At 46.4% G+C, this 104,583-nt stretch overlaps 2 protein-coding genes and 1 non-coding gene across 4 annotated transcripts; 1 reads left to right on the forward strand and 2 right to left on the reverse strand.

The window, feature by feature from the left end:
- Positions 1-8,720: 8,720 nt before the first annotated feature.
- Positions 8,721-23,405, reverse strand: LOC146347640 (mitotic-spindle organizing protein 2A-like). 2 transcript variants are annotated; one of them, XM_084851004.1, is made up of 4 exons: positions 23,182-23,405; positions 21,808-21,926; positions 15,039-15,176; positions 8,721-9,072 (listed from the first exon to the last, which is right to left on the reverse strand). In XM_084851004.1, exons 1-4 carry the CDS (start codon positions 23,331-23,333, stop codon positions 8,930-8,932), a joined length of 552 nt encoding a protein of 183 aa, XP_084707130.1. In that variant the 5' UTR covers positions 23,334-23,405; the 3' UTR covers positions 8,721-8,929. The 2 variants fall into 2 exon arrangements, with proteins under 2 accessions (XP_084707130.1, XP_084707128.1); XM_084851002.1 differs by having other exon boundaries at positions 8,728-9,072; positions 14,988-15,176.
- Positions 23,406-23,565: 160 nt separating this feature from the next.
- On the forward strand, positions 23,566-62,783 carry LOC146347641 (uncharacterized; the record flags this gene model as incomplete). The annotated part of the gene is made up of 3 exons (XM_084851600.1): positions 23,566-23,877; positions 52,845-52,887; positions 59,176-62,783. Coding segments are annotated over 3 exons (750 nt in total), but the record flags the coding sequence as incomplete, so codon positions are not given.
- Positions 62,784-87,421: 24,638 nt separating this feature from the next.
- On the reverse strand, positions 87,422-87,583 carry LOC146347642 (U1 spliceosomal RNA). Its single transcript, XR_014790863.1, has one exon. It is a non-coding gene; the product is annotated as a U1 spliceosomal RNA (small nuclear RNA).
- Between the last annotated feature and the right edge of the window lie 17,000 nt (positions 87,584-104,583).

Below are 104,583 nucleotides of genomic sequence, written 5' to 3' on the forward strand. Positions count from 1 at the left end.
TCACAGCAAGATGGGTTCTGCAAAACTCTCATTTTCTGTATGGTGTCTGTATGTTTTCCCAGGTAAGCAAATAGAACTGGGGGAGGGGGGATTTAGATTGAGAAAATGGCATGGAGGGAAGGGTTAAATAAACATCCCTCCCACCAGCATTGCTTTCCCAACCCCCAAGGGCTTAAAAAAAAAGAAAAGAAAAAAGCTCACAAGAGATCCAGTCATGGACTTCATCTAGTGTGTGTCACATAAGCACATTGGAGGATCATCACAAGTCATCCACCTGGTCATGTTCAGGATTCCAGGTACCTAAAAGGTGTATTTTTTACCTCTGCTGGGATGTAAGTTCAGCCCTGGAGGTTAAATGATTCATTTGGTCTCCAGGAAGCCTTTGGGGTTTCTACTGACATTTCTGACCAGTGTTGTGAAGCCCCAGTTGATCTCTGGAATGAGGTAACAACATGGGTAACATGTAACACAATAGTTTGTACATCTGAGCCCAGCTTGTCTTCCAGATTACTGGACTTGGGGGCAATAAAGCAACTAGAGCAATGGCTAGAAGAATACAAGTTCTGGAAAACGCATCCCATCATCAAACACAGCCTAGAGTTCTCTTGAAGATATATTCCATGGCAGTGATATGTTGCATTTACTCAGTGCCATCTTTTTAGTGATTAGGGGATTCAACCTAATCCCAATGGTAAACTAGTGGAAATGGTGCAGGCCTGCTTCTTGTCATGCATTTGTGAATGCAGTAGCTAGTACTGGATCTGACTTAGATATCACTTTGATGCCCAGGGCCTTGCTTTATCAATCACTTTATTGTTGCTTAAGGGTGGAGACAGAATGCCAGGGAAAGTGCAGCCTAAAACTTGCTTGTTCAGTCATGCCTTTCTTGGCTAACTACATAGCTGGGAAAGACAGCAGTTCTGGGTATGGACTGTGATTAATGCTTCTTTCAGGGCAGATATACTTAGCCCATGCTGGAAATGCAGTACTATGTCTGATATTTAAAAAATCCTTCCTAACCCCCTTTAGTCTGTCTCAAATCTCTCATTTGGGGCAAGGTGGCATCACCGGCAGTGGCAAGATAGTTCTAAGGATTTCTGATGAAGCTCATTGGTCCATTTCAATCTGGCTTCTAACTAGGTTTTGGGATGGAATGGAAACCATTTTGATGGCCCTAACGAACAATCTGCAATTGGAGAGGGACTGGAAGTGTGACCCTGTTAAATTTACTAGATCTCTCAACATTATTTGAACGGCATAACTGATTGCTGGATTCTGTTAAGTCAGGTTAGGGACCATTCCTATACATTGGTTATGCACTTCCCTGTCTAGATGGCTCTAGAAGGTGATGTTGAGAGGCACTGACCTGGTTGTAATGATCACTGTGGTTTAAGTAACAGGCCATGAGTTATGCAAGGGTTGTTTAACCCTTACATAACCCACTCCTGCTGGGTTTGGATGACGTGACAGTCGCAGCTTGAATATTTAAAATGGCCGGATGCCTGCACTGCAACCCACTGTGGCTTAAATAAGCCATGGTGTGCTGTTTGATTGTGCGAACTGGCCCTGAGACTCTGTCCCATGGGAGTTTTTCTGAGGGGTACTTAAAGAATGCAATTTGGTTTCCTGTCCTGTTTCTATGCACCCATCAAGTAATATCACCAAGAGGCTTGGAATAGATCAGTATTGTATTTACTGACTGAAAGAGGTAACAGCAGGCAACAGGGAACTTTTCACTTGTCTGTTTAGAGCATCTAAATAGCTCCTTGTCACCCCCCACCCCACTCCATTAACATTAGGCCAAACTAATTAATACATGATTTGCAGTGGAAGAGAGGGGCTTAGTTCATATTTTATATAGTGGGCAGGTAAGCAAATGACACAAGTTGTAGTGGGAAGGTCATTTTGCAGCACGCACGTACATACGCACGCACGCTTGCACGCACACTTGGCCAAAGGTCATGTTAGCGAGTGTACTGCAGCACTGACATAAAACACTAGGTTGTTCCTCATCATATTAAAACTGACTGTATGATTCTATCCTCGGCTGTGTGACCCAAGAGACAGATGTGATTAAATTAAAACAAAGATTTCCAGTGCAGAAAGGAATGGCATCATTTGACTTCCACAACCCAGTGAATTAGGGAGCTTCATGGTAGGACTTTAGCATGCATACATTTGCAGTGTAAGAACTGTTTCAGTTCAGCTGCTTTCATATTAAAATGAAATAGCACCCTGTGGAGGACCTAAAGGGTACTAACTTGGCTAAAGAGCCAGAGTCCCCCTGACTACACAAGGAGGATTGGAAATGTTGCCACCTACACATAGAGAAGTTTTAGAGGCACGAAGCGTCAGCATCACATTCTTTATGTATTTTGTAAGATTTTACCAAGTAGCAGAACATTTATAGAAAATGAAATAGCTTGTCCCTCAAGCCAAATAAATTGTTGACTTGGTCCAAATGTTGCTTGGTATAGGGGTGGCAACCTAAAACCTCTTCCTTTTAATGTACACTTAAGAAATAGGGTCTGGATGAATACAGTTCTCAAAACACTGGTGGGGGAGGGAACTCTGAGACATGGGCCACCTTCACACATTGGTTTTTTAGCAGGATTGTTCTTCTTTAATCACTGGTTTCCACAGGAGCTTTAAATGACAACGTTGCTCTCCTGCTATCTCACAACTTCCCCTCCCTCTTCCTGTGTTATCTGGGAACGGGGAAAACCTGGGATTTTCTGTGCTTGTGATTGAAATCGCCATTCCCCGCCCCCGGGGTATTTCCCCTTTAGCACTTTGTCCCCCTTTGTGTGGGCATGTGCTAGGGGGTGTTGCTGTGCAGTGTTGAATAACACTGTTATGACAACAAATCGGTGGGGTGGGGGACAGGTCACTGACCACGCTTCCAGTAACGGTTTCTGCCTCTCTCGCATTCAGCTATGGGCACTTGACTGTAAAGTGGTTAACCATCCCAAATGCTTCTCCCAGATCCCCCTGAACACAGCAATGCTTACTTCTGAGTAAACTCATTGGCTGTAAGGCTTTCCTTTCCTGGGAGTGAGTGCCATTGAAATCTATGTGGCTAGCTTCTGAGTAGACATGCATAGGAGTGCGCTGTAAGTCTACTTAAGAGTAGCAGTCTTAAGGTCTCCCATCCCCTTGAATGCATGTACTTGGAACCTGCCCCTCCCATTGACTTCACTGACTGCTTCTTCTCTCTTTTGCTCACCAGTTTGATGGGCTTCTTTTTATACACCCATTCAATGGACTTGCACTAATGCCTGCGAAACATCTGTATGATTGCGAAGCCAGCCAGCCACTATCTCTTCTCCTAGACCACCTTACAAGGTTGTTGGGAAGCCAGAATAATGGGGAAGAGCAGCAACAGTTTGGGGGGGGGAGAAAGCCAGCCACTGTCTCTTCTCCTAGCCCACCTTACAGGGTCGTTGGGAAGCCAGAATAAGGGGGAAGAGCAACAACAGTGTGGGTGAGAGGGCTGCTAGGGGCAGCTTGGTGCATTGACTGTATACAAGTCCATTTGTGGATTTTTTTACTTCTGTAGTTGGGAACCCAGAAATCGGTATACCTTTCGAACTCAATAGTGCAAGCAATGTACTGCATTTAATTCCATCACACCCTGACATATTTAGCAGAGAAGAACTAGCAGTGCCAGCAACCTCAGGGTAAGCCACCGAGAAAACTCTCTCCCCTCTCCACAAAGTCGGAGGAAGGAGGGTGCAGGGGACCAGCTCCCATAGCTCACTATTCCGGTCACTAGAAGGGCTTTCAACTTCCCTCCTGCTGTGGAGGAGTGGAGGCGGAGCCATCAATCATGTTACAGGAGCCAATGAACAGGGGAGGGGAGGGGACGGGAGGAGGCATGGGGCCAGCAGCCCCCCGTTGTCCTGATTTTTCCATGCAGCTCCATCCAGCCATGAAAAGGTATAGAGCAGAAGGACAAGCTATGAGAGATGCCTGTATACAAGGCCAGTCTGAATCTTGGAAAGGATCTGGAATTAAAAGCACTGGTTTGTAGTGGGATAAAATGCCAGGTGTGAAGAGAGCCATGGTGAGGGACTGACCTTCTCAGAATTCGATGTATAGATAGAAGCGTATTACAATTGAGGTGAAAGGCCACAGAGGTAATGCAGGGGAGAGGTCAAAGCAGCAGATAGATAAATATTGTTGAAACTGCTGAGGAAACAGGGCTGCCCAAGGGATTAGAAATTGGACTGGAAGCTCCTGAGGGATACAGGACAGTTACTGCCCACGGGCTGCTGTTAGACTGACAACAGTGAGCAAACACTGAGGCCAGAGTTCAAGCAGCCACGTGCCCCCCCTCCCCCACTGGATTACCTTCTCAAGGCACAGCTTTTAAGTCTGATCTTGCTTAAGAGGGCAGCTGATTTGTGCTCCATCCCCTTCAAACTCCTTGCTCTTTTGTTCTATCCTGTGTAAGATATACCAACAACAATCTCAGTTCTCCAAGAGCCCATCCTTAGGTAGTCAAGACAACACTCCATAAGAGGAAGGTAACTGCAGCTTTGGAGGTGCCCCAACTTTGACCGAAGTACAAAAAACCTATAGGAAGACAAAGTAAAGGGAGGACACAAACCTAATCAGCCTGACTGAGCATGCTCAGTGGACTGACAGTGAGGGGTGGAAGAACAGAAAACCAGAGGCAAGGGGGAATGGAGCAGAGCAGCTGGAGTCCTTAACAGGGAGCACTGCATACTGCAACGTTTTATTGCAGGTCCCGCTTTAAGAACTCTAGACTCTGAATATAATGTAGAACAGTAAAAACAGCCCTACTGCATCAGACCAAAGTCAGCATCCTGTTTTTTAAGGGGCCAACCAAAAGCCAACAAGCAGGGCATGAGCACACTAGCACCCCCTGCCTGTTTTCTCCAGCAATTGCTATTACGAAGCCTGCTGCCTCTGATACCGAGGATGGCATGTAGCTGTTGTTAGTAGTAGCCTCCCTGATAGCCTCATTCTGCATGCATCTGTGTAATCCCCCTTAAAGCCATCTAAGTTAGTGGCTGTCCCCAGATCTTGCAGCTGCATGAAGTACTTCTGTTAGTTGGTCCCATCATTCAGCTTCATTGCATAACTCCAGATATTATGCAAGAGGGATGAAAAAATCTCTGTACTTTTCTCCACATCATATGTAATTTTAAAATCACTATTATGCCTCCTTATTCCCCTTTTCCCCAAATGTAGAAGTCCCAACCCTTTCCTCATAGGGGAGTTGCGTCAACCCCCTGATGATTTTGGTCACCTTTTTCTAAACCTTTCCAGCTCTACTGAGATGTGGTAACCAGAACTGTCCACACAGTGTGGCCACACCACAGATTTGTATAAAGGCATTGAAATATTGGCAATTTCATCTTCAGTCCTTCTTAATGATCCTTGGTATTGAATTTGCCTATTTTACAGTGGCCGCACACAGGGCCAACATTTTCTATCCAACACGATCCCAAGATCTCTTTCCTGGTCAATCACTGCCAGCTTAGGATCCCATCAACATAAATGTGAAGCCAGGATTTTCTGCCCCAATATGCATTACTTCACTTATGTTGCATTTACTACTTTGTTGTCCAGTTTGCCAAGAACCTTTTGGAGTGCTTTGCAATCTTTTTTTTTTTATCACCTTGAATAATTTGGTGTCATCCACAAACATGGCCACCTCACTGATCACTTGTAACTCCAGATCATAAAAACGTAAGAACAGCCATGCTGGATCAGACGAAGGGTCCATCTAGTCCAGCATTCTGTTCACACAGTGGCCAACCAGCTGTCGACCAGGAACCCACAAGCAGGGCATGAGTGCAACAGCACCCTCCCACCTATGTTCCCCAGCAACTGGTGTACATAGGCTCACTGCCTCTGGTACTGGAGGTAGCACATAGCCATCAAGACTAGTAGCCACTGATAGCCTTTTCCTCCAGGAATTTGTCCAATCCCCTTTTAAAGCCATCCAAAGTGGTGGCCATCACCACGTCCTGTGGTAGAAAATTCCAGTTTAACTATGCGCTGTGTGAAGAAGTATTTCCATATATCTGCCCTGAATCTCCCACCAATCAGCTACATAGGATGACCCTGGGTTCTAGTACTCTGAGAGAGTAAAATGTCTCTCTCCCCACATTCTCCACACCATGCATAAGTTTATAGACCTTTATCATGTCTCCCTTACCCTTTCTTCCAAGCTAAACAATCCCAGCTGTTGTAACCTTCTCTCATAGGGGAGATGCTCTAGTCCCTTGATCGTTTTAGTTGCCCTTTCCTGCACTTTTTCCAGCTCTACAGTATCTTTTTTAGGTGTGGTAACCAGAACTGTACACAGTATTCCAAGTGTGGTCACACCATAGAATTATATAGGGGCAGTATGATATTGGCAGTTTTATTCTCAATTCCCTTCCTAATCATGCCTAACATGGAGCCTGCCACTTTTACAGTGGCCGCACACTGGGATGACATCTTCATTGAGCTGTCCACAACAACCCCAAAATCTCTTTCCTGGTCCATCACTGCTAGCTCAGATCCCATCAGGTTATACTTGAAGTTTGGATTTTTTGCCCCAGCATGCATCACTTTACACTTGCTTACATTGAACCGCATTTGCCATTTATATGCCCATTCTCCCAGTCTGGAGAGATTCTTTTGGAGCTCTTCCCAATCCCTTGTTTTAACCACCCTAAATAATTTGGTGTCATTGGCAAACTTAGCCACTTCACTGCTCATTCCTAATTCCAGATAATTTATAAACAGGTTGAAAAGCATTGGTCCCAATACATATCTCCGTGGGACCCCGCTATTTCAGTTCTTTAACCTGTTACTGATCCCTAAGAGGACCTGTCCTCTGATTCCACGACTGCTAAGTTTGCTCAGGAGTCTTTGGTGAGGGACTTTGTCAAAAGGCTTTTGGAAGTCCAAGTAAACAGTCTACCGGATCACCCCTGACTACATGTTTATTGACACTCTCAAATAACTCTAAAAGGTTAGTGAGACAGGACTTACCTTTGCAGAAGCCATGTTGATTCTTGTTCAGCAGGGCTTGTCCTTTTATAAGCTTATGTATTTTATCTTTAATAATGCCTTCAACCAGTTTACCCAGAACAGATGTTAAGCTAACCATCCTGTAATTTCCCAGATCCCCTCAGACCCCTTTCTGAAAATTGGTTACATTGGCCATCTTCCAGTCCTTTGGTATAGAGGCTGATCTTAGGGATATGTTGCATACTGTGGTTAGAAGATCAGCAATTTAATATTTAAACTCTTTGGGAACTCTAGAATGGATACCATCTGGGCCCTTGAGAACTTCATCTTTTGTCATCAGTAGTTGCCTCAGTTCCTCAGACTCCCTTCCTGAAAACAGTTCAGGCACAGGTATCTGTCCTAAAGCACAGGCCCCAATACAGATCCTTGGGGGACTCCACTTACATCCTTCCATTCTGAGAAGTGTCCATTCATTCCTGCTGTTTTTCCTATTCGTCATTTCCTGTTCTTCAGGAGTTAGCAGTCCATAAGAGGACCCATCCTCTTATCCTGAGCTTCTCCAGTGCAGCACCCACACAGCCCTGCTGCAGCACCAGGGCCCCTTCTCCTCAATTTCTTTTAACCTCCCCACTATGCAGTGCACAGTACTGGCCCTGGATCCAGCTATCTCATCACCTTTATTTTTCTAGAGTCCTTCTGTGGCATTACTGGGGATTACTGCTTCTGAGGTATTCAAAGTGTTTTTTAAATTCTTGGTCTTAATGATTTTTAGCAGTATGTTCCCCAAATTATTATTTTTTTTTTACATGCCTTAATATCTGCTTCCATTCCATTATGGGTAAGACCTCCATTTTCTGGAGGAAGCTTTTTTGTTTCCAATAGCTTCCTTGAATTTGTTCATTCAACACGCTGGCATCTTACTGGAGTTGGTACTACCTTTTCTGATCTGTAGCATCAATTTTAGCAGAGCTCCTATTGTTGCAGGTTTAAATAGCCCCCAAGCATTCTAGAGAAAGTTGACTCTTTACTTTTCCTTTCCACATTTTTCCCAGCTTCCTCATTTTTGAGTTCTTCTTTTGAAGTCAGATGTGTGTTGGACTTCTTGGCACTTGTCCATCTACATATATGTTTAACTAGATACCACTTAAGGTCATGGTTTCTAGTTGGTTCAACAACACCTGGGCCTTGTGATCCACTTAGGATTAAGTCCAGGCTCACCTCCTTTTTGGTCACTTCCATGACACACTGTTCTAGGGCACTGTTTGCCCTGGCCATCTAAACTCAAGAATACAAATTTCAAAATTGTCTTCAAGCACCATTAAGAGGCTATCTGGTCCAAGAATGGTACCTACTCATTTGCTCCACGTTCTTTAATAGGCTTGTTCCAGTAATTGACTGAAAGCCTGAAGTAAGCCTTGCTGAATTCAGTGGGATTTATCCTTAAGTAAGTTTGCACAGGATTGCTGCCAAAGGCTGGGAGTAAGCCTGAGTGAACTGAGATGGGATTTAGTAAACATGCATACAATTGGGCTATATGCCAGATAAAAGGTGGTGGTGGCATATTCAATGCTAAACTACCCAAAGAGATGCGCGAGAAATCGGAGGGAGATGTATCAACATGTGTTTTTGAGGTAATGGCACAAACATGTCACAGAAATGCAGGTGCTAGGTATATCCTATACTAGCAGTTATTACCAAATATTTCGAGTTAGAAACTGAAAATTAAGCAGGATGGGTTCATTACAATCTTTATTAATTAGTGTATTATGTAGCAATCAATCTTCATCCCATTCCTGGCACTTGCTTTCCTCATATGACCTATGTGTGATGTTTTGAAACATCCGAATCAGTCTTAACTAGCTATATTTGCTATGTTGCAATTTCACTGCAGGACTGGAACCACAAATCTTTCTGCCATTCTCTTTCCAAGCATCTATGTACTTTTCCCAGGACATCCAGCCTTCTGCAGCCTACTGGCACTTGGCTGCCGAGGTACTCGTTGGACAGATCCTTCCCGGTTGCTATGATCCGAAAGAGCTTGGTTTGCAGTTGCTGCAGGAATGGGTCTGGTTCTCCCTGGAGGAAAACAGATGCGAAGTTCAGAGCTTTATTATGCGCAAGATATTAAGTGCTAGAATTATTCAAATGTTAAAAATGGGTCAACATTTTATCTAAGAGATGCAAATTTAATAAGCTTCCAGTATGATAAGCTGCAGTTTGACCAGTATTTAAACAATAACAGTACACTAAGCTGCTCAGTTAAACGTCAGCAAAAGCTGACCTTACACTAAGGGCTTGCTTAATCAATCAACACTTACTCAGGGCTCTTCTCCTAAGCTCCATTTGTCAAAATCATAAATATCCTGGAAGCATAACCAAACCATTGCTTCAGATGACCAATACGTTGGAAACCCCCACATCTAGAGAGTTAAGAACATCCGTAAATTGATAAGATCTACTCTAGTGGTTTTCAGCCTCTTCGGCCCCACCTTTAATACGTTTCTCCTTTTAGAAAACCAGGTTGCCTCTATCTTTCTCCCCTCTTCTGTCCTTTGGTCTGTCTCCCTGATTCAGGAAGGCTTTGCACTGAAGCTTGGAGCCCAAAGACATCTGTTGCTTCAGCAATGGCTGAGTCCAAACTGATAGAAGAGCTGGAGGCACCACCCCTTGCCTGATTCTCAGCCAGGCTCTGCTCTGGGCAAGTACTTGCATGTGTTTCCCCCTCCTCCTGAGTAGACTGTCATGTGACTATCTGGGCACTTTGTCAGTGGACCTGAAGCTCCTGGCTGGCACAGTGTTTCTTCTATTCCTGCAGTCTGTGAGTTATGAGGGGCAGTCTGAGAGCTGGCCAGGAACACAGGTGACTGGCGTGATGTCCTCCAGTTCTGTGGCTGTCATGTTGGGCTGCAAAAACTCCTCCGGGACACTGAGCGGGGGGGGGGGGCCTCTAATGCGGGTTCATGTTCCCCCTGCTTAGCCTTCAAGAAGACCCCAAGTTCCAGATCCAGGCAGGGTTGAACCCAGACATTTTCCTTCTTGATCTTGGTTGGACTCGATGGTCTTATAGGCCCCTTCCAACCCTACTATTCTATGACTTCCTGCATCTGACAAGAGACAAAACCCAGCCAGAACTTCTTCCTGCTTTTTCCTCACTCTTTTCTCCAACTGAGGTCCTCCCTACTCACAACATCTGTGTTCCATTCTTGGAATAAGAGGATTTAGCGATTGTGGGTCTCTGTACTGAGGCAGAAATCAGAAAAAGTTTACATTTTTGGCTGTGCCAGAGCAGCACTAACAGTAGTGCTGCCATTTGCAACAACATGCTACACAAATTTATAACAGAACATGAATTTCTCTAGTGGTGGACAGGGCTTCACTTTCAAAAGTAGTTCTGCTGTCCATATAAAGGGCCATGGCTCAGTGAGATAGAGCACCTGCTTTGCATGCCAAAGGTCCCAGGTTCGATCCCTGGCATCTCCAGGTAGGGCTGGAAAAATTCCTGCCTGAAACCCTGGAGAGCTGCTGCCAGTCAGTGCTGGCAATACTGGGCTAGATGGACTAAGGGTCTGACTCAGTATAAGGCAGCTTCCTGTGAAATACATAGCTCCGCACTTAATTAAGTCTCCATGCTTTAGTCCATTTAAACTGGTAGATCAACCTACTAAAGCTTTAATCACAGATTAAAACTCATCTTCCAACAGCTCTGTCGGGCAGATACACCCTTTTGAATAGATGTGCCAGCTTCTCCTCACTGGGTCCAATTTCATAGGAAAAACATTTCATATAGTTTGCATCAAAGCTAGCAAATATTTTTCATTTTAGGGTGAAAACATAGGAAAGGAAAGGAAAGGTTCCTCCTGTGCAAGCACCGGGTCATTACTGACCCCTAGAGGGACGCCGCTTGCGCTGGTGTTTTCATGGCAGACTATAGCGGGGTGGTTTGCCATTGCCTTCCCCAGTTGTGACTACCTTTCCCCCAGCAAGCTGGGTCCTCATTTTACCGACCTCGGAAGGATGGAAGGCTGAGTCGACCTGAGCCGGCTACCCGAGACCCGGCTTCCGCTGGGATCAAACTCAGATCGTGGGGGGAGTTTCAGTTGCAATACTGCCTGCAATAGGGCATATTCTATATTCCAGATTCCCATATTAAGAATTAGAATTAAAGAATATATTAAAGATGGTCTTTTTTTGTAGCAGTGACTGTGAAATTCTAATCTCTTTTCTCTATCATATTTAATGAAGAGGTACTCAAAGCAACTTAACCAACATTATATTCTCAAATGAGACCCACAGAGGTTGAGAGTATGCAAATATATTTTAATTATTCCATTAATTGATTAAAAACCAGCCTAGCACTACTGAGCGCAACCCTGAAAATGCTGACTGTCTAGACATAGACTGGGTTCGCATGACATGCCAACCCACCGTGGGTTGTTGTCTGGAACACCCCACAGTGGGTTAGCTTGTCATCCAGATGCCTTCTGCAGGGTGGGTTGTTTTTTGGAAAGAACCCACCCTGGTAATCCATGGGCTGTTGTTGGGGCTGTTTTACCCATGATGGATTAGTGTGTCACCCACGGTGATAAAGGTCAGCAAGCTGCTTGGCAGGAGCAGCAGAAACCCCGAGCAATCCTGACTGAGCCAAGTGCAGCGTGCCGTTCCCCTTGCAAGTAGCAGCCCCTCCAACTGATCAAGCGGCCCTTTGGAGGGGCTGTCATTGTCCCCCTTCATCCCGCTAATCCACCCATCCCCACTCCAATTGCGAATCCGATTGCGGTTGAAGCCCTTTAAAATATATATGATTTTCTCCTTTTGCTACAAAAACGGGGCTGGGAATGTTTTTCTCGCATTTCCCCAGCCCCATGGAATGTGCACAAATGCCCCATTTTAAAAAAAGTATTTTTATTCACATTTTCGGCGTTGTGCAACTCCAGCGGTGAGAAATACAGGGTGTTTCAAAATGATGGACCCAATTTCAAAGCAGTATATTTCACGATGGCAACATGTTACAATTACACCAAAAGTTACAAACGGTTTAGTGAGTTATCAAGTTTTACTAACCATTTTATAAATGCTCTATGTGCCCTCCGTGTTCTCGGCTGGCACAACAAGTGGACTTGCGTGGGCTACGCTAAAAATTCTCTTGAATTCTTCTCACGTTTTCCTCTGAAGTGCGTGGTCGCCCTGTGCTCTTCCCCTTACATAAACAGCCTGTTTCCTCAAATTGTGGGTACCAACAACGAATGCTCTTTGGCATTGGCGGATCAATGTCAAAAGGCCGTTGAAACGCACACTGCACCGCAACTGCGGATTCAGTCTTGCTGAACTGCAGAATGCAAGACGCCTTGTGTTGCAGAGTCGCCATCTTGCGAATGACTGAGGCTAGGGCTGTTTGTGCGCTGAAAGAGGCATCTAGCGGCAATCATTTGAAACTCTATGCCCCACCCTTTCAAGAGGTAAGAGTTTCATTCATGGGCAGTTTGTGGTTGCAGAGATATAGCAATTTCAAATCGGGTCCATCTTTTTGTAACGCCCTGTATACAAGGCTGCCTTGCCTGGCCCCTTGGATGTTTGAGCTGTCGAACATATAAGGTAGCAGGCAAGACTAGAATGTACAGATCTGACAGCCTTTCACAGCTGACAGGTGGGGGAATGGGGTGTAGGTGACCCCTTTAGCAAGGGGATCCCCAGAGTTCAAAGGGTTGCCCTGAACCTTGGAGGTACCCTGCCAAGAATCCCCACTTGCCCAAGTCCCCAGCAACTGCTTTTCAGGGTGCCCCAAAATTTTCCCAGCCCCATTTTTTTGTGCAAAAATTGGAGGGAGTGGGGGGAAGAGCTCTGACCATGATCAGGATGGTGATCAGAGCAGGGATGGGAGATCTGGTGGCAGGCAAGACGGGTTCTGCTACCAAGTCCTCTGAGGTGCTGGGTGGAGCTGGCTGGAGGACCGAGGGGGAAGGAAGGGGGAAACAACCCATGACAATCATGCACTGTGGGTTGTTTGCAAAACAATCTTGAGTGCATAGCTCGTCACCCATGATGGGTTGCTGTGTTGTGTGAATGCGCCCACAGTGTCTTATGCTGCCAAGGCACCTCCTGTCAGTGTTGTCTGCAGTGGGGTCGTTATCATCAGTAAGAGAAGAGAAGAAGGTAGGAGCTAATACCAAGTCTTCCCACATCAATTCTGGCTTCCAGGTTTGGAGGTAAGGATAGGGCAGAGGTAGGACATCTTTGACACCACCCCCTTCACAACTGGAAGCTTGACCTTACTTGATCATTTCTGTTCTGTCACACTTCAGGTGTGATGGAAGCACTTCATCTTGGGTTTGGAATTTCTATTCTATTGTGCCATTTGGTAAATTTGCTAAAATCCTTCCTAGCATTGTGCATTACCTGGGAATGCCAATCTGAATGTCACAGTAGGAACCTATCTTTCTCAGGCTTCACTGTTTATAAGGAAGTCCTTCCACATCTTCTCCAGGTCTCTCTCCTGTTCAGTCCTTTCAGACTTTAGCCTCTCTACATGACCTTCCACCACAGAAACCACTCAGTTCTTTCCTGAGTCCCAGGCTTCCCATCATTGTTCTCTCCTGCACATGCATGAAACTGCCAGCTACCTGACCAAACTGGATGAACTGGGAGCTGTAGGAAGCTGAAGAGGCAAATACAGTGTTTTCCTCAAACCTAATCATTATAGCGCTATTTAAATCATATTCTTCACTTAAACTGTGGGGTGGGCTAGTCCACATCTGATCAGCCTCCACAGAGGGCATTCCCTGTCTCATGTAGCTGCCGCTTGGAGAGGCTGCTGTGTTTCCTTCTGGTATTCAGGTCCAACTGCCATGTTTCCTTGAGCACAGAGAGTATTGCAGGAACAAATGGCAGCTACTGCAAGCAGCAGTTAAACTGCTGAGGGCACAACAAGCAAACAAGAAGAGACAGAAGCAGAGGAAGGATTATCTTTTGTGTATATACAATGGCAACCTGAAGGGGACAAGCTAGTATCTTGGTAATTTATGTTTGAAAAAATATGATGCAGTCAACTTTAAACTGACACACTCCCACATAATCTCTCCTGTAGGACTTCTCCAAACATGTCAAGAACATTCAGTTCAGGTATCTCAATGGATTGAATTTTTTGGCCCAAATGTTAGAATTCTAAGGTTCTCAACACATAGTATCTTGATACAAACAGATAATCTAGGATCAACATTTTGATGGTTGAAAAGGAAATTATTGTAGTATAAAGTTACCCAAACTCAGTACAAACATTTCAGAAAAATAACTCAGCCAGAAGTTTCCAGAAAGCACAGAATGTACAACAGCACTTTACGGACTAATGTACCGGGTGAAGTGGGCTTTTTCATCAGAACCTTCAAATGCATTAGGACACTTCCAGATGGAGGGGCTTGCAATGCTAGGTACTGTGCTTGATCCCAAACAAAGCAATGAGATCAGCATGGGGGGTACATTCCAAGCTAGCAACAGGAGTGCTAAATCCCTGCATGCCATTTTCTTTTTGGCATGACAGTCCTAGTATCAAAGGTGCCAGAGCATTTTGCCTTTTTGTTGCTACACTCTTAACATACAATTCCTTCAAAAATCACAGGGAACTTTTAGTCCCACAGCTTGCAGTCCTGCCAAGGTAATATATTTAGATATGCACTAAAGAAAATATACCGGGTCCCAGTCCCTCAATTCAGCTGTACTACCCCAAGTCAGTAGCATTAAATGCTTCCTTTCTTAAACACACACACTGCATGTTGTTAGAACTGGAGTGAGGAGTGTCTGCATAATGTTCAGCTTTTACAAGTTTAAAATTAAAATACTAAGCACATTTACTTGGAAGCAAATTCTGCTGAAATTGATAGTACTCACTGCCAAATAAACATGTTTAGGATCTTGGAGGCAAGTGAACCACTGTTTAAAGGGGATTCTTTGTTATCACAGAAGACTGCACTAAAACCCAGTAGGTAACTAACAAACACAACCTGCAAAAGGAGAGAACAGGCAGCAAGAAAACTGGAAAGAGCCAGGGGGACCTTGAGAGAGAGGCGAGCAAGCTGCAGCAGGACTGTGGACCACAGCCTTAGGGACTCTTATTCGTGGCGGTCGAAGGACAGAGGAAAATGAGAGTGGTGCAGGGATTTTACTGGTCTTGGCAGAGACAATTGGGGGCTCTAATTCAAAGAGAGACATAGAAACAAATTAGAAAGACCACATGGTGATTTACACAGAAAAAAACTTGTGAATGCTCAAATATCTCAACAAATGCTTATAGTCAGATAATTTGAATGCTATTACATAAGGTACCATCACGGTTACTTTCTCTCCCCCTATACAATTCATACTCAATGGGAAAACTCTAGACTCAGGTACTTGAATTAGGATATTGAGTTCTAATTAGGCTGAAGGGTTAAGGAGAAAATGGAAGCTATATAAAGGAGTTTACCAAGTCTATTCTGATTTCCTGAGCTTTTCTTGCAATTCCACATGTAATACATATGACTTTAATTTTTGTAAATATATACATGTTATATATGGGTTTCTATGAAATACCTTTAATAGATCTTAAACAACAGTAGCATAATCAATACATTGAATAGTATTTGTCCTATCCTACCTGAAAAGAGGCACATGGGTGGGAGAGAAGAGAAAACTCTGCTCACAGTGCAGAGCAAAGGAAAAATCTGGCTCCATTGTTGCGGCAACCTTAGTTGTAGCTTGGTCCACACTGACACACTACCCAGGGTAGGGTAGGCATGGTGGCAGGAACAGCCCTTTGGATTACCTCATGCAGTAGTGTGGGTGCATGATACTACAGCCATTGCCCCCTGCTGGGGGAAATGCCTTTGCCAGATTTCCTCCAGTTCCTACTCACTATAGCCCCAGAGCATTTAGTTATTAAACAGAAGAAAGCTTATCCAAAATGTTGCACAAAACAACACACTGGAGTGCTGTAAAATTCTGAGCCTCTCTGGAAGAGTGAATAACTACACTGCCTTTTCTTTGACTAAGTGCTATGAGTAAAGACTAACACACAAGGCCTTAAAATCATTATAATATAATATGAAGGTAAGGATAGCTTTCTCCCCCAGCTAAGGACTTGCTTGAACCTTTTTATGCTATTCCCCATATAACATCAAGACCAGCTGATGTACACCTGATGCTTCATACCAATTCTACCTCTGCACAGAATCATTCACAGCCTATGCTATACCCAAGAACAGTTTAGGGCACAATCCTATGGGTTGCACCCTTGCAAGATGGAAGCCTCTGAACTCAGAGGTTTCTGTGTATTGAATGCCCTGCCGGGCTGAAGCCAGCAGGGCAGGAGGAGTGGCAGAGGAAATCACTGGGTTTTTCACCAGATCGACTTTTTTGCCCGGCTAGCAATGGTGCTCCAGACAAGGGAGGGAAGGAGACTGGAAGAGGCTCAGGATAACTCTTATCCTGGCCTCTCCAGTCTCCTCCCCTCCCCCTGTAAAGCCCCCTTTCCCCCTTCTCCAAGGTCAGTTTTCCAACCTTGTAGGTAGGTGGCATGGTTCTTTCTGTGCTGGTTGTGAGGGGGAGGGGAGTCAGAGCTCTAATTCCCAGCTCTGAGGATGGAGCACTGTGCCAGTCTTGGAGGGGGGAATCCCTACTATCCTATGGCCCCTCAGACAATGTCTAGGGGCCACAGGATTGCTCCCTTACTGAATTATTCAACTTCAGTATCTGTCAGTGCTAATCAGGAACCACCTCTTAATAATGCAAAGGCCATACGTCACCTAAGGCAAGGCTAGCAATTCAGCAGCACCTTCTGTCAGAAAAAATTTGACAAAATCATATGGTCATATAAAATAATGGGTCATACATTCCTATTTAACATCAGTGACAAAGGGCGGACCTATATGGGCCAAGATTGCATACATCCAAAAAACCCAATGTGAAACTAGTGATCTCATGACAAAAATACATAACTTGCCAATTAAAGAGGATTGGAAAGTAACCAATGTTGTAATATTTCCATCTCTTTCCCCATACCTTTTGCTTTGTGTGTTACATCGTTTAGACTTTAGACTGTAAACCTGAGGGCAGGGAGTGTCTTACTGCTGCTATTTACAGGTCACCCATGAAGGCTTTTTGGCTAAAGAGCCAAGTAAAAATAGTTTAAATAACAATTTTTAAAAAGAGATCTGGGGGATGGGGGCAGAAAATTACAGGTCATTTAGCCTAATTTTTGACCATGTAAATTGGTGGAAAGCATTATTAAAGAAACACATGGCTTACTGCGGAAGAATTAGCATGGCTTCTGCAAAGGGAAGTCCTACCTTGCCAGGCTTTCAGAATTTTTTCAAAGTATCACCCTCAAAGATTGAGAGAGTAGAAAGTGGAAGACATGATATTCTTGGGAGTTCCAAAAAGCTTGGAAGTCTCCTATCAAAATGGAAAAGTTCTCAGTACCTGGCTAAAGAAAAGGAAAGAGAGGGTAGGAATAACCTTGACAGTATTCACAATGAAGTATTCACAAGCAATGGAGTCCCTAAGGATCAGTATTAAGATGGATGGTATGTTATGTCTTCATAAATTATTTCCAGGGGGCAGCTGTGTTACTCTGGTGCAGCAAAAACAGAGTATTGTGGCAACTTAAGAGAGTGTCTGAGGAGCCACAGGATACCGAATATTTCCCCCTTCTGCCTCAGGCCACAGACAGAGTTGGGACCTCAGTAGCAGGGGGATCCGAACAAGGATTCTTCCCCACCCCTCAGCCACAGCAGGAAGTATTGGAGTTGTGGTGCATATCTCAATGGAGTTGCTGACCCAGTGTGTAGCAGCTGAAAAGGCAAATTCCATGCTAGGATTAGGAAAGGGACTGAAAACAAAACTGCCAGTATCATAATGTATTACATAATCTATTGTGCAGCCACAATGGAAATACCATTAATTGCCCTGGTTACCCATTCCAAAAAGGATATTGTAGAGCTACAAAAGATGTAGCAGAGGAGAACCAAGATGACCAAGTTGGAACATAATCCCTATGGAAGAAAGACCAAGGTATTTTTAGTTTAGGAAATGAAGATGATTGGATGGGGAGGAAAACATGATGGAAATTTATAAAAATTATGAGTGCTGTGGAGAAAGTGAAAAAAGGGAGAATATTTGGCTATTGGATGGTATAGAAATGTAATAAATAAATATTCTCTCTCTTTCTCTCACATATAATACTAGAACTCAAGGACATCCAATTAAATTGTTTGGCAATAGACTCTAGACAGATAAAAGTGAAGTACTTCTTCACACAATATGTAATTAGTTAATGGCCTTGCCATAAAATGTGGTGATGGCCACTTGCTTCAAAGCCTCTCAAAGATAATTAGACAAATTCCTGGAGGACGAGTCCATCCGTGACTCTTGGTCACTTCCAACAGGATTCCAGCTCCATGATGACAGCTAAAGGGCATAGCCAGATAGGGCAGCATGCCACAGAATACCAGTTGCTGGTGCTGCCTGTAGGGAACAGTTTAGAATGGAGAAGCAGCTAAGAATCCCTGCCGGACATTTTTGTTTTGCAGCTGTGCTCTCCCCGCACCTTGTGGGGCTCCATAAACATTTTTAGGGTAAACACAGCTGTAGTGCGCAGAGAGTGTTTTTGGCAGGGGGATATGGGAGACTAAGCACCCCTCTCACAGTCGCTCCTCTATTCCAAGCTTCCTCCTCCCCGCAAGAGAAATGGTTTCTTTGTTATGTGCATGTGTGTGCAACATGTAGTTCTGCCCTTAATTCAGAGGTTCCCCACTTCAAGGAGGAACCAACGTTAGATTGCAGCAGCAGCCGCTCCTCTCCAAAACAGCAGCCCTCTTCTCCATAATCAGAAAACAAATGACGACTCTACAAGAACGGCATCTCAGGCCCTTTTAGACCCTGCAATGTTCGTTTCTGACCTGGGAAAAATGAGGACTGTGGGATTATGGGAGTAAGTGAACAGTATGATAAAGCAGCAGAATCCAGGCAAATTTTAGCACAGCGAGCTTAATAGAATAAATACCAGATATCAGAGAAAAAAGCAAGCAAGCCCAAACTAGAATAAATTCAGCAATACATACATACATACGGGATCTCACTATTTGCTCAGATGGATGCTATCCAGCCAAGTGATTTTGTGTTGCAGCTTATATGAGTAAGTACCAAAAGAAACAACAGGCAAGGCCAATGCATAAATGCTCACAAGTTCCAACCGAGGAGAGGCACTAAGAAGGAAACACAAGCCTGGTTCAGAACTGCTGAGAGTTCTGATTTACTGTGTATGAGGCAGTGTGCTGGTACACACTTATTGCTCCTGCATGGCTCCTCCTGGCAGCAGGAGCAAGTAAACTGACCAGGGAACCTCCATTCATGGTTTGTTAACTGCTATATCCAATCTGAGATCTTTGGTTTGTTGCTCTCCTAACACGCCGGAATCATAAGCCAGGGCTTTGTCCTGGTTTATGATTCAGGCTTGTTTGAAAAGCCAGAGATCCCAGCCTGGATATAATGGTAAACAAACTATGGACAGAGGTTCCCTGGTTTGTTTAGCCAGTTCTGCCAGCAGGAGAAGCCAAGTGGGAGCAATTGAGCAGCATGCACCTGCACACTTGCTCATTCACAAGCCAGTTTTCTCAGCAAATTTTGGTTTAGCATGATGTGCGATGGTGGCCACAAAGTACAATCTGTTGTGCTAGAGTTTTGCCCATCCCCTTCTGCTGCTCCTGCCTTCGTATCTTCTGCCATGCATTCCTCATAGCTGAACATCTCCCCCATAGACTCCACAGTTTCTCCCACCGACACTTGCTTTCTGCACTGTCCTCTGCTAACCTAAGCCCAATCTCCCTAGCCCTCTGACCCCCACTTTATCAAGCCTTCTTACTGCCTTTCTCCTGAATGAGACTATAAGCCAGAAATGATGTCATTCTTAGGTTACATGCATTCTTAGGTTATATGCAACGCCAAGCAGAAACACTGTCTTAATTGCTGTGAAGAAGCCTTGGCTAAGAACAAGTGGTGCTATTACATAAGTTGCCCATCAAATATGTTCCTTTCTACTCACACCCATGTTGATTAGAAGCAATAATTTTGAACTGAGACAACCACAATACTTGGTTAGGGTATGGTCCTGAATGGAGACACAGAGAAAACTGCAGAAAAACAGTGAATAAGGGAAACACATTTCTGCCTGCTCCAATAATTTATTTCCAGATTTTTCACATGCTGCCCTGAGGCACACTCATAAAGTGCAATCTAGAATATATTATCAGAAGAACTCATTTCCCAAGAAGCCTAGTTAGGCCTAAACTGAAAGCAGCACAAAGCTGTACAACTGCATTATCCCTACCACTGCGTTTTATTGAAAGCTTTCTAACTTAGAGACAGCTCGGTGGTAAAGTGCCTGGTTTGCCTGCAGAAGATCCCTGGTCCGATCCGGGGCATCTCCAGGTAGGAAAGGCTCCTGCCTGAAATCCTGGAGAGCCACTGCCAGTCATCTGGGGCAGGCAACGTGGGGCCCATGGGCACCAGTGTGCCCTCGGACACCTTTTTTGGTGCCCACCCCCTCCTACTTTTTTAAATAAATAAAGTTAATACATTTTCTTACTGGCAGCTGGGATCACTTTAAAGCAAAGTGAGGGCCTCCAGCCGCTGTGATCTTCATTTCTCACGACTGCTTCTGAGCACACATGGGGCTCCAAGACAAATGAAGATGGCGAGTGGCTGCAGGCCGATAACTCATAGCTGCCAAGAAAAGCAAAAACAAAAAGGGCCTCCTGTCACTTCTGTCTGGGCTGCTGTGGCGGGGACTAAAGAGGGCAGCAGGGGAGAGCAGAGCTCCAAGTAGGAAGTTGGTAAGCTGGCTGGAGGTCAGAGAAGCCATCAGAAGCCAGCTGGGGCTGGGGGAGCCAGCTGGGAGCAACTCAGGGGGTTGGGGAGGGTTGTGGGCTTGTATGTCAGAACAGATGGGGGCTGCATGTGTGTGAGAAAATGAGGAGAAAGCGTTTGGGGTTGGGGAGGGATCCTGAAAAAGAGCATAGTATCTCATGTCCTTGTAGTAAGAAGGGAGGACCATGTGCTCATGCATGTATATATGCATGCACAATGGATACATGGGATGATTATGTGTGTGAATGAAGGGAGAATGGATAGATGTGAGTGAGTGAGAGTCAGTATATGGGTGATGAGGTGGGGTGAGAGAGAAAGAGAGGTCAGAGAAGGTAGTGATAAAGAGATAGGGAGAATGAGTTTGCTGACAGGAAGGGGAAGAAAAAAAAAAAGCCTTCCATTGGTGCTGAAAACCATGAGTTCAAAGGAGTGCGTTGGGGCTCAGACCCCTGGCCAGGACAGTTACTCAGATGGCTGAATGTACCCACAGCTCCAAAATGGTTGCCTACTCCTGGTGCAGATGATACTGGGCTAGATGGATCAATGGTTTAATTCAGTATAAGGCACCTCCCCATGTTCCTAGTGATACAATACCTATTAGACAAGGTGTCATTTACAGCTTGGAAACAGGAAGTCAGAATGCAATAAACAGAGTGTGAGATGTATTCTTTTAAAACTACAGATTTGGATGGATGACTGCCTGGAGAGAAAATGGTACAGTAGCTCTACCCTATGTGCTGCACATCCCCTTCACCCAAGATACAAGAACTGTGGAAAACCATCAAAACATAAGCGAGACACTCTGTAGATGCACCGGGGTACTATTATCATTGCTACTGGTCCCCCCGGCTCAAATTAAGCCCTGACCAGCAACAGGCTTTAATAAGCTAATCTTTCTCTGTTGGATGGGGCACCACTGACCTCGTGCTGGCTCTGGAGCAACCTCAGCACCAGCAAGTCTTTGCCCAGCACACATGGAGCGTAGCATCTGGAAGACTGCCAAAGGTGCCACATTCATACGCAGAAGGTCCAACAGGATCCTAGGAGGGAACACAGACTTTAAGGAGTGCAATACTGACAGTTCCACTGTCAAGAAATGGGACTTCCTGGTTACTTTCAGGGCATTGTTTTTGCCTGTTAGGCAAAAGTTACAGCAGCCTGTAAGAAACAATGAAGGAACTCCAAACTTTATTTTAGATGTGAATAAGAAGCCATGTGGTCACACACACACCCCACACTACAAAAAGCTAGAAAAGTAGAAGACTCCTGTTCATGCTTTTAAAGTGATGCTTTATTTCATGTGAAAATGTGAATGCTTTAAGTCTTTAAACATTTTTGAAAAATTATGCTGCAAATGCAAATGAGCATCTAGGTATTGCAGGTGGGGGCTGAGAGGGAGAGTAGCTTGCCACAGCCCTGTGATCCTCGCATGGCGTGTGTGTCGGTCCATAGGGGCTTATGATAATCTGTAATGTTGTCCATGGTCAACACTGCAGGTTGGAGGAGGGGCGACAGGTGACATGAGGTGCACAGAATGAGTGGCTTACACAACAACCCTCCAATGCACCCCAATGTTATTATTTATTGTACTTATGATTACATTTTTATCTAATTTTTTGTCCTCTTGCAAAGAACCCAGGGTGGTTTACATGGCCCTCCTCCTCGCTGTATCCTCACAGCAACCCTGTGAGGTAGGTTGGGCTGAGAGTCTGTGACTGGCCTAAAGTCACCCAGTGAGCTTCCTGGCCGAGTGGGGACTAGAACGGGGGTCACCCCAGCTCCAGCCCAACACGCCAATCTTGACACCGCACTGGCTTATTATCGACTTCTCTCGAGGGAGGGAGGGGTAGGTAACGCCAGGCGCCAGATCCGGGCGGCCTGAATCCCACCAGCTGCCCCGTGGGGGAAGCACCTCAGGAGCCGGCTTCGGCGCTGTGCTTCGCTTCCGCGCCAAAGGCGCCGCTCTCAACGCCCGCTTGGAGAGCCGCGGCCGGGCCGCAGGCCGCCGACCTGCTAAGCGAGGGGCGCCGGGAGCCTCGAGCGCGCCGCTTCGGGCGGTCGAGAGCGCCGAAAAGGCGGCCGCCGCGGTCGCGCGCGGCCCGCTCGCTCTCGCCAGGGCGGCTGTGGATCCCGGCGCGAAGCCCCACGCAGCAGGCGCCTCAGGCTGCGGCCCGCCCCGCCACGGGGCGCCCAGATCACGCAGGAAACCTCGGATCGCGACCCGGGCACAGGCGGAGCATCACGACGGCAACAGGACCCGCCTCTCAACGACCCCTTCCCCCAACAGCCACTCACTTGAACACTTCCGGGTCGAGGCCGCTGCCCGCAGCCTGCGCGAGCTCAAACAGTTCCGCCTCTTCCGCCGTAAGGAGTTTCCGCCGAGCGCGAGACCCCCTGGCCGCGGCCCCCTTTCCTAGCCCCGCCGCATCCAACCCTGGGCCCGACATCGCCCCCCGCGCCGCTCGCAGCCGTTAGATCAACGGCGTCGGTACGGTGCTCATCTTCCTTCCCTTCGTTCTGTTTCACAGCCGCGGGGTGTCTTGGGACCTGCTGTTTCTGACTTCCTTCCTTCCCGTGCGGAGATTTGGGAATTGTAGTTCTTTGAAGGGCCCATAGACTTAAAGTGTAGACTGCCTACCTATTGTCTGTTCCGGGACTCGCTTTTTTCCAGGCCATTTTTTTTGTCCGCTCCGGAGCAAGTGCGACCGGGTGAGCCAGCGGGATGCGCAGTGCCCCGCGCCCTCCACCCCCCGCCCCGCCCGCCCCGCCCTCCACGGCCACTCGGCCTTCCACGGCCACGGAGCGCAGCGCTCCGCCGTCGCCGGGCGCGAGGGGGCGCCGCCGCGGTGTCCGCCGCTGGTATTTCCGTCCGCCTTGGCTTGGGCGCCCGCGCCGGAGCTGGCGGGGGGCTCGCTCCGGCGCGGCGGCGCGGCGCTTTCGGCTGCAGAAGGAGCGGCACGCGGAGAATCCGGGTCGCCGTTGGCATATGAGGTGGGGATCGCCGAGGCTTGCGCGCAGCCCGACGGGGCAAAGCTGCTCCCCCGACACGGCGCGGAGGGGAATTCCGGGCGGAGGAATCTTGGGCGTGCTTACTCAGATGTGGCCGCGTAGGGTCGCAGCCTGTTTCTTACTTCGTTTGAATTCTTTTTAAAATGTGTGGCCTATTTTTCATCCTGCTCGTCAGACAGATGTTGTCTCCCAAACTGGCTCGCATCAATAATAAAAAAGAGAGTCAAGCTCTGCCCTCAGGCACACGTACTAAGAAGTCAGGCACACGCGAAGGACCGCGTGGAGGGAAAAGGCAGAGGAGGGGGATCAGTTTGGCACTGGCAGAACAAAGCGGTGAACTGTAAACAGGAGATGAGACCGGAACAGGTTTAAATCTTTGGACTGAAGGGAGGGAGGGCGGGCACGGTGAGATGCGCGGTGCCTGGGAAGAAACATAAAGGAAACCAGTAAAGTGGATCTTGTAACTCCAAAGCAAGCACGGAAGATGGTCTCAGAGCAGCGCCATTCATCCTGATGAAACTGCAGGGTGGCCAGATATGAACAATATCTGCAAGCATTTTTTTTAATATGCAAAAATGATCTTGATGGAGTTCAATGCTATTTGGTCAGAATTTGAAAGCAAAAACTTTTGTATTAGCATACTTCCTCAGCTGAACTGATCAGGCTGTAAATCTGGAAATAATAAAAATAGCGTCTGTCCATTATGTATGCTATGAATTTACAGATGCAGAGAGAGGAGTTCCTCTAAGGATTAATTTTACAGTGCTCTTTCTGGTTTAAACAGGATCAGGAAGGATGTATTTTAGACAGCTGGGATTGTTTGTTTGTCTTGGAACAACTGAGGTGAATGGATGGTCTCTTCCACCATTGACCAAGTAGATGCTGAACCAGTAGGGATGTGTCTTGAAAGTTTGTATCCAGGACAAACTTTCTCAAAACAAAAAGTTATTCATATGCAGTTATTTGCTGTGCACTCTCTCTCATAATAACTTGACCCTGCAATTATTTCTTGTATTTCTTGCCTCCCATTGACAATAATTGCAAATCAACAAAAGACAATAACTTTTGTTTTATTGTCTTGTCAGAAATTTCAGGATAGATGTAGCATTTCTTTGTGGAAAGGGAGTGTTCAAATTTTGGTGGGAATAAGCGATTCACTTATTCATGTCCTACTCCATGGGTTTTTTTTGGCAATTTGTATGAAAATGGCATATGTTACAGAGGTGTCTCTAGGCAAGAAACCTACAGCATATCAGAAGGATAGGTGCAGCCACAGCTAGGGAGTTATGATGAATCTAATATAGTTTAAGACTTGTTTATAGAATCATAGAATAGTAGGGTTGGAAGGGGCCTTCAAGGCCATCAAGTCCAACCCCCTGCTCAATGCAGGAATCCAAGTCACAGCATCCCTGACAGATGGCTGTCCAGCCTCGTCTTGAAGGCCTCCAGTGTGGGAGAGCCCACCACCTCCCCAGGTAATTGGTTCCATTGTCGTATTGCTCTTACAGTCAGGAAGTTTTTCCTGATGTTCAGCCGGAATCTGGCTTCCTGTAACTTGAGCCCATGATTCCGTGTCCTGCACTCTGGGATGATCGAGAAGAGATCCTGGCCTTCCTCTCTGTGACAACCTTTCAAGTACTTGAAGAGTGCTATCATATCTCCCCTCAGTCTTCTCTTCTCCAGGCTAAACATGCCCAGTTCTTTCAGTCTCTCTTCATAGGGCTTTGTTTCCAGTCCCCTGATCATCTTTGTTGCCCTCCTCTGAACCCTCTCCAGTTTGTCTGCATCCTTCTTAAAGTGTGGTGGACAGAACCGGACACAGTACTCCAGATGAGGCCTAAGCAGTGCTGAGTAGAGGGGAACTAGGACTTCCCAGGATTTGGAAGCGATGCTTCTATGAATGCAGCCCAAAATAGCATTTTCCTTTTTTGCAGCCACATCACATTGTTGGCTCATATTCAGCTTGTGATCGACAAGAATTCCAAGATCCTTCTCGCTTGTAGTGTTGTTGAGCCACGTATCCCCCATCTTGTAACTGTGCATTTGGTTTCTTTTTCCTAGGTGCAGAACTTGGCATTGATCCCTATTAAATGTCATTCTGTTGTTTTCTGCCCAGCACTCCAGTCTATCCAGATCACTTTGAATTTTGTTTCTGTCTTCCAGGGTATTAGCTATCCCGCCCAATTTTGTGTCATCTGCAAATCTGATCAGCATTCCCTGCACTTCCTCCTCCAAGTCATTAATAAAAATGTTGAAGAGCACTGGGCCCAGGACTGAGCCCTGTGGTACCCCACTCGTTACCTCTCCCCAGTTTGAGAAGGTCCCATTGATAAGCACTCTTTGAGTCCGATTCTGTAGCCAACTGTGGATCCACCGGATCATTGTTTCATCTAGCCCACTTTGAGCTAGTTTGCTCATCAGGATATCATGGGGCACTTTGTCGAAAACTTTGCTGGAGTCGAGGTATATGATGTCTACAGCATTCCCATGGTCTACAAGGAGGTTACTTGATCAAAAAATGAGATCAGATTTGTCTGGCAGGACTTGTTTTTGACAAATCCATGTCGGCTTCGAGTAATCACGGCATTGTTTTCAAGGTGCTTCTAGATGGATTGCTTTATCATCTGCTCCAGAATTTTCCCAGGGATTGATGTCAGACTGACTGGTCTGTAGTTCCCAGGCTCCTCCTTTTTACCCTTTTTGAAGATAGGGACAACGTTAGCCCTCCTCCAGTCATCTGGCACTTCCCCCGTCCTCCATGATTTCTCAAAGAGAATAGACAGCGGTTCTGAGAGTTCTTCTGCCAGTTCCTTTATTACTCTAGGAAGCAGTTCATCTGGCCCTGGAGATTTGAACTCATTCAAAGTAATGAGGTGTTCCTTGACCATATGCCTATCGATCTCAAGCTGCAATCCTGCCCCTTCAGCCTGTACTTTGCCTTTGCCAGGGGGGTCATAGACCCTCTTTTGGGAGAAGACTGAGCCAAAGTAGGAATTGAGCACTTCTGCCTTTTCTTTGTCATCTGTTATCGTTTTGCCATCCTTATTTAATAGCTGAACCACCATTTCTTTCCTCTGCCTTTTACTATTTCCGTAGCTGAAGAAAGCCTTTTTGTTGTTTTTAGCATCCCTTGCTAACCTCAGCTCATTCTCAGCTTTAGCTTTCTTGACGCCATCCCTGCAATTCTGTGCTACCTGCCTGTACTCTTCCTTTGTTACTTGGCCTTCTTTCCACTTCCTATATGTGTCCTTTCTTGTTTTCAGGTCATCCCTAAGCTTTTTGTGAAGCCACGTTGGCTTCTTCTGTTGTCTTCCACCTTTTCTTCTTGTTGGAATTGTTTGTGATTGTGCCTTGAGAATTTCCGTTTTTAAAAGCTCCCACCCATCTTGGACTCCTTTTCTCGTTAGCGTTGCTTGCCATGGGACCTTACTGATCATTGTTCTGAGTTCATTAAAATCAGCTTTCCTAAAATCCAGGGTACGCGTTTGACTACACTCGGCTTTTGCTTCCCTTAGAACCAAGAACTCAAGTACAACATGGTCGCTTTCCCCCAGAGTTCCTGTAACTGCTACTTTATCCACTAAGTCATCTCTGTTGGTTAGGATCAAGTCAAGGATATGTTATCCTCAGTTGCACTGAAGTCACAGAAAGTGCAACAGAAGAGGGGTTGATGTTGGATGTGGAGCACACAGGGGCAGAGGGAGAAAAACTTGAATCTCCAGCCTTTTCCAAGCAAGCACCCTCCCAGGTCCCACAGACGCTGCCAAACCTCTTTTAATGTTCTTGGTCCTGGGAGAGAGAACTAGCAAAGAGCATTGAACGCTGGATCAGTCTTGTGATATATTACTTCTTCATCTCTCCCTCAAAGCACAAAACCATTCACTGCAATTAGAAACTAGAGGTACCACTCACAAAACTGCAGCCTCTCCTCTCCCTCCTCTTTCTCTGCGTATCAGATTTTGGAGTGGTACACTCGGTGTCTCTGTGCTCCTTCGAATCCTGAATATTCAAGAGTGTTCAGATTCCAATTTGGTCTGCTTCACAAGAGCCCTGCTTTGATTTGGGCATCTCCTGAATCTGTCCAAATCAGCTGGACACAGTTTGAGATTTGGTAAAAACTGATGCACAAATTGCAGCCTCAGCCACTTTCAGCAAACAGACCTGTCTGAGCCGCAAGGGGGCACCTTTGGAACTCTTCTCCCCGACATACGGGAAGAACTTTTCATTGTGGACCAGCAATGAGCAACATGCCTTTTTTTTTTTTTTTTTTAGTGGTGGTTGATTATTTATATGCTTTGTGATTTTAAAGATATTGCAATGTTTGGGATTAGGAGCAGGTTAAAATATGTTTTTAAACCCACACAATCAAAATAATATTTAGTACAATGTTTTGATTAATATTTTCAAAATATTGGGTATGCTTTTAAAAAATCAGCCTCTTAGCTGAGGAACATGATGTGTGCAGGGTGGATTGATTTAAATCATGGAGATTTAAATCAGTGGTTTAAATCAGCAAGAAAAAAGCTGCATTTAAAAGACATTTCCAAACTTTTTCATATGTTTCCTGAACAATGACCACTAAGCCAAGTTAATTTACAATTAAATAGAGTATTATTTACATGGTTTCATTATTACAAGCAGGTTTTGCATCTCTTTGTCTCACTATATATATTTTGCATGCTTTTTTAAACTAGAGGGAATGTCTTTAATATATTCCCATATTAAAACATATTATGATCAGCACCCATGACAGTGTGTCACAATCCTATGCATGTCCCCTCAGAAATAAATTGAGTTAAATGGGGCTTACTCCCAGGTTAGTGGTTATAGGATTGCAGCCTTAAGTACGAGAATACAGTAAGATGCATCCTCCTGTTTTGCTTCGCTCTGTCTTTGCCCTCACAAATAAGGCAACAACAACAAAAAGTAGCAAGCAAAATCAAAATGCCCATGACTGATAGGCATTGCTGGATCATTGCTGGGCTGAAAAAATCCAATTTAAATTTTGAAAATCCAGTTCTTTTTGTATCCACCCTGCTATATTGTCTTTCTGTCTTAACTAACTCCTCTGCCTTACTTGGGCAAACCCCACCACCACATTAGCACAGAGAACTTGTGACATTAGTCCAAGAAACTTGAAAGCCCAGAACTGTTTGTAATCTGCCCAGTGAATATCAGTTATTGGGTGGACTAGAAATGTATGTAATAAATACATTAGAAAGAACGAAAGAAAGAACGAAAGAAAGAACGAAAGAAAGAAAGAAAGAAAGAGGTGGTAGTTAGGCTGGACAGAGCCATTTTCATGAGATGAAAAACTGAGATGAATGCCCATGTTTGATATGGAACCTAATTTTTACAAGACTGTGAATGCAAATTTAGCATGTTTATGATTAAATTTAATTATAACTATGTTATTTTTTTAAGTGAGAAGGAAATTTAGTATTTTATTTATGATTTTTAAAAAATAAATAAATTTAAATTTAATAATTAAAAAAAATAATTTATTTTTATCTACCTTGTATGCGTGTCTGGGTAGAGGTGGGGGATATATGCCCATGCCTCTGTTGCAGTGGTTGATTTTTGCGAAAAGCATGCCTTGATGGTTTTTAGCAGCTAAGGTTGTATATAAATGTCAATAACAATAGTAGTAATGAGGAGGTGGAGGAGGAGGAGAAGCATGGATATAAATGCTCAAGCTATGTAAAGTATGGGAGGGATTATGGATGTGTGTACAAATTCTATCTGCACACGGAACTACCAGTGCATTGCCGTTCATGTTTATTCACAAAGAAATGCCACTAAGATCAATATGACTTCTATTCTAGTGAGTGTGTTTAGGATTGCGGCCTAAGACTAATGGGATCTGCTATTTCTTGCCCCACTTTTGGCATCCAGTCTGTGATGAGCAGTACTTTTTTTTTCATTGCTGGAAATTCATATTCTCTTAATATCTTTGGTCCACGATATGTAACAAGAAGTCAGATCTCTGAAACCTGCCTTTACATCAAGGGGGATTTTGCCAGAGAGTCGTCTGAATGGATGAAGTTCCTATAGACTACTGTAACTTTGTTGTAGACAGCAAATAACTTTGGGGATCCGTTTATATGCCTTTATTCAAAAATGAATTGAAATATCTTAAATATCAGCCACCACAATCACCCACAGAGAAAAAGAGAGAGGGGGAGAGGGAGGGAGAGAGAGAGCAAGCGGGAGAATAAAGGGAAATTTCAGATTAGTCACAGAGAAGTCCCCCACCTCTGTCTGCATACAACGTTTTAAATGATCTCCTAATGATACTTAATAGCTGTCCCTGGGACTTCACAGCTCTTTGGCTTCAAGGGTGATTTTCTCATTTGGGTGGAAGGTGGTTTCTTTCCTTGTGTGCATTTCCACTGGAAGGCAGTTGCATGGAGGAACAACTGGAGATGGCTGCCAGAAGGCAGGAAGAAGCAAGTGCAGAGGATGAGAACAGGAAGCAAACCAGGCAACCCAGGCTGCAGCTTGTTTCCATGGTTGTCCAGTGGGTAGTCTTGCTCGTCTGCCTGATCCTCATTGGTCTGTGCTACCTTAGGGTAAGTCTGCCCAAGAACCTCACAGTGTTATGTCTCATGATGGATTCACACAGACCTCAGGCTTTTCCGTGCAGAAGTCCATGGGTTTCTTTGTATGTCTTCTGCTCTTCTGACAAAGTAAGACACTTTTCATAACATGGGGCTTCTTTTCAGTCACATTGTATTGTTCTAGGTATGCTACCGAAATGGCCAGAAATGGCCCTTTTAGCTATGCATTCATATGCATCCTGCAGAACATCATGCGTGTTTTTAAAAATGGAGTGCTGTAGGGTTAAAGTATGTGCAAATCTACCTTTGATGTAAATGCTAGGTAGTTAAGTCCCCGTTCCAGTCCCCCCCGCACACAAGCTGTAAGAAAAATAACCATTTTCCTCCTATTATCATTAGGCTCACCAACAGCTTTATTTTAATGTTTTGCTTCTTGAAGAGAGAAACACTGCAGCCTTTTCTCATATCAGCTGTTAGACACATGGGTGTTTAAAGTGTTACACAAAAGGAACATATAAGGAACAGTTACATTTGGTGTTGGAAATCTGAACAGTAAACATTGACTAATGATGAACTTCATCCTAATTTCCATCATTTATTGGCAAACTGTCACACACAGTTTGAAATTTAGTGGTAACTATCATTTACCAGGACAAGCTGGAAAATAACAAAAACAACCTCCACATTTTTACTTTGGCAGGATCCATCAAGGGAGAGTCACATTTAGAAACAGGCTTTCCTGCAAGAGGGAGACCCACATGTGCAACAGAGTACTGCACACACAGATCCCATAATAGGAAGCCCACAGAGTGGGGGGAGGGAAGAGATGGGAGGGATTCAGGCCCTTCCATCTCAGAAACAGGTGGTGGTCCTGGCTATGTGGTGATGGCTAAGCACTGGAGGTACAACTTGTCTCCAGTTCTGAACACAGATGTCAGGTAGGAGGGGAGGGAGAGGGATGGAAGGTTTATTAGTTATTTATTAGCATTCACTGATAATGGAAAACTTTGAAAACAAGGCAGTTACAATCAGAGTTGTGTGGGGGGGGGCACCTTAGCATAATGGCATCCTATGGGCTTCTTCACATGGTTTTTTTTTGGGGGGGTGCGATCATCATTCTTCAGTCATGGAATTTTCTACATGCTTTACATGACGTCATTGTCCTGCAACTGCTGTCCCGTGTCTCCCTCCCTCATTTCCCCGTGTTATTTCTGAACAGGGAAAATGCGGTATTTTCTGTAGTTGCGCAATGACACTACGATTGCCTGCCCATGTACTTCTGCTATTGCTCTTAGATCCGCTGTGTGATGTCAGCAATGATGAAGCAATGGGAGTGTCCCCCGCCGCTGCCTCCCTCATCTGGTGCTTCAGCTGCAACTGCCTCCTCCTCCTCCATTTCTCCTTTTTGCGTGCTCGCACCTTGTATTGCCCCTGCAGTAGGCTTCGAACTCTTAATTTAGAGGGGCCAAGACAGTGATAAATCAGATTCAGGTTTATTTACAAGGAGATACTTTATTGAGTACAATCAGCACACAGGCGTACCCAATGGTTGGATCAGACAGCTTCTCTGAACCCAGACCAAGGGGTAAAATGGGTTTTATACCATACATGTCAGCAGTGAGGCAGCATGACAGCAGCAAGCGTTAATTAGCATTCGTCTACAACTTTCCCATCATAGACGCATGGTGCTTGTTCAGAAGGAAAACAATTGGAGGTTTTTTAACCCAGATACCTGCAGCTTGGCTTAAACATGGCCTCGCTTCCCAGGCACATACTAGGCCCTGATAAGATACTAGCCTTCGTTAGCATGGAATGTGCTGAGGCTGCTACTATTGACCTTTGACTCATCTCACATGCTCAGAGGCCCACTAGCAAGAGAATTGCAGTAATAATGAACCTAAGCAAAGCATTATGGATCTCTAGGCCCCTCTAACACTACAGATGACGTGGTTACACTCCTGGGGCCATTACACTCCACCTCCAGATAATCAAAGGATGATAGCAGTCTACAATCTCTTCTTATCCAGAAGGCCGGATCTTCTTTGCCCTGCCATTGGATCACTAGGGGATTGATATCTACTTGAATGTATACTTTAAAATGCGACAGCCATATAAGCAAGCACACAAAGCTATGAAGCTGCCAATAACGGTCAGAATTATTGCAACCACTTGCTTCCACCATCACCCCGATTCTTTGAGACCAGTCTGAAATTGCATTGAAGAGGGACTCCCCTTCTAGGTGATGTATCTTCTCACTTTGCGCATACAGAGCCCTGATGCTCTGATTTATCACACTTTGTCAGGAACGTATAGGCAGCGTTCCTGCTGCAGCATGGCACAAACACCACCCTGGGCTGCTGTAATCATGTCTAAGGCCAGGCGGTTCTGCAAAACAGCAGTTCCCATGCTTGTCATCTCTATTCCAATGGCTTCTAGTGCCTCAGCAGTGTTGGTCAATACCATTTCCATTGCCCTTCTAAAAATACTTACTTTGTACACTATTGTGGCTACTCCACCCCCAGGTAATAAGCTCCAGGCATAATCAGCTGAACTGAAGATGTCTCGCTGCCATCTCACCTTCCAAGCCCTGCAATTACCTACTGCAGGGCTCTCTAAGGTATTCACAAACTTATAGGGGGACCCTACAGCAGTCCCAGGGAGCATCTTCCAATCCACCCTGGGGACAACCACGGCTATGCTTTTTCTCCACAGAGCCAATAACTACCCTTAGGGGCGGCCCAGTTAATACCAGGGCACCTTTTCTAATTTGTGCACACCCGTCCTTGGGCATTATCACTGCAGCATGCATGTATGGTGTGGCACCCCCTATTGAACCCCACTTGTCGCTGAAAGCGTGGTGCTACTCTGTTGTGTTCCACTTGTTCCCAACACACTAATGGCCATGGTGTGGCATACCCCCTTAAGGGGGTAAGCCATCTTATCATGTAATTGCTCAAACCCCTCTCTGATCTTCATGGATTTGTTTGCCTTCTGCGTGTTAACTCTGAAGGCTCTGTCCTGGGTAGCACTAACATCAATCCATTGGGAACCACACTCAGTATCATTTGGAGTTGCAACTGACAGTAAAGACATTTGCAAATATTGTGTAGTATTTAAGAAAACATAAAAGGCACACAACAAACTTTCATTGAAATCTAACGCCATGACTGGAAAACACCTCTTGCATGGTGAGGCATGATGGAGCAGATCCAGCAATCATACTGCTCCTCCAGGTTGCATGGTCAGGCCCCATCAAGATCAAGGGAAGGGCATACTCACACATGCAAAGAGTTCTAGGCCACCGCTTTCACATCGGCAACTCTATGCTGCATGAGTTCCGGCAGAGGGAGGTCCAAAAGCTGTAGATCAAACTCAGCCTGCCGTACACTGAGCTGACTACAAACACAGACACACAATCCGCAGCAATGAGAGTTCAAGTCTATGAAAAGCCTCACAGTACTTTTCATGGCAAGTCTTTAACAGTCCGAAGTTCCAGTTCATGTGCAGAGTGCCTCTAAAAGCCCAGACGATGCTGGATCCAAACAGAAAAGGCTTCGGGCAATGAAGACGAGATGTTTCCAGCAAAGGCTCCCTGCCTCTGCATCAGCTTAAGGGGGAAGGTGTGACTGTACACCCCTTCCAGATCCCTTGCAGACAAGGGCCTTTAGCCTTCTAGCAAAGCTTCTGTCTAAACATAGCGGCACTGCTCAGCTCTCCAGCAGTGACGCTTCAACCTGGGCGACTCTTCTGCAAATCTCACTCTGCCTCTGTCAGATTCTCACAGATATCTTCCAGCCTTCCTGCCTGCCAAGGCTAGACCAGCGGCGGACAGGGAGTTGGGTGACTTCCCTTGGCTCTGCTCTGAGAACACTGACAGAGATAAGCTCACACAGACTCTGATATTCTAAAAACTGAATAGGCCCAAGCCTTTCTATGCTACTTCTAATCAAATCTTGGCTATAACTTACAAGGCTTACTGCGTTACTGAAGCTGGGCCTCGACATTTTCGCTCTTATAACACTTCTTCACTCTAAAAATTTACTCTCCGCCCCTCACACTTTTGCGGCTTGGTTGCTTGGAGGTTGCTGAGGGGAAGCGAATGTCTAAACTAGGGAGCTTGCAAAAACATTACTAGTGCTTCTGAGCTTTCAGTGGGTCTACTTGGAAATCTGAATCTAACCTATTTCCAACACATTAAAAACAACAAAACCATTTATTTTGCAAGGAGGAAAGGAGAACTATGATTCCCTTCCCCTTTGCAAAAGTAAACTTGCTGTCAAGGGCTCCTTGGAGGGCTTTCTCAGTCTAATCCAGTAGCCAAGTCCAGACGCAGACAAAGGGATTCTTTTCAAAGCTTTATTCTTCTTTTACAACTTACAACTCTACAGGTAGCAACTAGATCTGAGCAGCAGCATCCCTATGCCCTAAGTTGGAACAGTTGGTCCCCGTTTGAAAGGCAATTACTGGCAGACCCCTGAATATAAGGACTAGGGAGAATCCCTCCCCTTTTCCCTTGAATTTTCTGGGCGCAACTGTTCTTTGAGCGCCAACCGGGCGCTACGCCTCCTTTCCGTGCTCTCCATTTGGCGCCGCTCTCTGCGTCTGCGCCGCGTATCCAACCAGTCTGCTATCGGTGCTGGGTCACTCCCTGGACTGCTTTCTAATCTAGGAATGTTGGTGGGAGGAATCTCTGTCAGCTGCCGGCCCTGGGAAAAAGGGGGGCGCTCCTCTCCCAGGAGCGACTGCTCTTCCTCCGAATCAGAACTACTCTGGGATTCTATGGGCTCAGTGTCCACCCTGACACTTACAGGTCAAGGGCAGTTTTGAACTCCTGAGCTCTTAACAGCAAGGGAACAACAATTGTACATTTAAAATGCTTCTGAAACGAGAACTAAGGAAACTGAGGCTTGAGTGAGGGGAAAAACTCTTGGAGCTATCTATCACTAGACAGGCTAGCCAGGGATTCACAACATGACACACACACACCCTTCTTCTCCCTCAACCTGGCACACAGAAACAAAAGTGCCGAAACTCAGGACACTGCAGGGAGACGGGGGTCGCCTTATACTTGCATTCTTTACGCAGCCATCAATCTTCTTTGGGAGGCGGCGGGGTGATTTGCAGGACTTGAAAGTAAAGCTTCACAGTTTGTATCTGTAAATCCCAAGTTTGAAACAAGATACAATGAGGTACAGAGCAACCAAATCTTTGCTTTGTCAGGGGCGACAAATGACTCAGGTCAGCTTTTTTTCCACTGGGGTCTCGAAGTAGGAAAAGTCTTAGTCTGCAGTTGTAGCATCACTTACAGTGTCAGCCAGCCAACTATGCAGGTCTCGGTGTTTTTGAAGATAGCTACTACAATATCTTCTTCTCAATCAGGTTGGGTCTTCCCCAGCTTACACAGTCTGTTTGCAGCTTGCAGGAGCATGCATTTTGGCTTGGCCAGGATCATGCTGTCAGGTTTCTCGATCTCTTCAGTGCACACACTCAGGCAATCCGACACTGGACCCCCAAATCAGCGAGTTTTCTTTATTGCAGGGGATCCCACGGCAAAAGCTTAATGGTTGCTCTTTTCAGAAATCATATAGCTGATGGTCAGTAGCTACAGGATCTATGTAATTCTAGAACAGTTCAAAGTTAAACACTGTTACCTTGACAGAGATCTTCAACGTGGTCTCTCCGCTTCATTCTGCCTTGGGACCGTCCTCTGGCGCACTCTCTATTCTAGGAGTGGTCCAGCCCGTGTCCTGGGGGCACTGATTCTTCACCTTTAGTGAAGTTCCTTGTCTTCATCTTCTGGGTCTTCATCTTCAGTTTCCACTTCTTAGAGATTTCATCCCAATCGGGCGAGGTGATGATGTTGCACACCTCAGAACTCTTTGGGCAATTCTTCCGAGCTCGGAGTATCAGTTTAACAGCTAACTCTTCAGCCTCACACTCCCACGCCTCGTTAGAGGCCAGGCTGTCTTGCAACATTTCTCTGATTAACAGCCTTAAATCTTGTTCTTTCCCCAGCTCGTCCTTGAGCTTTTCTGCTTTCTCTCTCCATTCTGACTCCTTCTGCCTGATAGTTTGCAATGCTGTCAGCACAAGCCATGCCAGAGTTCCTTCACTCTGCACCTCTTTAGCTGACCACTTTTCCAGCTGCAGAGATTCCAACACAGTTTCCAGAGCCGCTGGCATACTGTCCTGCTTGGCCTCTGGGCAGGCTCCCGGTCCGCCCAGGACTGGCGATGGCTTTGCGACTGGACCCCACAGCCCCTCCTGTGGCCAGCCCGGGAGTCAGTTTAACACGTCGACACCCGCATCCTGCCTTCCCTTTGAATCTGAACATAGCAGTATTCTTGGCACCCTGCTCGCTGCGCCAACTGTATTGCCCCTGCAGTAGGCTTCGAACTCTTAATTTAGAGGGGCGAAGATAGTGATAAATCAGATCCAAGTTTACTTACAAGGAGATACTTTACTGAGTACAACCAGCGCACAGGCGTACCCAATGGTTGGATCAGACAGCTTCTCTGAACCCAGACCAAGGGGTAAAATGGGTTTTATACCATACATGTCAGCAGTGAGGCAGCATGACAACAGCAAGCGTTAATTGGCATTTGTCTACAACTTTCCCATCATAGACGCACAGTGCCTGTTCAGAAGGAAAACAATTGGAGGTTTCTTAACCCAGATACCTGCAGCTTGGCTTAAACATGGCCTCGCTTCCCAGGCACATACTAGGCCCTGATAAGATACTAGCCTTCGTTAGCATGGAATGTGCTGAGGCTGCTACTATTGACCTTTGACTCATCTCACATGCTCAGAGGCCCACTAGCAAGAGAATTGCAGTAATAATGAACCTAAGCAAAGCATTATGGATCTCTAGGCCCCTCTAACATGACAGATGACGTGGTTACGCTCCTGGGGCCATTACACACCCACCTATGTCCACCTCCTCCTCCCCAAAAATTTTCCCTGGGCGGCCCAGAAGCGCTTTACAATGGGATTGGAGCTGGTGCTTTGCTTTGCTCTGTTCTGTTCTGCAGTTGCTGCTTCCAGGCAAATCTGCTGTGGAGGTGGAAGGCAGGCAAGCGGGAGCAAGTAGCACACTGGCAGTGTGTGAGGGACAGGTGTGAAATGGAGCCAAGCCGTCAGCTCCATGTCAGGGATGCCTAAGGAGATGGGCAGCAGTGGGGAAGGGGGGTTGTTGCAGTAGCCCCTACATGATACAGGCAAATGTGAGTACACGCAACCCCTTTCCACTCTCCCAGTGTATACTCAGACGAGAAAAGTGTTACTGCTGGCTTTTATAGGGACAATACTGACTTGTGCACATGCGGGAGGGGGCCAGACTTCTGAAATTGCGAATGTATGGTGGATTGTATATAGAAGTTGTTGAGACAGGGATTGGAGGCAGCAGAAGTGAGAAGGGGAGGCAAGGAAGCTGAAATGGAAAAGTTCATGGCGAGAGGGGGGAGGGGCCACCCCAGAAGGGGTGGACCGTGGGCGTACAGTGCTGCTGACATCTGATAATATCCCTCCAGGCTCCACCCACCAGTGTAAATGACAAGTGGCATTATGCAGTAAAAGAAAAACCAGCTATGTAAATAACCTATTTAAATCCCACAAAGAATCCGGAAGAAGAAGGTGCAGTAAACCAGGATAAAAAGTCTGGTGTGGTGGAGCCCTATGAGAGGTCAGTTGATTACTAGTTATAGTCACACTCAATATTAGATCCATAGTTTTATATTGATGGAGATAATTCCATGGGAGTTGAGATATGCCTGGGACACTGTATCCCAGTTCCTTCTCCCATGCTGCCTATTTCTGTGCTGTGTCACAGCTTCACATGATGCCATTGCAATGGTGGCTGTTACTGGCACAGTAGCATTCCCACACACGAATTACTTGTTGGGGAATTTCTTCAAGGATGATCCTGGTCTCCTTTTGATTCAGGTGGTTTTTTTCAGCCATTTGATGGTTTTCAGAATAGCAGTCTTACAGTTGCACCCTTGCTTCACTTAATAAAATGGTGTCTAGAAATGAGAAGCCATGCACAGCAGAACATTATATAGCAATCTGTTTGTACTGCGTTGTTGTGTTTTTATTACTCATGTGTTGTATTGGTTTTGTGTGTTTTATTGTTGTATGCTGCCTTGGGAAGGCTTCTGCTCTGAAAGGCGGCCAAGAAATATTTTAACTACATAAAATAAGGGAGCAACCCTATGGCCACTAGACAGTGGCTAGACAGCCATAGGATGTGCTGTTTTCCAGAAAACGACCTCGGAGCCCATGTGCTGAGGTCAGTTCCTGGAGAACTGACCTCCCCACACTTCCGCTCTGCCTTGGATACAGTGAGGAACACCCCCATCCACGCTCACAAAAGGAGCGCGGAGAGGCTGGAAAGGCGCATGGCTGGGGAACGTTCTGGGGTAGGGAGAGCATAACTGCCTGTATGACACATCCTATGTGTCATCCTCCCCCGCTCCCTCCTCCCGCGGCTGGACAGCCGCAATCGGCTGTCTGGCTGAAAAAGCAGGGCAGAAGAAGCGCAGAGGGAACAATCCCCTCTGTGCTTCTCCTGCCCTGCTTTGGATAGGCGGTCGCCTATCTAGATAGGATTGCTCCCTAAATAAACAGTGGCTAAAACTACCTCTACTCACCCACCTGTAGTTGATTTCATTCATTTCTATATTGCCCAGTAGCCAAAGCTCTCAAAGTAGTTCACAAAAATTACAAAAAAAAGATATAATATAAAAACTTTAGCATACAAAATGTAAAAACAATTTAAAACAGCTAAAATACAGCTACAGTAAGATACTGAGACCTGATGAAACAACAGACACTAAAAACCGATCATATGCCATCAAATGCCTGGGTGGAGAGGACAGTCTTAACCTGGCACCGAAAGGATGACAATGTTGGTGCTGAGTAGACCTCAGTGGGGAGAGCATTCCATGGGGGGGGCTGCTGCCGAGAAGGCTCTGTCCCTTGTTGTCATCCTCTGAGCCTTCCTCAGGGTAGGGCCTCAGATGATGAGCATAGCATATGGGTAGGTTCATACTGGGAGAGGCGCTCTGTCCTGTATTGCGGTCCTAAGCCATGTAAAGCTTTATAGGGCAAAGCCAACACCCTGATGTCTTGTAGTGAACATCTTAATGTAGTGATGTCATTAATGTAATGGTCAGATAGGAGAAGGGAGGAGATTTGGCCTACACCAATAGATATAGGTCCGGGTGCAGTGGCATCACCCAGTTTATATTATTAATTTTCAGGGGAAAGTTAGCTGATGATCTCATGCACAGATGTGAGGTCATCCAAGAAATTAGACAATGTCAGTCTTGGTGTTTTAACCTTTAAAAAATTCCAATGTGTGGGTTTTGTCAATTAACGGAGGATCAGGGTGCTGGCTAATTAGTTCACTCCTATGAGAAATATAGCTGTCTATTTGGAAGTGGTAAACTGTATTATATTTTGCTTTTGTTCTGACCAAACTAAGACAGAATATGTTAACGTTTCATTTTAAATTAGGCATGTGGTTCATATAATTGAAATTCATTTACATTTTTGATTTACTAATTACTCTTATATAAGCTGGCAACCTTAGACCTTATCTTAGTTAATAAGTTATTTATTTTGGATTATCATTGTCATCATCTTTTAAAAACTTTTATCAGTTTCTGTAAGTTGTAATGCTTGTAACTCTTTGCTAGAATTGTTCAGTTTTAGAGTTGGAAGGGAGGTCATCTAGGGTACCCTCCTGCTCAATGCAAGATTTGTAATGCAAGCTGCAACTGCATCATCCTTGGCAGATCAGATGGCTGTTCAGAGAGAGAAGAAACAGCATACAATGGCAAGGCATTGATGCCAATTCATTATTCCTTTCAGCCCAAATAGTGAACAAGCATTCTACAAGAGGAAGAAGAGAAGAGGACTGTTTCCTCGCTAGGGCATTTTTTTCAAGAGTGTGTTCCTTAGGTAGGGCCACTTCAGGGAGAGTTAGAAAGAAGTGACTCAGAAAGAGGTGGGGAAGGCGTGCAGTGGGCATCCTGAACCATGTGTTTTGCCTGGCATTGAGGTCTTAGTACAGTGTTTGGAGGAAGTGAAAACATGCATCAATTAAGTACTTCAAAGAAGTACTTTGGAACATCCATACATTTCTGGAACTCGCTGAGGAGGAGGCTACACAACTCATGTAGCGACAGCTCCTCCCTGGCTCCTGCCCCTTTCCCTCCCCTTGCACGTTACTGGTGGATGGGGACTGGCACGCAGACAGTCCCCCCACCGATCTCCCCGGGGCCCCTGCCTCCCCGTTCAGTGTTTTTGACGATCTCAGCCGTTTCCTCAGCCATTTCCTCGCTGGGAATGCACAGCAGGAGGGCGTCCTGGCAGGTCGGAAGGCCAGCACGCTGCTCTGCCGACCTGCCGCTCTGCTGACCTGCTGCCTTGTTCAGAACGCTGCAGGCCAAAAATGGACCCAAAGCAGTGCAGGCAGGGAAGGCGACACGCCCCACAGCCCATGGTCACTGCCTTTGCCATCATGACCGCACCCCCAACAACCCCCCACAGCCGCCCACAGCCACCAACACATAGCAGTTCATTCGCACTAGGGGAGAAATACACAGGGAGCTCATGGCGCTCCATTTGAGCATATTTGGAAAAATACCAATTTTTTTCTGTCTGAAAAAATCATGGGATAGGTGGGCGGAAGTGGTGGGATAGCGACTGGACGATAACGACTTCATGTAATGGACTCGCACAGTTCAGTGAGTGGCCAAGCACTCATTACACCCATTACAAATGGGCACCCATTACAAATGTCAAGCATTCTGTAGGTGGATGCCAAAATGCACTCACCGTTTGAGGCTATTTGTGAGATATTTAGGGGAAATCCCTATTTCTCTGCTCTTTCCCACTTTTTAACCTGAGGTATAGGCTTTGTACGGTCTTCAGAACACTAGAGATCTTTTTATATTTAAAAGTACCTAAATCAAATGTATTTATTTATTAATTAAAATGGGTGTCAAAAGTGGTGATGAGCTTTTGAGACCGAGACTATGGTACCAAACATGTTTTATGACTGAAAGAATCAGGGTATCGGTTGTCCAGGTATGAGACGGCTGCTCTTTCCCACTGCATCCTTGAGTAGCCACCCAGCAGAGTTGTTCTGTGTGGTTCAGGGTCTTTTAACATCCGCTCCAGTAAACGGAATGTTTGAGCCCACGGACACCTGCTGGGATACAATTGCAAGGCACTTTGGGGGTGAAATCGCCTGTCTGTGTGCTGCCTTCAATGCACAGTTGATGCAAGTCCAGATGCGGAGTCCACTGCTCCATCTGGTCCAGTTCTACGTGATCGGTTTCAGCTTTTGAGACGCAATGATGTGAAGAAAACACTTCCGCCATGCACCCAGCTACTTGTATTCTTGTCCCACGCCCTTCATGGCTAATTTGAACTAGCTGGAGGAGCCTGACTGGGCGAGTCCAGAGTGTGGCTGGTGCGTCACTCTGGGGGAGCGATGGGTGCCTGGAGTCTTGAGGAGCAGGGACTCCATCACCTCTCTCACGACATCAACACTGGACCCAGAGGCTCCTAATAACGGTCTCTCCAGTCTGGGTTTGGGGCCTGGATCAGCTTTGGTCGCCCTGACAGATTATCATTATTGGGGGAGGGTGGGAGGCGGACCCTGTGGATCCCCAGCAGCGTCTGACATTGTTTGCCACAGTCTCCTCCTGGACCAGGCCTGGGAGTTGGGGGCATGGTGTTGCAGTGCTTCTGCTCCTACCTCCAGGATCGTGTCCAGAGGGTAGCATTGGGTGACCGTACTTCAGGCCCATGGCAGTCAAGCTGGCGGACTCTCAGGGTTCCATTCTGTCCCTGATGCTAATCAACATCTATATGAAGCCGCTGGGGGTGGTCACCAGGATGTTTGGAGTAGAGTGTCATACTTCCGCTGATGATCCTTGCCTTCAAGTCTCTGTACTGCCTGAGCCAGGAGGGGCTGTTTAGGCCCTGGACCAGTGTCTGGATGCAGCAGTGGGCTGGATGGGGGCCAATAAGCTGAGGCTGAATCCTGACAAGACGGAGGTACTGTGGATAGATGGTTCCCATGTCTGGGAATTAGGGACTTTGCCTTTTCTGGATGGGGTTGCACTCTCTCTGAAGGAGCAGGTGCAGAGCTTGTGGGGCTCCTAGATCCATCATTGTCTACGGAGGCCCAAGTGGCCTTTTTCCAACATTGGCTAGTACACCAGCTGCAGCAATTCCTGGACAGGGAGAGCCTGGCAACAGTGATCCATGCACAGCTAACCTCAAACCTGGACTTTTGCAACACACTTTATGCAGGGCTGCCTGGAGGCTGCAGCTAGTGCGAAATGCTGCGGCTAGACTGCTGAGTGGGACAGCCTGCCAGGAACATATTGCACCAGTTCTGAAAGCATTGCACTGCCTGCCCATAAGCTACCAGGCCAGCTCCAAGGTGCTTATGCTGACATTTAATGCCCGCCATGGCTTAGGACCCAGGTACATGATGAAGTGTGTTCTCTGTTACATGCCTGCCTGAGTAGTAACATCGAGTGGGGATTCATCCTTGACGGTGTCACGTTTGTCTGGAGTTTGATATGCAGCAACCCGAAAGAGAGCATTCTCAAGACTGTGGACCCCCCCCCCCCAATATATGACTGGCACCGAGTCTTGCAAGCTTTTGGCGACCTATTTGTTTACCCAGGCTTTTTGATTAAATTTTCCTCTCCTTTCTTTTGCTGCATACTGTTCTCCCCTGTTTGATTAAGTTTTTTGTTAATGTTGTATGATTTTACTGTGTTTTATTGCTTGCATCCCACTTTGGGATTATTTTATAATGAAAAACGGGCAAGAAAGTTCTGAAATGAATGAATAACTGTGAAGCCCTTACTTCTAGGCAACTGAAACTGTGTAATAGAGCCATCCATCAGGAAGTCAGATTGTGAAGTAAGGTCCTATTCTGGTTGGCAGAAAAGGATGGCCTCCAGAAAACTAAGGGCCAGGATGGCCAGCTTTAGTAATCTGTCATTTCCAGAGACTCCAGTAACAATTGGAAATCAAGGTAGCTGATCTATATCAATCCTTTTTCTGCTACAGACCCAATGGGAGCCTGTAGAGAACAAAACTGTGTTACCATTGACCACAGTATTTCAATTTCACATTCTATGAGTATTTCATAGAATCAGAGTTCGGAGGACCTTGAACATCATTTAGTCAGAGCTGCTGTTCAATACAGGATCTGCAATGTAGGAAGCAACTACAGCATCCCTGACAGATAGCTGCCCTGCGTTTAAATGCCTCTAGTGGAGGAGAGACCACAGCTGCCCAGGTGATCTGTTCCGCTGCTGAACAGCTCTTTCCATTAAGGAGTTCCTTCTAATGTTTAACTGAAATCCACTTCTCTGCTTTTCCATCTCCATGGTTCTAGTTCTACTTTCTGGAGCAACAGAGAAAAAGTCTGAATGCTGTATCCATTCAGATTGTACCCTCCCTGATCCCAGTGACTAAGAGGCATTGTTAGAAAATAAAAAATGGTGAGTGGCTGCAGCCCAGAGTGTCCTTTTGAAGTGTGCCCGGTAGCCCAGAAAAAAAGGGCAAGCTGGGGAGTGATAGGGAGTGTCTTGGGGGGCTAGAGGGAGTCAGCGAGTGGGGAGGGTATTTTGCCTGTGCCAGGTGTGTGTGAGAGAAAGAGCTCATTTGTTTGTTTCTTTTGGCATGTTGTGCATTTTGCCTGGCGCGCTCGGGGTTTGTGGGTGTGCTATGGGTGGATGTTTTGCCTGTTTTGGGGTGCGTGTGTGTGTTTCTCTTAGCATTACTGGTTGGCCTTCTGTGAAATGAGTATTTTCTTGTGCTTTGTGGGGACAAATATACAATTTGGGATTTGGGGCTCAAACCCCACCTCTGCCTTGCGCTCAGTTTCTTGGCCAAGTTACTTGTCTCTGAGCCTCAGGAGATGGTCTTCGGTGGAACTTGTGTTGGAGCTGTGGGTTCAAAGGCGTAGTTTTGTGTTTTGGAACTCACACTCCACTTTGGTCTTATACTTAGTTTCTTGGACAAGTTACTTTTCTTTTAGTTTCACCAGTTTGCCTTCTGGGAAATGGGTATTTTATGACAAGCCATGCCCATCATGACAGTCATTTTGTGAATGGCCAACCCCCATGGCAGCCATTTTGTGAGAATGCTCATGACACTCAAAATTCCAAAAGTGCCCACTGACCCCAAAGGGTTGGGGACCCCTGCTATAGTCCATGTTTTCTACAGCTGCATCAGCCACTTTTGCAGTTGTTTTGACACTTGCACCTAAATGTGTTAAGAAGCTCTGGAGGCGCTGATAGTGGTTCTATGTCTGTTGTTACAGGGCATGGTTTGTTTCCTGAAATTACCCATCCACAGTCTTCAACACCCGAACCATCAGGATCTGTATTTGTTAGCGCACACATGAACTGTGGTACTTGGCAGCTGCTGTGGTTGGAGGAAGTGTGCAAACTTGTACAGATTGTGTATTTTCTGAAACTCTCACAAAAGTGTGTGTAGTGCAGTGTGTCCAGGCTCTCAATTGCCTTTTCACCAGCTTTGAAGATTTGTTTTTGTTGCTTGCTCCTTGAAGTATGCTTTACTTCTTAGTTTCTGCAAAGGCACATCTTTCTGCACACCAAACAAACAAGAGGTCCTGTCACAGCCACCAATTTCATGTGTGGATGGCAGGTACAGTGTAGTTTCATAGCCAAGTTTTCCCTTTAATCATTTAATGGTCCATACCTTTGGGTGCTTCTTGAAATTTTGATTTCCCTCTGAAGTGAAATGAAGATTAAAACTGTCAGGATTTGTAGTGTAGCATAAGAGGACTAGGAGATCTGTACCCTGATAACAGCCTTGCATGTTTTAGCACAAATTACTGTTGTGACAATTAGGAGGTCTGCATTACCTCTGCATGTTTAATTAACATACATCTGACAGGTGGAATTAAATGTAGCCCCTCTATGCCATGGCAGTCTTTGAAAGGGTGAACAGAACAACCATCCAGAAAGCACCAAGACCCCTCCTGTAAATCTTCCATCATTTCACTACCTACTATAGCCCACAGTGCTTCAGCAGGTATGGCTTCTTTGCCTCCCAGGAGTCCAGACTCGTAATGGGTGAGTCCAGATGCATTCACATAGACTGGATACATGTGTGTTCCGGTCACAACAAAGAGGTAAAATTTATCGATACCCTAAATGACTGTGCCCTAGGAGACTTACAAGACCGACCAGAGGGGAAGGACCCTGGACATAATCCTAAAGTAGGGGTGGGGAACCTCTGGCCTATAGGCCAGCTCCAGCCCATGGAAGTCCTCCACTGGGCATGCAAGCTTCTTCCAAAGGCCTCGGCCCTTCTCATTCCAGCTCTGTGCAGGAAACCCCCACTCTTTTATCTGATCACTGTACACAGATAAGACCTGGGATTTCCCACGAAAGACAGCTTTTCTTCAGCACAATGCAGGGAATCTCCACTCTTATCTCCCATCAGTGATCAGAGACAGCAGCAGTTTAAAGGGATTTAAGCTTTAAAAATCCTCTTGGGTATTTCAAGTTTAAATAATTTCAAATGTTAGAATTGAGCCATACTTTGCATACCTGAAAGCTGCTCCTGAGCCTTACTCTTGAGTAGACATGCATAGAATTCAGCTGTGGCTTGTATGCTTAATGGGAAAATGTCCAAATTGGTATGAATTGCATCTGGCCCTGCCCACTTGGCTTTGGCTGTGCCCTTGCTGGGCTTGGCCTGTGTCCTTAGCCCTGCTCACTGCTGGAATGTGAGCCCCAAGACCCTTCCCACGTGGAAATTCAGCCCCTAGGCCAAAAAAGGTCCACCACCCCTGTCCCAATTGGTGCCAAGAACCTAGTGCAAGATGTGAGTGTTGTTGAACCAAATGGAAGCCGTGATCATAGTGATGTCAAGCTTAATTTACATGTAAGTAAAGTCACATTTGTCTTCAAAAGAGGAAACTTGAAATTTCTTTACAATGAGAGAATTGATCAAAAGGAAGTTGAAAAGGAAAGCCACGAGTGCTCTCCAGAATACTTGGGGGTTACTCAAAACCACAATAATAGAAGCTCATTTAGAATATATACAGCAGGTCAGGAGGTACATGAAAGTGATTAGAGATAAAAAGGCTTCTTTCAGAAAATGGAAGTCTTGCCCAAATGAGGAGAACAAAAAGGATGAATTTGCACAAAGGAAATGCAAGCTGACAATAAGAGATGCAAAAAGGGTTTTGAGGAGCATATCACTAATAACATTAGGATCAACAATACAATGTTATTTAAATCAGAATAATTAAGAGGGCAGTCCTATGGTCCCTTGGGTGAGCGTCCCAGGGACCATAGAATGGCTTGGGAAACCCCTCCGAGGTTGGAGACAGCCGGTGCAGAAAGAACTGTGCTGGCTGCCTCTCTGAGTTTGGAAAGTCAACCTCAGAGAGGGGGAAAAGGGGCATTCTGGAGGGCAGTGAGGGGAGGAGACCGGAGAGTCCAGGATAGGATTTATCCTCAGCCTCCTCCAGTTTGGGGGGTTCCAAGCAGTGAGGGTGCAGTCCATAGAACTACGCCCTAAATCTTTTAAATTAGAAGCAGGGAAGTGGCTAGGGAGTAAGGGAGGTGGCTGGCTGTTGGATGAGATTTCAGGGATTAGACCTGATAGACAGAGTGCCTGAGGAACTATGGACGGAGGTCCGTAACATTGTTCAGGAGGCAGCAGCGAAATCCGTCCCAAAGAAAAAGAAATGCAAGAAAGCCAAGTGGCTGTCTGATGAGGCTTTACAAGTAGCTCACGAAAGAAGGGAAGCGAAAAGCAAGGGAGAAAGGGGAAGATATACCCAACTGAATGCAGAGTTCCAGAGAATAGCAAGGAGAGACAAGAAGGCCTTCTTAAATGAACAATGCAAAGAAATCGAGGAAAACAACAGAATGGGAAAGACTAGAGATCTCTTCAAGAAAATTGGAGATCTCAAGGAACGTTTTGTGCAAAGACGGGCATGATAAAGGACAAAGAAGGCAGGGACCTAACAGAAGCAGATGAGATTAAGAAGAGGTGGCAAGAATACACGGAAGAACTATACAGGAAAGATCTGAATGTCCCTGATAGCCATGATAGTGCGGTCACTGAACTTGAGCCGGACATCCTCGAGAGTGAAGTCAAGTGGGCCTTAGGAAGCATTAGTAACAACAAAGCTAGCGGAGATGACAGTATTCCAGCCGAGCTATTTAAAATCCTAAAAGATGATGCTGTTAAAGTGCTGCATTCAATATGCCAACAAATCTGGAACACTCAACAGTGGCCACAAGACTGGAAAAGGTCAGTTTACATTCCAATTCCAAAGAAGGGCAACGCCAAAGAGTGTTCAAACTACCGCACCATTGCACTCATTTCACATGCCAGCAAGGTGATGCTCAAAATCCTACAAGCTAGGCTTCAGCAGTATGCGAACCGAGAACTACCGGAAGTACAAGCTGGGTTTAGAAGAGGCAGAGGAACTAGAGATTGAATCGCCAACATTCGCTGCATCATGGAGAAAGCAAGAGAATTCCAGAAAAACGTCTATTTCTGCTTCATTGACTACGCTAAAGCCTTTGATTGTGTGGATCACAACAAACTGTGGCAAATTCTTAAAGTGATGGGAGTACCAGACCACCTTACCTGTCTCCTGAGAAACCTGTACGAGGGTCAAGAAGCAACAGTAAGAACCAGAGATGGAACAACCGATTGGTTCAAAATTGGGAAAGGAGTACGACAAGGCTGTATATTGTCGCCCTGCTTATTTAACTTATATGCAGAGTACATCATGAGAAACGCCGGGTTGGATGAATCAGAGGTCGGAATTAAGATTGCCGGGAGAATTATCAACAACCTCCGATATGCAGACGATACCACCCTAATGGCAGAAAGCGAAGAGGATCTCAAGAGCCTCTTGTTGAGGGTGAAAGAGGAGAGTGCAAAAGCTGGTTTGAAACTCAACATTAAAAAAACTAAGATCATGGCATCTGGCCCTATCACTTCCTGGCATATAGAAGGGGAAGAAATGGAAGCAGTGACAGATTTTACTTTCTTGGGCTCCAAGATCACTGCAGATGGTGACTGTAGCCATGAAATTAAAAGACGCTTGCTCCTTGGGAGGAAAGCTATGGCAAACCTAGACAGCATAGTAAGAAGCAGAGACATCACCTTGCCGACAAAGGTCCGCCTAATCAAAGCTATGGTTTTCCCAGTAGTAATGTATGGCTGTGAGAGCTGGACTATAAGGAAGGCTGAGCGCCGAAGAATTGATGCTTTCGAACTGTGGTGCTGGAGAAGACTCTTACGAGTCCCCTGGACTGCAAGGAGGTCAAATCAGTCCATCCTAAAGGAAATCAACCCTGAGTGCTCATTGGAAGGACAGATAATGAAGCTGAAGCTCCAATATTTTGGCCACCTAATGCGAAGAGAAAACTCCCTGGAAAAGACCCTGATGCTGGGAAAGACTGAAGGCAAAAGGAGAAGGGGACGGCAGAGGATGAGATGGCTAGATAGCATCATGGATGCAATGAATATGAACTTGAGCACGCTCCGGGAAAGAGCGCAGGACAGGAAGGCCTGGCGTGCTATGGTCCATGGGGTCACGAAGAGTCGGACACGACTGAACGACTGAACAACAACAACAACAACAAAAAAGAGGATAAGGATATTGCAGAGAAGATAAATGAATTCTTTGTGTCTGTCCACTGCAGGAGATGTAGGGCAGATACCCATGCCTGAGCTGATATTTTGAGGAAGGGAGGCTGAGGAACTGAGGCAAATAGTGGTGAAAAGAGATGACGTTTTAGACCTTATTGAAAAATTGAAACAAATTACTGGTATCCATCCAGAAGTTCTTTAAACACTCAAATGTGAAATTGCTGATCTTTTAACAAAAATATGTAACATGTCCCTAAGATTGGCCTCTGTACCAGAGGACTGGAGAATGGCCAATGTATTGCCAATTTTTTAAACAGGGATCCTGGGGGGATCCAGAAAATTACAAACCAGTTAGCTTAACATCTGTCCTGGATACATTGGTGGAAAGTGTTATTAAACCTACAATGATCAAGCATGTAGAAGGGAAAGTCCTGCTGCAAAAGGATCAACATGTCTTCTGCAAAGGTAAGTCCTGCCTCATTAACCTAGGGTACTTGGAGACAAAGCTTTTATGGCGCCATCACCCTGCCTCATTCATCAGAGTTTATGAGGAGTCCAGACATTGTTGTCTTCTGCTCATGGCCCTCCTTTGTTGACTTGCTGCTTCTTCCATATTTTTCCTTAATGAAGAAAATCCATTCAGGAGAAAAAGGCAAAACAGCTGCACAGTGCCTTCTGACTGCAAGGTGCTCAGAGCCGTCTGTCTGGAAGCACCCCTAGTCATGGGATAAGACAGATGTTGGACTGCAACTCCCATCATCCCTCAATGTTGGCTGTGCTAGCTAGGGCTGAAGGGAATTCTGTCAAATTTTAAGAGTGGGGTTATGTTGTGATGTGCACAATAATGTTGCATTCACACATGCCATATCTGTAGCACTCACAACAAACACTGGGTAAGAATATGAAAGCCATCTCAAGGTGTGGTGGTTCTTTATGTATGGTCTGCATCAAGCCAGATCATGCAAAAAACTTAATGGCTACAAGAGTTTCCATAGCAGGTCCAGTTTCAGTCAAGGTTATTGTCCATGGTGCAGTAGTTGCTGATATGCAATAGAACCAACTGCTGCCACATCCTCTGTGGCAAGGGTGCAGAACATTTTCTGGGTAGGGGCCAAATTACCCACCCAGGCACCTGATGATGTCAGTCTGATATCATCAGCCTGCCCATTTTGCCTTTCTCTGTGCTGGGCGAGGGATGGAGAACAGGACTCAGCAGGTGCTCAGAGGAGCTGCCACTCATCCCAGCCCCGGTTTTGTTGTTGGCTTCATGTAGGATATGCTGAGTGAAGCTGCTTGGCCAGTGCTGGGAAGAGTGGCTGCTGCTCCCAGCACTTGCAGAGTCCCCCTCTGCATGCATCCCTGCTGTTACCTCCAGTCTCCAATGAGAGATAACAGCAAGGATTCCTCCAGGAGGCAGGGCTTGAAAGCCACGCCCTGCTCTCTGGAGGAACCCGAGGAAGCTCCATGGGCTCGATGTGGAACCTCCGCCAGCCTGATTAGGCCCGTGAGCTAAAAGAGTTCCACATCCCTGCTTTGTGGTAACATGTGCTTGTGGCACTGCTTTACAACGCCTGACCCCTGGCTTATGCCCATTATGCTGCATTTATGCCCATTCCAGGGAAAATATTTCCATCCAGTCTGCCATGAACTTGGTGTACTGAATTGGAGTATTTCTGGGAATATCCATACTTTAATACACTTCTACACAATGACCTGGTGGGCACAACACGATAAATCATGGTGGGTTGTTTCAGGGTAGCTTGTCATGATGTCTGGACCCAGAGCCGTTTTTCATTGTGGGTTGTTTTCATGAACAAGCCATCTTGAGAATTCATAGCTTGTTGGGCTCTTCAGGGTGACTTGTCATGACATCTGAACCTGGCAGGGCGACTTAATCATGGGTTGTTGGGAATAGCTAAAAAACCTCTGCTGCTCCTTGTGACCTTGCTAGTGCTGCTGCCATCTTCTTTCATCCTTTGTCAGTGCCCTCTGCCCTGTGCTCCTAAAAATCGAGAAGAAATGACACTGGAGAATGTCCTGAATGCATTCGCAACCTTTTTTTAATTACTTTTTTTTCCAGTGTTGCACAAGTGTGCATATTCAAAAGTCTGTTGCTATGCAGTCTGAGTAATTTCCCCCTCTGCTTTACTGCTCTGCCTTGAAATTTGCATATATTTACCGATCCCCATCACTGCTCTGTCTTGAACTTTGCGTATCTTCACCTGTCACTGCTCTGTAACCCATATATATATCTGACAGCTAGCAACGAAAATCAGTGGAGGCAAGTGACAAGCACAAAAGGAGGGGGGAGCTGAAAGTGGCTGGTGGCTGCAGGAGAAGGAGTTTTTCAGGCAGGTGTAATTACTTCGGTAGCTCATGAAGCAGCCTTTTTTTTAAGTGTTGGCTGGCAAGCACCAAAGTGGAGGATGAAATTGTCAAGGACATTGACAAGAGGGGGAATATCCTATACTGGGCTAAATAGCAGACAGATGGTCTTGCGCTCTTGAGCACTTGAGCGAACCCCCCCCCCCCATTATTTTTACAAATCCTTGCAAACACATTAAGGCCTCAGAAAATTATTTCCTTTTTACAATCTGATGGGGGAGGGGAGAGTTTCCTTCATGAGCTGGCAATCCCAGCAGACCAATCGCAGAGAGGGTGCTGACATCGGGAATGAAGAAACATTGAGTTCTCCTACGAAAGTGCCAGGAGTAGGTGGGAGGACTGAGGGGAAAACAACCTGTGGCAAGCTGCATGCACCCAATCGTCTGTCAGAAGTAACGTAGGTTATCCAGCGAAAAACAACCCACCATGGTTTATCTTGAGGTTGGCATAGCATGATGCAAACTTGCCCAATGTCTTGCTTGGGCTACTAACCAAATGGGAATAATATTATACCACGTTGAAGATACTTATATTTTGAAGAAAACCCATCACTTTTAAATTGACTTAATGAAATGGAATAGCATTGTTATTTCCACATATGTGCAAGTTTTATGACAAAGGTCATAAATAATTATGATTCTCCAAACATGCCTGTTGTTCTGGTATATGGGGGAAGGACCCCAGCTCAGTGGTAGAGCCCATGCTTTCCATGCAAAAGGCCCCACGTTCAGTCCTGGTATTTCCAGGTAGGGCTGTGAAAGCCTCCTGACTGAGAGTCAATGCCACTTTGTGTAAATACTGAGTTTGATGGACCAGTAGTCTGACATGATATGAGGTAGCTTCCTATATGCCATCTGAACACATTTTTGTTATACATATCTCTACATTACATATTCTTTGTCACTGGGAAGCTAAGATTATTGTAGGTGAAAAGAAACAGATGCATCTTGTTTCACATTATAATAGCAGTCATCTTTAAAATCAGCAGTTTGGAAATGTTCCCTCAAATATATTTTTCTAGAGTTTTGATATGAGCAATGTATTACTTATACAAGTTAAATAAAACAGATTTGGGAATTTTTTTGCAGGTTCACTGGATTACTGGTGTTCTGTGGCTTGCAGGAAATAGTTGCACTAAATGACTGCAACCAACTTCTATGAAACTTCCCTTGCAACAGGCTCCTCATTGTGTGAGATGCACCTTTTTCCATCCTGTATGCGCTACCTGAGTCTGCACTCTGCAGTTCCACCTTGGGCTTGTGGATACTTTTCCTAACATGCTATTTTTTTCCATTTCTGTTTCAGAGCCCAGGTCCACAGACAGACTGGATCTACATCAAGCCCAGCAGTGAGTTAGCATTGTTTATTTCTTGCTTATCGTTTCAAATATGCGTTCTGCCCTATCCCAAAGGCTTGAGGTGCATTGTATTTGGTTTAAAACAACCCTCCCTTCCTAATGCACACCTGTCCCTTACCACTAACCAGGCTACATAAGGGAGAGGAAAATCCCACCCCTCCTCCCTGGCACAGTATATCCTCTTCCGTCCCTTTTCCTATCCCCCTTCCTTCTAGTGAATCCAGGTAGGAGAAGAGACATATGGTGTTTGCCAAGAAGAGAAGAACCCTCTTCCCACTGGCATACTGAAATGTATTGATTCCCTCCCACCTTCTTCCAGTGACGGAGGTAGGAGATTGAAACTGGGTTGTGACAGCCTGAGAAGAAACCCTCCTCTCCTTGGTATACTCGGGGGGGGGGGGGGAGGCAGATCTTCACGACAACGGAATGAGAAACATGTTGGAGTATTACCTGGATTTTCATGGAATCAGTGTTGGTCTGTCAGGGACACACAAAGCAAGATAAGCCAAGTGTTGTTGTTGTTCAGTCATTCAGTCATGTCCGACTCTTCATGACCCCATGTACCATAGCACGCCAGGCCTTCCTGTCCTGCGCTCTCTCCTGGAGCGTGCTCAAGTCCATATTCATTGCATCAGTGATGCTATCTAGCCATCTCATCCTCTGCCATCCCCTTCTCCTTTTGCCTTCAACCTTTCCCAGCATCAGGGTCTTTTCCAGAGAGTTTTCTCTTCACATTAGGTGGCCAAATATTTGAGCTTCAGCTTCAGTATCTGTCCTTCCAATGAGCACTCAGGGTTGATTTCCTTTAGTATGGACTGGTTTGACCTCCTTGCAGTCCAGGGGACTCGTAAGAGTCTTCTCCAGCACCACAGTTCGAAAGCATCAATTCTTCGGCGCTCAGCCTTCCTTATTATAGTCCAGCTCTCACAGCCATACGTTACTACTGGGAAAACCATAGCTTTGATTAGACGGACCTTTGTCGGCAAGGTGATGTCTCTGCTTCTTACTATGCTGTCTAGGTTTGCCATAGCTTTCCTCCCAAGGAGCAAGCGTCTTTTAATTTCATGGCTACAGTCACCGTCTGCGGTGATCTTGGAGCCCAAGAAAGTAAAATCTGTCACTGCTTCCATTTCTTCCCCTTCCATATGCCAGGAAGTGATGGGGCCAGATGCCATGATCTTAGTTTTTTTTAATGTTGAGTTTCAAACCAGCTTTTGCACTCTCCTCTTTCACCCTCAACAAGAGGCTCTTTAGATCCTCTTCACTTTCTGCCATTAGGGTGGTATCATCTGCATATCTGAGGTTGTTGATAATTCTCCTGGCAATCTTAATTCCGACCTGTGATTCATCCAACCCGGCGTTTCTCATGATGTACTCTGCATATAAGTTAAATAAGCAGGGCGACAATATGCAGCCTTGTCGTACTCCTTTCCCAATTTTGAACCAATCAGTTGTTCCATGTCTGGTTCTTACTGTTGCTTCTTGAGCCTCGTACAGGTTTCTCAGGAGACAGGTAAGGTGGTCTGGTACCCCCATCTCTTTCAGAATTTGCCACAGTTTGTTGTGATCCACACAATCAAAGGCTTTAGCGTAGTCAATGAAACAGAAATAGACGTTTTTCTGGAATTCTCTTGCTTTCTCCATGATGCAGCGAAAGTTGGCGATTTGATATCTAGTTCCTCTGCCTCTTCGAAACCCAGCTTGTACTTCTGGTAGTTCTCGGTTCGCATACTGCTGAAGCCTAGCTTGTAGGATTTTGAGCATAACCTTGCTGGCATGTGAAATGAGCGCAATTGTACGGTAGTTTGAACACTCTTTGGCATTGCCCTTCTTTGGAATTGGAATATAAACTGACCTTTTCCAGTCTTGTGGCCACTGTTGAGTGCAGCACTTTCACAGCATGATCTTTTAGGATTTTAAATAGCTCAGCTGGAATACTGTCATCTCCGCTAGCTTTGTTGTTAGTAATGCTTCCTAAGGCCCACTTGACTTCACTCTCTAGGATGTCCGGCTCAAGTTCAGTGACCACACTGTCATGGCTATCAGGGACATTCAGATCTTTCCTGTATAGTTCTTCCGTGTATTCTTTCCACCTCTTCTTAATCTGATCTGCTTCTGTTAGGTCCCTGCCTTCTTTGTCCTTTATCATGCCCGTCTTTGCACAAAACGTTCCCTTGAGATCTCTGATTTTCTTGAAGAGATCTCTAGTCTTTCCCATTCTGTTGTTTTCCTCGATTTCTTTGCATTGTTCATTTAAGAAGGCCTTCTTGTCTCTCCTTGCTATTCTCTGGAACTCTGCATTCAGTTGGCTATATCTTCCCCTTTCTCCCTTGCTCTTCGCTTCCCTTCTTTCCTCAGCTACTTGTAAAGCCTCATTAGACAGCCACTTTGCTTTCTTGCATTTCTTTCTTTCTTGCATTTCCCCTTCATGGATCACTGCCTTGTTGTGGCGAAGGGGCTTGCATAACTCAGTGAAGCCATAAGCTATGCCGTGCAGGGCCACCCAAGACGGACAGGTCATGGCAGAGAGTTCTGACAAAATGTGGTCCACTGGAGAAGGAAATGGCAACCCACTCCAGTATTCTTGCCAAGAAAACCCCATGGAACGTATCACAAGCCAAGTGTAGTGTACCTTTAAAATCTGGTTATCAGTTCTTGAAAGGAACATACTTCCCTGTGGGGTGGGGGAGTAGAATTGAATGTCATCCAACTGGCAGGGGCTGTTCAATCAATGAGAGAGGCTTGTTTCCCGCCCCTGTCCAGGCTCCCCCCTGCTACTACATTATTATGAATGGAGAGCAACTAATTTTCCCCATGTATGCAGATTTCCCTGAAGAAACCAAAATCCCCAATTCTCCAGTGCAGCATCTGAAGGTTCCTGAGAGCTCCTCCCCACACCAATTTCACTGCATCCCAGCAATCTGCTGCAGAGTTATTGCTCCCACCCCATTTTTCCCCATGTGTGCACTTCTGCCTATTGCTTCCAACCTTCCTTTTCTCCTTCTCCCTGCAAGATAAAGCGGAGAAGGGACTTTACATAACAAACAACAGAGAAACTACAGAACATCAAAGAAGCACAAGTGAAAGAACACTTTAGGGAGAGTTACTAAAGTTAGCCTTTAACCCTTTCACTGCAGGGAAGCAAGATTTATTTCTTACTTCTGAGTAAATATCCGCAGAAGGGGGGATATGTTAAAGATTAAAAGCAGGCTAGCTAAGGTGAATGAGTGTCCCCACTACTACAATAATATGAGAGGTTGCTGCTGTGCCCCTGGGGATTTTCTCAATGGGAAAAATTACTTCCACTGGGGAAACAAGAGGGAATGGGGCATCCCACCCCGTTGACCATGTCACTGCCAGGTCACAGAGGCACGCCCAGGATTTAATGCAGAAGACATGGCACACTGTGGTGAAACTGCCAGGGAGCCGCTTTCATTAAAAAAGTTGGAATAAAAGGAATTTCAGAAAATGCGGCTTTTCAAGGGGAAAACAGCTGGTTGGTAGCAGATTGGTGATGATGTCATCTGTCATGAAGGAACTCAAACTGTTCTAACTTCACACTGTGAAGTAGTTGCTTCCTAAGGCAATGAATCAGAGCCTTGATTGTGCTTAATTGCACTTAAAGAATTGGGCTTTAAAATGTGCTCTTTCAGTTGCAGGGGGATCTCTGTAAATTCTGATGTGGGTATTCAGGGGCCAAGCCTCATTGACCACAATGGGAGTTATTCTGAGTAGACACCAACTGGTTTGTGCAGGGACAGGAAACACACAGGAAACATCCCTTGACCGAGGTTAGGGTGAAAGGCACAGCCCTGGGCAGGGCTAGCATAGCCGAGCTCAATGCGGGGTTTGGGGCACACAGGTTGGGGTACACCGCAGGGAGAACCCGACTTGAGGAAAAGAAAAGGACTTTGAGCAGTCTCGGGAAATCTGGTTTTTCCCTGATAAGCTCCGGGGTGGCTGCTGGAGGGCTACAACGTCATCCCTAAGGATCACAACATGCAGCCAGCTCAGAGTAAATCACTGGTGGAGACGCCCCCCTGGTTTCTCCCCCTCTCCCCTTTTATTCTGATACTTGGGCAAACCCAAGGGGCAGAGCCAGGGCCAGGGCAGGTGTCAGGGTTGGCAGCCCAGAAAGCAGGAGCAAAGCTGCCCTTCCTGGCACTGGCAGATGTTATGGGCTGAGTCTCTGTTCCTGTTCCGAGGTGCTTCCTGGCGAGGGGCTCCAAACACTACCAGTGAAAAGACATTTTGTAACTAATCCACCTTTTCCTCCTTAATGGGGTTTTTGAGGAAATACAAAAGATGGAAGAAGCCGTGGGAAAACACAGGAGGGTTATGAATGGAATCATCTCGACAACACCCCCCCCCCCCCCGGTAAAATTCTGTGAATGAGGAAAGGTATTTGCACAATATAAGCCTTGTCCAGAAGTATTGCTAGAGCAAGACTGCATGGATTGGGAGCAGGTGTGTAAGCTAGCCCTGCATTTGCCTCTGCCAACTCACCATGCTTCTCTGTTCCCACCCACCTAGCCTGCCTCAGCTTCACAGACCCTGTGGGGGTGGCTGTGGGGGAAAATCAGACATGCACTCTGCAGTCTCTTGCGCATGTGAAATGGGGATCCAGGCGAACCTGAACAAACTGGTTCCTTAGCACACATCTATGGCTTATGTTCTTTGTGGGTCTGTGCAGTGTGAGAAGAGAATGCTGACTTTGATTGAAAAAATAAGTAAATCTTTTTACTCAAGACATTCTGGCAAATGGCCAAGTGGTAAAAAAAAAAAAAATGATAGCAGGCCTGGGTTTTTCTGGATCCACTGGCAACTGTAGATGAGGATAGCAAGGCTTGATTTGTCACCTCTACACCCTCCGTGCCCCATTAACTACAGGGGGGCGGGGTTTCACATGAGTTGAGGGGGTCATGAAGTTACACCAGCTAGCCTCGTCCTCTACCACCTGCACACCTGGTGGCTGTGTCAAGAGAACCCACAGCATGGAGCAGCCCTGTGTAGGCATGCCAGTTTGTGTATCTGGCAACTGCACCCCCCCCCATCACACATGCCTTCAAAGTGTGAGGGTATTCAACTGAACTCCACCCCACCCCGCTTACCAGCCACAGTCATATGCACAAACAGAAAACTCTGAGTGACAAGTTATGCTTCATACTGTTACTCATGTGAACCCCACTTCCAAATGGTGAGAAGGCCAGGGCTTCCAGTGCTTACCCAGTATTCAGTTTCTTTAGAGGGTTATCACTGTAGGCTACGTTGTTTCTGTGTTATCAGGTTTATTTACACATATATCCTGGCTGGGCATAAGATGCGGGTTCACAGCATTAACATTCCAACGGTTTCCTGTTCCCCACCAGATGTGTGTGAGAACCCATAGTGCCCAAGAACTTTGTGCAGAGGGCAAAGTCAGCTTCCCGCTTTCTTTTTCAGATCCAGTTCCAGCATAGGCTGACTTCCTGCTCCATACACATACCTCACTTGCCTCCCTCCGTTTGTCTCAGCAGGGGAGAAAGATGAGTCATCTCCACTCATCACCTATGCTTTCTTGGGCCATCCTAACTTCCCTTGAAACACATCGCCAGAATTTTACCAGCTATCACTGTCCTTTAACTAAGCGGTGTTGCCTCAAGCCACCCACACTGGTAGCTCTACTTATAGAGCCAAGGATTGCATAGTAGGAAGGAATCTTGAATCTCTTTGCAATCATAGGCCCTGGGCTGTAAGAGACCCCTGAAAGATCATTCAGACCAACCCCCAACCCATAACAATACAAACGCTTCAGGTCGATCCCCTTGTTTCTTCACTTTTCTCATAGATTTTCTCAGTGGACCAGTTTGCACGATCACTGCAGCCTACCCTGCCATTTTGAATATTCACCCCCTGGGGGGGTTGCCATGGTTTGTCATGTCATCCAGACGCAAGTGGCAGGGATTGTTGAGGGTTAAACAACCCTAAAATAACCCTACAACAGCACATGGGTTATTTGAGAGTTGTTTAATTCTCAAACAAGCCCTGCTGCCTGGGTTCAGACGACATGACAAGCTGCGGCCTGAATGAATAGGCAACCTGGTGCTCATCATGGCTTAAATGAGGCAGAGTGGGCTCCAATGATCATGTGAATCAGGTCACTGTCTCTCCCATCACAATTTCTCCGCCTGCCCCAACCCCCCTGCAGAAAAGAAAATCTACTTTGGGGAGGGGGAAAGAGAACTTTGTGGCTCTGAGGCTGACGCATCCATGGCTTTCTCTGGGATTTTTCTATTCCAGATCAGTCCATTGTCTACAAGAATCCCATTGGCATTAAATGGAAGGATGGCACAATGGAACCCAATGATGTGAAGCACTCCATCCCAATCCACTGTGATGGCCTCTACCTGTTCTTCTTGAAGGGGACCATCACCTTGCAAAGGGCAAATGGCTCACTGATTCTCAAGGCTTACTCTCAGCCAGACCAGGACTTCTTGGTTGTAAATTGTAGTGGCCGGAAGACAGAGGTGGAAGAACTCATCGTGCATAAGTTTCGTTCTAAGGATGAGGTCTACTTGAAATATGATTCCAATGACCAGGTTGATTTGGAAGCAAATCATGAAACTGCCAAACAGGACCTGACACTGAGCCTCATTATGTTAACTCCTCGTTCATACTGTACACCTGGACATTAGAAAACCAAAAAAATGTCCAGTGAAGTCATCACTACGGGCTCATACAGTATGTACAATGACATGCTGATTCTGAATTAATCTTATCCAAGATGGGTTCCCACTTGATGGATTCATGAGGAAAAGTTCCCATGGCCAATTAGAAAAGAAAATGGAAAATGCCTGTAATTAGTTTCTTTCTTTCTTTTTTTTGCCCCTCCCCCTTTCTCCCTCCCTCCCTTTATTCCATACAGCATGTCAGCTGCACAGGGCTACTTTCCTGTTTGCTGAAGCTAAACCAGATTGCTGATCTATGACCTACAAATGAGCTGGAGTCATGGAAAGAATTCTGAGAGTCTTTCAGAGATGCCAACGCAGGAACAGAGAAGGACTGTGTGGTGTGAAATAACAGTGGCTGCTGGTAGCCGCGGTGAGAGAACTTAGGACATTTTCACCTTGCTGCCAGCTCACATGTGTTACATCTGCTGCAACCTTGTGAGATTCCGCGGGTTCTCTCAAGATTCTTCTTTTTTCAAATTGACATCTGTGGTTTTCCCAGCCACAAAATATCTCACAAGTCTGGAACATATCAAGTGAAGAGACTGTGGAGCACCCTGCTATTGAGATCATATGCAGTACTCCAGTGGAGCCCTGCAGTGCTTCACTTAAGCTGTGACTGAGGAGGAAAATCTGTGAGAGCATTGCCTGAGGAGTTGATTATGTCTGAGGAAGGAAGGAGGGGGCAACCACCCTTTCCATGAAGCAGAAGATGAGGCCCCCAGTTCCAGAGACCCTTGCAGACAATGAACAATTCAGTAGAAGAAATCTACATGCCTCAAACAAATGAACCAACTAATCCATCTGCCTTGGGAGAGTATTCCTTCCCTGTCAAATATGGGTACAACTTGTGAAGCAAAAACCTTCCTCTGAGCCTCCCCAAGAGACACATCTCTTGCTCTTCTTGCCTAAGTCTAGATCAGCCGATGTCCCTCCTCAAGCAGTGGCTGTGCGTCTAAACTCCTGTCCTTCAGGCCCTAGCTGGGATGCTCAAAGGCAAAACTCCCAAAGAGGAACTACTGTGACTCCTTAACTGAGCAAGATTTGAACACTTGTTTGTGTCTTACCTGTTTAAGCTTTATATAGATGATATCTTCATTGTCAACTGGAAAGCTTCAGAGAAGTGTTTGGTCTTTGGCTGTGCTCCCGTATGGAGTGTGGCATCACAGCAGATAACGGGAGGGTGCCCCTGGCAGAGGTTATGGTGAGTTTTCTTTCTACTAAGGCCCAAACATGATGCAATAAGGAGGTGCATGAATGCGTATTCACTCTTTTGCAAATAGCCAGTCTGGCTAGTCATTTATTTGCAAGCCAAAGGCCATTAATAAAACCTATACAAGATTACAAAATGTTTAACACAAATAAAACAGCAACCATGGGGACTCTAATCCAGATCAGGACTGGGATGATGGTGGAATTAACCCTTTCCCTCAGTGCCATTTTCCCAATGAAAATTGCCCTCTCCATGCTGATAGGGGTGGGGGGATTTTCATGAAGAACAATGGCATGGAAGGAAAGCACTACAGTCCCAATCCAGACTACACCCGCCCCACCTTCACTCCATTAGTATTTGTGAAAGTTTAAAGAGAGTGGAAATGCATTCACGCGTCTCTGTCATCACATCTAGCTTGGCCTATATGATGTTTCTGTGGTATGATTTAGTCAGTGAAAAGAGAACTTCAAATATGAGCAAGGATCATAGAATCATAGAATAGTGGAGGGGCCCTGCAAGGCCATCGAGTCCAACCCCCTGCTCAGTGCAGGAATCCAAGTCAGAGCATCCCTGACAGGTGGCTGTCCAGCCTCATCTTGAAGGCCTCCAGTGCGGGAGAGCCCACCACCTCCCTAGGGAATTGGTTCCATTGTCATATTGCTCCAACAGTCAGGAAGTTTTTTACCAGTGTAAAACTGTATTATAGCTGTTATTTATAAAGCCAATCATATCTTGCGTTTTGGCTCGATCCTCAGAGATCCTCAAAAAAGGATGCTCAAGACAGCTTATGTCATGACTCCCATTCTGAGAAGCAGCCAGGACTCTGACACAAAGGAGGAGGAGGAGGAGGAAGAGGAGGAGGAGGAACAAGCTGGATCAGGAAGACTAGTGATGCAAGTCATGAAGGAGCTAAAGCCTGAGACTGAGCTTGTCAGCCAGGAACCCCTTGAACTGGAGCCCCTCACACTGGGATTCCCAAAGACCTCACCCCGTGTCAGCTTCCATAGAGGAACTAGCCTCATTTACACCAGGGGCCTCATGCTTCCTGATGCCTGCTCAGCATCTCAGGTGACACACACAGTGGGAACTGAGAGGCGACCAAGTGCTTGGTTCAGGTCAGAGGACTATCTCTTTGAGGCTCTCTATTCTTCGTGAAGGGGGAGGAGCCTGGGAGGGGTGGGCCGGTCCACGAGGGTTAACAGCCAGCCTCAGCTTCAGGCCTTGTCAGAGTAAGTTGTCTGCCTGGAGACAGCCTACTTGCTATTGCCTGACTAAGCCACCCTCAGGCACCTATCATGTCCCACGGGCTCCCACTCATAGTCACGTCAGGACAACTTACAATTATGGTCTCCTTAATACGCCTACCTTTTGCTTGGTATACCAGAGTATGTGTCAGTGGGGTTGATTTTTGCTCCCTGGTCCAACCCACTCTGCCATTTGCAGAATCGGGTTTTGGGAATCTCCGGTAGTTACAGGGGATTAATCTTTTTAATTGCATGAGGATGCCCAACTATTATTGAAGTTCAGTTGGTCATTTCCCCACATACTTGTTAAAAATACAGTAGTTTCAAAATGTTCCATAGTGTTCATATCCTAAGACAGGGGTGGGCAACTCGGTATCATCTGGACGTTTTGGACCACAACTCCATAATCCCTGGCCATTAGCCATTCTGTCTGAGGGTGATGGGAGTTGTAGTCCAGAACATCCAGAGGGCACCAGGTTGTCTGCCCCTGCCCTTAGAGGAGCTCCTGGTGGCACCAGAACCCAAAGTGAGCCAGACATTTTCACAGTCAGTTTCCCCCCATTTCCTTATTTTGTACTTTCCTCAGATTTGTTATACCCTGGCATAATTCTCTTTATGTATTTGTCAGAAATGCTCAAGAAACTGAAAAAAGAAGAAAAGGTGCATGTCTTCCATAAGTACTGGAATTTTATCCAGAGAAATAAACTGCTTTTTCCTCATACGATCCCCATGTCTTGTGAGCGTGTGTGTAATCCTAACCTGAAGCCTGCCGCCCATCTCCTAGATGAAGACCAAGGGCTGCTCCAGATGAGCCTTTCATCACACAATCACCCGGCCTCATCACGGGATTGTGTGGGGAGCCCAGACGTCGCCATCTTCTACTCGTGACGCTCCCGTATTTTCTCAGCAGCTTCTTCTGTCTTTTTTATTATTTTGGAAAATCCATTAAGAAGGCAGAGGTGGAAACGCTGCACAGGGCCTACTGGTTGGCAGTGCTCCTAACGCGCCGTCTGGAAGCACCCTGGGTCAATAACAAATGAGCTCATTGGAGTGCTAACCTTTAATTTTAAATTTTCCCAGGTTTCCTCACATTCCAGTATAGATTGCGCAGTTCTGCTGTAAACACAGTGCCATGAGGTAAATATAGGGTGGCTCCATATGATAAGTTACCCCATCATGAAAGAAAGGAAGTGCTCTGGGCTAGTCTCCCCGCCCAACGCCACTTAAGGGCTCCTTCACAGGAGGCTTCCTATCCTGCAGAGGAGAGGAGGCGGGGGGGGGAGAGGCTAGCCCAAGTGCATCTTCCCTTCTCCCATAGGGAGAAGCCACCTTGTATTCACTTCATGGCACTGTGGTTATCCCGGAACGGCGCAGTTCCACATGACCATTAAAGCAGAGTCACATCCAAATGCTGCATCATCTCCACTGGGGATGGATGGGTTGTGCAAGATCCGTTTTGCCTGTGTTTCGCACATTGTCAGGCACCTTTCGTTTTAGTGTCTACCCAGCCATGGAATTGGATTTTTTTTTTGTTTCCAAATTTGTGCAAATGCATATTTGTGCAAGTTTGCATGTGTGAAAATGCACAAATTCCCCCAAAATGTGCATTTTCATGCTTTAATCTATGGGGGGAATTCACATTTTTGGCCATTTTTAAAAAATCTTCTACAATGAAATTTGGGCAAAATTCAGGAAAGTTAGAAAATTGGTCCACAAGTCTGAGGAATCCACCCAAGAAGAGAAAAGCTGGTCCACTGCAGAATCTGCCAGTTGGATTCATGAAAATCTGGACTCATTTGGTTCTGTTGCACATCTCTCTGACATCCCTAATTGCTGATCTTTTAAAACGCGGGATAAAGGTAAAAAACCGTGGGCAATGCCCTGGAGGTTGATGACCTCATGTAAAGGACCCGCAAACTTCTGTGAGTGACCAATCCTGAGCACGCAATAAAAGCCCCATGTGAAGGAGTCCTAAGCTACCTTGCAGGGATCTTCTATAATGGAAGGAGACATGTATGCTGCTCTGAGCTCTTTGGAAGAATGGCAGGATATACATGAAATATGGGGTTGATGTTACATATTCTGGGTGGTCCTCCCTGACTGGGTAAATTGGGGTACCCTCTCTGCTACCTCAGTGGAGTCAGCAGGATGAGGAGAAAAAGAAAAAGCATAGCAAATTCTGACAAAGCATCCCCCTCTCAGCTTCCTCCCCACCCAATTCCTAGACGAAGCAGAGAGAGGCAAAACATTCTGAGAAGGTGCTAAAGAGGCTGTGAGAACTTGCCGAGAAAGACAGCCCCCAAACAGCCCATGTCTGCCCATGTAAGGGAGCCAATCTTAACCCCGCAAAGAATCCAGAAGCAGAAGCCCAGGTAAATTGCAGGACAAAAAGCCCTGTGTGAAGGAGCGCCTAGACACTGACAGGTAGGAAGCTCCATAGCTCAGTGGTAGAGCACCTGCTTTTCATGTAGACGATCCCATGTTCAATCCCCAACACCTACAGGTAGGACTAGGAAAAATTCCTGCCTGAAACCCTGGAGAGCTGCTGCCAGTCATTGTCAACAATCCTGGGCTAGATGGACCAATGGTTTGACTCGACATAAAGCAGCTTCCTGTGCTCCTAAGGTTCACAGGCAGAGGCTCCCTGGAATACAGGTTGCCAGGTGAGCAATGCCTATGTGAGAAAGGGGCAGGGGTGGTGTTTTTTGTCAGGAAAGGCCAGGACAAACAAGGGGAGCCACCACTGCAGTTCTACTAGACCAAATATTGTTAGCTCTCTGTGACTGAGCACTGGGTTGGAAAACAGGTGAAGTGGGTCTGAATCCCAGCTGGGGGACTGTGGCATTAAGGCAGAGGCAGGCAACCAGAATGGGGGGGGGCTAGATGACCTTCCACCCAGTCCGCTACAGATGAAGTGACATCAGGGGCATGGCCACGCCCTGACCTCGCAGGGGTGGAGCCACACCTCATGGCATCTACGGAATGGAGCTGCCTCCCCAGCTGTCCTTTGGTCCCTGGTGGGCGCATTGGAACAGTCACCCTTCTGCCAGATCTGCCAGAAACTTCCCTGCGCATGGATCTTCTCTGATGGGAGACAGTCTGCAAACAGCAAAGCTGCTTTGCATTGGCACCAACGGGCACTCAGGGCTCTGGAAAATAAATCCAGGGCACTGGGAAACAGATCTGGAGCCAGAGCCTCATGGGCCCAGGCGTAGCAACGCCCCTGTCTCTTATTCCTCCTTGAGTTGCCGAGTTAGAATATAGTTAAGGCTAAAGTCACTCAGTCAGTAGATACAATATGGAGAAGGAAGCCTGGAATAATTGATTGGAGGGCAGGATGTAAATATCGAAAAAGAAAAAAAAAACAAGTAAAAGTTTAATGGTTTATACAACTAGATTTCACCCGCTTATAGGATTTGTGCTGTGTGACTCCTTAGAAATTTGATTGATCGATGGCTGCGAGCTTTCCAAGGAAGCAGCCGATTGCGCCCGAGTGGTCTATGGACGGGCCGCTGTTTGCTCACGGTCCTCCCTCCCTCCCTCCTTATCTCTCTAGTCTGTGCAGTATAAAATATAAGCTCTCTGGGCAAGACATGTCACACACAAGCCTTAACGGTGGAGGAGCCCTGGCTGCTTGCCAGCTCAAGCTCTAGTTTATTACGTGCAGTTGTTTGCTAGCCTTTGGGTGCAAGAATCTAGAGCACAGCTGGGCCCCGATGTGGCTGCCATCTGGAAAGCTCCAGGCCCCTGGCTAACAGCAGAATGCCGATCCAATCCAAAGGCAGCCCCGCAGGGCTTTGTCATCAGAGTCCTCCCACTCAGCTTGTGACTTATCAGCCACACTGCCCACAGCTGAGAGTGCGCTGTACTGGATAGAATGTCTACACTCCACTGAAAAGTTCTCTGGTTTACCTTGGGCCACTCATGATCTCTCAGCCTGACCTACCTCACAAGGTTTTTGTGAGGATAAAAAGGGGAAACTCCATGTATGCTACCCTGGAGGAAACATGGGCTACAAAGGTAATGTTAAAAAATGCAAACGTGTAATTCTAATAGGTTTTTTAAAAAACACAATGCAGGAAACACTGACCTCAAAAGAAACATTTTTGGGTGCAATCGAGTAACATAACTATCCCCCTGGAATTTGATATCAAAAGGTCATGTCAACTTACACAAATGATAATGTACAGGGGTCAGAGGAAAGCTTTCCTAGGGTACTTTGTACTGTTCAGGCAATGCTTTCCTGCAATTATCTGGAAGTAAATTTATCACTGTGGTTCTACACTGCATTGAACATTCAGCTGTTTTCCCAGTTGAAATGCTGTAATGCCCACCCCTGCAACAAAGGTAGAAGTGTACATTACCTTTTCTTTCCTACTAAGTTATGCACAGAAGTGAACCCTCCACTCAATGACTTGTGCAATTTTTTTTGAACAACAGGGATTCCCACTACATGTTGATATTGTTCATTGTGTGTGTGTGTGTGTTTTTAAAATGTCTTTTGATATTACTTGTAAGTTGCCTTGGAAGGATTTATATCCTGAAAGGCAGGATATAAATAAGTGTGTGTGAGAGAGAGATTTAGGGAGCAATCCTATGGCCACTAGACAGCAGCTAGATGGCCATAGGATACGTCGGTTTACCGGAACTGATCTTGGAGCCCGTGCTCCAAGGTTGGTTCCCGGAGAACCGACCTTCCCCCCGTCCCGTGCTGCCTCACAGGCAGCTCGGAATGGCCATGCGCTCTGTGCTCAGAAGAGGAGTGTGGAGCGGTGAAAATGGGGCGTTCCTGGGGGCGTTCCAGGGCGGGGAAGGAGGAAATGCCGACATGACACATCCTATGTGTCATCCAGCAGCCGCTTCCCCTGCTCCACCTTCTCGCGGCTAGACAGCTGAAATTGGCTGTCTAGCCACAAATGCAGGGCAGCTGAAGCACGGAGGGGATGATCCCCTCTGCACTTCTCCTGCCCTGCATTGGATAGGCGGTCACCTCTGAGTTCAGAGGTGGTTGCCTATCCCAATAGGACTGCATCCTTAGCTTTAAGTTTATAAGGGCCTATGAATGCTGTAGGGGTGGGGGAATCGTTAAGTTAAATGCCAAGTTCTGCACCTAATGCAGAAACCAAATGCACAGTTACAAGATGGGGGATACGTGGCTCAACAACACTACAAGCGAGAAAGATCTTGGAATTGTCCAAGAATCCAAGTCACAGCATCCCTGACAGATGGCTGTCCAGCCTCGTCTTGAACTCCTCCAGTGTGGGAGAGCCCACCACCTCCCTAGGGAATGGGTTCCATTGTCATATTACTCGAACAGTCAGGAAGTTTTTCCTGATGCTCAGCCAGAAACTGGATTCCTGGAACTTGAGCCCATTATTCCGTGTCCTGCACTCTGGGATGATCAAGAAGAGATCCTGGCCTTCTTCTCTGTGACAACCTTTCAAGTACTTGAAGAGCACTATCATATCTCCCCTCAGTCTTCTCTTCTCAAGGCTAAACATGCCCAGTTCTTTCAGTCTCTCTTCATAGGGCTTTGTTTCCAGTCCCCTAATCATCTTTGTTGCCCTCCTCTGAACCCTCTCCAGTTTGTCTGCATCCTTCTTAAAGTGTGGTGCCCAGAACTGGACACAGTACTCCAGATGAGGCCTAAGCAGTGCTGAGTAGAGGGGAACTAGGACTTCCCGGGATTTGGAAGCTATGCTTCTATGAATGCAGCCCAAAAGAGCATTTGCCTTTTTTGCAGCCACATCCCATTGTTGGCTCATATTCAGCTTGTGATCGACAACAATTCCAAGATCCTTCTCGCTTGTAGTGTGGTTGAGCCACGTATCCCCCATCTTGTAACTGTGCATTTGGTTTCTTTTTCCTACGTGCAGAACTTGGCATTGATCCCTATTAAATGTCATTCTGTTGTTTTCTGCCCAGCGCTCCAGTCTATCCAGATCACTTTGAATTTTGTTTCTGTCTTCCGAAGTATTAGCTATCCCGCCCAATTTTGTGTCATCTGCAAATCTGATCAGCATTCCCTGCACCTCCTCCTCCAAGTCATTAATAAAAAAGTTGAAGAGCACTGGGCCCAGGACTGGGCCCTGTGGTACCCCACTCATTACCTCTCCCCAGTTTGAGAAAGTCCCATTGATAAGCACTCTTTGAGTCCAGTTCTGTAGCCAACTGTGGATCCACCGGATCATTGTTTCATCTAGCCCACTTTGAGCTAGTTTGCTCATCAGGAGATCATGGGGCACTTTGTCGAAAGCTTTGCTGAATTCAAGGTATATTATGTCTACAGCATTCCCACGGTCCACAAGGGAGATTACTTGATCAAAAAATGAGATCAGATTTGTCTGGCAGGACTTGTTCTTGACCAATCCATGTTGGCTTTGAGTAATCACGGCATTGTTTTCAAGGTGCTTCCAGATGGATTGCTTTATCATCTGCTCCAGAATTTTCCCAGGGATTGATATAAGACTGACTGGTCTGTAGTTCCCAGGCTCCTCCTTTTTACCCTTTTTGAAGGTAGGGACAACATTAGCCCTCCTCCAGTCATCTGGCACTTCCCCCATCCTCCATGATTTCTCAAAGAGAATAGACAGCGGTTCGGAGAGTTCTTCTGCCAGTTCCTTTATTACTCTAGGATGCAGTTCATCTGGCCCTGGAGATTTGAACTCATTCAAAGTAATTAGGTGTTCCTTGACCATATGCCTATTGATCTCAAGCTACAATCCTGCCCCTTCAGCCTGTACTTCGCCTTTGCCAGGGGGGTCATAGACCTTCTTTTGGGAGAAGACTGAGCCAAAGTAGGAATTGAGCACTTCTGCCTTTTCTTTGTCATCTGTTATCGTTTTGCCATCCTTATTTAATAGCTGAACAACCATTTCTTTCTTCTGCCTATTACTATGCACGTAACTGAAGAAAGCCTTTTTGTTGTTTTTAGCATCCCTCGCTAACCTCAGCTCGTTCTCAGCTTTAGCCTTCCTGATGCCATCCCTGAAATTCTGTGCTACCTGCCTGTACTCTTCCTTTGTTACTTGGCCTTCTTTCTACTTCCTATATGTGTCCTTTTTTGTTTTCAGGTAATCCCTAAGCTTTTTGTGAAGCCACATTGGCTTCTTCTGTTGTCTTCCACCTTTTCTTCTTGTTGGAATTGTTTGTAATTGTGCCTTGAGAATTTCCTTTTTTAAAAGTTCTCACCCATCTTGGACTCCTTTTCTCGTTAGGGTCGCTTGCCATGAGACCTTACTTGTCAAGGGCTCTTTGGAGGGCTCTCTCAGTCTAATCCAGTAGCCAAGTCCAGACGCAGACAAAGGGATTCTTTTCAAAGCTTTATTCTTCTTTTACAACTTACAACTCTACAGGTAGCAACTAGATCTGAGCAGCAGCATCCCTATGCCCTAAGTTGGAACAGTTGGTCCCCGTTTGAAAGGCAATTACTGGCAGACCCCTGAATATAAGGACTAGGGAGAATCCCTCCCCTTTTCCCTTGGATCCTCTGGGCGCAACCGTTCTTAGAGCGCCAACCGGGCGCTACGCCTCCTTTCCGCGCTCTCCATTTGGCGCCGCTCTCTGCGTCTGCGCCGCGCATCCAACCAGTCTGCTATCCGTGCTGGGTCACTCCCTGGACTGCTTTCTAATCTAGGAATGTTGGTGGGAGGAATCTCTGTCAGCTGCAGGCCCTGGGAAAAAGGGGCGCGCTCCTCTCCCAGGTGCGGCTGCTCTTCCTCCGAATCAGAATTACTCTGGGATTCTATGGGCTCAGTGTCCACCCTGACATTACTGATCATTGTTCTGAGTTTATTAAAATCAGCTTTCCTAAAATCCAGGGTACGCGTTTGACTACACTCGGCTTTTGCTTCCCTTAGAACCAAGAACTCAAGTGCAACATGGTCGCTTTCCCCCAGAGTTCCTGTAACTGCTACTTTATCCACTAAGTCATCTCTGTTGGTTAGGATCAAGTCATGGATAGCCGATCCTCTAGTTCCTTCCTCTACTTTCTGTAGGAGGAAGTTATCCACCACACAAGGCAGGAATTTCCTGGAGGGGCCATGTTTTGCAGAATTTGTCTCCCAACCAATATCAGGGAAATTGAAGTCCCCCATTACTACTACATCATGCTTCCTTAAAACATTGGCTATTTGCTCTTCAAAAGTTTCATCCTCATCTTCTCCTTGATTGGGTGGCCGGTAGTAGACTCCGACCACCAGGTTCCTTGTATTCTTTGCTCCATTTATTTTGATCCAGATGCTCTCGATGGGGCTTCCAAGCTCATCCTCCTGTATTTCTGTGCAGAGATATGTATTTTTCACATACAGGGCAACCCCACCTCCCTTTCTGTTCCTCCTGTTCTTTTTGAACAAGTTCTATCCTTCAATTGCTGTATTCCAGTCATGAGAGTCATCCCACCAAGTCTCAGTTATACTTATCAAGTCATAATTTCCCTCCTGTATTAAGAGTTCAAGTTCATTCTGTTTGTTTCCCATACTCTGGACATTAGTATATAGAGATCGAAGACCATGTGCTTCATAGTCTGGCTTTCTTCCTACATGTGTCTGAAGACTATTATTGGGCGCTATTAGAGCTGTTCTCACCGTTGCAGTGCATGAGCCTACGTCCATTGTTACCCCCAACTTTACATCTCCCTTCCCCGTAGGATTCAGTTTAAAGCCCTCCTGATGATGCTGTGGCCAGACACATTCTTCCCATCCTTTGTGAGGTGCACCCATCCCTTGCCAACAGCCCATCTTCCAGGAAGTATAGCCCATGGTCCCAGAATCCAAATCTCTCTCGTCGACACCACCTTCGTAGCCAGTCATTCACCCGGAGTATTTTTCATTCCCTTTCTATCCTTCTTCTAACTACTGGAAGGATGGATGAGAAAACTATCTGGGCCCCAAAGTTCTTGAGTTTCCTTCCCAAAGCTTCAAAGTCTGACGTGATTTCTTCGTAGCTCCGCTTGGCGGTATCATTTGTTCCCACATGGATGAGAAGAAAGGGATACCTGTCAGTGGGCTTTATGAGTGCAGGCAACCTTTCAGTCACGTCTCTAATCCGTCCTCCTGGGAGACAACATACCTGGCGAGTCCACAGGTCTTTGCGACATACTTGGGTCTCGAACCCACTCAGCAAGGAGTCTCCCACTACTACCACGCTTCTCTTCTTCTTGTTGTAGGCCTTGGTTTCATCGCCTCTGTTTGACTGACCTTCAGCCTCTTGCTCACTCTCATGTAGGTTCCCCTGTGATTCTTCCTCTGCAGGCTGTCCTCCAGTCTCATCTGCAAGTACCTGGAATCGGTTCCACAGCTCCACTGCTTCCACTGGTGCAGAGTGGCATCTAGTTCTTCTGCTCCTAACTGTCTCCCTTTTCCAAGGAGTATCCTCTACTCCATTTTTCTTCACCTGAGCATTTCCCACTGCCTCATCTTGCTGTTGCTCTTCAAGCTTCTGGTCTTCCCTTTGCTGCTGTAGTTCCCCCATTCTGTCCAAGAACTCTTTGTGTTCTCTTATTCCCCGGAGGGTCGACAGTCGCCGCTCCAGTCCGCTTACTTTTTCTTCCAGCAGCATGATCAACTTGCACTTGTTGCAGGTGTAGGCCATGTTGTTCTCAGGCAAGAAAACAAACATTGCACACACCTTGCAGGTCACCACCACTGGAGAGTCCTGTCCTTCCATTGCCTCTTTTCCCTTTTTGTGTCTAGCTTTGTGATTGTTCTAGACTAGCCTGTGCCTGCTCCTCTACTCAGTAGAGGTTAAAAGCAGAATCCCACTAGTGTGGAAGTGTGTGTTGCAAGACAAATAAATGGGAAAAAAAGTTAGTTAAAAAAGAAAAAAAATGTTAGGGGCCTCCCCCTTGACCACCCCTGCCGAAATCCCCTGGCCAACTCCTGTTCGCTCACTCTGGTCACTCGCTCTCTGGTCGCTCGCTCGCTTCTGTAGTCCCTGGACCAGCTGGAGCAGCTTGCTCTGCTCTGCTCTGCTCTGCTGGGAGGCGGGAAACAGACTGAAGCTTCCCGCCCAGTCAGCTGCTGGGAGTACTCAGCCCCCCCCCCCAATTCAGTTGGAGCTCTCAGAAGCACCTGGTGAGCTCACAGCCACTCAGAAGGATAAAGGGCAGCCCCCTGGCTCTTAGCCTCTCTCTCCTTTGTCTCCTTTGTCTCTTCTACCACTGCAACTCCCCTGGCCAACTCCTGTTTGCTCCCTCTGTTCGCTCGCTCTCTGGGAGCTTTCTTTCTTCTGTAGTCCCTGGACCAGCTGGAGCAGCTTGCTCTGCTCTGCTCAGGTGGGAGGCGGGAAACAGACTGAGTTTCATACGTTCTTCTCTGCACTGGCACAGAGAGGATCGCCACCTGTTTGCTTTGTTCAGTCCTTCCACGGTCCACCTTCCAAGATCGCAGGAACCTCTGTGGCAGAGAGCTGCCTGGTCTCTTAGCTCTAGGACAAACTGCCCCAGTGGATCACAGTTGCTATACTGCTTGAAGGGACAACTCAGAGTAAATGCAGCCATTTAGTGAGTGATTGAGAACTGTCACTAGAGAGTTGCCAGAATAAACCTGCCAATGTCCGAGAGGGATTTGGCTGGTTGGTTTTCCCCTAATGTAATTTTTCCTAGCTGACACATGCAAACATTATGTTTTTCTCTCTACATTGTGTGTAAAGGGGCCTGTTCCATTCTCTTCTTGCTTTGGTCAGACTGGTTCATTTTGGTTCCATGAGTTCCTGGCCTAGCTTTCACTGAAAACTACGCAGCACCACTTTAGACTGCAGGTGGGAATTCTTATGATGGTATGTTTCTCTGTACTGCCACTGCTTCTACAAGTGCTAATGGCAGTAATTCCCTCCACATGGAAAGACTAGCATGTCAAGGAGAAAGGTTCAGTCCTAGCTCTTTACCGGACATGCTAGGTTCCTATGTGTGGAAGTGTTCAGTCATTGGGTAGCATTCAGTCATTTGGATGGGGTCACACTCCCTGTGAAGGGCCGGGTACACACTCAGCCCTGTCTATGGAGGCACAGGTGGTGTCAGCTGCCTAGCTTATTTTTGCAAGCTTAGGCTGGTTCTGCACTGTGGCCATATCTAGAGAAATCTGCCCTAGCCACAATGACACATGCCTTGATTACAGCCAGGTTAGAGCACTGTGATGCACTCTGTGGGAGGCTGCCCTTGAAGATTATCTGGGAACTGCAACAGAACACAGCACCTAGAACACTTGTGGGAGTTGGACGTATTATTCCTGTCTTGTATCACTTACATTGGCTGGCTGTTAGTTTCTGGACACAATTCAAGGGGCTGTTTTGACCTTCAAAGCCCTAAATGGTTTAGGTCCACATTATCTGAAAGACTGCCTATATCTGTGTGAGTCTGCTCAGGCATTAAGATCAGCCCCAGAGGCCCCACTCTCGAGGCCACTGGCATGAGCTATTAGGCTGGCAGGTACTTCTCAGTGGTGGCCCCACACCTTTGGAACTCCCTCCCCAGGGAGATATGTATTGCCTCATCACCGCTGTCTTTAAAAACAAAACCTGAAGACACATTTATTCCAGTCTGTATTTGATGCTTTAAAATCATTAGCTGCTGCTACTACTGTGTGTGTGTTTAATGATAATTTGTATATTTCATATTTCTGTAATATCGTAAGCTGCCTTGTGAGGGCACTGAACCCTGACAGGCGGGTTAAAAATGTTTTAAAATAAATAACTCAATAAATGTGAACACACAATGCAGGCCAGACAGGCACACTGTGATTGTAGTATTGCTTTATTTATTGCGTGCAGTTAGGCCAATATGACCTTCAGCTCCACTTTCCCTGGGGGATTTCCTCTGAGATGTGTTTCTCTTCCAGTTGTCTTGCACTTCAGGACAATTATACCCCTGCCCCATCATAGAATCAAAATAGTAGACAGAAACAAGTGAAATATCTCACTCTTTGTGGAATTCTTGCTGTCTTGTGTTAGGGTGGCCAGATGCAAATGAGGACAGGGCTCCTGCACCTTTGATAGTTGTGACATTTCAGCAGATACAGGTTGCCGTGACAGAAGTACTTTGCATCTGGCCACCCTGCACAGTAATCTCAGAGTAATCACACCACTAATCCTTCCTAGACCTCCCCCCCACCCCGGCAGATTGTCCTGGCTGCCTACAAGGGTGTTATGGACCTCTGCTTGTAAAATATTGGAGCTGCTGGCTGGATCTGTTGACAATGCCCTAGTGGCATAGCAGTGAGAAGGCTTGCTTTTGCTGGCAGAGATCTCTGTTCTCACCTGGCAGCACTAGATGTTTGTGGCTGGAGGTGGTTGTGGTTTGCTTTTCATGGGAGGGAACAGCTTAGAGAGACTCTGTTTGTGACGGAAATCTACAGTGCAGTTCAGGTGAAATGGTAAACAGAGTTTTAAAGCACAAAATGGGTTTTGGCTTACGTCACCTTTTTCCTTCCTGCCTCCACAATTTCACAGGCATGGTCGATACAAGCAGGTTCACTTTCTCTTTCTGTCGGGAGAGGTGCTGCGTATGTTGAGAGGGTGAAACCCTTTCATCCTGGCCAGGTGCAGAGCCTGATTGGCTGCTCTTATGACAGTACCACCTGCCAGGAAATCCTGGCTTGTTTTAATGTTATAGTGGAACTCCTGCCTACAGGCACTAGACACGCCCTTAGGATTGTAAGAAGGAGGAAGTTTTGATGGGCAGGAGCCCAGTGACACAGCATTTTCCTGGGAACTGCCACTGGGTGGGTGCAGCACCCCCAGCACACCTTCATGTGGCAGAGGTTTGGGGTATGCCCTGCTAAAGAATGCATATGCTGCTGTGCTAGGAACATAAACCTATATGCGATAGCGACGCCCTGCTGTCCCTGAAGCACCACGCTTGCATGGCAGCATGCAGCTTGGTGAAGAAAGATCACTGACGGCTGATTAATGCAAAGCGGAGTGAGGTTGGGTACACACTGGGCAGGTGACCAGTCAGCTCAGGACCTATCTGCATGCACATTCACAGAGCTCTCAAAGTGTTCTCTTTTATTTTGGAAGTAACATATTGCTGTTTGCAAATGTGTGGCGCTGGGCTGGGAGCTGGAGCCTGTGCCACTGCAGGGACTAGAATGGTAACAGCAGTAGTTGTTGTTGTTCAGTTGTTAAGTTGTGTCTGACTCTTCATGAACCCATGGACCATAGCATGCCAGGCCCGGGGTACAATTTCAGGTTTCAGTAGGAAAAGCTGGCTCTTGGATCTACTCACAGTTAAATGGCAAAACAGACAGACACACACACGCCCCAGCAGCAGCGGCGGCAGAGTTTCGGAATATTCACAGTGACTACTTTTTACACTTCAGAATAGCTAGAGCTACAGCTGCTCCTGGAGAATAATCAAATGTGGTCTGAAATATGGGGGCGCGGACTGTTCCCTTTTCTACCCTGTGGGGCTGTAGGGAAGAACAGCTCAGTTCCTCTTTCTCATGGCAGTATTTTTTCTGTGAGTTGTACCTGCCATTTGCACTACAGTGCTAGCAAAAATATACTAAGCAGGCCATGAATGTTCTTTGGGCTGAAGAGTCATGAAAATGCCAGTGGCCTGCACCACACTGCACTTTACACCCAGAGAACCACAAGGGAAATACCTTGGGAACATGCTGTGAGTCAACTGCACATTGGATGTCAAGCCAGTCTGTAAGAGCAAAAGCAGGGGCACAGCTGCAAGTGCAAAGCCCAAAACACCCTTACTGGGTTTGGTGTGACCTGTGGCTGAGGACAGAGGGCGGCCTGATGCAAAAGAGGACAGGGCTCCTGCAGGAGGAATTTCAGCAAATGTGTCATGATGCAAGCGACACCTGCTGAAATTCCCTCTTCAACACAACCATTAAAGGAATCGTTTCAACGGAAGGAGATGGAAGGAGAAGCCAATTGTGGCTGACCTGGATTTTTCAAGGAGCCAGCTTTGCTCCATGCAGGGCTCCACTAGCAAGTGTATCACAAGTCTCTTCACAGAACATACTTCCTGGTGTGGAGGGGGGTTGGAGTGAACGTCATCTGACTGGCAGGGGCTGCTCAACCAATAAGACAGCCCCCCCCCCCCCTGGCTCTCCCTACTTTCTCCTTTGATAAAATCCTGGGAGGTTTCCTCCCCTGTATCCATAGGAATCTCTCTCTCTCTCTCTCTCTCCCCGCACCCGCAAAAATAATGAAAGGAACACTGTGTTCTACCTGCCCCACTGCGATCAATTGAAGCTTCGAAGCTTTGATATTGAACACTCTCTAAGGGCGCAACCCTGTGCACGTTTAGCCAGAGAAGAGGCCTACAACTCCCAGCATTCCCTACCCAGTGCTGGCTGGGGAAACCTGGTTGTAGGCCTCTTCTCTGGCTAAACGTGCTCAGCTCTCCCAAGGCTCAGGCGCTGGCAGAAGGAGCTTGACGCGCCAACGCGCCGGTGTTCCTGGTGTTTGGGGGCCCGCCCTTTGCCCCACCCCTTTGCCTTTGGCTCCACCCACCACTGGAATACAGAGCCCAAGTGCTTCTCCGCAACTGAACTGAGCCCTTGCGCTGAAAGAGATCCCCCACCCTGGATGGGAATTCGCTTGGAGTGCACAGTGGAAGCCCAGGGCTTTAGCTGCTGCTGTGCTGAATACATCGTTGCTGTTTATGGGACATCACAGCCGCAGAAGATCAGCTCAGATGTTGTTTGCTTCCAAGAACCAATGACTCTTCCTTGAAAGTGGAATCCTGCTTATGCCTAGAGGAGGAAGAGGAGCGCACGGCGGGCCCCCTCGCCACATGACAAAGGCTACTCTTTTGTAGAAGTTGCTTCCTGTCTCAGTTTTGAATTGCGTGTTGTTTACTGGACATCTCCACTGACAAAAAAGGAAGAGAAAGTCCTGAAAAATGTGATTATATGAAATATTACATTGTTACGCTCCTGCACCCCAGTCCTGAGAGGGGAGAACTTGCAGGGGCTTCAGTGCTTACGCAGACTTCAGTTTCCTGGAAAGGGGGGGTGCACTGGAGACTTGCGGTGTCTCTTTTGTAAAGGGTTATTTACACTGTGCTCGGGATGAAGGCCTACCACATCACCACTCCAAGCAAAACCTTGCTTCCTAGCAGCTGCCCGGTGGATCTTCTTCTGAAAGAAAAAAGCTGCTCTCCTTAGATTCTTAGATTCTACGATCTTAGATTCACCACTCCCCCACGTCCATTTCCTCCTGCCCCCTCAGGCCTTGGAGAACAAAGGTTACCAATTCAAGATAACCTTTGGGTAACTTGCCCAAAAGACTGCACTGGGAGAAATCCTGGAGGTAATATAGACTGATCCCAAACACATAACAATATAATGTTTATATAAAGATTTTTCTCATCCTCCTAGGTTTACACTCATACTGCTGCTCATCACATCAATGCCATCCTCATGGCTGAGGAAAACCCAAGAGGGGAAGACAGCTCCTCCCTTCCATCGCTGGGGTAGTGGAGAGTTGACCTGCTGGCTGTTGCCACCACAAGAGGCACCAACAGGAAAGTCCCATCCCTGTGTCAGTTGGTTGCTTGGCTGCCAAGGTTATAGGGCCACCACAATCTTCTCTGGAAGCCCAGGATGTCCTGCAATGGCAGGGCCAGCACACATCCTGTAACGTTGCACTTTGATTATTTTTTTCTCCATTGTTATTGTTCACCGCTCAGGAATTTTATTAGATGTAGAGCAGTATGTAATCTTGTAAGTAAGCAAGCAAGCAAGCAAGCAAGCAAGCCAATAAATAAACAAATGTAATACATTATATCATGAAATAAATAAATAAAATTCTTGTGTGGGGTGTAGACCAGACACTCCAGCTCAGAAAGCAACATAAAACAATGTTCTATAGAGGCATTATTTTACACAGAAATTCTCAGAAATGGGTGGTCATGTGCTCGGGAACAGGGACGGGTCTGAGGAAATAGCATCAGAGGCGTGCACATGTGCGTGCGCGCATGCACTGCCCTTCTTGGTTTTCTCGTTTGTTTTCTTTGTTTGTTTGTTTTACTTGCTTTGGTATACAACTCGGTGGGTTGGATCCCGTCTAAATGAGTGAAACTTGTGTCTTTGAGTTCAGTGGAAACCCAGTCATGAGGGCAGCACGAGGAGCGGCCCATGAGTTGGGAGGCCCCCTCTGCATGCTAGAATTCGGGGAGGGCAGGAGGGAGCCCAGCCCAAACAACACTTGGGACTTGTCAGCTGGGTCGCGGGAGAGCAGGTGGTGGATTCGATCTACGGCTGCCCTGGACCCACACATGCCTAGTTGTACTCCCCTTTAAATGACCCCAGGGACAGAGTTAATGTGCTGGGGACTGGGGCTGGCCCAACACATTCTGTGGCCTGAGGGGAAGCGCAGCACTCCCTTTTCTGCCTACAGAAGCCAGCTGGGCTGGCAACTGAACCTCATTTCAACACTGGCAGTGGGATTAGGTCCTCCACGCTCCACATGTGGCATGCACAGCTCTGTCCTCAAGCAGAAGGGAATAGCTAAATACCCATTTTGAGTACTTAGGGAATTCAGTGGCGAGATTTTAAAGATCCCTTTTTTGCAGACCTCCCCCACAATGCCTTATCCTTGGCCCTGTGTCACAGTTATCCTGATTTATAAAGATCAGTGGTGCTCCCCATTCCCTAGCCAGGAGAATGTGGCACACTGGGGGTTGTGGTGGCAGTGACATTAGCTAAGCAGGCCATGGGTATAATTAATGCTGGAGAACCTCCTAAGGCACAGGTGGTACACGTCACATTATACAGCTCAGTGGGCTGGATCCAGACTAAGTGAATTGAAGTTAGTTTCCACTGAAATCAAGGGGACTTAATGTTACAGCTACTGTGTCCAGTTAATTTTAATGGGACCTAAGTGCCACTAGATCCAACCTAACATCTCTTGAAACAACTGACCATGGTATCTTCCCAGACCAGATCTGTGGGATGCGTTTCGGGGCACTGATTTCAGTGGCTCTGCTCCTACCCATGAGCTCAGTCTCAGAGAATGGTGTTGTGGGAGTCCACTTTGGACCCTCGGTACTTGTGCTATGGGGTGCTGCAGGGCACTGTTGTGTCCCCAGTGCTGTTTAACATCTATGTGAAGCCACTGAGAGAGATCATACAGGGGTCTGGAGCGAGGTGCCATCAGTAAGCAGATGACACCTAGCGCTACATCTCCATAACATCTAAATCGGGAGTGGCCATGCAGGATCAGGAACAGTGCCTGAACACAGTGCTGGGCGGGATGAGGGCCAATAGACTGAGTTGGATCTCTGGCAAGATGCAAGTGCTGTGGGTGGTAGTTCATGGACCTGGGAAACCGGTCAGTTGCCCGTCCTGGATGGGGTTGCACTTCCCCTGAAGGAACAGGTGCCTAGCTTGGGAGTGCTGCCAAATCCATCTTTGTCACTAAAGGCTCCAGTGGCATTGGTAGCTAGGAGCACCTTTGACCCACTCCAGCCGTTCCCGGACCATGATAGCTTGGCCATGATCATTCAGGCACCGGTAGCCTCAAGGCTGAATTACTGTCGTGTGCTCTGTGTGATGCGACCCTTAGGCCTGGGCTGAAAGGTGCAGCTGGTGCACAATGCAGCTGCAAGGCTACGAACAGGGACCATGTTTGACAGCATGTTACACCTCTGCTAAAAGAACGGCACTGGCTGCCAATAAGCTACTGGGCTAGGGTTAGAGTTCTGTTGTTACAGTATAAAGCCCTAACCTACTTGGGACCAGGTTACCTTAGGGATCACCTCACCCTTTATGTCCCTCCCTGATCCTTGTGGACCTCAGGAGGTGTACTTCTGACCGTGCTGCATGTAACGGAGCATTTAGTACAGCAGCACTTGCGCTCTGGAATGCACCCTCCATTGACATGAGGCAGGTGACTTCAGTCCTGATCTTTTAACGTCTGCTCAAGACTCGCCTCTTCATGCAGGCTTTCCCTCAGGGGTGGCCCAGCTATTATGGTTATAGCTGACCAGCGATTATTTGATTGTACTTTTATTGTCACATTAGAAAGCAGTATATAAATCTATGTAATGAATTAAAAACCATCTGAAAGAACACATCTCAGTCTTCAAATCAATATATCATACATTGAATTTACAAACAATTAAAAATATACTGTGACCAAACAATTTTATTTTTAAAAAATCAATGGAGTTTAGATACCACTTTTCCTAATAAGAATTTCTGTAGAATTTGGTGCATTTTGATTCTAAGAAAGTCATAGACAAAGTCAGTTGAACCCATAGCAAATGAGAGAAGCGATTATTATTACTGTTAGAAAATGACAAAACAATATATTACAATGATACATAAAAATACATACACTGACCCAGTTTGCAAACAACGTCTGTTTATTAGTTAGTTGTGGCCAACTGGCAGTGAGTGAGCATACTGTCTCCCACATGCTCATCACTTCCACTTTCCAAAACAACCCAGGAAAGCTCTGTTCCTGGGTTATTGTCGTGATGTGTAAACCCAGCACTCTGGGCTGTTTAGGACTAAACAACCCAGAGTTTTAACCCAATAACAAACCATGGGTTAAAATCATTCATTCCTTCATTCATTAACACTATTTATTATATTGTTAAAGGTTTACAAAAAGGTTTACAAAAGAATAAAAACAAAACAAAACCAAAAAGATGACAAACATATACACACAATAGCATCATGAGGCTGGTAGAAAGATGGCAGAAGTGGACGAGCGGGCGGGAACCACGGGGCTTTCTTGTGTGTGCACACTCACAAATAGCCCATGGTTTATTAATCATGGGTTGTCTGAGCGTTTGAACTGGGTTGTTTGAGTGTTTGAATATATAACTACCATGCCACTTTCTTTATTTTGTATTTTTCTGAAATAAACCCTTGAATAGATTTCAATTTACAGTTTTGTCTGTAGTGACGTTTGCCTGTTGGGATTAGCTTGGTTACCGGAAGTGGGCTACAATTTGCGCAATTATATGGAAAGGCCCAACACTGAACTCTGTAGTTGTAGGGATTCACATATGTTCCTATCAGGCAGCAGGGTTCACATGTACTGCCTCCAGATAACCCTCTCAACACTGGCTTGCCTGCTGAAGAACCCTTGCTTGCATGGCTGGTATGGAACGCAGAAAGAGAAAATATCGAGAGTGAGGCAGCTGGATGTCTGGCTATGTGATTTCCAGGCTCACACAGGTAAAGACAGTTTGTTTATTACATTTCTGTACTGCCCAATAGCCGAAACTCTTTTAAAATATCCATGGGATAGAAGTGAGGACTACTAATACAAATCAGGGAAGAAAAGGAAGATTTTTTACCATAGCTGTGACTGGGCACTAGCATATGCCTCCCCACCCCCGACCCAAAAGATACCAGCAAAGAGAGGAGTTCAGCTCTAAGCCAGTTCTTATTTCATGTGAAACATTTAAGGAGCAACCCTATGCCTGTTTAGACAGAAGAAAGCCCTGCAACTCCCAGCATGCCCTAACCATTGTCAGGTAGCTGTAGGGCTTTCTTCTGCCTAAACAGGCGTAGGGTCGCTCCCTTAATTTGTTTTAGTTTCTAAACATTTAGAAAATAGCCATTCCTGTTCAAATGCCAATGCCATCCATTATCCCCGTATTGCAGGGCTGCAGGAGCTGAGAGAACGGCTGACAACAGCCCTGTATGTAGCCCAATGTTAATATTGCAGGTTAGAAGTAGGCCTGGGTCTGGTTTGGATTCCCAGCCAAAAATCCCATACAAAACACTCTTCAGGTTGCAAGAAAGGGTAGTCTACTTAAATCAGTGCCGCAGACCACTCCCAGCCCAGATCCAGCGCGCAGTTGCATGCAGAAACCTTGTCCTCCATTGACTCGCATGTAGCCACACTGTGCTTTTAATGTCTAGAAACTGCCCCCCCCCACACACAATTAACATTTTCACACAAAATAAAACCTGTAGTAAGAGCAGAAAATCTTGTCTTTGGTGCTACCTTTTGTCTCTGTGTGAGTCCACTGCGGTCCAATCAGAGCTGTGCTCCAATACTGGGATTTTCCATTAAATTCTATGGGCAGCAGTCACTTCCACCACCTGGTGAGAGGAGGGAAAGTTCTAGCCCAACCTGGTGCCCTCCAGATGTTTTGGACTTCAACTCCCATCAGCCCCAGCCACATAGTCAGTGGTCTGGAATCCTGGGAGCTGTAATACGAAACATTGGGAGGGCACCAGGCTGTGGAAAGGTGTTCTGTTGAAAGAGACTGGTTCTGTCCCTTAGGATGCAATCCCATGCCTGTTCTGTGTCTTATGGTACAATCCTATGCCTGCGTGCTGGGAGCAGTAGGGCTTTTTTCTGTCTAAGCACAACTAGGACTGTGCCCTTAGTCTATCATGCCTGTGCTACAGAATCCAATCCCCCAGCACACTGCAGAGGATTCTGGAGCAAATTCTAGGGTACGTATCCATATTGTGTTTACATGGGACACTGTTGGGCCTCCCCATGCCCTTCAGGTTCCTCTCTCTCAGTCCATCGCACACTTTGTGATGTTCTTTCAGCCTCCCTGCCTCGGAGTGCCCTGTCCCTTACGTTCCCTGCCTCCTGGTGGTCCCCTCTTCTCAGTCCTCCACCATTCTCTGTACGATGTAGGCTTCCCAGCCAACATGGACAACTCTCCCTGGACTCTAAACTGTTTGGTTCCCTGAGAAATTAAATGCTCCAAGGGCCTATCTACGTCCGGCTTTTACTCTGGGGCGGGTGCGAGTCAAGGTCCATCATGACAGAGGACGTAGTTGCCACTTTGCAGCCATCCGTGGCTTTTGCCTGGAAAATGCGGGGTTCCAAGGAGTCGTTTTGCTGCGATGTTTTTCGTTTGCTACAGGTTTCCCTGCGCTTGTGAGCCGTCTGTCCCTTCCCCAAACCGACTTCGCATTTTGCAGTGGGCATGTTGTAGGTGTGTGTAGTGCCTGCATCACTGTTTCCCTTTACTCCCCACATCCCTTCGCAGCTGCGCAGTTACAAAGGCACAGAGGGGCATTTTCATCTATTTAATCACACTTTTCACACATTTTTGCAGCTTTGTATCTTTGCAACGGTTGCTTTTGGACTCAGTACCCAAGGACTGGGGGGAGGGGTCTTGGGGGAGGAACAACATTGCTCCAGCCACCATTTTGGAGCGATGGGTAGGCATGTACTGCTCATGCTTGTGAGTGTGAACCATCACGAAAGTCTCAGGCTGGGGAACCAACAAACTGATGGTGCAGAAATGAAGGAGCACAAAACACCCACTTTTTAACCTAAAAAAGGGACAGAAAGACACCGCAGAGCCCCTCAAATACAAAACAGCCACTGAAGTGTTGCACCCCCACACTCACGGGACTGCACAGCTGCGCATTTCAGTATAACGGCAAAAAAAGAGGGGCATACAAGTCTGTTAGGGAAGTGCGCAGTACATTGCAAGTGTATTGCAGGGGATGATGATTCAAAGCTGCATTGCTGCGCAGTTGCAACGGGGTGGGGGGTGAAAGCTGTGCCATATAGATGGGGCCCAAGTCAGCCCACCAGCTCAGCCAGTCCAGCTTTATTTTCATAAGAGATCCCTTTGATTTCCTCATGTTCTGGAAGGTGAAGTGGACATTGGGCAGAATGTACAAAGGATTAAAGACACACGCACAAATATTTTGGCCCCCCAGCCTTCCCCAACCTGGGTCCCTCCCAACATGTTAGCCTCCAAGTCCTGTGTGCCCCAGCCACTGTGGCCAATGGCCAGGGATTATGGGAGATAGAGTCCAAACCATCTGGAGGGACCCAGGTTGAGGAAGGCTGTTATAGACCCACAGATTTATTGTAGTCTAGATTTTAATGAACTAGAGCCCATTGTAGACTTTAGTCTACAAAAGTGTATGCCACAATAAGAGCTTTTCCACATGAGACATTTATTGTGTGCGGGAGCCTTGCCCAGGGCCCTCTACAACCTGGGGCCAGCACTGCTCCCTGTGCCTGTCTCAAAGGGAGAGGGCTGGGAAAGCAGCTCTCATGGATCTCTGAGTCAGGTGTGGACTGGCCCTTGGCTGCTTCACTGAGTCTGACATCACTGACTTCTTTGTATCTGTTCATTGCATTTCTCTACTGCCCAGTAGCTCTCTTAGGTGGCTGGTGTGGTGCAACGGCCAGCCTGCTTACAAAAGGGAAGTGAGTCCCACTGTCTTCAGTGGGGCTTATTCCCTGGGAATTGTGCGTAGGATTTACATGTATCAGAGGGTGATGCATGTAAACTGTGAAGCTGAGTTTATACCAGGGGGAGTGACAGAGAGGCTGGATGGAGAACCCATTGCAACTTCTGCTTTAATGCAACTTCTGTTTTTGTCCTAAGTTCAAGGAAAGGTAGGTGGAGAATGATGTTTGAGAAAAAGGGAAGAGAAGACAGGGAACCAAGGCAAGAAAACGCTGCTTAGACTATGGAGGGGGGGTGGGGTGGGGTGGGGTGGGGGCTTCTGAAGAAACGGTGCAGTAGGTAAGCTATGGAGGGTCTGTATTCTGTGAGGTTTGAGAGGTGTGTTAGAAGTAGCTGGTCAAGACAGAGGGTGAAAAGCAAAGGCCCACTGAAAAAATGATCTAGTTAACACAATTTCAGGGTGGTTAATAAGCCACGGTGGCTTGTTAACCACCCTGTGCCTGCTGGTTGCACACCGGGAGGATTAACATAATTACCCTTGGCAGAGCAGCTTGTCATGCTGTGCAAACTCAACCAGGGTAGCTTGTTGCCATGGGTAACAAACCACCCAGAACCCACCATGGCTTATTTCCCCAGCCATGATCATGCAAACTAGGGCAATGGGTGATGGGGTCACAGAGCTGATGGAAGGGGGAGCTAAGGAGAAGGTAAGAAGTGTAGAGAAACTACACTATTGGCAGGAAGGAAGGATTAGAGAAAGGAGAGAGCCAAGAGGGCAGAGGGTTGCTGGCTCCAGGGGGGAATTCTACCAATAGTGACTCCTGCTGTGAACTGACAACCCTTGGGGCGGGTGGGTGGGGGGGGCTGATTTGAGCTCACCAGCCAGTTCTTTGGCTGCAGGATTCTTGAAACCCTTGTGCAGATAATTTTAAAAGCTGCCTTTAGTTATTTGCATAAATCCAGATACTTGAACTGTTTCACAAGGAAAACCACCCTCTTTTAAGAGACAGAAGATTAATACCTACATTTTAAATATAAATAAATTACTACACTGCATAATATTTCATTCCGCAGCACGCTTCATAAATGGTTGGTGTGAAAAGTTCCCCCTCCCTCTTCGGCACTAGGGCAGTTTCATTTCGTAGCAGATGCCGGGCTGTAAACTGAATGAGAGTTCCGCTCTCTTACAACAGTTTCGTTGGCTTTGTGCCCTCTTCCACTGCCCATATCATGATGAAATGCAAACTCCACCCATTTTTAAATAAGGTAATCTCCAAGCATATAAATACCTTTTCAATGGTCAGGGCTGCTAACATTTGAAGAAATACTTAGGAAGCTTTAGCACTGCGCTGCTTTGAGCTCCCAGAATATGGAGGCGTTGGCTTTCATGGAGGGGGGCGGCCTTCCGAGGGATTCCAATAAGCCAAGAAATAGCTGTATCACCCTGTGCCTGGGGGCAAGTTTGGCCATCTTGGTGCTGGTTTTGCTTCCATTTTTGATAGCCTGCTTTCTTCTCCATCATAAACAGGTAAGCAGACAGCAAACCTCTAAAGAGCCATTATGTGTTTGTTTATGTATTTATTAATTAAAGCATTTTCACCCTACTCTTTAGCTGAAAAAGCTCCCAGAACAGCTTACATGAGATCAATAGCAAACAAGACAGACCCTGCCTGCAGGTTTAGTCTAAAAGAGACGACACAAAAGGGAAAAAAAGGAAGAGGAAAACACCAGCTCTTAAAATTACGAAGTTCTTAGAATAACCAGCTGGAATGGAAAGAGTTGAGGGAGAAGAAAAGCTCAGCAGGGCTGATAGGGCAGGTCCTGCTTCCCATCGGCTGTAGCCAGATGGAATGGCTGCTATTAAATCTGTTAATATATTGGATTACTCATATGAATTACTAATTGTGGCAGTTGTATGTCTCAGTGGCAACTTTTTGGAAATATAATAATGAAAAATTCCAGCATGTTAAATAGTACTTGGCCCAATGCTATCATAAGGCTGGATCTACACTTACCACCTTTTTTCGCTTCCAATGAGGTTTCACCGCCTGCCTTTCATACTACGCAGTACCCGCCTCGAATTGGAACCGGAATTTCCCACTTCCGTGCTCCCGCTTTCAATACCCGAATACCCCGGTATTTCCCCTTGTGTGCTCTGATTTTCCGCCTTCCCTACCATATCCAGTTGTAGTCTCCTCCCCCGCCTGTCCATATATGGTGGTGTTTGTATTTCCCTCCTGCCCAATCACAGCTCTCGACGGCCCCATGTCTTCTTCCAGCAACTGATCGCATAGCTTTCTCAGCAGCCCCTATTTCCTCAGCAACAAGCAAAGGGCTGGATGTGTGGGTGCTTGTCTGATCTTGGAAGCTAAGTGGGGTTGGCCCTGGTCAGTAGTTGGATGGGCGACTGCCTAGGAATCAGGCTTCCTGCCCTGAGCAGGGGGTTATTCTATCCCTTCAAATGAGACTAAGTTTTACACCCTCCTATCCCCTACTCCGGATTTTTTTTTTTAATTAAGGCATTATCCTCGCAGAATCAGGGCTTCTCCGCGATGTTTTTTTTTCTAATTCAGGCATGATCTTCGAAGATTCGAAGGTGTGATCGGCCCATAAATGTGCTGTGGTGATTAGATTTTTGGATGGGGGAGCCCTACTTCAAACACTCATTCAGCCATGAAGTTGCTGAGTGACTTTGGGCCAGTCATGCTCTCAATCTAACCTACCTTGCAGGGTTGTTGTGAGGATAAAATGGGAAAGAGGAAAAACTGTGTATGCCACTCTGAGCTCTGTGGAAAGTGGGCTAAAAATGAAATAAATAAAATCTGTGCAACACCTTATGTGCTGTATCAAAATGTCTATATTTAGCAAAAGCTCCTCCAAAGACAGAAGAGCTGTGACAAAGCACTGCGGTTTGTGCTGACAGCATCCTGTGCAAGACAGGTTGGTCAAGTTGATCGTGCTACATCAGCTGTAATTCCATCGCAGTTTATAACAATCCGCCAGCCAACCCCATGGGTTTCATTTTTAGCGGATTGGTCAAAGTCAACATAGGAAGCTGCCTTATACTGAGTGAGACCATTGGTCCAACTAGCCCAGTATTATTGACACTGACTGGCAGCAGCTCTCCAGCGTTTGGCAGGAATTTTTCCAGCCCCACTTGGAGACGCAGGGGATTGAACCTGGGACCTTCTGCACGCAAAGCAGGGGCTCTGCCAATGAGCCACAGTGCCCCAGGTTTACCTGAGATGAATATATTAGGGGGAAAGCACGAATGCAGTTCCCCATTGCTAACTTATGCAGACAAGTTTCTCGCATTTGGGGAAATCGCAGGGGTCAACACACCCGGAGCGCAGTGGATGAGCCTCGCCCTGCAAGAACCACCTTCATGATCGAGGTGTCTCCCCCGCCAGGTTAGTATATTTACATGCCTGGGATTAAACCCCTCAGGCATTGCTCTTTGAGGTGCACTGCAGGTAGAATTTTTAATTAAAAGTCAGCACTTAGGAAGAAAAGATCTCCCAGCTGAGGGCTCTGTGGAGGTTCTAGACTGCAATCTTACATACACTTACATGGAGCAAATCCTGCTGTACATGGTGAAGCTTAGGGCCAAACCAGATATTAGGCTAAATGCTTTACTGGGAATCACGGCAGGGTTAAGCACCCTCCATTGTTAATAGGAGGTGTGGGGGGAAGAGAGTTTTCATCAGAACTGTAGCACATGGTAAGGTGGGTTTGAACTCTTTCCTCCCCTTCTGTAGTCCTGACAAAAAACACTCACACATGCCTGCTATTAGACCAGAAAGAGAAGCTCCTATTTGCACCAATGGGAACTTACCTTCCAGGGCTAAAAGGCGGTGGAAGTGGGTGGGATTTTAATCAGGACCATGAAGGGGAAGGAAAGAGTTAAAAAGGCACAGGGAACCTCCAGCTCATGGACTGGGTACAGCCCACTGGACTTCTCCATCCATCAATCCAGCCCGCCAGCCTCTCCCTAGGAAGGGAAAAGCTGCGGAGCATCTCTACACCAGCCTAAAATCCTGCATTTGAAATGGGGCTTTCTGCTTCCGTTTTAAATGCAGGATCACAACGGACTCCCTTCACACATGCTTCCTTTCCCCCCTCCCCTTTCCCCTGCCTTCTCCCCCTTATCTGAGTCTTCCATATGTTTCATTGGTCCAGCTCCTCTTCTTGTGGCTTTTCCTTTTTTACGGAGGGAACTCAAGTAGGGTAATTTGATACCTAATTATCTGCGATCTATTTAAAAACAGAACAAAGGGCATTTAGCGCAAGAGACGCCCTGGAGGTTCACGGCATTATCTAAAGGGCCCCGCAAACTTCCCTGAGTGAGCAATCTCAAGAGCAGGATAAAAGCTCTGTCTGAAGAAGCCCGTTATCTCTTATGAGATCTGCTGATCAGGGATAGTAGCTTTCCCCTGTTGCATGATGAGAAAGGGTCTCCTGTTATCTCCACACAGTTAGGGAGAGAGCAATCTTCCCATCCATGGGCAGTGTGCTGCCTTCCCATGCTGCACAGTGAGAAATGGAGCCCTTCTCATCCCCCCCCCCTCGCTGATCCATGCAGATCCACTGAGGATGGGGGTGAGTTTTCATCTCCATCACAGTGCATTTGGTGGACAGGTTTAAAAATCCTCCTCCAGTGCATCATGATTGGAATGAGAATTGGGCCTCTGAGGAGGTAGGGGGCTCGGAGGGGTGCCTGTGTGTGGATGGGGTGTGTGTGTGTGTGAAAGAGAGGGAGATAGCCATACGCACTTTGGGCTCTGGCCACACCCACTGCTGGCATGTGACCCTTGGGAGGATTCCCAAGTAGCAATCCAGCCCTTGGGCCAACCCCCCCCCCCCCGCATGAATAAGAATTTCTTTCTCCAGACAGTGGGTGTGTTGACCATTGCTAGGACTTCATTCATTGGTTAAAAACAGTGAAAGCGATGAGCTGGCTAGTTTATCACAAAATGAATGGACAGAATAGTGACTGCATGCTTTGCCTCATATCTCTGGTTCTACAAGGGTTAGCAACTTGCTTTTTAAAAGTAAAAATGAAAATGAAAGCTCAGAATCTGGAGATTATGGCTCACCCAGGGGGGCAGCTGCAGGAACTCTGGAAGCCCATGCAAGGAGAGGTGCAGTTAGGTGTCATCCACATCCTGATGGCACTGAACTCAAAATCCCTCAATGACCTCTCCCAGCAGTTTCATCTAGATAATAAACAGCCGGGGGAGGGGGGGGTAAGATGGAAAGCTATGGGATCCCATAGCTCAAAGGCCAAGTTGTTGAACAAGAGTCCTCCAGCACCACTTTCTGGAACCAGCCACCCAGGAAGGACTAGAACCACCATTAATGCCAAGTTCCATCAGCCCATATCATGGTCAATGGTACTGAAAGCCACTGAAAGGTCCAGTAGAATCAGCAGAGATGCACTTCCCCTGTCCAATTCCCAACATAGCTCAGCCACCAAAGTGACAACGGCTGCCTCCATCCCCAAGCCAGGCCTAACACTGGATTGAGATGCATCTAGAAACTATACATTTCTAAAGGGGTAGCCCCCTCCCCAGAATCCGTGTGGGTGATAAGCTAGGCCCCAGAGTCATTTTGTATAAGGGACATGGTATTGTCCCCCTGACCAAAATGCTCAAGGTGATTTTGAGACGAAGAATGAAATCAAGGAGGCATCCAAAGCAGAAAGGGTTGTGGCAATAAGTGACTTCAATTACTCTCAAGTAGAATATATGTTTTAGTCATGACAAAGAGGTAACATTTTCAGAGCCCCTAAATGACTGTGCCCTAGAACAGTTCTCGCAGACCTGGTTTGCACAACACGACAGCCCACTGTGGGTTAATTTGCCCTCAGGGGCAGTCACACTGTGGTCCTGCAGGCACCATTTTTGCATGGTGCCCATGGGCACCTGGCTTGCTGTGGCTTGTTGTGTCATGTGAAGCAAGCCATGGGTTATTTGAGTGTCTAACCCTCAAAGAACTCCTTCCTCCTGCGCTTACATGACATGGCAAGCCAGGTGCCATGGGCACCCGGCTCAATACAGCCGCTGCTGTGGGAAAATTAAGCTCACAGTGGAAGGATGGAAGAATGGGGTCTCCCAAGGGTCTGTATTAGGACCAGCGCTTTTCAACGTGTCCATAAATGACACGTTAGGAGTGAGCAGTGAGGTGGTCAAGTTTGTTGATGACACCAAATTATTTAGGGTGGTTAAAACAAAAAGAATTCCAAAAAGGATCTCTCCGAACTGGGGGAATGGGCAGTAAAATGGCAAATGTGGTCCAATATAAGAAAGTGTAAAGTGATGCATGTTGGAACAAAAAAATCCCAACTTTATGTTTACACTGATGGGATCTGAGCTGGCAGTGACTGACCAAGAATGAGATCTTGGGCTTATGGTGAACAGCTTGATGAAAATGTTGCCCCAATGTGTGGCTGTTGTGAAAAAGGAAAATTCCGTGTTGGGCATAATTAGAAAAAGAACTGAAAATAAAATTGCCAATATCATATTGCCCTTGAACAAATCGATGGCGTGAGCACACCTGCAATACTTGTATACAGTTCTGGTCACTGCACCTCAACAAGGATATTGTAGAGCTGGAAAAGGTACAGACCAGGACAACCAAAATGATCAAGTGTCTGGAGCATCTCCCCTATGAGGAAAGCTTACAATGTCTGGGACTGTTTTGCTTAGAGAAAAAGCAAGTAAGGGGAAACATAGAATCACAGAATAGCAGGGTTGGAAGGGGCCTACAAGGCCATCGAGTCCAACCCCCTGCTCGGTGCAGGAATCCAGGTCAAAGCATCTCTGACAGATGGCTGTCCAGCTTCATCTTGAATGTCTCCAGTGTGGGAGGGCCCACCACCTCCCTAGGTAACTGATTCCATTGTCGTATTGCTCTAACAGTCAGGACGTTTTTCCTGATGTTCAGCTGGACTCTGGCCTCCTGTAACTTGAGCCCATTATTCCGTGTCCTGCACTCTGGGATGATCGAGAAGAGATCCTGGCCTTCCTCTCTGTGACAACCTTTCAAGTACTTGAAGAGTGCTATCTAAGGATGTACGGATTCCCCACCTTCCATTCCGGTGGGGAATCCGCCCAGGGGGAAGCAATCCGTTCCCCCCCCCCCCCAGATTCCTCTGGAGAGGCTCCGCTCCACGAGGATTCTGTGGAGCCACACTCCAGCTCCGTACCACTGCACTTACCTCGGCTCTAAGAGGATTCAGGCTGGGACAGCACTAGGGCTCCGGGGTGCTGACGATATGGTAATGGCGGCCGCCATCACCGTATCGCTGGGAGGAACACGGCCGCAAATGGCGTAGTAGATCCCACTTGTATCTGTAAAGCGCTGAGTTTAACCTAAATGCAGCCATAAACTGAGGGCTTTACGGCAGCAAGTGGGGTCCACTACGCCATTTGCATCTGTGTTTTTTCCCGCGATAGGCTAGTATCGCCCACACTCCGGAGCCAGAGTGCCATTCTGGTCAGAATCCTCCTGGAGCAGAGGTAAGTGGAGCCGTTCTGCCATGGATTCCGGAGGCCAGATTCCAAAGAATCTGGCCTCATTTGAGTCCACAGCAGATTTCTCTGACATCCCTAGTGCTATCATATCTCCCCTCAGTCTTCTCAAGGCTAAACATGCCCAGTTCTTTCAGTCTTTCCTCATAGGGCTTTGTTTCCATATAGATATGTACAAAATTATGCCTGATGTGAAAAAGTGGATAGGTTTTTCTCTCTCTCCCATAATACTAGATCCCAGGTTCATTCAATGATGCTGAATGGTGGAAGATAGAGGACAGATAAAAGGAAGTACTTCTTTACACATTGCATAGTTAAAATATGGAATTAGCTGCCATAAGATGTAGCAATGGCCACCAACTTTAATTGCTTTAAAAGGAGAGTAGACAAATTCATGGAGGATAAAGCTATCAATGGCTACTAGTCATGATGGCTAGACATTGCCTCCAGTATCCGAGGCAATATGCTTCTGTAAGCCCATTGCAGGGGAACATGAGAGGGAGGGTGCTGTTGTACTCATATCCTGCTTGTGGGCTTCCCACAGACATCTGGTTGGCTATTGTGTGAACAGGGGGGGGGGATTTTAATGAGAATGGAGTGAGAAGCGCATTGGAGTATTACCCAGATTTTCATGGAATTGGCTTTGATCTGTCAGGGACACATGAAGCAAGAAAAGCCGAGTGTATAGCACTGATAAACTCCAGTTTTCAGGGGTCACACAGTGCTTGAAAGGAACATACTTCGGGGGGGGGGAGTAGAATCATATCATAGAATCATAGAATAGCAGGGTTGGAAGGGGCCTACAAGGCCATCGAGTCCAACCCCCTGCTCATTGCAGGAATCCAAGTCAGAGCATCCCTGACAGGTGGCTGTCCAGTTTCATCTTGTAGAACTGAACATCTTCAGACTGGCGGGGGCTGCTCAACCAATGAGAGAGGCTTGTTTGCCACCACCATCACCCCATCCAGGCTCCCCCCTGCTACTACATTATTATGAATGGAGAGCAACTAATTCACAATTCTGAAGGCTTCTTTCTGCTACTATATTATCTCCCACCCCTCTTTTCCCCAATGTTTCCTCTTTTCCTCAACTTTTGTCTTGAGAAGGCAAAGGCTTCCCATCTAAAGGTTTCCCATGAAAGCAGTCCAGCCTCTCAGTTTTGCCCCATTCCGTCCCATTCCAGCACTCTGCCAGGGAATTACTGCTTCCAGCCTCCCTTCCCCTGCCCCTTTCTCCTTCTCCCTGCTCAATGAGATGAGAAGCTCCCCTGATCTCTGATGATGCTACTGCAACTTTACATAACAACAAAGAAACTACAGAACATCAAAGAAGCACAGCATCCAGATAGAGATTTCATGGAGAAGTGAAAGAGCACTTTAGGGCAAGTTACTAAAGCCAGCCTTTAACCCTTTAAACACTTTAACGATTTACAGTGACTCCATATGCATTGAGATCTGTTAAAGTCTCACTGCAGGGCAGTGAGATTTATTTTTTACTTCTGAGTAAACATGCACAGATTTGGGGGGAGGGGAGTGTTGTTCTGGTTTGCTTTCCTTGTAGCTGGGCTCAGCCAATTGTGGGTTCCTGCTGCTGAGCCCAGCCAAATGCATGACCGGTTTCTAAAATATAAATAAATTGGGGGGTCCTAAACAGGGGTCACCTAGGTATGCAGGGTGGCTGATGGGTGGCTAAAAAGCAACTGCGATGACTGGCAAAGTGAAGCGAGGAGAAATAAATACTGGAACTCCGGAGTGCCCTGCTGCAAAATGGCGGAAACCTTGGGGAAATACAGACAGGGGAAACACCCCTTGACACATCCCTGGGCAGGGCTATCATGTCCAAGTAGGCACGGAGGATAGGAGCACACAGCATGAGAAGCACAGAGAACCTGAATTAAAGGGAAAAAACCAGAATAGTCTCAGAAAATAATAGATTTTCCACCACAAAGCCTGGGATGGCTTCGGTTTTGCTATGATATCATCGGCCACCAACGAAATGCTCCCAATTCACAGCAAATCATCTGTGTAAACAACCCTCAGAATCCTGGACTAGCTGGACCCTTGGTCTGACCCACCATGGCTCTTCTTACATTCTTAGTTTTTGTTTCATTTTGTAGATTGAATGAAATTAAAGTATATACATCCTGATCAGACAGGTTTTATTGTTGAACATAGGGTTGGCAGAGAATTCTGCCACGGATCTCGGGGAGGCCGAATGCCAGTGCATTCGGCCCCCCGAAATCTGTGGCGGAACGGCCTGCCCCCCCCCACGGATCCCCCCGGGACGAGACTTACCTGGGGCGGATCTTCCGGGCGGCAGCGGCTCTGGCGGCGGCTTCGACGGCGGCGGCAGTGGCTGGTCTTCTGACTGGCTACCGCCGCCGCCATTTGCAGTTTTGTTTTTGTTTTTTTACACACGCGTGATAGGCTCCATAAGTTTTTACATAGCCTAAAACGTCTGGGTAAAAAAAAAAAAAAAAGGCGTACGCAAATGGCAGCAGCTACGGCCGCCACCATTTGTGTTCCTTATATTGGGCCGTCTTAGTCTACGTAAATAATTACGTAGACTAAGACGGCAAAAATAAGGGGAACGCAAATAGCGTCCGCTATGCTGTTTGCGTTCCCCTTATTTTCGCCATCTTAGTCTACGTAAATATTTACGTAGATTAAGACGTCAAAAATAAGGAACGCAAATGGCAGCAGCCGTAGCCGCCGCCTTTTGCGTACGCGGTTTGTTTGTTTGTTTTCCCAGAGCCCTCTGCGGCCAGAAATCCGGCTGCGGACGGCTCTGGCCTGGCTGGGCCTGGCCAGCTGCTCCACGGAGCTGCCGCGGAGCACAGCCAGCCGCGGAGGATTCCGAGGGGGAGGAACGGAGCGCCTCCCCCCCCGTCCAGGATTCCGGGGGGAGGGACGGAACGCCTCCCCCCCACCATAAACATAATCTGCGAACAGGTAAGTGATTTTCGTACATCCCTAGTTGAACATATATACTAGGAGAGTTTTGAATATAATGAACAAATGCCAGAATAAAGAACTGGGAGCTGTCTTGGTTTTTGTCAAAGTAAAGAAAGTGTTCAACCACGCTGGGTACTGTTACATGTACTGTCTTGTAGAAAAATTGGGAGTAGGAATTACATTCTTGAATTTCATTAATGCATTATATAATAATCTGTGTGCTATGGTGTCAAGTCAGACCAAAATAGTCCCACTGCTCTGCTGTAGTTACTGAAAACATTGAAAGGGGATTTTCTGTTGCAGTTAAATTGAGAGCCCACTGAACACGTTCTTGATTTGTCTAGCATTGATTTGTTTAGCATTGATGGTATACTACTCTCTCTCTCTCTCTCTCTCTCTCTCTCTCTCTGTGTGTGTGTGTATTCTATATCATGTATTCTCAATCTGGTTTTGGACTGTAATAAACAGATTTGGATTTGTACTTCAAATCAAATAATATTTAAAAGAAATGAATTCCCCTTTGTGTTCTTCACAGCTGACAATGAAGGAAGGAACAGTTTAAATCTTGTGTTTTCAGATTCTACACTTATATTCCATGTTTGCTCCAAGGAACTCAAGTGGCATTTTAGCCTCATAGCTGCAAAGCTGTGAGGTAGGTTAGACTAAGGCTGCCTTTATACTAAAGAAAACCCCCACAGTCCTCCCATTCTGGAGACTTCCCGTGTTTACCGCAGGCTCCCAGACAGCGACCACGTGATTGCTCAGAGGGGAAGCTTTTAATTTTCAAGGTTCCATAGAACTCAATGAAACAACGCCATCTAGTGGCTGTTTTAATCACGTAACATTCCAAGTTTAAAAGATAGTTCATTAGTTCCAGATCAATTTGAGATGAAATAACCAGGAAATACCTCTGGATGTGCCCTGGAGGTTGACAACGTCATGAAAAGGACCCGCAAACGTCTGTGAGTGAGGAATCTCAATAGCAAGATAAAAGCTCTGTGTGCAAATGCCCTAAGAGAGATTGGGTGAATTTGGACAATCAGTGGTGGAAACAATACAGCATCAGTTGTTTTCCCCCGCCCCTATGTGTGCCGGTTGTGCAAACAGGATTACCCTAATTACCCACATTGCATGTTGCCATGTCATCTGAACCCGGCATGTGGCATGGGCATAGTTCATTTTCACCCACCCTTCAACAGTGAACAACTATGAGCAACATAGTTCATTTTCACCCACACCAGCTTTTCAGTATGGGTTGTAGGGTGGGTGAAAATGAATTATGCTGGTGCCATGTGCTAGGTTCGGATGATACAGCAACCCATGATGCAGTGTGGGTAATCAGAGTAATCCTGGTTGCACAACCAACACATGCGGGGGAGGGGAAACAGACGCTGTGTTGTTTACCCCACTGATCATCCAAACTCAGTCGCTGTGACTTGCCCAAGGCCATCCAGTAAGCTTCCTAGCCAAGAAGGGATTTGAATCTGGGTTTCCCCCATCCAAGCCCAACACTTGAGTGAATACACCACAGTAAAATACTCCATGTTTACTTTCCCTACAGACACCCAAGACATGCTGGTTTCATGGATCTTGTAAGTACTCAGACTTGCTCAATATTTTTTTTCTTTACCAAGTGTTATTTATTTAAGATATTTCTATACCACCCTTCATAAAATAAATCCCAGGACAATTAAAGTGATAAAGAGAAATTCTGTTATTACAATTAGCCTTTATTTAGCTTTCAACACACTAATGGAATTGAAAAAGCTGATTATTATTTCTTCCAGCTCCAACAGACGAAAGTAAATTAACAGTCATGTTGCAAAACTGCACTGTCCTGCTCATGCCTCTGCAGATCATGCTGTTCAGAATGGTCAGATACGATGAAATGCAGATCTTCAGAGTGCTGAGAACTCCTCCCCTTTACATAAACCTGAAACATAGCTCCCATAAAAAACGTGGAGTTTGAAGTGATTGACATATGCTAATATTGCACACACTGAGGTAAAATGTTTAGGGAAAACCTAAATGTAACATTTAGAATCACGAGTATTAGTTGTGACAGCAAATAGGATCCTGAACACATCTCTGATTTCGAGAGCCCTTCTGCCAATAGGGGAAGCATCCCAGTAAGGGCCAAACTGGACACAAGCCCCTAACCACTTATCAAGGAATCTAGATGTACCCGTTGGGGGCCTAAAAGGGAATCCCGCCACACTGTCAGTGTGCCTAGATCAGGAGTAGAGAACCCACAACCCACAGGCCAGATCCACCTGTGGCTACATTTCATCCAGCCTGCAGTAAGACTTGGAGCCATACTGAAAATGCGTCTCCTGCACTCTCACAGGCCATCTGTGCCCCATGAAAGTGGGGGGTCTTTTTAGTGACTTTCGGGGGGGGGATTGAATTCCAAACATTCTCAGGGGGGCTTACCAGAAGGGACATCTTTGAAAGCCATCCCAATCCATACCTTCAAAACTCTTCTCGGGCAGGAAGTGGCCCAGCCCCAGGTTGCCTCCATCCAAACAGGTCTTGGACACTGCAGATGGAGCTGGGTGACTGCGGATCTGTTCTGCACTGAACCTTTGAAGGCTCGAATTGGGTCAGATCCGCAGTTTCAGAAGTGTCCCTCATTTTACTTGTGTGGGCTCCAGTTGATTTTTTTCCTGTGAAGAATGACCTGTGCTAGACAAATGTTCCCTACCCCATACCTAGATGCTGAATAGTTGTGATCAACAAGGACTTCCTTTCAGGATAGGAGACTGGACGGAAGTTTAGACAATCTTTTAATACAAGAACAGGCCTGTATACATAAAATATCTGCTCGATCCCCATCAGTGCATAGTGGTGAACTCAAGCAAATCCAGATTTGACAGATTACCAGATTCCCCTGCCAACTTTGGATAGGGCTGTATATGCATCTCTTATCCTCAGCATGCTGGCAAGGGTGTACGAGAGCTGGCTTGCCTTTGAAGTCCCACAGTTAAGGCAGCGCTAGGACACTAACAGCCAACTGAGCATGCAATTCAGCAACTGAGGCTCCTTACGCACATTGCGGAGGCATTGCTTTTCCAATCACCTGGCAGTGGAATCAAAATGGCAGTTCTACAGGGCACTTAAGATAGTGCTGTTTTCCTCATAAAAATCCAGCCATGTCCACCCCATGAGCAAAATCCCACTAGATGTTTACTCAGAAGGAGGTCCCATCACAGCAAGGGTCATGCTTCTCCCTACCATTGTTCTGTTAATTAGTAGCTTTCTTCTTACCCCTTTCTTTTAAAGTGGCTAATTACTTTGTTCTTCTTAATTTGGGGGCTGCAGCATTCCTGAATTGCCCTTTAGTCAGTTCCTGTTCCCCTTTCATTACTGGTGCTCTCTTGGCAGCTAGAGCAACTGTTAACATTTAAATTCAGTTAAATTAATGGTTGCAATTGTAAAACATTGCAGGACACTGTTAAAATGTCCTACTCTGAGAACCATTCCAGAGCCCCCCTGCTGAAAAGTTAAAACAAAAGAAAACAACAACAACAACAACAACAGAACAGCCACAAAATCCAAGCTTGGATCTCTCATGTGGTTTGGCCCTGAGCAAGCCAGCCTGAGCCTTCTCCCACCGGTAGTTGTCAATTTAGGTACATTCCAAGCTAACCTAAATGGCACTCTGCTTGCCTGTTGGAGCACGCGCTCCAGGCACTTTGAAGGACCTGGTCACATCAGGGGTTGGATGGGGTCAGAACTAATGGGAGGGCAGTGGGAGGGCACTGAAGAGGGGGCAGACTTTGTCCCATATATTAGATTTCTGTAAGAGAAGTAAAAAGTATGTTTCACATTAGTGCCCCCTGTCTCAATTCTAAATATATTTTCTGTTAAGCAAGTTCTATTGATTTTGGTAGAGTTAATTAACTTTCAAGTGAGCATGCTCAGAATTGCAGCCTTATTTCATTTTCCAGTTTATGATTCAGTTAACTTCCCAGGTGCTGGCAGAATTTGCCCATTGCCCATTACCTGTTGGATCTGCCCATTTCCTATTACCACTGAACATGAATTTAGCAAGCAGAACAGGCACAAAGGCACCCTTACACCATACATCCCATGACTCCACAATAGGTTTTTAGGGCCAAAATTCTCATCACATAGCATACCTGTTTGTTTATTTATTTAAGTAGTTCTGCTCCACCTTTCCAAATACTGATCAAGGCAGCTAACAGTTCCTAATTTTAAATATCAACATCTTAATATAAATATAAAAGGGCCGCGGTGGCTTAGTGGTTAAGACGCTGAACTGCAGACTTGTAAGGACAGGTTGGCAGGACAGCAGTTCGAGACCCGAGTGCCACGTGACGGAGTGAGCTCCTGTCTTCAGTCCCAGCTCCTGCCAACCTAGCAGTTCGAAAGCAAGAAATTGCAAGTATAGGTACCACTTCGGCGGGAAAGGTAACAGCGCTCTGTGCACCTTGGTGTTCAGTCATGCCGGCCACATGACCACGGAAGCGTCTTCGGACAGCGCTGGCTCTTCAGCTTAGAAACGGGGATGAGCACCGCACCCTAGAGTCGGACACGACTGGTTGGGGACACCTTTACCTTTAATATAAATATAAAATTCCTGAATAAAACATCCAATGAGCCAGTGTAAAATTAAAACTTCCAATAAACCAGTCTAAAAATAGAGGTGTCTAGAGTGCCATCTGGTCCACTTTTGTTGGATGAGTTTCCTTTATTGGAGCTTCAGGTTGTGTACAAGGTGCTTGGCTGAGTCCAGCTACTCAACCCTGGACGTTTATGGCTTTTTCAAACTAGCATTGAGGGAATGTCCACCTGGGTCCAGAAGGTTGCAAATGCCTCATTGAGAGAGGGTGTGGGTTCAGATTTCTTAAAAGGAGCCCTAATTTGACCACTCCCAAAGAAACCTAGCCTGGACCCAGACAATGTTAACAAAAATAGACCAACATTCCTTTCCTGGGTAATGTGACCGAGAGCGGTGTCTGGGGCACTCCAGTGACCCTTGGATGAATCTAATTATCTAGGTCTATTCCAATATGTTTCGGGTCTCGTTTTGGGACAGAAACTGCCTTGGCCACCCTGTGGGATGACCTTTGTCAAGAGAAAGAAAGGGAGAGTGAGGCGTTGTTGGTTCTCCAGGACCTCCTGGTGGCTTTAGATACTACTGACCATGGACAGGCTGTCCCGGCTGTGCTCCTGCTTCGATGGTTGTTTCCAGAAGGTGGCGCGGGGAGATTGCTGCTTGACCCCTTGGCAGTCATACTTTGGGCTTCCACAGGGTTCCATTCATTCTCCTATGTTTCTTAATATCTGGATGAAACCACTGGGAGAAATCATCCAGAGATTTGGTCTGAGGTGTCACCAGTATACAGATGACACTCAGCTTTATCCCTCATTTTCATCAGATGCAGATGAGGCTGTGGCTGTTCTGAACCAATGCTTGCGCACAGTGATGGACTGGATGAGGGCCAATAAACTGAGACTCAATCCAGACAAGGCAGAGGCACCGTTGGCTGGTGGTTCATCCACCCAGGTGAATGATGTTCAGTTCAGCTTGTTCTAGATGGAGTCACACTCCCCCTAAGGGATCCCATTTGCAGTTTGGGGCTGCTTATTGATCCAGCACTGTCAATAGAGGCTCAAGCAATCTCTGTAGCTCAAAGCATCTCTTATCAGCTTTGGCAGATACAGAAGCTGCTTCTTTACCTGGATAGAGATAGCTTGGCCGCAATCACCCATGCTTTGGGAATCTCTCACTGGGATGATTGCTATACATTGTATGTGGCTCTACTTTTTAAAATGGTTCAAAATTACAGTTAGTCTAAAATAGGACCACTAGATCACTAACCATAATTGTACAGTTTGACCATATCACACTGTACTTTGTCAGCTGCAATTCATTTCTGGGCCCAATTTAAAGTGCTGGTTTTAACCTTTAAAGCCCTAAGCGGCTTGAGATCAGGTTACCTGGAAGACTTCCTTCTCCCATACGTACCTACCTGAACCTTAAGATCTTTCTCAGAGGACTTATTCTAAGTGCCCCTGCCACCAAATGAAGGGAAGCAGGTGACTGCTAGGAAGAGGACCATTTTGGTAGAGGCACCCCAGTTATGGAATGGCCTTTCCAGAGAGGCTCAGGGAGTTTCCACCAGGCCCAAATAATGCCTGGCTGAGAGGGGTGTGCCTCAGAGTGAGGCATTGTGGGTGAGATGGCACTGGAGAGGACGACGACGACGATGATGTTGATGATGATAAAAGATGATGATGATTTTTTGTGCTTTGCTTTTGGCTCCCCCCACTGCCCCCGCCCCCCCCCCCCGGTTTATTCATGGAAGCCCCAGTAACATCCCAGGCTGGCATCAGCTGGAAATGGAAACCGAAGTGCACTGGCTTTGCAATGAACGCAAGTGACTCGTCATTGGAAATCTTGGAAAGTGGCCTGTATTTTGCCTACATTTATGTGGCCCGTATGGAGGAAGTCTCTACTGAGGATTACTTCACTGTTCGACTGGTTGCCGACTCAAACCACGTCCTCAGTCTTCTCAAAGGGCCCAGTGATACCCATGCATTTGTAAATATGGGGAGGCCTTATTTCCTGGAGAATGGGATAAAGTTGCACTTGGAGATTAATGCAGGACTCACACATATTGACAGCAAACGGACATACTGGGGGCTTTTTAAAATCTAATGAGAGCATGGAACTGTGCCTGTTTCTTCTACTAAGTTGGAAGTGTCGCATAAGAAATTGCTGACCGTGATGCCGAATTTCTCAGCAACCCATCACAGTGTTTCCTGTGTTCCTGCAGGTCATCTGACGGTTTAGTCTTCCTGTTACATTTTCCAATAGCATGTGCTTTGGTTCTGCTTAACTCCAGCCATCTGGCTGGCCAGACTTTCTTACATAAGGGAAACAGAGACCACAAAAGTGTGACTTATTCAAGGCCATCCAATGAGAAAATAAGCTCAGCACAGGACTGGCACTATTCAAGCTTATGTCAGCCCCACAGACCTCTCTGTTGTCACTGCCAAATTTAGCTGGCACCCACATGATCCGAGAACAGTGGATACTGTTGCTGGAGGCTTGAGCCTCTTCATCTACATAAAGGTGTTCAGGGTAAGAACCTATGAAGCACTGACTCCAATGCTGCATTTAATGTTTAACACCTATATAACACTTTAAAATGCTCTTATACATGATTTCAGTAATCCTTACAACATCTTTGTAAAGCAGAAGAAAGTTATAATTGCCTTATATCGTGGTGAAATTTATAGCAGCTGTTCAAAAAATTATCCCATTTTAATTTTTGTTACATTTCATTTTCAAAAATGAAAGCACAGACTACAACATTTCAGTTCAAAATTTCCAATAACAAAAGAACACCTGGGGGAAAGAAAAAGAGGGGGAAAACTTTACAACATATTGAACAGCTGTTCCATATCAGTTGAAGAGTGTTTTCCTTTCCCAAAAAGTAATAAAATATTTCCAATTTAAGGAAAAATCTATTACAGTTTTCTCTTCCTTTCTTTTGCCTTATGAAGCTTGTTAGTTTCACCATCACAGGATATTTATAAACTTTATCTTCCCACTCAGTGATAGAGGGGGTGAATATTGTTTTCTAATATTTAATGTAACATAATCTCACAGCATTAGAAGAGTGTTACAGACTAATGTATAGGCAGATTTTTAGTATAGCCACAAAAAGAATAATGAGTTCAAATTCACTCTTGCATGAGTATTTTCTCTCTCTCAATTGCATCTCTTAGCTGCCTCCAATAATGTCTGATGCATGTACTTGCCCACCACATACCTACGGTAGTACTTGCCAACCTCAGTGTGATGTATCCAGCATTTGCTGTCTGGTATCCTACACAAAATGTGCTGTTAGATACCATCTAGTTATTACTTTAAGTAAATTTTCTTGCACATTTGCAGATAAAGAAACATTATTACCAGATGTCCAAATGTATTGCCATGCATGAAATGTTATAGGTTGTTCTAGGCCTGGCGTGCTATGGTCCATGGGGTCACGAAGAGTCAGACGCAACTTAACGACTGAACAGCAGATCTTGCCCCCCATTTAACATGTACTTTTTCATTTGCTCCTCTTCTCAGTGAAAATGTAATAATATTTTATAGAGCTTATATTCTGTGGATAACAAGTTCACCCCAAATATTTGTTGTAATTTTCACCAGAATATTTTCAGCCACCAGAAGCAGTGTGTTTGCATCACTCTCCTCCAAAACTCAAGTGGGAGAAAGCAGGTCCCCAGCAGCCACGTTGATCGGGCACATTTGGCAGGGGGGTGGCTGGTGGTACTGTAGCCCCAGGTCTGCAGCCAGCCACCTCATGCAGCCACTGCTCAGCAGCTGCGTGTGGGCCGTGTGGTGGGCTAGGGAGCGGCGCAGCAGTTGGCCTGAGGTGCAGGAGTGCTGCAGAGAGGGAAGGTGAGAGCCTGACAGCATCACCTCGCTGCTGCACTGTGTGTGCTCAGCCTCAAAATGCCACACCCACTAGAAAGGGAAGCATCAAGGACGTGGCCCAGAAAAAGAGACCACTGCCCCTCCCCCCCCACGCAGTGTCCCAGGAAAGGAAGCAGAAATAACAGCGTTTCCCTTCCCAGGAACGTTTTGAAGCTTGAGTTTATGTGTGTGGCAGAGCTGCGAACCAACAGCTCAGCTAAGCTGAGAGAGAAAGGGAAAACAGAAAGAGAAACTACCGACTGAATAATCCATTTGGGTGATTTGGATGGGGAATTAATTGGCTTCCTTGTGTGAAATTTAATTTCTAGCAATCATTTCTAAATGTACATATATGCACATTTGTGTCCTGGGCCCTGGATCTTTTCAGTACCTAATAATGTCTCTGACACTTTAAGGATGCAATCCTATGCATGTTTAGCCAGAAAAAAGTCCTACTGGGGAACGTTGGGCTGGCTGCTGGCTGGGGAATGCTGGGAGTTGTAGGACTTTTTTCTTGCTAGACATAGAATCATAGAACAGTAGGGTTGGAAGGGGCCTACAAGGCCATCCAGTCCAAACCCCTGCTCAATGCAGGAATGCAGGAATCCAAGTCAGAGCATCCCTGACAGATGGCTGTCCAGCCTCGTCTTGAACGCCTCCAGTGTGGGAGAGCCCACCACCTCCCTAGGTAGTTGGTTCCGTCGTCGTATTGCTCTAACAGTCAGGAAGCTTTCCTGATGTTCAGCTGGAATCTGGCTTCCTGGAACTTGAACCCATTATTCCTTGTCCTGCACCCTGGGATGATCGAGAAGAGATCCTGGCCTTCCTCTCTGTGACAACCTTTCAAGTACTTGAAGAGCACTATCCTATCTCCCCTCAGTCTTCTCTTCTCAAGGCTAAACATGCCCAGTTCTTTCAGACTCTCTTCATGGGGCTTTGTTTCCAGTCCCCTGATCAACATGCACAGGATTGCATCCTTAAAGTGGTTTCCATCTGACTCAGGTAGCCCTTTTTCTGAGGCTAAAATGTTCTGTCCTCAGAAATGACATAATATTTCAGCAGAATAGATTTCAGTTGCTGGTGGCATTTATTATCTCAATCCAGATGCAACACATAATCTTCACCGTAATCTAGAAAGGAGAAAGTTTGACTTTCAGAATGACTGAAACACCCACTTGGCATCTTGATACTGAGTCCTATTGCAAAAAACTGTTTCTGGACTCAGATATTACTCAGCAGGGTGAGAAGAGCCACACCACACCACAGCACAGCACTAAAACGAAAAGTCTTGAAAACTAGAAAATCATTGTTACACCACACAAATTAAATAACGCCACACCAGCTACAATGCAGAACTAAGCTATTTCAGGGATGATGGGATGGCCAGTTTTTGATTGCAAAAATTCTGGTTCCTGGACAGGTGGGGTGGATCCTGCTGGACGTTGACAGCAGCAGTACTAACAGCTACACC

Source organism: Heloderma suspectum, chromosome 4, assembly GCF_057233095.1.
Source record: "Heloderma suspectum isolate Gila_16-S chromosome 4, 16-S_ref, whole genome shotgun sequence".
Lineage (NCBI taxonomy): Eukaryota > Metazoa > Chordata > Lepidosauria > Squamata > Helodermatidae > Heloderma > Heloderma suspectum.

Bases quoted from the DNA above. Each gene is read 5' to 3' on its own strand.
- LOC146347640 (XM_084851002.1), bottom strand. From the start codon at position 23,333: ATGTCGGGCCCAGGGTTGGATGCGGCGGGGCTAGGAAAGGGGGCCGCG. The intron at 21,927-23,181 runs GTGAGTGGCTGT...GTTCCCTCCTAG, and splicing joins CTCGACCCGGAAGTGTTCAA to GATCCTGTTGGACCTTCTGC. The intron at 9,073-14,987 runs GTTGTGTTTGTT...GTTTTCCTCCAG, and splicing joins CCTGTTCTCTCCTTTTGCAG to GGAGAACCAGACCCATTCCT.